Source organism: Lepisma saccharinum, chromosome 10 (genome assembly GCF_977018435.1).
Source record: "Lepisma saccharinum chromosome 10, izLepSacc3.1, whole genome shotgun sequence".
Lineage (NCBI taxonomy): Eukaryota > Metazoa > Arthropoda > Insecta > Zygentoma > Lepismatidae > Lepisma > Lepisma saccharinum.
Genome location: NC_139238.1, coordinates 29,343,644 through 29,487,822, shown reverse-complemented (window position 1 = coordinate 29,487,822; position 144,179 = coordinate 29,343,644). Strand labels below are relative to the sequence as shown.

At 38.8% G+C, this 144,179-nt stretch overlaps 4 protein-coding genes across 8 annotated transcripts; 2 read left to right on the top strand and 2 right to left on the bottom strand.

The window, feature by feature from the left end:
• Positions 1-33,824: 33,824 nt before the first annotated feature.
• On the bottom strand, positions 33,825-34,358 carry LOC145994043 (uncharacterized). Its single transcript, XM_083130125.1, has one exon. It carries the CDS (start codon positions 34,356-34,358, stop codon positions 33,825-33,827), a length of 534 nt encoding a protein of 177 aa, XP_082986251.1.
• A 7,844-nt stretch (positions 34,359-42,202) lies between these two features.
• Stt3A (catalytic subunit 3A of the oligosaccharyltransferase complex) lies at positions 42,203-93,257 on the top strand. Of its 2 annotated transcripts, none has more exons than XM_083129685.1 (14): positions 42,203-42,357; positions 48,419-48,532; positions 52,973-53,140; positions 55,401-55,561; positions 57,439-57,529; positions 60,066-60,172; positions 65,082-65,273; positions 73,046-73,199; positions 74,839-75,077; positions 77,647-77,811; positions 83,734-83,922; positions 88,560-88,779; positions 90,375-90,563; positions 91,670-93,257. In XM_083129685.1, exons 2-14 carry the CDS (start codon positions 48,430-48,432, stop codon positions 91,813-91,815), a joined length of 2,124 nt encoding a protein of 707 aa, XP_082985811.1. In that variant the 5' UTR covers positions 42,203-42,357; positions 48,419-48,429; the 3' UTR covers positions 91,816-93,257. The 2 variants fall into 2 exon arrangements, with proteins under 2 accessions (XP_082985811.1, XP_082985809.1); XM_083129683.1 differs by lacking the exon at positions 42,203-42,357 and adding an exon at positions 42,364-42,518 and having other exon boundaries at positions 91,670-93,256.
• Positions 93,258-94,453: 1,196 nt separating this feature from the next.
• Positions 94,454-125,573, bottom strand: LOC145993843 (adenosine deaminase-like). Of its 4 annotated transcripts, none has more exons than XM_083129688.1 (9): positions 125,513-125,573; positions 123,251-123,310; positions 119,800-119,861; positions 118,479-118,604; positions 108,112-108,452; positions 107,118-107,230; positions 99,223-99,392; positions 96,996-97,122; positions 94,454-95,487 (listed from the first exon to the last, which is right to left on the bottom strand). In XM_083129688.1, the coding sequence occupies exons 2-9, from the start codon at positions 123,305-123,307 to the stop codon at positions 95,395-95,397; spliced, it is 1,089 nt and encodes a 362-aa protein (XP_082985814.1). In that variant the 5' UTR covers positions 123,308-123,310; positions 125,513-125,573; the 3' UTR covers positions 94,454-95,394. The 4 variants fall into 4 exon arrangements, with proteins under 4 accessions (XP_082985814.1, XP_082985812.1, XP_082985813.1 ...); XM_083129686.1 differs by having other exon boundaries at positions 125,407-125,564; XM_083129687.1 differs by having other exon boundaries at positions 125,459-125,564.
• Positions 125,574-128,543: 2,970 nt separating this feature from the next.
• LOC145994291 (heat shock protein 70 A1-like) lies at positions 128,544-133,128 on the top strand. The gene is made up of 2 exons (XM_083130396.1): positions 128,544-128,911; positions 131,303-133,128. Exons 1-2 carry the CDS (start codon positions 128,735-128,737, stop codon positions 133,043-133,045), a joined length of 1,920 nt encoding a protein of 639 aa, XP_082986522.1. The 5' UTR covers positions 128,544-128,734; the 3' UTR covers positions 133,046-133,128.
• The last annotated feature ends 11,051 nt before the right edge of the window (positions 133,129-144,179 follow it).

Below are 144,179 nucleotides of genomic sequence, written 5' to 3'. Positions count from 1 at the left end.
ATGTTGTTGAACTGCGTCGTCACGTCGAATTCCATGTGACTTCCCGTCGCCATCTTCTGCACGCAGTGGTAACCGTGAAAGTGAATCGGTACCTGCGGACTTTTCAAGATCTCCGCTTTGTACTTGAGGGCATAGTTTGTCTCGTATTCCACCACCGGCATTCTCAATTCCATGCTCCGGATGATGCACTTGGCTGCTTCGGGTAAAGTGTTGGCTATCGGCGTGCCGTCGGCATTCAAGTTGGTGTATCGCATTATTGCGTTGTTATCGTTGGCCGCTCTTCGAAACGTTACTCTCAGTCCTCCCTTCCACATGATCTCCTTGTAATCGGAGAAGAATCCCGGAAGCAGACGCATGGGAAAGAGCACTGTGTGACTTGTTGTCGATATTTTGGTCCCCGCTTCGAATCCTCCCGCCTGATAGTATGCTGCATCCGTTTTGGATAATTTCAACGTTCCCACTGCCGTCGACGTGATGCCTGGATAATCTATTCTGTCGATGACGGTGTTGTGTTTCCTCACCTCCACCTGCGAGAACAGGTGAGTAACGAAGTTGTCTACGAGTATCAAGTTTGCTGCTGCGGGAAACGTGTCTCCGCTTTCTTTCTTCACCACGTCGAATTGAAGGTAGAGGTCCGCTCTGTGAGGATGAATGAACCCATCGCCTACGTCAACGTCGTATTCGATCTCCCTGTTTGCCTCGTTAAGATTGGCGAACGTGCGACGGTTGGGAGGGAAAGATTGCAATTCGTAACTTTCGATTTGCTCCATTTTTTTTTTCACTATGTATGGTTATTTATTATACGTTGATCTCCACGATGGCAGTAGTTGTTGCACCTGCGAAATCCACCACGTCTCCTTTCTCGTTCGTCACCACCAACTCTATGTCGTCTATGCGGTTGCGACATACTGGAAAATAGATCGGCGAAGAGGGCGTGTAGATGATCGGTTCCATGAACTCGGAACTGGGTTTGAACGTGGCGATGATTCCCGTCTGCTTGTGACTTCCTAACAATCCGTCCGAGGATTTCGTGATCATACCTTCTGCCACGTTACAGTGTACGTTCAGAGTCTCTATGGCCAAGAATTTAGGAATGTTGGTTGCTGTGTGCTTGATGCCAGCTTCGAGTTTTGTGTCGTTCTCGAAACCTAAAAGTTCTCCCATGGTGCCCAGGTCCACGGTTTCCGTCGCGGATAGGATTTCCACTCTGTGAGTGACCGAATTTTGAGAAAAGTATGTGCCTTTGGGTAACTGAGCTTGCAAAGTGGAGAGATTGTATTGTCCTGGCGTGACGACGATGTGTTCGCTTCCGACGCTAATTTTGTTGTTGTGCTGCGTAACATTAGGTATGAGGTACATGCTGTAGAATGCACGCAGAGCCACGGATTTAGGATAGACAATGTCGTCGTGCAGCGTGAGTTTCAAGATTGAAGATTCGCTCGTGAGATGGAACACGCCCATCCTAGTGATGCTGTTTGAGGTTCCACAATGCTTTCTGGAAATCCTCGATCGTAGGGTTATTTATTTTAGAGAGAAACGCGAGCACGGAGAGGCAGAGATGACCGCAGTTCACGTCTCCGAAATCTTGAATGCGTTCGTCGTTGTAGTATATAGAGGTTTTGTTCGTCTTCAGATAATGAATTAAATTTGTAGGTGGAACACCTCCGAAAGAATCGAAAACGAATGCTTTATCATTGTCGTTTTTGTGGTAACATATCCAATGCGTGCCTGGATTTTCTTGACCGTCCAAGTTGACTACTCCACATTCTCTTCTTTTAACGCTTGAAGGTAGCGAGTCGGACATGAAAACTCCTCTGAAGTGTTTGATTCGTAACGGTTCGATCAGAGATTCAATGTCTCGGTTGGTGAGTGCTTCTGTTTCTTTTTTTTAAACTTTCTCATCACGCCCTTCCCTTTCTTCTCCATGGCCAGGTTGTGACGTTTCTGTTCTTCCAATTCCGCTTTGTTCTTCTTCGAGTCGATGACGGTTTTCGCGATGGCGGCACTTCCGCCAGCCAAACTTCCAACGGCCCCCAATGCTGCTAGGATGGCCGGGATGCTGAATATGAAACCTCCGACCTTTTGCTGTTTCCGCGAACGCTGCAATCTTTTCAATTGAGGTGTGCTGAGCAGCAATTTCATTCCATGTCCTTTCGACAAGCAAGAACGTTTCTTCTCGCGTTGTTTCTTGGTGAGTAACCCATCGAGGGCACCTAGATTTTTCAGATTGGAGTATGGTATCTGGTACACGACACCCTTGGGCTTCATGTTGATGCTCTATGTGTTATTTTCGCAGTATGTTATTTATATATATTCTGAAATTTTTTTTGTGTAGTTTTTACGGTATGTTATTTATATATTTTCAAGGCCTCGCAGTCGCTACACAAATTCTATTACGTGCTTCGTTTTCTTGCCAAAAAGTTCCTTTGTCCCCTTGTACACGATTCGAGTTTTGTTCTCGATTAAAATAGATAGCTTCTCGTCCGATAACATGTTAGCGTATCGATCTGGTAAAAATAAACTGTATTGTGCGTTGAGCAACAGGCGTACCTTGGGACCATACTGGGTAGAAACGATTGAACCGGAAGTTATCGTGTAAGATTTGTCGACTTCCAATTCCCGAATTTTTACATACTCGACTGACAAATTTAGCATTTGTTTTAATGCTTGGAGATCGCTCATTTTTTCAGTTGTCATATCGAAGAAGAGAAATTTTCAGTGTGTGTGTTAGGGAAATTTAATTGTTTTTTTTCACCATGTGTGTTATTTATATATACCGAAGATTATATTTTTCACGATGTGCGTTATTTATATATCAAGTTTTTTTGATGCGTATATATATTATTATTTTTTTAACAGAGGAAGAAAGTTCGTGCTTCGGAGAAGGCGATGATTTGCGTGATGATTTCTTCCGTCTCCTGCATAGACTTGTACCAATCATCAGTATACTGTCTTCTTCCCTGCCTTGCCTCGTACAGTTCGTCCGACCTATCGTTTAATTTCTGCCCTGCAGCCGAAAGCAGAATGTTGAGATCACCGCACCTCAGGCCACTGATCTCCCGAAGATGGTCCTTGAGAACCATTTCACAAGGGATGCGAAATTCCGGCATTGTTCTTGCTATGATTACAAGTTTATTAACATCTCCGTTAACTACCTTTTTGAATATTTTAGATAGTAGTTCGTGCGGCAAATCAGTTATGCAAGCCATGTTGTTTTTTTTACTGTATGTTATTTATATACCCCACCCCAATTTTTGTTTCGTGTTCATGGCAATGGTGGTACCCAGTGCGGCGACCCGTTCACCCAGCGATGCGTCTCTGCTCACGAATCTTTCGAAAGCTGCGTGCTCTAACTTTCTGTCTGCTTCGTGACGTGCATCCAGATCCGTCTGCGTGGTGTTGTAGGCGATGTCGTGATCTTTGCATGCGGCGTCCAATGGATTCACACCCTTGTCTCCTCTCTCCAATCTTTTCTCGAGTTTGGTACCCGGTCCGCAGTACTGGTAGCCAGGTAGATGCATCTCGAAAGGTAACTTGTTGATGATGTCGTTCACAAGCCCCTTTCCTTCGGCCACGTTCCAAAATTTCGGAGGCAGCGTGTTGATGATTTTGATCAGGTAACCTATGCCCTTGTCGTCGTTCACGATGAAGTTGGAAAGTTTCGTGCTGATCATGTCCACGATGCCAACCTTCTCGTTGTAGAAATTACGGTTGCCTGCATTCTCTTCGCCGGCTATCACCAACAATCGGTCCACGAGTTTCCTAACGTCGTCCACCCAAACGAATTCTTTGGGTAACGTGTTGTAGCGTTTGACGCCGCTGCCTGTTTTCACCTGGTTCCAAATCGGTTTGATGAGATTCCTGTACTTCTCGCCGCTGCTCGATTTCACCCTATTCTGCGAGGCGTCGTCGTTCTGGTACAAGGCATCCGTCATGATCAGAATTTCCTTGTAACTCTGGTAATCTTCGTCGGTGTAATCTTTCGGCTGCTTTTTGGCGACGAGTTCCCACAGTCCCACCGTACCCGGATACCTGGTCCAACTATCCTTCTCGCCTAAATTGACTTTAATGTCGTTGCCTTCGAAGGTCACCTTCGATTTCCCAATCTTCCACACCACACCGCCGCCTTCGCTGGTTTCCATGCTGGGATACAATCCGAACACTTCATCCTTGTCGAATTTCCCCGTGCTCAGGTAGTCTCGTGCCAAAGGTCCCAACTCGATTTTATCCGAAGACGAGGACGTGCTACCTATAGCTCGACGTCGTGCCGGTGCATCCTTCAGTTCGAACGGCGTCGAAGGAATGCTTGAAATAGGCGTGGGTACAGCGTAACTTTTAGCTGCGAGCGGTACGAGTTCATTAATCAAATTTTTATTTTGTTCCGTGACACTTTTAATTTCTTTACCTAGACCGCTGATGGCATCGATCACAGGTTGATCCTGACGTTTCTTCTCTTCGTAGAATCCGCGATTTTCGGATTTCCAACCTTTGAAGCGTTTCGCAAGGTAATCGCGAAGCTTGAGATTTTCGTCTTCGATTTTTCGTTTCGTCATGACGTTATTTATATACGTCGTTTCTCACAACGTTGCAACGTTTAGAAAGTCGTTGATTTTGTTTCTGTATTTTCCGTCGTTGGGTTTCCTCGTCATGTCGATCGTAGCAAATCCGAAATCGTCACCGTTCCAGCAAGTAGAGCAGCAGCCTTCCGAAAATTGATTGTAGTTCATGTCTCCGCCTACGTAGTCATCGTACGCATGCTTGAGGTTGGTGTGATCTTGACGAAACAAACATATGAAATTAGCGTTGTCGCGTACTAACTGTTTTGGAATTTTGGAAAACGTTTGAGCTAGGTAGAAGCAATCCATTCCTTTGTGACGACCTTGCGTGAAAAAGTTGCGAATTTCATTTTGATTTTCCAGGATGGCGTCGTCGAACACAACGACTGAATTTTCACGACAATCGTCGAGTAGTTTTATTTCCGAAGCAAACGTTGCAATGTCCAGGCCATCGTACAGTTTCATCAGTTGCTGGTATTTGGATTGCTCCAAACTTTTCGAGAACACGTACAGGTGCCTGTTCTTCCAATCTAACCAATTCGGTGCGAGGAGAAAATTGTCCACGAGCAGTGTCGTTTTTCCACACCCCGAAGGTCCTACGATCAGACAGCGGATGCTGTCGGGAAGCAATTCACCGTTTTTTTTCTTTGTTCCACTTTCCGAATCAGGTAGACGCTTTACCACGTTCCACGTACTCATAGAATCACTTCGTTTGAATCGATCCAACTTGTTTCTGGAAGTCCCAGCCATTTCACCAAAAGTTTGTTGCCTCTCTTGCGCAAAACTTTTTCGATAAGGTACGTGTCGGGGTATTTAGTTTTAGAGAGTTCCTCCTCGTAGAAGCGCCCCAATAAAATTTCACCGCCACTGTATTTTATTATATACGTGTGACGGTTCCCGGGTAGAACTCGAACCACGGTAAAAAGTTCAGTGCTCCAGTTTCGTGTGAAACCCCTGTCAAACGTTCGCTTCAATTTACTAACCCTCACCTGTTCTCCAATTTTGTATTTAGCTTTTTTTGTCGTGGGCGTGTACTTTGGACAGTAAACGCTAGAAATTAAACGTTGCTCGTCAGACTTGGTAACGTCAGCTGGCTTCATGCCTATCGTTGCATGCCGTGTGTGATTATAGTCGTTAACAAGTTCCGGAAGAATAGTGACCCACTTGTAGCTTCCCTGAAGCGTGAAGCGTGACCACATGCGCGATTTCAGAGTGCGATTGAATCTTTCCACGATGCTGGCCTTGACGTCACTGAAGGTCGAGTAATGTCGAATGCCATGTTTTTGAATAAACTTTTGGAATACGGCGTTGTAAAATTCCTTCCCTTTGTCCGTGTGCAGAAACCGTGGTCGTCTGCCGCCGCTTTCGCGAAAAATTAATTTGAATGCTTCCGTGACGCACGTTCCTGTTTTCGCCTTCAAAGGCAGAGCCCATGCGAATTTTGAAAACGTGTCTATGACGGTGAGGAGGTACTTGTTGCCCTTGTTCAATTTATGTACGTTTTTTAACTTGCCGCTACTCATTTCGACGAGGTCGCTTTCCCAGAGGTCGTCGATGCCCTTGGTTACCACAGCCAAACGTTTGTAGTTGCGGCGTGCAGGTTTATGTAATTCTTGGACGATGGCTTGCCTAGACATTTTTTATTATTTTTAGAGATTACGTTTCAAAAGAAGCACAAGCGTGATGGGATTCAAAGAGGGCGGCACTTCGCTCGTGTTTTGAATGATCAGCTTATCGCCGGCACTCACGTCGAAAACAGTAAGATCTTCGTCTTCGTGTATTTCATATATGTTGCGCGTTTCGTTCCAACGCGCCAGAGGAATGTTTCCTGCTTTCTGGACACCACGATTCGATATCAAAGTCATGGTGGGAACGCTAGCTTTTCTGCCGTGAGACCAGTACGAAAATTCGTTTATCTGAATCGTGCCATCGAGGAGAAACTTGTAGTACGGATGATAAGGATGTAGCATGTACAGTTTGTTACCTTCGACGAAGGTGGAGATTCTCTGTTGATTGGGAATGCTGTTGATTTCGATAGCTTGCAGAGAATGCAGTTTAGCGAATTTAGTATCGATGCTAACGAGGTTGCTGTGAAGCTGACCCAGTGTGTTTTGTACGGGCACCAAATGCTCGACTATGGTATCCGTTACGGTAGAAAATGACGGTTTGATTTTCACTTCCACGTTCAACTGCTTGTAGCTTTCGTTGAGTTCTTGCAACTTGGCACCGAAAGAGGCCAGCGTTGATTCCTGCGTTGATTCCAGCACTCCAACTTGATCTCTGATGTTGACGACAATGTTCTGAAGGTTCTCGATTTGATTCAATTTCGAGCTCTTCTCGGTAAGATCGTTCACGATGATTCGCATCTCTGTAAACTGCGTGTGAAGGTCGGCGACGCTCTGCGAAGTGGGCAGCGTCGACACCAGCGAACTAATTTCGTCTCGAATCTGTTCCACGTTCGCCGTTTCCGTTTCCAATCGTTTCAGCATACGAGATATGTTCCTTTTCAAAGCGTGTAATTCTTTGGAGGTGGGGAGATTGGCCACTTTACTCTCGAGATCGCTCAATGAACTTTTGACGTCGCTCGATTCGGATAGTGCCGTCACCGCCGTTTTCAATTTTTCCAAATCTTCGCTCGAAGGCACGCTCGTTCGTAACGATTCCAAGTCACCCTGTATGTTGTCCAGTACGTGATGAAAATGAGCGAGATTCGTTTCGACGTTCAAATTTTCTAAATATTCGATCTTCTGCTGAACCGTGCTTAACGTGTCCTGAATACTCGTCAACACACTTGCTTCAGCGTGAATATTTTTAATTTCTTCGTTGATCAATTCCAAGGACGCCTGAAGCGTAGCGATGGTGGTTTGAATGTGTTCGAAATCTTGATAGGCCTCCAATTGAATTTTTATGTTCGCGACGCTTTTACCGATGACCTGCAGTTCGTCCGACGATGGTAGGTTCGTCATTGTATCTTCCAAAGTCTGCAACTTGGATTTAATTTCTTCCAACGTGCCGGTGAATTCTTCTTGTAATTTAGAAACAACGACCTGCAAGCGTTCTATATCAATATCATTCACGACGGTTTGAAGTTCAGAGAAATTCTTTTCTATTGCGGAAGTTCGCTCTTCGATTTCGAGTTTCAATTTTTCCAAATCTTCATTTTTCGATTGAAATTGCTGTAATTTGGCCAAATCATTTTGAAGCGAATCCATGCTCAACTGTATATTTTGAATGTTGTCGTAAGAAGGTACGTCAACATAATTTTTTATCAGTGTTTTCAGTTCGGAATCGATTTTCAGAATGGGATCGAGACATTGCGTTTGGAGCGTAGCGATCTCAGACTCTAAACTTTTGTTTAAGGTCTCCTGCAAAGCGATCAAATCGGTCCTCAACTTCTTAACTCGAACGTCCAGCATGAGAATCTCTTCTGCATGGTCTACACGTTTAGTGTTACCGAAAATGTCGTTAGGCATTTTGGTTAACGGTTATTTATAATAGGATAGACGATTCGTAATTCTACGAAGAGAGGAATAAGTTTGTCGTAATCTCCTAGGAGTTCCACGTAAAGATAATCTCCTGCAGACACATCGTACGACATGTTAGAAAGTACCTTGTCGTGCTTCATTCGAAAAATGTTCTTGCCGGTAGAAATTTTGATTTCGCCTGTGTTCTCCGGATTCACGGTGATTTGAAGTTTCCCGTCGATCGGAATTTCATAGAAATGTAAATTGTTATTAAAAACATAAAACATCTTGCCCACATCGTTATTTATTTCCGTCCAAATGCTGTTGAGATGAACAATTAGTAGACCATTGAGTTTAGATAACACGGAAGGTAAGAGGTTATTGGAATTTGGTGATGCAGTGTCCATGTTGCTTTGTTTGCGAAAACCAAAGAGATTCATTGTCCTTGTTAGTTATTTAACACATTGTGCTTTTTTGCTATTCTTCAAAACATACGGAGGAAGAGAATGAAAGGGGGAGCCCTCAGGCGATGAAAAGTTGCAACCTGTTATTATGTTGTTAAGCTCGCTCAAACCGAGGCTCATTAAATTCAACTCTTATTTTTCATCGCCCGAGGGCTCCCTCTTTCATTCTTTTCCTCCGTCTGTTTTTGAAGAAGAATGGCAAAAACACAGCGGACTTCATGGCTATGGGGTTAGGGTTAACACACGTCACATTTATCGCTTTTATTGTAGTGCCCCCACTCTCGCGTGTGGATTTGACAATCGAGAACGCGTAACTTGTTGTCCGTTGCATCCAATGCGACCTTGGTTACGCGCGTCGTGTACAAATCATGCAATTTACTTGCAATGCGATGATCGGTGCTGAGTTGCCTTTTACCATGAAAAAGGCATTCTTTGTAGTCTTGCATGCTAAATTTGCTGGTACTTATTTTTCCCACCCCCTTCGCCTTCTTGATCTCTTTTTCTTCTGCAATCTTTACACAGTACATTTTGGCACGAAGCCCCGCAAATTCCCTGCTGTACTCCCCGCCAACTTCATCTTTGTATTTTCCAATCGTCATTTTATTTTCTGTCGAATACAAGTGATGGTCTGATGGTAAGTTGCTAAAATCAAACAGATGCTTCATCTTAGTCAGATCATGTTCGAGGCTTGGTGTTTGGATTAGAAAAATGAAGCTATCCGTGTCAATGTAACATATTTGGATGTTATCTCCATAAAAAGGTTGAAACTGATAGAAGTACGATTGGTACATGTGCAATTTTGATAGTTCAAGGACAGTGGCACCTATGGCAATCGGCTTGTTGAGCATCACTTGCTTCTTGTTCCTCTCAACAAATACTAGATTCTCGTCGAAAATAGTGAAGTTTTTGAAGTAGGGTGACGCGACGATCTTCTCAAATTTCTTTTCGTCCGTGACCAACGTTGCGTCGATGTAATTACGCACGTTCTCCATCGTCTTGCCGTAGATGGCGTTATTGAACAGTTTGTACAGATCCTTGTCTGCAGGCGATGTCGATTGCGCTCTGCGGCGCGTGTTCTCGGCTATGTACGGTTCGAGCCACTTGCTCTGTCGGAACTTCAATCCTCTATGAACTTTCTTCAACTGCAAGCCGTGACTTATGTAAAATTGGAGGAGTCGGTAGTGCAGAACGTAATTCCGCTTGTTCTCCATGCTTAGTATGAGTTTTGGCTCCGATCCTCCAGGTGGCTTCTCCTTGGTGGGGGCCAGGGCCAATCCGTGATGTTTCTCGTGAAGCGTTTCGGGATAATCGAGATCCACTTCCAAGAAACAGCCCCATTCATTATCTTCGCTCCAGTTGAGAAAATCTTCGCAGGAGAGTTCCTCTTCGGTCATCCACGCGTAGTCGCTGATGGGAAGACACTGGGACATGGAGTGGCCGTACAGGTTGTTGACATCCCAGTAGACAATATAGGTGTTGGGCTTCGATGCATCGTAACCAGGCGTATGAGGATTGTTTGCTTGAGCATGGCGTCGGGGACATTGGACGATGCCACCCCGTATCGCACTCTCCATGAAAGCATACTGTTCCTTCTCTGCGATGAGGCCCAGTTCCACGTTGGTGTATTTCATCATCGATTCCCAAGTCAATCCCGGCGTGGTGAAGAAATACGCAGGATCCAACTTGTATATCGCGATGCATCTCTTACGAAACGATTCGAAAATATCCATCAGAAGTGTCACGTCCAATTTCAGATAAAGATCGTGATAATCGCGAAAAGTTTGGCAATTGAATGCCGTCCACACACTACGAGCGTGTTCGTAGTCCTCTTCGGAACAGACGTCCTCCGTGAGAGAAGAATAAAATACCCCCCGGGGTGGAAGTTCCGTCTCGTCAAATTTGTCGAAATTGTTGACGTACTCGTAGGGGTAGACACCCTTGCGACGCAACAGATTCAAATTCTCATCTCTCCCCGAAAAACATTTCTGCTTGGTGGCCACAAGATCTTCATCGCCAAGTTGAGATGCAAGGCTTGCGAGGCTGGAGGACAGGAAATTGTAAGAGTCCAGGATTCGCACTTCCACACTTCCTCCTTCTTGGAGAGGGATCCACACTCTCACCACAATATATTTCTCGCTCGTTCTCGGGATGATGCTGATTCGAGAAGTTATGTTGTGGAGCTCTTTGACGAAGAGATGTGTGTCGTACTTCTCCGTGTAGTGCAGAAACACGGCAACAAAATGCGACTCCTTAATTTTAAGATTGCACGAATTACAGATGGTGCTTAGAAATAATCCATTCTGGTGGTTATGGTGGACGACCTTGTAATTTTCGGCGGTGAAAGCCTGGTTACACTCCTCGCATCTTGTCGCCGCGTCATGTCTCTGTTGTTGTTCTGTTGTGAGAGCAGGTGGAGAAATGTAAGAGCCTTTCAGGCTGGGTGCAAGTTCTCTCGCGCATTCCGCTATCTTCTCAACAAAATGTTTTGCCGCATCGGGTCCGCAATACAAGATGACATCATTCAATTTTTCTCCGTAGATGGAGAAACTGCAAGGCTCGTGGTGAAAAATTTGGGTCGTACTTGAGGTAGAGGGATCAGGGTCGCAGACGCCATGGGAACTTGGAAGCTTTCAAAGTCGGCATAAAGGACGACGGGATGGTGGAGAAGAGCCTGGTGTTTCTGAAATTTCATCTTGGTTCCGGGTTCCGGCATGACATCTTCGGGTTCTGCATTCACGGAGCCAAAACACTTGTGCTGTTCTCTCATCTTCTTACCTCCGCGAAAAATTCTCAAACACCGATCGCAAATTTCGATCTTATCGTGATGCTTGCTGATCTGTCTTCCTACTAATCCTGAGAAATTCCGTATCAAAGTGTAACGACCATCTACAAGCAAGAGTCGAATTACATTATTCTGGCTTCTCGCAGGTCTTAACACACGAATGTTGTCGCAATCGTCAACCCCAAACACAGAAATATCGATATCTTTTCCTTTTTCCTCTCTATAGTTTTTTTCAAATTGATTGATCTTATTTAGGGTCACAGGATAGGAAATTCCTCTCATCATATTCTCGTATATCCCCTCATATCCTCTGTAATTGGACAGGCGTTGGGGGTCATTATTATTAGCCGGGTGTAATGCGGCGATGACAGACCATAGGAAACTCTTCTGATCATTACTTTGTATGTTCAACACTGCATTTTGCTTTTTTTGTTTTTTTGTTTTTTTTTGAGTGCTGCGTAATGGTTTGAAATTGCAGACTCGAAGTTCTAACATGTGGTTGTGACCGCAAAGACTCCATCCACTTCCTCTACCTTCAAACTCTTCTTGTTTTTGTGTCAAGTGCTCAAATAGCCGTGTTACTATCTCGTCAAGATCCTCGTTATTGTCATCGTGTAAGCTTTCACACCCTACGTAAAAGCTGAAAGTGCTTGACTCGGACGAGACAACTTTCTCATACAGCAGGGTCAAGACGAGATGAATTTTAATTGCAACATTGACGAGGCAATCACGTAATTTATCGACTACCAGAGATTTCGCATTGTTGAGGAAGGTGCTTGAGTCACATTTTTCATCCCTTCCAGATTTATACGTTATGATGCGTGCACTTTTATTCAAAGCACCAACTTCATGCCCATCAGTGCGAGATTTCTTTGCCGGCGAGACTACGTCATCATGATCCGGTAAACGACATTTTTTCAAATGCCTAGCAATATTAGGTTTAGAAATCAACTTTCCACAGTTGCAACATGCCACTTTCTCGCCAAGACCGGAGGGACCTGGTTGCGGTTCCATTTTTTCTCTCTGTTATTTATATATATATATATATACAGAGAAATTTTTTTGGGGGGGTTGTGGTGATGGTAGTGGAAAGCGCACTGAAACAGAAGGAAAAAAAAGTTGAAAAATGCTAGATATTTTTTCCTTCCACATATATATTAGACGCGAACAGTATGTATGTATGTATGTGTGTGTGTACTGTTGTAGGAGGTTAAAAATATGGGACATGTAAGTGTGTGTCATTTTTTTATGGCTCCTCTGAATATGTGTATGTCAGACGCAAAACAAAAATATTAATATATCATGAAAAAAAAACTTACCTTTCAAGAGAGGTGGAGAGAGACTTCAAAATAAAAACTTGTAGCTCACTAAAACTTCCACGATGATATATATATATATATATACTGCCAGACAAACAATTAAGAATACTGAACTGCCACGATTGACGTTCACCTTTCAAGAGAGATAGAGAGACTTCAAAATAAAACTTGTAGCTCACTAAAACTTCCACGATGATATATATGTATACTGCCAGATAAACAAATTAAAAAATACTGAACTGCCACGATTGACGTTCACTATGATAATGATGTACAAAAGAAGAAACTTGTACGTTATATAGGAACTCCTCTTTTTTTTTCTCCTTCTCTCCTCCCTACTCCACGCGACTCTCTTTGGTGAAAACACAATAAGGGCTATGGTCAATATCCTAGCAAATAAAACCCTTGTTGACTGATTTATTCATGCTATATTTTTTCAACAAAAACTTTTGTGATATGCACAATATCCTGTGGGGGACAAATAACAATAAACGGGACGTTGATAGTTCCACCCATGTATGTATTGTCGATCATTTCCCCCTCGGCCTCTATTCCACGCCCCGTCAGGGTGTGGTGTGTGAAACAAACGATTCCCAGTATAAAACTCAAAAAGCGGAAGATGCTGCTGTGTTTGCTTCCGCCACATCCCCCTCTGATTCTATTGTTATCGGGGATGTGATGGATTCTTCATTCAGAACCGTGGGAAAGCTGAAAAAAATAGAATCTCTTCGGGCGAAAGAGGATGCAAGGTGAATGGGTTCGGGGAGGGGTTGCTGTGGATAGTTTGGTTCGTGATGAAAATGTTACATTGAGCGACGAAACACAATTTCTCCACAGGGACAGGAAAAATTCTACCGGGCGTCGCTATCCACGCAAACATTAGAAATTGCCTGAATGCCTTGGGGGGGCTTGGCATAGGATTATCGATTTTCGTTTTTAGAGAATAATCTATGTAAGATTCTAGCATCGAGAATAAACAACATTGATTAAATTTTTGACAACATTCGCAGTACAAATCTAAACTCGTGATGATTTCGCCGTTACCATGTATCCCTGGCGAGGTTATAGGGGCCAGGCATCCTAAAAACAACAATTATTATTTTGTTTGTTTGTTTGTGTTACAATACGGAAATAATAAGAGGCATACGCGTGCGTGTATGTGTGCGTGTGTGTGTGTGTATGTGTGTGTGTGTATGTGTGTGTGTGTGTGTGTGTGTGTGTATGGTACATCGTTCCCTCCCCGAGAGAAGAGGTTTACGAAGATCACGATATATATAAACATTTGGCCCCGTTGATTCCAGCACTCCAACTTCATCTCTAATGTTCACGACAATATTCTAAAGGTAAAAAGAGAATGAGAGATTGAGAGATTAAGAAATTGAGAGATTGAGAGAATAAGAGGATAAGAGAAGAGGTTTACGTAGGTCACAATATATAAACATTTGGTCCCAAACTTGGAAAATTACGATAAAGTGCACTCATCTTTCAAAAAATAAGAGAATGAGAGAATGAGAGAATGAGAGGAGAGGTTTACGTAGGTCACGATATATAAACATTTGGTCCCAGACTTGGAAAATTACGATAAGGTGCACTCATCTTTCAAAAAATAAGAAAATAAGAGAATAAAAAAATAAGAGAATAAAAAAAGATGAGAGGATGAGAGGAGAATAAAAAGAGAATGAGAGAACAATGAGAAAGATGAGAAAGATGAGAAGGATGAGAGAATGAGAGCTCATCTTTCACTCATCACTGCCTTTTTGCGCCCGTGAAACATCGTCAGCGCACTAAATGAGGCGCGGAACGGGGAGAGAAAGTGAGTTTTTCAACTTTTTGTGGTCGTTTGGTCAAGAAATCAAAGTTGCGGTCAGAAGTACATTTATTATCTACTGGTTCATCTTGAAACACCCTTACAGTCGACTGCTGTTTACGTTCGGGCTCTTATGCATATATCCATGATTCGTCACCTGTTACAATCTTATATACGTCTTTTGAAGCACCACGATTGTATTTATTGAGCATTTTTTTGCACCAATTGACGCGAGCGTCTTTTTGAGTTTTTGTCAAATTGTGTGTGATCCAACGAGAACATACCTTTCTCACAGCTAAATGATCATGTAATATTTTATATATGCTGGTGGAACTAATGCCTATGGTTGCCTCAATCTCACAGTATGTCACATGACGATCTTGCAGTATTAGGTTTTGCACAGCATCAATGTTATCTTGAACAACAACTGATTTTGGACGACCTTCGCGAATCTCGTCGGTGAGCGAATGGCGGCCACGATTAAATTCGTTATACCAGCGTTTCACAGTGGCAAAGGATGGGGCTTCATCGCCAAATGTGGAAGTAAGTTGATCGATGGACTCTTGTCTTGATAATCCACGTCGAAAATCGTAAAAAACATCGCACGAAAATGTTCACGAGTGAATTCCATTTTATTGTTGTCGCGCAATCTCCAAGGCAACATAAACAACACAAATGAAGCTATTGACAAAACATTTGAAGTACGTTATGGTCAATAATGCCAGACGATTCCGTGCAAACGTCAAATCGCACCTAACTTCAATCAGTGTTGCCAAGGCTCAAAATATAAATAGTGACCCTCGTATTTTTCAAAACGAATTGAAATATATATGAATGGCTTATTGCAGAAAGGGACCTGAGTCACATTTTTGAGGTATCGGAGTTAATTTTTTCATCTCCACTGTGTCTAGCAGCATACTGCAGGGGGGTGCATTGAGGGTTGCAAAATTAACTATTCATTATGTTGAATATTTGAGCCAACAACGGCACATTTCTTTCTTACACTATTAATATTATACGATTTTTCATTGTTTTTCTCAGAATTGTGCAAAAGTGACTCAGGTCCCTTTCTGCAATAAGCCATTCATATATATATATATATATATATATATATATATATATATATATATATATATATATATATATATATATAATATAGCTATATATGGGCTTAGAAAGGATCAATTTGTTCCAAAATTCTCAGTAAAAATCTTGCTGACTCGCTGAAAAGCAATGAAATGAGTAAAATACAACTCGAAGATACTTAAAAAATATTAAAATTTTAAAATCTCAATATATTTCTTCTTGTTTTACAAGATAAACGTGAAAAGATATATAAAAACTCAAATAAAACGGACCCAATATTGTCACTTTTCAATACATTTTGACAACTCCGACATTTCGAATGGGTACTGCATACAATTAATTTGTATTCCGAACAACGTACCGTCGTTTCATTTCTCTTATATCCGCCAAATTCATGGCTGGAGTGCTATTATATGATTTAAGATAGGAAACGTTCCCGCGCGCGCTACTGAGTGACGCCTAAGGGGGACCGGTCCTTTTGAGGCATGTAAACAACTGAAAAACGCCAGAAAAAAGGTTAGAACGCCTCTATGTTTTCGTCGGATTAGTGTAGATAAGTTTCCTAGTGCTTTCCACGCCCTTCTTGCACTGATAAGGAGAATAATTTAAAATTTTAGAATAGGCGACAGAGTGCCGCCGCGCAGGTTACGGAGGGTTAATGTCCGCAACAGACTTGTAAAGAAAGGACACGTGACAGGTGCAAATAATCTTAGTGTTGACGTGCCCATAAAAAACCGAATATTTACAATATTTAACAGTTTTATTTAATTATTTACACTTTTTTGTTCTTGCTACAATATTTTACTTTTTAAATTGAATTTTGCAATAATAAAAAAACACATAGCACGCCGTGCTTTAGCAATAATGCATTTGATCTTAGCCGTTCCCAGACTTCTCATAAGCTTTCCTTGCGTACTTTACTGCAAGCCAGTGTTAAATAAACTCAAATACTTTAGAATTATTTTCCCCTTATTCTTTGGACTAGAGGAAGAGATTTCGAGGATAACTAAATATCGTACATATCAATATTGCCTGAAAGTCGTGTTTACGACCTCGAATTGTTCAGAACTCACAAAACAACATACTGGTATAATTGTCATATCACCTCGTTATTTTGAAACACTTTTTAGTAAAAATTTTAACAAGACTCATAATTATATACTTAGTATATAGTAATAAGTGACGTGTTTTACTACCTCCGGTCATAGCCCCCAAAGTTGATGGTTTAGCGGTCTCAGCCCCCAAAGGTGATGCTCTAAAGTGAGAATCATAGAACTTCAGACCTTCTGTAAACAAAAGCACGTGTACCCTAACAGTGTTGCAAACTTATGAAAGAAAAAATAATCCACATAGCCTACAAGGTGTAAAAACATTCCATTTGTCAACAGATGCGGAATATGCAGTGTATCACTGAGTGATGACCTGTTGAAAGTTATTGAATGTATGTTTAAAAAAAGTTTAAAAAATGTACATCTTGCCTGGTGGCCGACTTTGAGACTCATCACCGAAGTTCCCTGGCTCACCCCGTCATGGGTGTTATTTGTGGTATCCCTTCATCAATTTCATCTGACGATCACTCATTCTCATCGTCGGGATTAGCCAAAAGTGGAAGAAAAGCAAACGCTAAATTTAAAAAAATCAAATACAAAATGTACATCTTATCCCCCAGGAGTAAGATTGTTCCGTACCAAAGGATTAATTTTCTCTCATATTTTACTAAAAAAAACATTGCTAGAAGAATGTGACACATGAGATAAATTACGTTTTGAAACCGGGGTTTCTTCATTAAATTTATTTGATGTTGGAAAGTGTTATGATTTATTATTATAGATAATGAAAGTAAGCTAATATTTATACATATGATTTGATTGACTAAATTAATAATTATGCAGCAAAGACACCAAGGGAAACTAAAACGGCAACTTAGAGAAGCATAAAAGTGGGGAAAGAAGACTGTAGAATACAGAAATATTTTGAGGCAGTCACATTTTATTGTACGCTACATATAAAATAAAATGCATATTTGGGGGTGAATTTTTAAATATTGTCACATTTTTCTTCTCCCTTGTTGTGAAGTGTTAATTTTAAATCAACCTCCCTCACCCTACGGCCTGCCCTCCTTCACCTGCAAAAGTATTCCGGAGTGTGAGGATGTCACCATCCAGATGGTGAACACCTCGTATTATAGATCGACTCCCGCGTCCCACCCCCTTCCTCATCCCCGGAGAATCGTCACTGACAATGTGAAAATATACTATCATATGCCGACAATCGACATACCACTTCCGTTTCTGTACTTAGTGAGAAGTATTGTGGTTGGCAACAGGCTAATAACGGATTTCTTCCGCATCATGTAGTCCGTTCTATGAAAGTACGCTAATGGAAGAAAAACGTGTATAAATTACACTGGATTATACATTTTAAAATATATTTTCATTAAAGGTTTCTGTTTATAATAATAATACGTGATTATTGTATAAATTACAATCGATCACGTGAACAGCAAGAAAATAGCGCCAGTTTCGAACATGGCGACTTCCATGCGTGCAGGAAGGTCTCCCGTGTTTTCAGAGTAGTCTTTCGGAAATACAGCCGTTTGAAAAGTAGCAAGAAGCAGGTTGTTCTTAACGTTTATGTGACGTTGTGTCGGTGCTATCCTAAGCAAGCAGTGAAGTTGGTGTCCAAGTGTAATTGTGTGTCTGCGTCTTTGTATTTTCGATGTGGTGAAAGAAAGGAAAACGACCGGTCAAGTTGTGAGTCCCTCGGAAAAAACACGTTGTTGCTCGTATAAACAAGTACACCGATTTTGAGATAAATGCAATACAACGCGAGGTGCTTTCGTATTCTTTCAATCAAAGAGCCGTCCTGTCCACTGTGGAGAAGATGTTGATAGTGATGATTGATGACGATCTCCCCAATTTTAGCAGTCGACGTTAAATCGCCTCTTGTGCCACGTTGGGTTCCTTTTTGGGAAGCAAATTTGACAGACCGTACTCTGTCGAGCGCCGAAAATGCCTCAAGTTCAAAAAGGAACTGCTGAATCAAGGTAAGAAAATACATTACTTGCATGAGACGAGCGTAAATAATGTGCTTATTATCGTCTTCTTGTTTTTTAGTGCGCGAGAAACCGAGAGAAAGGTAAACAATCTCTTTTTATTCCCCTGCTTATCTTTGTTCAGCTTCTGTTAAAACTGGCGGTATATTTGTTGCACAAAGGAGAAAACAATACTCCACATGTCAACAATGTTGGGCAATAATTTGGTGGAAATAAAACCAAAAGGCTTGAATTACTGAAACGAATCTCTCTCTCTCTCTCTTGTATAACTTTGGCGCTGTCATACTGAGAGAGGAGGGGGGAAGGGGATCTGTTAACCCAGTCAGATAAATTGAACTTTTGGCGTAGAAAAATATGTTCATTCTTGAACAAGAACACGTATTTAATCACTTGTAGAAAATTTATTATACTTCAATGTGTAGATTATCAGTTAAAATAAGAATACGTTTTTCCATATTACGTAAAATTAAAGGTTGCGAGTGAGCAGCATATGATGGCCGCACCATTCACGAACAGCTGGCGGGGAGTGATACGTTACTCGAAGTTAGACGGTTGTTTACAGAAGGTCGGAAGGTTCGTGATTCTTACTTTAGAATATTTCAAATGTGTATGTAAAGTTAAGTTCATGTGGCACAATACAGAGTAAACTTTAAAAGAGAAGCAAAATAATACATTAGATCCTCTTAAGCAAAATTATTTGAGGGGCTCTGCCCCAACACCATTAACATTGGGGGGCTCGTGCCTCCCCAAGCCCCATGTAGTCGGCGCCTCTGAGCTCGAAGACATGTTTCCTTTACCGAAGGGGGGGTGTAATAACGTCTAGCAGGCATAATTGTACTGATTGATAGTCGGTAACACTTTTTAAAAGTCACGCCACGCCACTGGTATTTACCTATAAATCCTAGCCCTGATTATAACCAGTAGATAACATTGAACACAGCTATGGGTTCGGTAAATTGTCTACAGTTCAGAAGCACTCGCACACAACGTCAAACCGGTCAAATACTAAGTATAAAATAAAAATATGCTGCTTCCAATCCAACAAAACTCACCGTCACTTTACCTGCCTTTCCCCTTCCGTGACAGAAATAGTGCTTCATTATTACAGTTGGCAACACTAGTTACTAGCTAGCCAATGAACATGCACTGCATAAAAGAAGCAAGCACTACGCCGTGCTATATTGCCACATTACCGTCCCTGCCGAACGGTGTGATCCGCGAGCTGGAGCGCTATTCAATTGTTTTCAATGATGTTTACGCGAGTGTGTCCAGGAATGGAATGGCAATATGGCAACAATAGCGAAGGTTAGCGAGCATGGTAGAACACGTGATGCTAAGAGAGAGGGAGACGAAACGAAAATTGGTATGTACGCAACGGCAACGATATGTGTGTTGTACTCTAACTTGAGTTCGCTCATTACGCATTGTTCGTTTCACTGAAACACTTTATAATTTAGGGTAGCCCATTTCAAAATATTCTGGATTAGATTTGAATTCCTTAGTGTGGAAAACTTTGTCAAAAAATGATTTTTGGTGTCGATGTTTTTCGCGTCGATGTTTTTATTGTCGATGTTTTTGGTGTCGATGTTTTAGCCGTCGATGTTTTTGCCGTCGATGTTTTTTCCGACGATGTTTTTGCCGTCGATGTTTTTGCCGTCGATGTTTTTGCCGTCGATGTTTTGTACTGTAGATGTTTTGTGCTGTCGATGTTTTGTACTGTCGATGTTTTGTACCGTCGATGTTTTGTTGGCGATGTTTTGTCGCCGATGATTTGACGCTACAGTTGGCAACTTAGTATTTTGGAGCAAGGTTTGTCCAAATCACGAATCACACCAAGGAACTATATTTTCGTCTAGATCTTCTGTTTCCCATTGCAGGAGACTGCGTTGCAGCTGGACCATGGGTATTGCATCCCGCTCCTCGTTACAGGCTTTCCACAGGCCGGAGATGGTGCGGACTCGACGATGGGACAGGCGCCGCTTGAGGAGTCCGAAAGCACAATAGTCCATTGGACTGACATCTGGACTCTTGACAGGGATGTCAGAGAAGGGAATTGCAGAAATTCCAGTTTCCTGTTCCACTTCCACCGATCACCCGCTAGATGACGTTCATACAGTCTCCTGCAGTTCCTTTTTCGCTCAGCCACATGACACGGTTTCAGGGCGTGCACACTGCTCTTGTGAATGACCTTGAGGCGTAAATACCTATGAATGGCGTGGTTGATTGTCGCCTGCGATGTGCGGCATTTGCTGGCCATTGCACGCTGTGTGGGGGGATTTTTGGAGGTCGCCATACGCCGATTATCATGCAATAGCGGCAGGTTCCTCTTAACGGGAGGCCGGTTTCTAGCTGCTCGCATAGGTGTGGTGGGCCCAGGATTTGATTTGATTTGATTTAGTTTATTTTACTTCGCGTTTTGTGCCTCTTGGCTAATTTGCGAAGATGGGGATGAGTGATGAAATGATGAAATTGATGAATGGACATTCACAAACAACCAAGCCCGACCGGGATTCGAACCCGGGACCCTTGGCGTCGCAGCGCGATGTTGGTGGGCCCAGGACTCTGTGTCGCATATTTCCATATAATACGAATCACAGTGGCACGACCTACACGATAATTATGCACTTTACACATTTCTACGATGCGCGACGCCGTGAACTTACCGTCGGAAAGGGCAACAATGTACCCCTCCCAGAATCTGTTCATTTTCGGCGGCATCAAACTCGCTCGACCACACAGCTCTACTGAGGGACTAACGAGATACTGTTGCTTGCCTCGGGGCAATCTCACGGCGATGCGTTGCGCATGCACGGTACAGTGGCACATTGAATTCGGCTCAATATAAATGAATCAGCCTCTGTATAATAAATTGTATCATACTGAGAAATTCATCTTCTGGGCTTGTATGCTCCACTTTTTTGCCTTTAGCCGGCCCCGTGGCGGAGTGGTTAGCACATCGCGCTACGACGCCAGAGGTCCCGGGTTCGAATCCTGGCCTGGGCATGGATGTCCATTCATGAATTTCATGATATCATCACTTATCCCCATCTTCGCAAATTAGCCAAAAGTGGCACAAAAAGCGAAGTAAAATAAATCAAATCTTTTTTGCCTTTAGATGGCGGCTGCTGATAAATTCTGGCTGTGGGCCTGCTGCTGACATAGATGCTGTAGACCCATGTTTCAATTGAAGAAAATATAGATAGAAAAGGACCGGGGGGAATTTCACCTTTAACATTACGAGGTTGTTCTTTGCTTATGTTGTACGGTCAACAAAGTTAGTAATATGTTGTGTTTTATACAGCGTATTGATCAGTGGCGAAGCGTGACATTTTTACGTAGTCATCGCAAGGCTTGCCAAACGTCAGGGGGGGGATTTGATTGATAATGATGATAACAGTGTTCGTACACACGTGTGAAGTAGAGATGGACAAATTCATTTTCTTGGACGTTGTATATGATCGTAAAATAAGGAAGACTAAACTTTCTTAAATTCTACCCGAAAAATGGAAAAAATGTTAAACATCGCTCTCCGAAATCCGGGTATTAAATTTCCGAATCGAGATTTTAAATTTTCCGGAATCCTGATGTTGTTGACCATCCCTGGTGTGAAAGTACGATATGTTAGGGAAAAGGTTCTGTCTAAGTAAGTATGTCTGTCACCTGGAGAACAAAAGTCTTGATCAGTCTTGTCATTCGTAAGCATAGTAAACACAAAACAACATTGAAGTACTTCGTATTTTGTAAAGTAAGAACATTATTTTCAGAAAACGATATTTGAACCGCAGGATCAAAAGAAAGAAAAAAATTGAAAAGGAGAAATAATGTGAAGGAAATACAATGGATCCAGAACTGTCCCGCCCAGATCTTTCTAGCACTAACCGTGGGGAAATTTATGCTTTTGCTTACTTATAACGTCACTGAAAGCCTGCCGTGTTTGTAAACAAGGGCGCTGAAAAAAAAAAGTCTCTTATGACCAGACCTTCAAGAGAGGGGGGATCCCTATGTGCCAGACTATTACATCGAAGTAGTGCCTACCGCCTACAATAAAATTAAGAATGTCAATTTCCGGGTTTGGAGGGGAGAAATGGTGTCTTCGATTCTCTGTCGTCCACACCCTGCTTTTGGAATAATGGCAAAATCTAGCATAATATGGAAATTCCAGCCCCTGGGAGAGGGAAATCAAATTCAAAGGAATATGTTTTCAGGAAATAAAAATAAAATTATGTCCAAATCTAATTTCTGCTTCACCAGCGGACATGTTTCAAACGAAAGGGACTATCCGAGCCAGCTGCATGCTTTTTTTTTACAACCATCCTCTACGTTTTCTTCATCCTGCCCGATTTAGTTCGTCAGGAGAATTTATGGTAAGAAATCGGTGGAACGTTCGGGGTAAACAATTTTCTCAAAGTTTTTTAAATTGTATGTTGAACCCATGTCGTTTGTTGCACCATTTTAAACAAGTTCAAAACTCTAGAAAAGCAGATGCACAATTACATTTATCCTAAATAATAAAAATAATAATTAATTCTAGCACAATTTAGAAGCATTTGGCATAATTTCGAAGTATAAGCAGAACTTTTTATTATCGTCAATCAACACGAAGACAGGGAGGGGGAAGAAAATCGAAATTCTTGCAAAATCGGAAATATCTTCAATGTTATTTTCGTCGGTTTTTATAGGTTCTCATTTAAATATTTCATAGTTCAATGTGAGGAGCAAGGGTCCCTTGCCACACCTTGAGCATGGGCCTGCAGCTAACATTCTAAATGCAATGGATAGTATAAGCAATACGTGTGAATGTAATTGAAAGCATTTTTCAAACCTTACTCGGTTTACCATAACTTCTTCCTACACTCCGAAAAAGCCGCAAGTCGCCACTGTTCTAGTGACGTCATTGAAATAATTTAATGCATTTAATTTACACGCTGTTGGACCTCTGTTCCTTTTTCGAAAATATTTCTCATCTTAACAATCTTATAGACGTTCTAGATTAAATCGAAAGTTGTTTGAGCTTTTTTGTATGTATGTATGCACTACTAAAATAATTGTGGGTTAGGTGATTGTTCCGCTTAACATACTATGCATTGTTGACAATCATGAAGACAGTAACTATGAAACTGAAAGGTAACATAGCCTTAAGATTCGTGAGTATATTCGGTAGCTATTTCTGTTATCAAATGAGTAAATAATCAGGGTATTTTTTCACCGTAGGTTCTTATTGCCTTAGCAATTAACCTGGTTTATCGCATGTATCAATTAGGGTTTAAAAATAAATGTATATTACTTACAGTAGGTCTATCTTTAGCAGGTCAACGTCCAATGCCATATTCTTTATATGAACTCCTCTCCTGATGGTAAGAGACCTGTAGGAAGCCCAAGACGAAGATGGAGGGATAATGTTGAGATGAACATAAAGCAAATCGGTAAGGTTGGAAAAATATTGTATTGATCTTGCCCAGGATAGGAACAGATGGAAGGCCTGTGGTGCTGCAGCCATAAACCTTCTGGTTTAAGATGGCTAAAGAGTTAGTTAGTTAGCATATTTTTTATTATATTTATATAAGACTCGTTTGAGAATATCAGTGAAACACACGCTTAACGAAATTGATTGTGCACTTCGTAAAGTCACTTATTTTGTCACTTTCTTTAACCCAGCTCAAGCACTAAAGTTTACATTAGCGAAATTAACTGTAGTACATAAATGATGTATTTGTATTTATATTTTTGCTATTTTTTTCCTGTTGTCTATCTCTCTACTGATGAATGAAGTGAACTGACGAAGAAACGAACAATGACATTCATATCTTGGCAAGGATTCGAACCTAGGACCTGTGACTTGCAGCATGTTACGTTAACTAGCCTTAAGTAGATTACTCACTCATTATAAAATAGATACAAAATGAAAACGCACCGACATAGAAAGATAATGATTTCTAATTCTGAGCAATTTTTTTTCATAAATTTCTCTTTGTGTTTCATGATTTCAACTCAGAAAAATAATATGAACAAGGTGCATTTTTGTCTGTATGTGCCTGTTCGACTAAAGAACGAACTTGAAAATTCTATTTTTGTCCTCTCCGTCGAAAGCCAAGGAGGGTCAAATGAACCGCTGAACGAATCGACTTTCTCCAGTTGCAGTGGGGAAATTCTCGTGGTATTCTGCGTTGCCAAATTTTTCGTTTCGAATCGTCTCGAAACAGATGGCACCCTCACTCAACAAGGCCAAAACCGACGAAGCTTAATACATATTAGTATAATGGTTGCCGCTGGGTAGCAAGCGAATGAGTCTCCGATTCCCTGCCTCTCACTGAAATGCGAGTGAAGGGTGCATGTTGACAGGAAAAGGTGTCGTGTACGACTGGACAAAAATCAGGCGTGTATTCTCGATTAAAATTATCCGATATGCCATCTGGTGGGATTTTCCGGAACTTCTCCATGTAGGATACGGTGCTGTGTTTATGTCTCAAAGAATGGGAAATGTGTTCGAAAGAATAACGTCTACTGTTCAGTTTTTCGCTCTAAATCTTTTTGTGGGTCAGGACAAGTGAAAAGTTTACATGTGTTTCCACCCCGTGGAATCAACAAATGAAATTTGCAAATAAATCAGAGAAAACAGAATTGTTTGGCAGAAGACTGGCATGGACCGATAACATTGTAATGCGGTAAGGAAATCCGAAAGATGATTCTATTACCATGAAAGTAAAGTTTTAAATTATTCTTTATGAATAAAACATTTTTATTTTCGAAAACCAATGTTTTATCCCAGACCTTGTTGGTGGTATTATATATTATGTATGAAATTCGGAACAGATACAAGTCAATTAAGTGCGAGAATTAAAATAGTTTCAGAATTTAATGTCTGTAATCATAAAGGTAACTAGAAAAAGAAAATTGACATGCTAATGTTGCTGTTTCATTCAGTAAGTCCTCTTTCAGTGAAGATAGCCTCGATGAAATTGTGAATTATATTATTATTATTATTATTGTGTTATTATTAAACCAGCATACCTCTTTGGGGGAAGAACTGCAACGGTATGTTTAAATTTTTCTCCTGCCCAAGCTTTGCAAATACAAGTGAATTCACTGAATTGCTTTATTTTCAAATCATTTCCGAGAGCTCCAGTTACAACATGAGATGCAGATGAAACAGCACAGCACCAGTGCTTATACATTACTTTCGTGTGCGTTTTCGTGTTATTTTTGCCTATCATAATTAAAGATTTGTTCTCAGCACAGCTTCACTTTCGTTAAAGTTCCTGGAATTCACATCGCATTCGTAATATTTAAAAATATCGCGTAATTTAAACGCTTCTTCCATACCAGCCATGACAACACGCTGCTATTACGTACTACTACTACTGAATGTAAACAAAGATTTATCCTACATAGAGCGGCCATATTGGAAGCTCAGGTGATAATTTTAATCGCGGTTAGGAACTAGCAACACCGCTTTCCCCCCTTCAACTGGAGACGGAAAGCCTGGGCTTCCTGAAGTTCATTCTTTGACCGCCCGGACATATATCGAATTATTCTAACTTCTTTCCTTTCAGCTCTCGACAGTCAGGAGGGACCTGGAGCAATAAATCTAATAAGCGAAAAAATGAACAGGGATCATCCGTACACCCATACTCTAATGAATGATTATATAGAATTACTGGCCAATGGAGCTTGGGGTGAGTGTGAGAGTCCCCGGTGTATATAAGAAATTCTCCAAAACCCAATTCAAGAATATCCGGAGTTTTTTCGCTGCACCTTAAGCCAGAAAACACAATAATTTCATTTGTGTCAGTGAGACTAAGGAGTGAACCTAACAAGTGTAGTTTCGGTTAAATATTCCTTCAATGTTTTATAAGTTTGAAATAACTTGAAATTTAATTTGTCGTATAAAAAAACGCCTTTCAAAACACTTTTTTATAATGTGTCATATTTTCGAACAACTTCGTTTCATTATGTTCAGTTATTATCTGCACGTTGGTTAATAATTTGATTTATGATGGAAATTAATTATTTTACAAGTTTTAACATACTTCTAATAACCTTGGTTTTAACGCCAGTGTAATACATTTTGGAGAATACTGAATACGGGTTGCAAGGTATCCCAATGTACAAATTTATTCGAAATTTTAATTTTATTGTTTGGAGCCCAAGAATGCAGGGAGGGACCTGAAGCATCTATGAGATGAACAGGGACCACCCGTACACCCCAAGCTCCCGCCAAAAAATTGACGTCTGCCAACGTTAAGTGAAAAACTTTTTTTTTTTTTTTTTTTTTTTTTTTTTTTTTTTTTTTTTTTGTCCTCGTTTTCCATTTAGAAGGGTACACCTTCTCTTTGGTAAGTGAATTGTTTCCATAAATGTTTTCCCTTGCAAGGTGATGGTCTAAGTGTTTTCAGTAATGAAGTGGTACATATTTACTTATTCTGAGGGTAGTTCACTTAGATCTTATTTATGCAGTAGTGGGAAAATTACTTCTGTTAGGAAAGTAATAATTTGCTATGGTGCGGCATGTGTTGGATATATCACGTGCCGTAGTTCCGGAGGATGATGGATATTATACAGCTGGTAGTCAGGATGCTGTGGATCTATCAGGAAGGTGTACATGGTTAAGAGATGCTGTAATGGTGTGCAGTGGTATGTGGGAAGGCAGTCGTGTAGAGCATCTTCGTACATTGTGCTAAGAAGTTGTGGATGGTGCGAGTTCATTCGACCAGTTATATATTTGTGACGGATGGCTTCGATGTGGGTTGTGATTTCGGGAAAGGTTATTCGCTCGTACAGTAGTCGTGTAGGACTTGGTAGGACTACTCTGAAGGCCAAACGAAGAGCATGTCTTTCCAGAACTTGTAGTTTGTGATAGAATGAGTCTGGGGCTGATATCCATGCAGTGTGGCCGTAAGTAATTGCTGGTCGAAGGAAAGCCTTGTAGGTATGTAGGACAACCTGGGAGTTGAGTCCCCAGGATGTTCCAATTAGCCGTTTGAGCAAGCTCAGACGATTTGTAGCTTTTTGGACGATGTTGAGCAATTGAGGTTTCCAGGTTAGCTTGGAGTCAAATATGACTCCCAGATATTTTGCAGTGGTGGCAGGCAGAATTGGAGTTCCCCGTATTTTGATGTTTAATAATGTTGGGTTCCTTTGGATCTTCGAGCGACAGCCTGTCTGCAGAAACACCAATGCTTGTGTTTTGAGAGCATTAATTGTGAGACGCCATGTGTCACACCATCTTTGGAAGGAGTTTATAGCTGGTTGGAGAGTTTTGTTTATAGCTTGGATGGTTGAACAACAGGCGAGAAATGCGGTGTCGTCAGCGAATTGGTAGATAGAAACTTGTGGGGGTTTTGGCATATCGGCAACGTATAGTATGTAGAGTAATGGTGATAAAGCAGCACCCTGTGGAACGCCAGAGTAAGGGAAAATGGGGTATGACATCGCTCCATTTACAGTGACATAAGCGACCCTATTTGTTAGAAAGCTGTGTACTAATCTGACATAGCAAAGCGGTAGTTGGAATTTATGGAGCTTGTAAATGAGTCCAGTATGCCATACTTTGTCAAATGCTTTCTCCAGGTCGAATAGTACTAGGCAGGATGGTTTGGATGTGTTGAAATGATTTGTGATGCGAGTCGTTAGTTTTAATAAATTATCAAGGACACTGTGTTGAGGTCTAAAGCCTGCTTGGTGCGACGGAAGTAAACTGTGTGCTTGTAAGTGCATGTGTATGCGTCGAACAATGATGCGTTCGAATATTTTGCTAAAGGTTGATGTGAGCTGAATAGGTCGATAGTTTGTTGGGTTGGTACTATCTTTGTTTGGTTTTGGGAACATTAGAACCTTTGAAATCTTCCAGTCTGTCGGGTAGTGTCCTGTGCGGAGGATAAAATTGTAGATAATGGCCAGAAAGGACAGCAATGCAAGCGGGGCCTGTTTAATCAATACGTATGTGATATTGTCCAATCCGGGAGCAGTGTTTCTCTTCCTACGCACAGTATTGATAATATCGTCTGTTGTGATAGGAACAGTTAGAGCATTTGTAGGATCAATAGTGTGCGTATTACTGGGTTGCAGTTGCCTGTTATTGGGGTTTGTGACTCTGTCAATTTTGGTCTGGAGGCGGAGATTTGGAGCTAGTTGCGGTGTCGGAGTGAAAGTGTCTTGCAAGGCATTTGCGAAGGCATAAGCTTTTTCAGTGTCTGTGTTTAGAGCTGCGTCCTTGATTGTTATCGGATAAGGAGTACTACTGGATTGTCCAGTGAGCACCTTGAAACGTTTCCAGTATTTTGTGGGATGGCTTTCGTCACTCAATTGGTTGCACGTTTCAATCCATCGACGTTGTTTATAAGCTTTTATATAGTTATGAACTGTACGCAGCCATTGACGGTGTAAGTTAAGGGATTCAGGATTTCTGGTCTGGAGATAGTCCCTGTATGCTCGTCGTGATGCTGTGATTAGGTGAAGATATTGCGGAGGTAGCTTTGGTTTGTAACTATTGAGAGTGGTCGTAGGTATGTTAGTGGTTGCCGCACTGGTAATCTGAGCAGTAAGATGTTCCACCGCCGTATCGAGTTCCTCTGAATTGTTTGGTTCTGGATGCGGGTGAGAAAAAGCATTCTGTAGCTTTTCACTATATGCCTCCCAGTTCGCTTTGTTGTAACACCAGATTTTTCGAGGTTGTATTGTACTGCTCGTATTGCGGTTACCAAGATTTAAGGTAATTTTCACTGGGTCATGGTCACTGCCGATGGAATCCAGCACAGATATGTTCAAGCAGGCACTTAGAGATGTTGATGTTATAACAACGTCAGGGGTAGTGTTACTTATGGGACGTGTGGCTCTGGGCAGTACATGGAATTCTGCTGTAGTGTTTTGGTCCAGAAATTGTAAAAAGTTTGTTTTGTCTTGCATGGTTCGGCTATGATAATTGATGTCCGCTGCTATGATATAATGTTTGCTAAGGGTTTGGATATGTTGAAAGAATTGGTATGGAATAGTCTCCCCTGGTCTTACATAGATGGTAGCAAATGTAACGACCCGGGATGGAAAGTAGATTGTACTAGCAGTATGTTCTGGCAAGTGGAAGTGTGGTGGGAAGGTAACTGTTCGATATGGTAATTTTCTATCTACTCCAATTGCTGTGCCGCCGTTTACTCTTAAGCCCGGCGGGCCATCGTGGCGTAAGATGTTGTATGGTGGAATATGACAGATCATTTTTGGAGCAAGATAGGTTTCGTTTAGCGCAAAGCAGTGAACAGATTCTTCCAAGAGCAGGTGTTGCAATAAAGCTTTTCGTTTAGAAACGGATCGGATATTTAAAAATAGAAAATTATACATATTCCGTACTGCCATATTCAAAACCTTAAACCGCAGTTTCCAAGTGGGATATGTGGAAATGCACGTGAGGACCAGAGTATGTTGCATGGAGTTGCAAGTTGAAAATGGTTTTTGCCGATGCCGTTACTTGGGTTAATATGTGCGTTCTTAAAAATGGGTGCACATTTTGGAGAGTCAGTGTGAAGAAACGTATTAGATCTTCCACTGTTACAGGATGTCGTAGTGAGTTGTCAGGTTCCGTAGCAGTGTCATTGGTGCGCAGGGGGACTGTTAGGTCGGGGTGTTCAGGTATTGCTTCTGGCTTGGCTTTGCATTTGTAGCTGTATGTAGGATGGTTTTCCGTACATGTGACACATTTTGGTGGAGCAGTTTGGTTTTGACATTCTTTGGTTGAATGGGGTCCTGAACAGTATCCGCATTTATCTCGGTTTGGACATGCAGCGGTAGTGTGCTTGTTATATTGTTGGCATTTTTCGCACCGCAATGGAAGAGGTTGTTGAGAACGGGATGGTTCAACTTTGTACCTGCGTCTGTATATGTATGCTCCACTGTGTAGTAGTGTGTCTACAGCATTTTGTGAGTCTGTTAGGACCCGCACCATGTATGTGGGTCCGTTGTTATTGCGAATACGGATACATTTGCGGATTTGTACACCTTCGCATTCCAGTTCCTCAAAGATCTCCTCGTCTGTTAAGACAGGTTCTACACCCCTGATGACTACTGATAGTAGTGGGGATTTATGTGGTGGTGGTGGTTGTTTTTGAGTGGAAGCATTCAGTGTTTGGATGTTTGCTTTGGCTCCATAAATTTCAAAAGAAGCTTTGTTTCTAATTAGTTTTGCAAAGTCTGGATCTGGTGATTTCAATATGATGCCATTACGGGTGAACAGTATTTGTGCAATTTGTGCCCTTGGTACATACTTAGATGTTTGTTGGAACACATGTTTTGCTGTGTTGAATTTGGTGTCGTAATTGGTGAGCAGGAAGTTGTATAAGCTATTATCCTGTTGTTTGGATTTTAGTTGGGTTGCATGAGCTGTATTTCCTGTATCTCGTTTAATTGGTGATCTAGATCGTTGACGTTGAGGTAGAGGTAATCCTTCATAGGAATTGCGACGTCGGTGTTTTGTGGAATAGCTGGACGTTTGCATTGGATCATTGGTACTTCGTGAATCGAGCATCGTCTCGGAGTTTGGACCGTCAGTCCGTTTAGTACCTCCGGTGAAGGTTTTCACCCCTTCTCGCTGTCGTAGCAGCGTTGCAGGAAGACCATGATGCATATCAGAAGACCACAACCGTGAGTTGTTTATATGATCCAATAGAACAAACGCAAATCCTATGGGAAAAGAGGCACAAACTCAAACCAACTGACAACTCAATCCAAAGAAGCGAATCCAAATTCCAAACTAATTGTAGAGCCCAAGACAAAGAAGAGGAAGGATGAAGGTAGTAAGGGAAAACAGTTTCAAAAATATTGCAAGTCGTATGTCTGCTCCACTCAACGTGTTCAACCAAAAAGGTTCCTCGCAATCACCTAACCACCGTATAGGCACAATTGGTACCGTTTGTCCGTTCCAGACTTACGGCTTCCACCTGGAATAATTGGCCCACGATGCGTGACACAAGAGAGACCGACTTACGATTACCTATACAATCAGGGCTTCAGTTGTCACCGTTAGGTTTCCACCTTGATTCTCAGGGATTGGGCCTCCCCGGATGCCATGATGTGAAAAACTTTGTCCTGTTGCAGTATTTCTGTACCACAACAGAACAAACTATCAGTGAAAGTTCACACTTTGTGAGCAAATATTACCTGCTAGATTCTGCTAGATTAAAAAGAAGACAAATTTATGCAGTATGTATTTTCTTTTATTTTTTACCTATAAACTTTAACTCTAATACTACCAGAATAGAATTTGTATGTATTTTTATTAGTTTTTACATCGTACTGTCATCTATTATGATAATTCTAAGTTACTTCTGTCAAATTCTCATTGCTTTCAGCAGCGATAATAAGATATTCATCACATCCAAGGGGAACTATACAGGTGAGTCCATCAACAATGTATTTGGGAATTTTGGGGTGGCGTAAGTTGAAGGTAAAGACCCTCACAAATTTGAACAAAGCGACTGTTCTAGAGTGTATTTTTTGTACTATTAAGATTTTCTAAGGATAAATACACACGTGAAATTCTTTGCATGTGTACTTATTATTAATTTGTAGAATATATTGGACGGACGCACCTGTATAATGTCCACCTTCTGGTAAAAGTATCGAAGGATAAAATTATATCATATAGTTAACTATGGAATGAGGGAAAATACTTTTTCTTCCCTTTTCCCTCTTGTTCCCATTTCATTTAATTTTTTCGCGTTTCTAAGCTTGCAATTTCAAATTTCCCCCTACCTTCCTATGCTAGCATTTCTTTCTAAGAACATTCATGCCCAGGCCAGGAATCTAACCCTGAATCTTCGGTAGCGAAATCGTGGGTCGACCACTCAACATGCTCGGTCACCAAGTGGCTTAGATGAGTGGCGAATAAAATAATTTTCCATCGACAATGATGGGAGTTGGTTCTCCGGCGCAAGGCTGTCCAGTGCAAGCAACCTTGCGTCCCTCTTCCAACGAAAAAAAAAGAGGCCCCCACAGATGGTAGAGACGTTGACGGCGTTGTGGGGCTTTCCACCAAGATCTACCTGCACCGCAATGAAACCAGATTAAAAAATATCCATGGGTTGCTCAAAATTTTCACCCGGGGGTCAATCCATATGAAATCATACAACCTGGTTGCTTGACCATTTTTAAAAAAGTTTATTTTTTGTGGGGTGTGAGCCTCATATATTGACAGTTCAGAACCACTCTTATTTTATTTTTACTATCACCGATTTGAAGATGGCGGGCATTTTTTTATCATGGCGCGCGTCATTTTCTCCATTCGTAAGCATCAGCGGCAACTTTTTTTTCTCAGCTCTGGTAAGTCCTACAACAATGAGACAAAATCTGTGATGTTAAACACATTATAGGCTACAATTATATTTCTGTGTAATTTTCTAAATATTATTCCTTCATAATAAATTTTAAGGTTAAAATTGTGTATTTTAATCGCTCAAAATGACATTTTCGGACATTTTTTTGAGGGGGAAGGCCGTTTGCTTGACACTTGAATTTTCTTGCGCAAGTACCTGTGTACCAATAGAGTACGTCAAAATTATTTGAAGCTTGAGACTTTAATATTTGTTTTTCTACAGGTGTTTGCGTTTGCTGCCCGGTAGGACCCTGATTGTCTCTCTGGAATGGATGGTATCACCATAGAGCTGAGTTCACCGCGATCTTCTTAAGGTGTAAAGAAAATAAAGGCACTTACTAAAACTATAACGATATATTAATGATAAATATGTACACATGACACGTAATTACACTGTCCTGCACTCCTGCCTCAGCAAACTGTTTATATGAAATTGGAAGCCGGTGTTACAATAACACGTCACTAGTTCTTCACTGAATGATATCAGCACTGTAATGTTCCTGTGAAACTGAACTACATATCACTGCACTTCACTGATATGCCGAATGAAACGTAACCACGTTAGGCTTACGTTTTTTGATGAATATCCGCAACGCGGTGACTTTCGGCTGTTGCCGGAGTGACTTCTGCACGAACACTGGCGGAAGTAAGCTTCCGCGCAAAGATGGCGGCAACTAGGCACCGCACCCGATATGAACTGGCCAATGGGAGTGCAGGTTTTTTAAAGCACTGGATATACACAAAATAAGCAAGTGGTTATATAGAAACAAATGCATAGCAAAATGAGCAAGAGAAAAGCTCTGTTATTTGCGAATACAAGAATATATAAAAAGATATATCGTGATTAGTTTCTAGAGATAATTCTCCAACATACTCCCCCCCGTTGGAATGTTCACATCCAACCTAACACTAGGGGATATATTGTCAATACTTTAGCTTCATGGAGCGTGTTCTTCCCAATGTGGTAAAGGCACAATTTTGCTTAATGCTCTCTTGTAGACTCCGTCTCTAGTACGAACGGTGACTACGCGCACTAGGTTATCCCTTCCCGGAAACACTTCTTGGATGACGCCGACTCTCCACGAGAGTGGTGGAAGATTGTCCTCCTTCAATAGCACTGGTGTGCCAGGCTTCAAACTCGACTGAACGGCTGTCCATTTCTGTCGCTGCTGCAGACTATGCAGGTAGTCCTGAGACCACTTGCTCCACACTCGCTGCTGGAACTGCTGTATGCGCTGCCATCTGGATAATCTGTTGGCAGCCAGATCTGTAATGTTTGGTTCAGGAAATGAGGTTAGAGGACCTCCAATAAGAAAATGATCAGGGGTAATGTAGCTGAATTCATCATGAGAATCAGGGAGTGTGGGAAGAGGACGGAAGTTGAGGCAGGCCTCTATTTGGCATAGCAGAGTTACTAGTTCTTCGTATGTTAGCACGGCGTTTCCTGCTACTCTGCGAAGATGGTATTTCATAGACTTCACTGCACTTTCAAAAATCCCGCCGAATGATGGACTGCGTGGTGGAGAATACTTCCATTGGAAATTCTCTTCTGCTGCAAAACTGTTGATGTCCTTGTTGAACTCTTGTGATTGAAAGAGTTGACGTAATTCCTGCAATTCATTTTTAGCACCATGGAACGTCGTAGCATTGTCGCTAAAAATACTTGCACACTTTCCTCTTCTCGCGGTGAAGCGTAGTAGAGCTGCGATGAAGGCTTGTGATGTCAAGTCTGAGACAATCTCTAGATGAATTGCCCTTGTGGCAAGACAAGTGAAAACTGCAATGTAGCATTTTCTTGTGGATCTGCTTCTTGCGGCTCCGGTCTTGATGTGGTATGGCCCTGTGTAATCAACGCCTACGTGATGGAATGCCTTGCTGGGTCTCACTCTACTGGAGGGTAACTGCCCCATCAGCTGCTGGGCGGCTGAAGCCTTCAAACGATAGCATATGTTGCACTGATGAATGATCTGCTTGACCACCTGTCGTATGCGAGGTATCCAGTATTTCTCACGAAGTGATGATATGAGAAGCTGTGGACCAGCATGCATAAGTCTCTTGTGTTCTGATGCTATCAGAATTTTCGCGAAATGACTCTTCGGATGATGAATAATTTGATGTTTGCTTTGAAACTCCAATTCACTGTTTTCCAATCTTCCTCCGACACGAATTATTTTTTCATTGTCGAGAAATGGATGAAGGTTCCTCAAAATGCTTTTGTTGTGTACTTGCTGCTTGTCAGACAAATCTTTGATTTCCTGAGAAGAATGCGCGTTGTGTTATCTTGATGCAGGCAAGTGTGGCGCCTTGAATTTCAAAGGTGGTAAGGTCTTCACTCCTTTTCTCTCTTGAGTTTCTGCAATTGCTGATGAACCTTTTGCAGAGTGACACTACTTTCAGTAGCTTGGATAAACTTGAATATCTAGATATGATTTCTTCTTCAGTTGTTACATGAGTGACCAATGTGGTAGCTGCTACCTTACGCTGCTCTGGAATAGTGTTGTCGTCTGGTCGGAATGCTAAACTGGATGATGGCCACTGTGTCTCTCTTTTCAATTCCATGTTCCGATCAAGTCTTCTTTCTAATTGGTTAAATCGTGAAATCGCTGTTTGCAGAGAATCCCCAAGAACGGATCTGTCCTTCTTCAAGGGTAGCTTGACTGTGTATCGACCTTCTCGATCACGAGATGTAGTTTCCTGGAAATGTTTTTCACAGGCGATTTCTTCTGGCGAAGACAACTTTTCATGGAATTCCTCCAAATCCCAAAATCTCTGTAAATGGAAATTGACTGTATCTTCTGTGCGAACAAAGAATGACTTCGAAGGTCCGTTCGTAGATGGTGCATTGGGAATCCTTCCTGCTACAATCCACCCAAATTCAGTGTTTTGCAACGCTGGATAGTTTCCTGTTCTTGAAAGTTTTTCTGGCTTGAGAATCGTGTAGAACACATCTGCAGACAGAAGTAGGTCAATGTTGCCAGGTGTATGGAAGCTAGGATCTGCTAAATGTATGTCACTCGGAATTCCCCATGTGGAAGTTTCGAGCCTCTGCGCTGGCATCGAACCTGTGATGTTTGGCAAGATGGAACAAGATATATCCATGGTGAATCCACTTATGCTGGATTTAATCTGCGTCTCCATGGTGTGAAAGGCTTGCACTGTAGCTTCATTTATCCCTTGGATTGGAATTCGGCGTTTTTGTTTCTTGATGCGTAGCTGCTGAGCAAGATGCTCTGTCATAATATTACTCTGCGAGGCTCCATCCAAAAGTGCACGACATGGGAGCCACTCGCCGTATGCGTTCTTGATTTTTATGACTGCTGTGGCTAGGAGAACTTGCGAAGTTTCTCTGTTCTTGACAGAACAATATGTTGCTTTAGTCTGGGCATCATTATCCTGAAAACGAGTATCATCGCCTACTGCAGATTTACTTCTGGATTTACTGGCCTGCTTCTGTGTTTGACGTTCTCTGTTGTTCTTATCTTCATGAAGAAGAGAATTATGTTTCTCGCCGCAATACTTGCAAGATCCTGCCTTGCATCCTGACCTAAATCCCTGGTGATCTGACTGTCCAAGACAATTGAAACAGATCTGGTTTTCTCGAAGAAATTTGTACTTCTGAGCTATAGTAGCTGCTTTGAAAGAACTGCACGCAAACAGCGGATGCTTATTATTCTTCATAGTATCCTTGCAATACAGGCATGAAGGAGATACAGTAGAAACATACGATCTTGAAGGAGAAGGATGCGCAGGTTTGTGACTTTGTTGTTTGGTGTTGCCACTAAACTGTGGTTTGAATGTTGATTTTTCATTGGAAATTGGTTTGAATTTCTCTAAAGCCTTGGTTCTGTGCTCTAGAAATTGAAACAAACTGTCAAGAGTGGTGAATTCAGAATCATTCACTTCTAATTCAAAAGCTTTTCGTGTGGTGGCATCAAGCTGAGAAGTAAGATGTTGAACTAACACTATATCTGATAGTGAACTATCTCCTGCTAATAATTTTAACGCTGAGATGGAACTGATTGCTGTGTTTGTGAACGCTCGCAACTCTTCTGCGCTTTCTCTCGACACTGGTTTTATATGCAAAATATCATTGACGTGTGAAGCAGCTATGATACGCTTGTTGTCAAAACGCTCTTGGAGTTGTTTCCACGCTACACCGTAGTTGGATGCTGTAATTGATATGCTTTCAATGATTTGCAATGCCTCACCCTTCAGTGCGACACGTAAATACTGGAATTTCTGAATATCTGAAATATCCGAATTATCATGTATGAGCGAAGAAAATGTGTCTTTGAACGATACCCACTGGGTGTAATTTCCACTGAAATGCGGAAGCTCTATTAATGGCAACTTGACTTGAGACTTGCACGAAGCCCTGTGTTCATTTTCCGCGCCGTCTGTAGTTGAATGATTTCCCTCAATTAATGTTAGCATCTGCGACTTGAGATCGAAATATGAAAGTTCGATTGTCTCTCGAACTGCCGTGTGTTCATCGTCTGTGGCTTCAAATTCAATGCAATCCTGAATTTCTTCTAGCTTGGGCCATAATGTGTTCAGTTGCTCCAGCCGAACCTTGATCTGTTGAACGTTCGGCGCCTCTGGATCAACACTGCTAATGTACGACTGCAATCTCGTTATTTGCCCCCTGTAGGCGGCACGTTGCTTTAGAAGATGTGCTAAGTCTGCCATGCCTCAAGGTGGGAGTGACAAGCAATGCGTATTGAAATGAAAGGAAAAAATGAGGAAATATTGAACCAAACACTGTTGTACTCACCGATCTGGCATTCACTGGACCATCTGGGCATCTGAAATCCTGGTTAGGCTGCAACACTGCGGGTAGTCGTTGACACTGACGTGTACTGGAACAGCTGATGCACGGTTGCTATAGTGATGTCACGTCTGCACGCGTGGGCTGCTTGATGCAACTCTCCGCGATACGTTTCTCCTCGCACGAAAACGAACGAAAAAGACAGTCCCGCGGGGGAACAGAAAACTGCAGTCTAAAAATAACTCAGCGACACACCACCGGTGTATGTCACTGGTTGCGGACTGTTCCTCACACAGCAGAAGGGGAGAAGGGAGCGGAGTGTGAAACGTCACTAACAAGCGAACAGCGAGAGCGCTCTCGGTCGGGGAAGTCCCGGGCGTGTCCTTCAGCCACGTGGAAAATATCTGGCGCGCTACAACGAATGACGTAATGCTTTCAATAACTTGTCGTTACTGTACTTCAAAATAAAGTTTGCACAACACAATGTCACTAAAATCACTGATGATAACGTACCTCATATTCAATACAAAGGAGATCGCGGCCTGCGGAGGACCAAAATGATGCGTTTGCTGCCCGGTAGGACCCTGATTGTCTCTCTGGAATGGATGGTATCACCATAGAGCTGAGTTCACCGCGATCTTCTTAAGGTGTAAAGAAAATAAAGGCACTTACTAAAACTATAACGATATATTAATGATAAATATGTACACATGACACGTAATTACACTGTCCTGCACTCCTGCCTCAGCAAACTGTTTATATGAAATTGGAAGCCGGTGTTACAATAACACGTCACTAGTTCTTCACTGAATGATATCAGCACTGTAATGTTCCTGTGAAACTGAACTACATATCACTGCACTTCACTGATATGCCGAATGAAACGTAACCACGTTAGGCTTACGTTTTTTGATGAATATCCGCAACGCGGTGACTTTCGGCTGTTGCCGGAGTGACTTCTGCACGAACACTGGCGGAAGTAAGCTTCCGCGCAAAGATGGCGGCAACTAGGCACCGCACCCGATATGAACTGGCCAATGGGAGTGCAGGTTTTTTAAAGCACTGGATATACACAAAATAAGCAAGTGGTTATATAGAAACAAATGCATAGCAAAATGAGCAAGAGAAAAGCTCTGTTATTTGCGAATACAAGAATATATAAAAAGATATATCGTGATTAGTTTCTAGAGATAATTCTCCAACAACAGGGTCATAAACATGTACTTTTTGTTAAAAAATTCCAAGTTCAGGGTTAAATATCTCTGCTGGGCAGTTGTTTAAAAATCTGAAATTTGTATACAATACAGTACTTCAGGATAAGTAACTTCAGTAAAAAACTTGAGTTTGAGATTCATTTGGTTTAGGAGATACAAAACTCGTGAAAAATTCATTTTGCATTAAATATGGCATGTTCATAATTTGAATTACATGTCTAATTTCATTTCTTATTAACATTTTGTGTTGAAATTCTGCAAACTGTAATTTGGAATGTCAATGAACAACATTACAATCCTGAAATGGCTCTGCAATAAAGTATATATACGAGGGCGTGCTGAAAAATAACGCTTCCTATGTTTCTATTTTCTTTGTTACCTTGTAAACGCATTTTGGATTTTGAGCAACCATACATTGCACTTATAAGACTTTCCACCTTCTCCATTGAAGGTTTCAAACTTCTATCGCCAGGGGGTGCTAAACTATTGCGAGGAAAATGTCAGCATGTAACCATGCAATGTTAGTGAAGCGCCTGAAGTAGCGTGCCGTAATCGAGTTTATAACCGCAGAAAATGTGCTACAAATTGACATTCATCTGAGACTGAGGGAATATTATGGGGATGAATGTGTTAGACATCAGTACTGCGCGATCTTGTGTTTATCATGCTCTTAAAGAAAACCCACAGCTGAAAAAATCTCAGCTATGTGAGAGAATGGAGTGAAAGGCCAGGAACTAGAACTGATGGAGGTCATCGGAATCGTGTTCAGCTGGGGTTTTCTTTCTTTGTGGAAGGGAAGCTCAGCTGTACGCACTACTGTTGCCAACTTAGTATTTTGGAGCAAGGTTTGTCCAAATGACGAATCATACCAAGAAACTATATTTTCGTCTATTACCTAACTGGTCTCAGCAGTGGCGTGCGGTGACATTTAAAATAGGGTACGCAACAAGTGGCCAACCGAAATGAATTATGGGGGCCAGAACCCCCCTCCCTGGCCATCATGTTATTCAGAAAATAACTTTTTTCTACAATTTTATAATGGGAAATTTCTCATCCTTGTATCAATATCCAAATGTAACGAGGTAAAATATATGTATGATATTTTATATTCGCAAATATATTCTGATAGTAGCTACGCAGAGTCCAACAATTCAACTTTGATTATTTCCTTCATGCAGTGCGATGAACATTGAACGGGAAGGAAACGGCTCAATCATTTTCCGTCCTTTCAAATTTCATGTAATAAATTTGATAAATCTCAGTATCCTGTACTATTTCACATCTTTCGCAGAGGAAACCAACGAATAAGGCCAACAATAAAGTTTCACTGTTTTTCTACTCAGTCAATCACTCAGTAGAGATATTTTTTCTTCTTCTCAAAAATCAAAATGACTAATATACTGCTTACCATCCTTCACAACTCCTGCCTGAAACAATTTTTCCAAATCAGGAACAGACCTTCCATTTCGGATTGTTTACACTTTTTTCGTAAATTCCGAAAATCCCTTCTCCAGAATGTCATCAATAACTCCCGGTCCCCCTACTTTATCACTTCACAGCACCGGCAAACAATAGAGATCCTGTAATGTAAATAATATGAACGAAACACTTGCTGCAAATTTCACACGACAGGAGAAAGCAAAAGTCAACCTTCCACAGTACGTTGTGTCCGGTCCGCTATGCCCGAAAACCACGCGTTCTTGTGGACGAATGAATCGGAGTTGCCAGTCGACAAAGTATTTTGTAGAAGGGAGATAATTAAGGACAAGTAGAAAATACGTCAGCATACATCCCAGAACACTTCAAAAGCTAAACTACCGTACATCACTTTGCAATGTCTGGCGGAAGAAGGGGGGCTCATTCTAATCCCATTGTAAGCATTGTGTTTTATTATGTTTTTCTTTTATCATTCATTCATATCGTTGGGTCAACAATCAACACCCATGCTATGGAACTCAAAGGAAATGTTGATCCCGAAAGGAGATAAACAAATACTCTCATACTCTGAGAATTGTGCGAAACTTGCAAATTGTTCACATATTTTCCCCTCGACACAGTGACAGTCCATTCTGGTCCTCACCTCCCTATACGAAAAAAAAACTTGCTAGTGTAACTTTAACCTCACATAAATATTTTATATGTGATAGTTTACGCGTATATTAAATATGATCTTCCACCACTACATATTCTTGCCCTCCTGTCTGATTCCTGTATCACTTTTTATAATGTATTTTTATTGCAACCCAACAGTGATCTATCTACGCGTGGCTGCTAAATGCTAGTAAGCTAAGCATTCCAGAAAAAAATATGTTGACTACTGTCAACACTGCATACGCTGTCAAAATCTTGGGTACCCTCGATGCTTAGAACCTGAAAGAAGTGGGAGAGAGGGTAAGCGCGGGCAGACCCAAAATACGTGGTCGGGCTGATATGAGCCAATGGGGTTACCTTCCGAATTTCTAGGGTACCAAGCACAAGAAACAGCGTCTTTCTGCGGAAATCGGCAGGAACGCGGATCGGGTGGGTGTCGGTCACAATCGGGATCATTCGGGACTGCCTTCAGGAAGGCAGCAGCGTGTTCGTGCGGAAATCGGAATTTCTTGCAGTGGAACTGCTTTCGGAGCGATAATTGTTGAATTTTCATGTTCGGGGAAGACGAAAAAACGTTTATTTTTTCTTACGGTATTGTGGGTACGCAGTGAGTACCTTGCGTATCCTGAATGCACGCCGCTGGGTCTCAGTTGTAGTTCAATCCAGCCTTGGCTCTGCAGTCTACCTCTAGTGGCTTCACAGTAATTGTATTCCTATTTTAGGCGGGATTTAGCTCTTTTCTGCCAATCCTTCCCCGCTCTTTCATTGCATTGGCGCCCCCTTCTCCCTTGTTGCCTCTTCATGGTAGCGGAACGGCCTCCCTCTTCACTTCTGTCGGCTGCAGAAAAAATGTCCTAGGCAATATCTACTCGACAGCAATGATGTTCATTAACGTATTTAACAATGTTGTCATTTTATTGAAACAACTTTTTAATTATTTTCATTTTGCTGTTACCTGCGGTAACAGCGGCTACATGCACGCCACGCCTGGTTTCTAATATTTTAGACGGGCATCAGAGTCAAGGCGACAAAGGTGGCATGTGTCCTCTTCTAAAAAGGGATAACTGATGTTTATGAAAATTGGCGATTATGGATGTTATTTCTAGGGACGTAAAAATTTCCCGTTACTTACTGAATCCAGATTATGTGAGAGCAAAGAGCGCTCTTTGATACGAGAGATGATTATAATTTTTTGGTGACGTGAAGTTGCGCTGTTGTGAAGTGTCACTTTTTTCAGCATTCGATTGTTTTATGCCACGAAGAGCGAACAACGTTGCCAATTTTTCGTGTTCTAAAATTTTAATATGTATTAACTTGATTTATAATTTGTGTGTTACAAACGTTGATGAATGTTGACACTTGCATGATAGTGAATATAATTGTGTATGCTGTAGAATGGTAATATTTTATTTATTGTGAATGCTAGAAACTATAAGTGGCAATCACGTCTGCCTGAGCTGAGCGTGCTGTACATGCCACGCTGAGACACTTATTCGAGCCGGTCGCTAATCGTTGAAGTTGTAAATTAATGTGAAGAAAATCAAAAGTTATCTTCCTTTGTGAGTACTAGCAATTAATTTTATACTACAGCATGATAGGTTGCTCAGTAGTATCTGTGTTTATAAGCTCAAACTTGTAAGTAATGACACGTGTATAGCACATTTCAGTAAGCAACTTCTGAGCGAACAATTCGGTTCGTGACGTTTCAGCAAATATTTAAACGTAATACACACACAAACTAAATAAAACCATGAAAGGTGATTACTGTAGATTGTTTGTGCAGGTATTTGGCGCAAATTGATAAAGACTGTAAAATATATGACACCACCACAGACTGCGACAATACCCATGTGTGAAATATAATAATAATAATATAGCTAGGTACAAAATGACAGTTTTGATATTAGATTGGATTTATTTTGCACCCTTTCCACCTTTACAAAATGTTTTGCATTTGTCACAGTACATTACTGAATGCGTGCATAGTACCATTCTTAAAATACAGTACACAGATCACAGGAATCAACACCCTGTATCATCAGTGTGTCGCACAGTATATATGTAAATTGCTATTTACATTGCTATATTTTAAATATTGAGCACAGCTAAAAGATCATATGTACAAATAAAAGGTAAATATGCGATAACGCCCGGACACCTTTCACTCATTTATTTCCTTAATTTTACCACTGGTACTTACCTATTTTGCCTTGCGGAACATTCTTTAAGGTGAAGTTATGCCTTACCTCCACAAACCATGCACGTTAGCCCCAAAAACCATCCACGGGTAGCTCCACAAACCATTGACGTTAGCCCCAAAATCCGTCCATGGGTAGCCCCACAAACCATTGACGTTAGCCCCAAAAACCATCCACGGCTAGCCCCACAAACCATTCACACAAGGTTAGGTTATGCCTGTTAGGTTAGGTTCCATTAGCACTCATTTCACCCCTAAATTCATCGAAAAAAGAAAGCTCGGGGCCATCTGCACGCACACAATGTAAACAACGGCATAATGTGGCAGGCAATGCCAATTTCTTACGTAAAAAGTGATTAATTCTTGTTCGGCAGCATTAAACTACAAAGTTTTTACTTTCCGTGAAAGAAAATACCTCCAAGAACGTCCAGAATGCTAAAGAAACTCATTTCAGTAAGTACTTTCTCCTGTAAATTTGAAGAAATCCGTCCGGGCGATATCGCATATTTACCCAAATAAAAATAACCAATTGGACTAAACATGACGACGACCTTGGGTCTAAGTTCCGATTGTTTAATTTTAAATTTATGATGGTGCACAGGTTCGATTTCTAATTATGTCTGTTAACACATACTTCAGAGTATTACTTATTACTGCGCATTATATGGAGAATGATTTTTTCCCTTCCGTATGCTTCTATGTGATTCATTGTGAGCAGCCATTCAATTACTATCGTCTTGGATAAAGACTAAATGCGTTGGGTGCAAAGGGGTATTTCGTCCCTAAATGCTTTAGATGTTAGTTTAGGTGGGTCAGGTTTGGGTATGTTAGCATTAAAATAACGTCCCTAAATGCTTCAGAATATGTGGTCTTAAGCACGAAATCCACTTCGAGCCTTGCATGAAAATCCATTAAAACTCATGTCTGAGTTGACAGGAAACGAAGAATGGCTGCTCCTTAAAGCTACATTTCAAATCATTTTGGTATCAGTTCATTATATCGGAGATACTTTAAAATCGGATATTTTGTGTTTCATATGGTTCGTACTTGTTACGGAATGCACGTCATGGTGCGAGCCCCACAAACTATTCACAGATAGCCCCAAAAACTATTCATGCATAGCCCCCAAAACCATTCATGCATAGCTCCAAAAACCATTTGGGATCATATAACCATCCACGAGTAGCCCCAAAAACCATTCCCGGATAGCCCCATGGACCATTCATGGAAGGTTAGGTTCAGTTAGGTTAGGCAAACATAGTTAAAAACTGCGTGGTTACTTTACGCTTAAAATGAAAAAACTGCAAATTTATTTCCGGCGGAACGAGTTTACAATACCGGACCACTCTCCAATTTCTATGAAATTTCGCCTACTCACTAATTGTGAACTCCTAATCACGAATCTGCATGTAATAATTGGCAGTCAAGTATGGAAATCGAGAAAAAAATGAAATAAACTATGTTTTCTTAACGTAACGTAACCCTACCATAAGAACAATAGCTCCACGGAAGACGCCATTTTCCCAACATGAAGAAATCAACAGGCAAGATAAGGTATAGTTCTCTTAGCTAAAATATTAATTTTTCTTTGTATTTATGCTAATGGAACCTAACCTAACAAGCCTAACCTAACCTCGTAGGCATTCCTCGTCTGTCGTCAACAAGATTGTTGTGCGTAAAGGAAGACCATTAGCTAATTAATTGCGAAAGAAAGATGGTTCCGAATTGCTGTGTATGGACAATCACCGTGGTAAATCACAAGGTTATTTTACAAGTTGTACACGTAAATGTACAATTTTAACAAGTGACCGCCAAATATGAACTACAGATACGTCATCAGGACACCGAAATTAGTAAGTAGGCGAAATTTTATAGAAATTGGAGAGTGGTCCGGTATTGTAAACTCATGCCATTTCCGGCTGAAATAGATTGAAAGATGAAAGAAAATACGTCGAAGAACTTCGACAATGCTACAGAAACTGATTTCCGTAAGTAGTTTCTCCTGTAAATTTGAAGAAAAGTGTCTCCGATATAACGAACTGTAACCATCATATTGTCTCCAGTGAGTAATATTTAGGGTAAAAATTTACTATCCTTCGGCCACCTCTAATTTTTTCGTTTCGTCAATTTTTGACATTCGTACTTATGTATCTGCTTCACGGAACATTCCTGAAGGTGTATCAACGTTGTTTTGATGAAATTAATTGCAATTTTTCACATTACCAGTACGTCTTTCTGATAGGCCTTTTCGCTTGCCTGAGACGAACTAACCTAACCACGTGCCAATGGTTCGTGGGGCTAGCGCCAATGGTTCACAATTATTTCCAATTTCTAGATCCTGATACTAACACGACACCAAAATTTAACTATGTTTCCTAACCTAACAGAACTAACCTAACCACGTGCCAATGGTTTGTGGGGCTAGTGCCAATGGTTCACAATTATTTCCGATTTCTAGATCCTGATACTAACACGACACCAAATTTTAACTATGTTTCCTAACCTAACAGAACTAATCTATCCACGCGCCAATGGTTCGTGGGGCTAGCTATTCTCCGTAAGAAAATTAATTTTCAACAAACAACATGAATTTCAGCTATGAAACATTCCCACATCACACAAAACACCTTCCCAATGTTTGACAATGCTACAGGAACTTATTACGGGAAGTAGTTTCTTCTGTAAAAATAAATAAATGTGTCCGAAGGATAGTAAACAAGTACCATAGTGGTGTCTCGATAATTTGATGTTCTGCATAATCCAAGGAAAAAGCACTGAACAGAAAAAGACAATCGCTGCTTTGGAGGTGACTATGTGCTACATAGAACAATAGCCAAAGGCAACACCTACTGACAGTCTGTTATTAAGTTTATGGTGGGACATTTCTGCTTGGAAATGATGAGATATCCTGAAGAAGAAGATACTTGACCATTTCTTACAAATATAATTTTATTGTTGTTTAACTACTATTTCCCTAACATCATTGATACTATTTGACTAAGAAGTCTAAGTACAATGTTCATAACAATACTGTGTATCCAGTTTTTCACATTCTGTAGTGCTTTGTTATATTTTATCTTTTGCCTCTTCCAATTATCCATAGGTTGTTCCATATAGTCAAGAGGTTTTTTATATAATTTGAGGTAGTCTTGGTCATATCTTCCTCGAAAGATCGAGACACTTATGTACTTTTCATTTTTGTGGATGGATACCTAACCACGGGAAAGTATTTTTATCCATATGATATACAGTTTGAATTCCATTAGTTGCACACAATGGATTAGTAATTTATTTGGATGGGGAGATTGGAATCATGGACTTAATAGGAGGTGAATCAAATATAAACAAGGAATTTATTTTTCACAATTTATTGAAACAAGATACAAATGCATTATTTTTCTACGTAGTTCCCTGCAACTGAAATGCACTTTTGCCAGTAGATAGGGAGTTTGGCAATCCCATTTTCCCAGATAGATGTGTGCGCAGGCAATTGCACACGAACTCCTCCACTGCTGCATCATCCTCAAAATGCTTCTTTCAATGTTCCAAACAAATGGTAGTCTCATGGGGATAAGTCTGGACTAATCCCCTTCTCTCTCATAACAAGCCAGGGGCCTTGGGCAGATTTCCAGTTGAACATTTTTCTGCTGCTCAGTGAGGAGGTGTGAAACCCATCTCGAAGAGTTTTATCGGTAGCACAAGTTGTCATGAATGATCACGTGAGCACTACCATAGCTTATGCCCACTGCAAAAGAAATTTCACTCAATGTCGAGCGACGGTCACCTTCAATAAGGTCCTGAACAGCCTGAATGTTTTCCTGAGTGACGCTTGTCCTTGGCTGCCGTTCATGTCTTTCATTTCCCACAGTTTCTCATCATCCCCAAAAAATGTTCATAAACATAGATCTTTGAAAGGGTGGACTCCCCAAACTGAGCTCGAAGTCTCGTCAAAATCTCAGCCGGTTTTACGCCTTCTTCTGTAAGAAATTTGATAATGATGCGTTGCTCAATGGACGGGTGTATGTCTTGCTCACTCATCGTGCTGCTGACTAATGTGGAGTTTTGGCAAGGACTCCAGGGAGGGAACAGACTCTACACACCCCCACCATCATCACCTCAAGCCCACAGGGCTGCACATACTTTCCCTGGCCATGTGAAAAAAATTCCCATTTATATTTGATTCGCCCTCGTACTTGTAAGGAATATAATAAGGTGCATACAAAGTTCATTATATGAATGGAAATACAGGTTGAGACAACTTTAAGAATTTATTTTGACTGTACTATATGGAATACAACAATGATATTTGTTATGTATCAATCGGTAGCACTTCATGTCTCTGTGAATGTTTACAAATGGTTACAAATATCTACAAATATTCAATGTGGCTTCCACCAGTTATGCGACACACATCCCATCAAAATTTGAGTTATTGCCACACTTTTCCCAAGAACTCCTGGTCCACCAAAGCAAGAGCGTTTCTTATTCTCTCCTTTAGCTGTTGCACGTTCTGTGACATAGGTGGCACATAGACTTTGTATTTCAGAGACCTGTGAAAGTCGCCATTTTCTTTAAAACTACACCAGCACCACAATGACCATGTTTACAAAAGTCTTGCCCATGAAAACGAAACTTGAAGATTTCCTCATTGTTATACAACAATCGTCATTGTTGTGTTTCAGATAACAATAATGTGATATGTTGTTTACTCTATTATGAATCATGCTGTATTTGGATGTGGACATTGTTTTAAAACACAAGGACTTATTTCTTTACTGAAGAACTACGTAGCAAAATGGATTTTTAAGTATGTCCAGTAGAACATATTAATAAATTGAACTCAATGGCATAACCTCCCCTTTTCGTTGAGTGGCAGATAGTCAGCATGTAGTTTTTCCATGTTGTTAGTGAAATGTGCCCTCTGTATGATTCATAGACCATTAATAAGATACCACTACTTTGTCATACCATGGTCAGTTCTGCAAACTTTTGGAATTTTCCTTTGTGCAGTTATCAGAAGAATAAAATAAACCAAATCAATCGATTTAGATAAAATGGTAATACATTCCCACACACCCTCTAACACCCCAATCCCCATTTTTTTACATCCATGTTAAATTTTTATGAAGATCATGTTCTGCAGCTTGATCTGAGCATATTTTCTGTGGTTGTTATTAGATATATATAAGTGGAATGCAAAATTCTGTTATAATCTAAAGGTGAATGCTGTGAATTTACAATCTATATTGTTTCTCTTGACAGAACAGTAAAGAATGACAGGCATCCAACTGTACAAGCCCAGGGGGCTTCAGATGTCCGTGGAAAAACAGGAGACACTGCTGAAGCTCAGTATATTGTCACTGGCCGCTATTTTGTGTAAGTTGTAGTCCTTGTGTACTTGTAATTAACTTTAATAATTTTTTAGTGGCGTTTCCTGTACGTAAGGTACCACACTACATGATGTGGAATGAAAAATGAGACCCACTGTAAATACACAAGAAAAGTTGCATAAATGTGAAATAATAATATGGTTACATCCTTTATACACTGATGAATATTTTAGAAAAAGGAAGACAGAAATCTAAGAATAACTTGCTGGCAGTTTTGACACTGTGAAACACAAAGTGCAGTTTCTGCATGTGCATTATTGTACAAAATATTGTTTCTATTTTGTTAATCGTGAATAATCATGCAGTGTCATGTTCAAAATATTCTTGGGTAGGGTGGAAATATAAATGTATGATGCACCTAAAAGGAAGGCAGGGTATCAGTGTTACTGAGTGCTGTTCCGAAAAATCAGTTTTAGTGCCAGCTCTTTTTTTTTTTTAAAAAAAACAAAAAAAACAGGGAAGCACAACAAAAAAACCACACTTTGAAGACATACCACTACTGTCACCAACATGTGAACAAGAAAACCAGGAAATGAGCAATTCAAACAAGTCCTATTTTTTGGGAATTTTTTTAAAGTTAGCCTCTGCTGCTAAACTCCTAATTGCTGTACTGAAAAAAATAAGGTATGTAGCATTTATATCTATCTACAATTGATGAAAGTTTTTCCAGCTGATTATGAGTCATGCTGTGTTCAGTAAAAATTAGAAAAGGAAACTATTGCAATCGGAGCAAAAACCGCAGTTTCAGTCACTGCACAAAATTCATCTTTGCCAACTCACTGTGACCACCACAGTGAACTAAAGTGAATTTTAAAAACTTAGTAAATAGCACTGTTATGTTCTTACAATCAAGCAAAATCACGTTGAAAATAGTTATATACTTCTGTTCGAGTAAAGAGACATCATGGTGTGGCATTAGCTTTTACTATTCAAGGAGTCACATTTGTGAAAAGACAGGTAGCTAGACACACGCTCCTTGCAAGTCAAGGTCACTGACACAGCTCTACAGATGTGACTCCCTGGTATACAAAGGGAGAACACATGCTCTCTTCACCAGATATTTATTTTTAAAATAAAAACTAAACTAAAAATAGATGTCTGTTGAAGTCAGTGTGTGTTCTCCCGAAACATTACATCAAAAAGTATGTTTAAATGCTTGCATCATCCGTAAACTACAACAGGAATAATTTCAATGAAATGCGTATGTATTAACCCCTTAAGTGTGGAATTTTCTCAACAAGTATCGACTGGAAAATGTACATTTTATAAGAGAATTCTGTTGAACAAAATTAACTGAAATAAAACACCAGTATGTGCCTGCTTTCTTCTTTCATGCAGTATCTTTTTATAAAATTGCTTTCATATTCCATGACAAATGTAAATAATACAATAATACACAAATATAATTATACAGAAATACAATAATCAATAGCTTGTCGGCATGTATGTACTTCATGTTCATGCAGAATAAATCTTTTTGGTGTGGAAGTCTGAAACAAGATAACTCAATATCTGTGCCACACAAATTTCGTTTTCAAGCATATCTTGGTTTTCTGTTATGCACGAATGACACCATACGAGGGCAGACAACTGTTCTTACATCTAACTTATAATTCTCTATTTTTAATTTTTCTCTTCTTTTTTTTGTCGTCTTCATCGTCTGTAACTGTTTTTGTGTTTACTACGAGGGTCACTATTTATATTTTGAGCCTTGGCAACACTGATTGAAGTTAGGCACGATTTGACGTTTGCACGGAATCATCTGGCATTATTGACCATAGCGTACTTCAAATGTTTTGTCAATAGCTTCATTTGTGTTGTTTATGTTGCCTTGGAGATTGCGCGACAACAATAAAATGGAATTAACTCGTGAACATTTTCGTGCGATGATTTTTTATGATTTTCGATGTGGATTATCAAGACAAGAGTGCATCGATCAACTTACTTCCACATTTGGCGATGAAGCCCCATCCTTTGCCACTGTGAAACGCTGGTATAACGAATTTAATCGTGGCCGGCATTCGCTCACCGACGAGATTCGCGAAGGTCGTCCAAAATCAGTTGTTGTTCAAGAAAACATTGATGCTGTGCAAAACCTAATACTGCAAGATCGTCATGTGACATACTGTGAGATTGAGGCAACCATAGGCATTAGTTCCACCAGCATATATAAAATATTACATGATCATTTAGCTGTGAGAAAGGTATGTTCTCGTTGGATCACACACAATTTGACAAAATCTCAAAAAGACGCTCGCGTCAATTGGTGCAAAAAAATGCTCAATAAATACAATCGTGGTGCTTCAAAAGACGTATATAAGATTGTAACAGGTGACGAATCATGGATATATGCATAAGAGCCCGAACGTAAACAGCAGTCGACTGTATGGGTGTTTCAAGATGAACCCAATCCAACAAAAGTTGTTCGCGCTCGAAGCACATTGAAACAAATGGTTGCCTGTTTTTTCGGGAAAACTGGTCATGTGGGAACTGTGCCTTTAGAGGAACGTAGAACGGTCAACTCTGAATGGTACACAACAATTTGTTTGCCAGAGGTCTTCGGTCAAATACGGAAAACAAACAAACGCGGTCGGATCATTCTTCATCAAGACAATGCCAGCTGTCACACATCTCGTCTAACAACCGACTTTATGAACAGTCAAAAAATAGAATTGATGGGTCATCCACTGTACAGTCCTGATTTGGCACCCAATGACTTCTTCTTGTTCCCGAATGTCAAGAATAAATTGCGTGGACAACGATTTTCGTCGGCGGAAGATGCCGTTGATGCGTACAAAAACAATATTATGGATGTGTCTCAAGAATATTGGAAAAACTGCTTTGACAAATGGTTCGAACGAATGCAAAAGTGTATTGACCATAAAGGAGAATACTTCGAAAAACAATAAAGCAGTTTTCAATGCCAAATTCCTGTTTTTTCATTGTTAGGCTCAAAATATAAATAGTGACCGTCATACAGCTAGCTTAATCTCATGTAACGTGATTGTTATATTTTCAACATCTGGGCGAATATATACATCATCCACATTTAGGGGTTGATACAGTGAAATCTACTTTTAATTGTTAACAGTGTTCAAACATCTGTATCCGATACTCAGTGGAGAGATATTGCACAGTTCAGATCCCAGTTTAAACTGTTGGTCCACTCTTGATTAGTAGACCCTGGATTTTTATGTAATATCAAATTACAAAATATGTAACAATAATTGATAAAATATGTACCTAAATATGAAGTATCAAGGAATATTATTTAATATTAATAATGATCGAATATCCAAGCTATTTCAAGAATTCTGCTAGATATTGATTTTATTTGAACATATTCAACATAATTTTAATGACACAAGTTGTTCAAATTAAAATTTGTATCAAATTTATAAACTCAAAAAAGCACAGCAACGTGTACATATTTAAGAAACTAATTTTGTCAATAATTATTAATTATTTTTCATATGGCAAATTATTGTAGGATATATAGATATGTAAGAGAACAATTGAATGAAAATACATAACTACTTTTGTACTTTTAGTACTAGGGAACATATTGTGTAACTTGCTACGTACAGGAAAGTAACTTCCTTATCCGCTGATGCCAGGTTTCTAAGTGCTTTGCCTAAACCTCAAAGGGAACTAAAATATCTAAGGGGAAGGTTGGGACATCTTTCGATAAATAACAGTTCTCGTATATATATACATTGATCTTCAGCCTGTCTTTCGACTTAGCAGTAATTTTTAGCTGACTGTAAGCACTATGCATCTCATTAATTAGAAAATATGACATCTCATGAGCTACAAATTTTCTTCATGTTTCAGAGGTTGAAAACATAGAAAAGGGATCAAGATAGCAAAAAATGACCAAAATATGTTAGCAAATATGTAATATACTGGGAAATATGTACAAATATGTAACATAAAACTTATGCAAAATCATGTCACTTATATAATTCATTGACATTTTCCTGTTCAAGGGTCGGACCCTCTGGCCGAGTGGTTAGCACATCGTGCTGTGACGCCAAGGATCCCGGGTTCGAATCCCGCTCGGGCTTGGTTGTTTGTGAATGTCCATTCATCAATTTCATCACTCATCCCCATCTTCGCAAATTAGTCAAGAGGCACAAAACGTGAAGTAAAATAAACTAAATCAATCAATCAATCCTGTTCAAGGTTTAGTTTAGTTTAGTTTATTTGCATCAAGGACTACTGGTGTGTACAAATTTTTGTATCTAGAAAGGTGTAGAATATGTAATTACATGCAAATGTGGGCTCTACTACCTTTCTGTGCATAAAGTGGACTTTAAAACCGCAATTCAAACATCCATATCAGCATTGTCATCTGCTCAGCCCTATTCAAGAGCAAACTTTTTCATGTGGTACCCATGACTAATTGTTCTCCTTTAACTTCCAGCCTTTGCCACTCGCCTGTTCTCTGTCCTGAGGTTTGAGAGTGTTATCCATGAATTCGATCCGTACTTCAACTACAGAACAACCAAGTTCTTGGCTCAGGAAGGCTTCTACAACTTCCATAACTGGTTTGATGATCGAGCATGGTATCCTTTAGGGAGGATTATTGGAGGTAAGGCTAAGGGTTTGTTAAGACTTTGGGGTTGCTTTCGAGCAAACAGGTTGTCTAGTCACCTTGAATTCCTTGTGAATTACTTGACATTGACGGGAATGATACATAATTTATCATATGTGTGGTTTGCTCTTATTTTTACCTAGGAAGCAAAGGTAGTGTTAAAAAGATTTGCTTTGTTTATGACGAAAGTGAAAACTGAACAGTAAATACCTACCACTTCTTACCTTGGTACAACTCGGTGATGGTGCCTGATCGAAATTTTTTAATGTTGTACAAAACAAAGGCTCTCATGTTAGCACTACAGTACTGCATGGAACCACTTTGCTCACTCATACTCGTTCGAGTCTTCTACGCTCGAGCGTTGGTAATGGAAAATCATCATAATCGTAGACACATATTATCTATCCTGCCAGTTTTAGCCCACAACCATCTGTTTCCATTTTGTATATTACTGTATTGGTAAGATAAGACTAAACTACATTTTAACATGGAGATAATGACTATGTTTACTTAAGTTTTCAATGTCACTGTCTCTTTCACTTCACAATCCATATTTGAGGACCCACTATCACAGACAAATTATGGTTATATGTGTACTACTGATCTTTGAGCATATACTGCTCGTTTTGCCTGTTCAAGAGTTATTCGCTCGAGCAAAGAAGCTCTTGATTCCGTACGCTATCTAGCGTTGTCCATGCAAACTATTTGGAAGTCGAGCGAAATCCTCTTGTGGGATTGTGGGAATCTTAAAATCTAATTCTTAATCCAGCCTTGTGAGGACAATTCGGAAGCTACTTGAAAAGTAGTACTAGCGGGCTGTTGTCTTGAAAACTGGAAAACAGCGGTGATGGGACTCAGTGTGCTGACCACATAGTAGCCAATCAAGACAGCTGCTTGGCAGGCCCTAGCTCTTAGATGGTTGTTGCACCACGGAGATTAAGGACATTTTGTAAAGTACAAATTGCTTTGTGATCAGAATTTGAGAGGAGGCTTAGGCCATGCTTCTTCGCACTGTTCATTATTCACCTTGTAGCCAGAAGATTATTGAAAGTGTTTTTTCTTTGATGATATCACTAGTTGAGTAAAAATATCAATTCACTGAATTTGATTCCACTGGGGACATACAATTTTTCATGTGTATACTTTGTAACTTTGCTACGTTCCCCGAATTATTCTCAAGGGAACTACTTACGTTTATTCCTCAACGGCGAGCCTGAGACTTATCAGCCTACCATGAAGCCCTCAGGTTGTGGGAAAACAGATAAGGATATGCTTACGTAAAGCTTACCAACTCTCGCACACAAAAATATAATTAGAAGTCAGTTAATGTTAATATATTAGACTTGAACTCACAATTAAACTCCTTATTAGAAACAAAAGTGTATTTAGATCATAATTGTTCTTCACTACACAAATTACCACATTCACATTTCCAAAATCACTTCCATTATTCCAGCAAACTTTTATAATCCTATCTCTCACCTTACAACCCCCAATCCCATGTTTTAAGGTTAGTCCATAACCATAAAAGACTACCCAATTGAACAACACAAATTACGTCATAATAGACAATTAACATTTTAAACATATTAAACACCTAAAATTATACAATAAGTGGGTGCGTATCAACTTGCAAAATGAGCTGTTCATAAATATTAATTGTAAAGTGTTGTTCTTCTATTCCATAAATGATATTTTGAAACTCCATAGGTTTAAAATTTCACTGTGTAGACTTGGAATTATGCTAGAATTTGGTTTGGATCTTAGAGTAAGCACCATAGTAAAGTAGGAATGTTACATAGAATTTTTTTTTAAATAGTACTCTTGAGTTTCCATGCCCAGATATTATCATATAACTGAAGTCTCACCTCCTTTTGTCCATCCACCTTACCGGTCTTTCTAATTCTACCATCATCTTGAATTATCCACTACCTGCCCTTTCCAACGACATCTTGACCTCTTTCCCACTTCTTGTGCGGTGTGTACTCTCGCTGGCAGTCTTTTCTGGCTGTAACATGTCAAAACCATCTTAACTCAGGTTCATTATCATAATCAGTTTCGTAAGGAAATTGAAAGAAACCTACAATTGAACCTCAATTTTGTGTTTTTCAGGATACCAAGATTAAAAAACTAAAATGTTTAAGTCCTCCAATGTAAAATCTGTTTCACTGTGGATCCTGATGTAAGTAATTTAACTTTACATAGAAATCATCAAGTAACAACCTAATGTTCAAACATTTTCTTTATTACGCCATAGGAACTATCTACCCAGGCCTTATGATAACATCTGCTACATTGTACCATTTGATGTGGCTGTTCAATCTCACCATCGATATAAGGAATGTGTGTGTGTTTCTGGCACCATTATTCTCTAGCCTCACAACCCTGGTGACCTACCTCTTGACGAAGGAATTACGGGTAAGTGTTAAGAATTTACCATTTACCATATTTTTTGGACCATAAGATGCACCATTGTCTTTGAAAAATACTGTCTTATTGTCTGAAAGTTGATAAGTGCATGGATAATGGTTGTTCCTTGTAGTGGAGAATAAAGTGTGATATATATATATATTTTTATTCTAAATTTTCATCTCAAAATTAGAGTGCATTTTATGGTGTGAAAATTACAGGTGGTTAAGAAATATTCTCATGTATTTCTTGATGGAATAGTTGTTTTGAGTCCACTTTATGCACAGATAGGCTACTCAAGACTGTGTACAGTGGGACCCAAACCACTGTGCCTCCACTGGGTATCAAACCTGGGACCCCGTGATTACAAGGCGATGGTGTTACCACTATGTCATCAAGGAGACCCACATGCAAGGGTGTTTGATTGAAATCCAATATTTAAATTGTGTCCGATTTTTAAAAGAAAATAAATAGTTTATAAATACCAGAATGATTTTTAGTGAAAGTACATTATTCTCTTAATCATTCAATTGTGTTGATTAGGCTCTTACATACTCTTAACATTTTCAAAGGAAAAACATGGTAAGAAAATATATCTACTGATGGGGTGAAGGTCATCAGAAACAAAAATGTAATATGTAAACAATAAACACACTAAATTTTGGTTGCGTTAAAACTCAATAATTTTTATAGGTAAAAATAGCAAATATTTTGTGTAGAATAATATACAAAATACTAATAATGTCAAACTGTAAATAGTGTTATACCATATTTACGCATGTACCGTGCGTCCATTTCGATCTTCAGCCGAGAGATCGGGAGAAGCGTGGCGGGCGGCGCTGACGGAGATGCCGACATTTGCGGCCTGTAATGCCCGCTTATTTTTATGGACATATGCAGACATTTATATAAATATTGCAAAACGAGCACTAACCTGTGTTATAAGAGTTGTTCAAACTGATATCCACCAAGTGCCAAGTGTGTAGACTTTCGGGGAGAATATGTTGAATAGCCTGAAACTTTCGTGCCTGTAGCTAAAGTCCTTCTGGGTCGGGCCGAGAACTTATCAGCCCCCCTCGTAACGTGAACCTTGCGGCTGGCATTCCAATCCTCTCACTGACACAACACACATATACACACTGCAATAACACAAACAAGTAACTGCAAATAACCAATAATAAGACTCTTGCGCACAGTACGAAATTAACACGCTCTTGGTTTACATCTGCTCACCACTATATTCACAGCTCTGTCGCGAAGGAACAAAAAACTCGAGCTCGGAGATTTCGGATTGCAAGGAAGCTCACGAACACCATTGCCTTTTAACGGTTTCGTTGCACATTCGAAACCTCCAAACGATCCCCATTGACACAAAACTCTTTCAAGGATATAAACTTATGCAGGACGTTACTGGTCAAAACTATGATTAAAATGTTTTTATTATTTGTGGCTCTTAACATCGTTTCTAAAGCGTATTTTTTTGTGTATATAAGGGCAGAACTTGTATGAATTACAGATGATAAATTATAACACAGGTTAGTGCTCGTTTTGCAATATTTATATAAATGTCTGCATATGTCCATAAAAATAAGTGGGCATTACAGGCCGCAAATGTCGGCATCTCCGCCAGCGCCACCCGCCATGCTTCTCCCGATCTCTTGGCTGAAGATCGAAATGGACGCACTGTATAATGTGCAACCTGGTTTTTAATGGGGGAAAAGTAACAAAAAATTATATATCGTATATAATGCACAGTATAATCCAGGTTCAAGAAATGGCTTTCTTAGTTGTGGGTAGTAAAGCTGTTGCTATGCTGATATTATTTTAATAATATTACGATATTATTTTATCTGTGCTTTGAAAACTGTTTTACTTTCCTCTGTTAGGATTCTGCATCTGGTCTGGTGGCTGCTGCTATGATAGCCATAGTTCCAGGATATATATCAAGATCAGTTGCCGGGTCTTATGATAATGAAGGTATTTATCATTAATTGAAAATAATCATATTGTATTATTTTGGCTAAGCAGAGTGTGGTTATGCTGATCTGATCATCAGTCCCAGCAGATAATATTTTAAATTTGTAATTTTCATTAATTTTCCCATGAAATGGATTTTTTTATTACATACCCAAAGCGAGAAATGATAATATTGTTTTTATTTAAAAGCAAAACTCAGGTACAGTCACTAGCAAGATAAAAGGGACACTAATTTCCTGGAATACTTGTTTCACTGCAATTTGCTATTGACAACTTGCTACTGAAATTCGCTCATACCTATACAGTTAGGCAACATACACAATGCATTGTGGTGAAACCAGTACTTCAGGATATAGGTGTCTCATTTTTAATGCCGGTGCTGTGTGGGTTTTATGCACACAGCTGGAAATTGGAAAGAAAATGTATAAAATTTTGAATGTTTGTAAATGCTCTAGCCTAGGTTGCCTTTTGCCCAGTAACCGGGGAAGCCAACAGTTGCTTTCCCTGAATGGCTTCCCTGTTTAAAAGATAACAATAGGACCTTGCCCCGCTGGTTGGGGGTGGGTCGTTTGTCTGAGGTATAAATAGCAGGTGCCGACTTGTTACGCTCTCTCATATCTCAGAATCTCGGATAAGCACGCAGTTGCCGGCTCTCAGATACTCCGATACAAGGCCCGATGGAGGCAGTTTTTTATGGATGCTTAGAGATAGACACAGAGTGAGCACCATATGTTTAGGGACCTCTGCGTGATAAACAGCGGGGGTGGGTTAGTGCTATGCTAAATAGCTCAGATAAGATGTACTGCACTGATGAGAGGACAGCGTAGGGACTCTTGCGTAATAAACGGCGAGAGCAGGTTAGCGCTATGCTAAATAGTGCGCTCGTAGAGTGAAGTCCTGAGAAGTGCATTTCTCTGTGATGGGACAAGAGGTAACTTAGAGCATTTGCTATTGGATCTGTAATGAAAAGATGTATATACGGCAAAGGGTAGAAGTGTAAATATACTGTACATAAAGAGATAACTGCGCAAGACGTTATTCTTTACAATACCGGTGACTGTACATTGACATGATATGCTATAGTTACAACTATTGAACAATTTTGGGTTGTTACCATGCCCAGCAATTGTTACCCGCATAAATAGGTAACAGAAAAATCAGTTCAGGCTTTTGAGCTCAAGGTCCTTGTGCTTATGTTTTTTTCCTCATTATTATTATAATAATGCACAACAGATTTGTAGATAATGTGATTGTTTTCATGCATGTAAAATTATGGTGAGGGACAGATTAAGTTGTATTGGCTGACTGAGGCATATCTGCAAGGGAGATTTCACATTGAAGCAATAAGTGATAGGCAACATGTATTGTTTGAGAATTTCACCAATCAAATACAGGTTTGTGCTACCTATTATGCAGTTACGATGTGAAACGTTGCTGTTGATTGGTTCATTCCCAAGTGACATTCAACAGTCTGAAATCTCCCTATAGTGACTGAAAATTTTACTAATCCGGTATTTCTATGAATAGTAAGGCTCAGCCAGTGGTATCGGATCACAGATACTGGCCGATGCTTTTCCAGGCTGGTCAAGAAGTCAAGAAATACTTGTGGTCAATAATTTTTACTATCACAATGATTGATTAAGTTTATTTTACTTCACTTTTCTGCCTCTTTGGCTAATCATGAAGATGAGAATGAATGGTAGTTAGATAAGATGTATGAAGGGACAATCACAAAAATGTAGGGACGGCAACAGAACCTCGCTAGTCTGCCAAATGCAGTTCAGGATGCATTAATAGATAAAGCAACTCTAATTTTCTTGTTAAATACAGCTTCAGTTTTCATCTTAACTGGCCTTTTGGTAGGGTTTTTTCATTAAATAAATATCTTTTAAATTTTTTGTAGGGGTCGTATAAATAAAGGTTAAGCAAAAAAAAAGGTCAAGAAAAAGTCAGTAATTCTGGATTTGTTATTTTGGTAGACACCTTGAAGTTTTTATCTGAACGCCTTTCGGTAGGGGTTTTCCATAAAATAAAAAATATTTATCTTCTTAATTGCTAATTTTCAACTTTGGGCCAATTAAATTAAGATTAAGAAGAACAAAAAAGGTCAAGAAATAGTCAAGAATTTTGAATTTGTTATTTTGGTAGACACCCTGAAATTGCATGAGTTTCTTTGTGTTTTGTAATAACATTGTGGAGAGCAAAGGATTTTGTGAAAATTATTATCTCATTCAAAATTAAGAATATTTTGAAGCAAAACTGTAGATTGATATGGTATAGTTCCAATGAAAATCTTACTTTTTGAAATTTATAAAAATTGTGAACAACTTCAAATTGACGCAATTCGGTGGAAATTAGTTAAGACTATCAGCATTTGTATCAATAATAGTTTAAAGTGCTATTGGCTAAAGTTAATTCCTATTATAATTTGGCTGCAATAATTTTACTTGTTAAGTAACACTATTTTTCTCGGTTAATTCTCATGACTTAATTTTCTCTAAAATTGTCTCTGTCTACTAACTGTATCCTCTTCCAGGAATTGCAATTTTCTGCATGCTGCTGACATATTACATGTGGATCAAGGCAGTGAAAACAGGAACAATCTTCTGGTCAACACTTGCAGCCCTTGCATACTTCTACATGGTAATTATTTTTCTTTAGTGAGAAAGCTTTGAGTTTGAACATAGGTATTTTCAAATTGTCTATATAACTATGTTTATAGTTCAGAAGTTGGTCTAAAAATTCATGCAAAGTAACCTCAAAGTTACTCTAGATATTAAAATGCAGGCTTGACTTTTTGAGAAATGATAACAGTCACTGTCATCATCATCATCCTTTGCAGTTTCCTGCCTCTGACTGGGTCGGCATAGAAGTCAAGCCTATCCATTTTTTCCTGGTCTTCCACCTCTCCTCTCTTTCCACGGTGTTCCAATCTTGGTTTCTTCTAACACTCTCCACTATCTGCTCCTTCCACCGACATCTTGGTCTCCCCCTTGTCCTTATTCCCACTCCTTGTGCATGGTAAGCTCTTACTGGTAGTCTTTCTGCATCCATCCTCTTCATGTGTCCGAACCACCTCATCTGTGCCTGATCTATCCTGTCTTGTTACTACTTGTGGAAATACTTGGAAAATTCAGCACAATTTGATGTTTTGTGATCAAAACTACGAAACTGAAACAAAAGAAATGATGTGCATTTATAAAATAAGGGTCAGCTGGTTACAAAAAAAAACGACAAGTGTAAAAAATGTGTTAGTGGTTACAAACATATTCAGCACTTCTGGTACTGTGGAACAGTTGACCACTGCCATTTCGACACCTCAGTTCATGCACACAGTCATGGTGATGATAGTCAAATACTTCTATTAGCAATTTGGATCGATGTTTTCTGTGAAATGTGCGGAAATTCTACAGCAAGTCAAGAGCACCACTTGTAATGTAACGATTTTCTTTCACTTTTGCATTAATATGTTTAAGGAGATCATCTACCTTAACATGAGGCCTACCACTCCTCTCTTCATTGTGAACAATGGTACGACCTTCTCTTAAACTCACGGCACCATTTCCATATTTTTGCTTCACTCATTACTGTCTGACCGAACTTCACAACTTCCATCCATCATTACTCACTCTAATGCAAAGACAAACAGAAGCAGAATGTTGAATATAAAACCTCTACATGCCCATTGGGCTACTCGCAGGTACTGTGCAAGTGTGATCCAAGCACTGTTGCCAGTCATGTTTTGTAACCCGTTGACCCTTACTTTTGAAATGTTCCTCATACTTTTAATTTGCAGCTGCCTGCAGCGTTAAGTCTTTAATTCTTTCATAGCCCTGTTGGTTTCTGCAACCAGGCATCATGATGCTGGCTCCCACTCTTTGTACTTGAGCCAAAATAAAACATGTTTTTACCTTAGAATTTGGATAAAGCAAGCAGCTGCGAAGAAGCAAAACTGATGAAATACTGAAAAACGAAAAATGGTAAAATATTACAATTGTTTTTGTTCATACTGAAAGAAAAGTGGCTAATATATGCTTGCATTGTTTTCATTAAATTAAAGAAAGACTACTTTTGTTCACACATTCCACTCTGAACCTTTGCTCATCATACAAATAATATTAACCTTTTGAGTCCCAAGGCCATTTTCACATGTAACCCCCTTATACCAGAGCCGATTTTGAGCAAAATGCAGAGTTTCAATTAAATGAGTGTAGATCGGAGGCTAATTGCCCTAGAGAGATGAGTGATATACCGTTGTACACGGAATGAACCAGAGATTCAGAGTATATAAAATTTATGCAAATTTGGTGTATATGTGGCGGCAGGAGGGGGGCGAACTCTCAAAATTCCAAAATTTCGGAAAAAAATGGGTTCCCCCACTCCCCCCAAGAAAAAAGTACATGACAGTGTCGGCATAAACATGGAAATGATGGCTGACATGTAAGGATCACAAAAATGTTTGCATTATTATCATATGACGAGTGTGCCCCCAAAAGGAATGGTGCCACTGATTCAAGCTTCAAAATGCAGCGGTACCTTGAAATGACTTTAGCTCGGAGACTATTTGCCCTGGAGATATGAACGATATACCGTTGTACGCAGAATGAATCACAGATTCAGATGATATATAATTTATGCACATTCGGCGTACATATGGAGGGGGAAAGGGGGGAAATCCCCTGAAAAATACTTTTTTTTAAAAAAAAAATGGGGTTTCTCCCCCATGCTCCCCCCAAAAAAAGGATATGAAAAGTTCAAAATGCACATAGAAATTATCGCTGGCATGTAAGAAACAGAAAAATATTTGCATCATTGTCATATGACCAATGTAACGTGAGTTGTACCCCTGAAACGAAAGGCTTGTATGCCACTGTCTCAAGCTTCGGAATTGAGTGAAATGCAGAGTTACATTAAAATGACTATATCTCAGAAACTAAATGCCCTAGAGATATGAAAGATATACCGTGTACGCAGAATGAATCACAGATTCAGAAGATATATAATTTATGCACATTCGGCATACATATGGAGGGGAAAAGGGGGGAAATCCCCTGAAAGATACTTTTTTTTAAAAAAAAAATGTTCTCCCCCACCCTCCCCACCCGAAAAATAGGATATGAAAAGTTCAAAATGCCCCCTGGACTAAAGACTAACGAGGCTCTGGCGACTGGCACTATGGCCAGTATAATTTTGTGTGTGTTGTCCTGTTTGTTGTCCTTGTGTGTGCTGAGTGCCCGTTTACGGCCTCAGCTTTTAACAGAAGTCAGAACATTTTAACATTTTTAGTTATGCAACGCTAGAGTTGTTATTTGTAATGATAAGGGGCTGGTCCCCGTATAATGTGACGGGAGCAAAATAGCCTAAGTGCTGACGCTCCCAAAATTTTAAATTCAAAATCAAAAAAAGTTCAAAATGCAGCAGGCACAAACGACACTAGCACACTTTTCACACTACAAGAAAAACACGTAGATTACAAAAAAGTCCTTGGAAGTCTGTTATTTTACTCAAAAATATCCTCGCACTTGGGCACAAAACGACACACACCTACGCACAACTTTCACGGACAAAAAGCTAGAACACAGTGAAAAATGAGTGCCGATTCTTGCAGCTGCTTGAAATTCTATCTTTAGACAATGCAGGGTAACCTGTGTTGCAACTTGTGGAAAACTTGTGCTCAAAACAAAGGTTTCCTTCAGCGTGCCTCGAAATTACATTCTCACAACGCAGATTCAACAACCAGTCTTCCCCTCCCCCCACCCCCACCCCCTGCTTTTGCTCGCACGAAAAACTTTCATTTTGACATCGAATACTGATAAACAAGCTTCCTTCGAATGCAGTTACCAGGCGGGAGTGAAAAAGCATTGCTTTAGAACAACAAATCCGGTCTTCCTTTGTCGGCAAAAATTTTCCCTTGAAAAGAGATGCAAAAGGGAAGGCCCTTTTCCCACCTTTTCCCCTCCATTTTCATGAAAAGAAAAAAAAAGTTCAAGAAACATTTCTGTTAAATACATGTGTTAGGAACAATATATAAAAAAATCTAAATTCTAGCCAAAAATAGAAAAGTTATAACTTAAAAACTACGACCTTGACACCATCTCGATCGAGACGTTTGGAACTGCAAGGGTTACATTTGGGTATCTCGACTGAGAAGCTTGGGGCCCAAAAGGTTAATAAGAAAGTAGTATGTGCAGAACATCAAGACATTAGCCATTTGTAGGTTTGGATTAGTTTTTGCTTAACTACAAAGCATAGAAATTCCTTTTTGTGTGAGTGGGTGTTTTTTCAGCTATTTTGAATGTTTTACTCGCCGAGGCCTACCTCCTTTCAGTGCTACGAACTGAAGAAACTAAATTGTGTGTCCTGTATGTAGTCAGCCAAGTAACATAGATCCCTGGGTGGCACTTGGCTTCTTTGTTTTTTAAGAGAATTACGTGATACTAAGATATCATTGATCTTGGCACTATTTTGTAGCAATTTCAACTTTTCCCTTCCCTCTCTGCTTCTTCAGAGGAAAATGAAGAGAAGAAGTGAGTGTAAGGCCTCAAGGGACACCTGTTACCCTCTCCTTCCATGGGGTGGTCAAAGGGAATTGGAGGGGAGGCAAGAGGGAGGGAGAGAGAAGGAAAGAGGAGGAAGAAAACCAAGAAACTGGCAAACCTGAGGGTAAAAGTGGCTGGAGTGTGGTATCCCCCCTTTCTCTAAGAAAAATATCAAGATAAAATGTGTTGTAACCAAATGAGTGAAGAAGTTTCCTGTGACAAAATTTGCATGGCCTTTCCTTGAATTCAATAAGCATTTGTAATTTTGTTATTTACCTTCACTTTTCTGCCACTTTTGACTAATCGCAGTGATAATGATGAGTGATGATCAGATAAAATTGATGAAGGGACCAAAAAAAAGGGGGGGGGGGTGGAGAGCCCTTATGGTACCCAAAACTCAACCCTCATATATTCAAGGGTGTGCACTTTTATCACGGCACCTTCAATTTTAAACCAGGATGTCTTTTGCCCAGAATTTTATGGATCCCTTGTTTTCTTTGGTTATTTGTTTGGTTTAATGTATAAAATAAACATTACTGATATATCTGTGTTTTATCTTTAATAAGTAATTGGCTAGCTACTATTTATTAGTTACCATACTTGTTCTGGGATCCAGTACAGGTATGACTTACATGTAAGAAATGATTAGTGTTAACTGTGAGATTGTTAGTGTTAAAACGCTATCTATTATGAAGCGAAAGTCATAAAGAATACCCATGTCCAGGCAAGGACTTGAGTTGCAGAACTTAGGTGTTGAGATCAAAAGTCGAATACTTAATGTGCTCGGCCACCAAGCTAACTTGAATTCAATAATTTAGCACACTCAGTATGTAATATGGGCCAACCTAAATTGTTGTACTGTTTCCATTGGTGCAACAAAGATTGTATTCTTACCACATTGTTTTGGTCCACTTTACTGAAAGTCTTAGGCACTAGAGATAGTGTATATGTTTAATATATTTTTTCCATAAGATTTCTCCGATGTGAAAACTTTTTCTCCTACTTTTTCGCAGGTGTCGTCATGGGGAGGTTACGTGTTCTTGATCAACCTAATTCCTCTTCATGTCCTGACATTGATGATAACTGGTCGCTTTTCACATCGCATTTATGTGGCATACAGCACACTATACTGTCTCGGTACTATTCTCTCCATGCAGATCTCATTTGTTGGGTTCCAGCCAGTGCAGAGCTCAGAACACATGCTGGTGAGTTCATTCATTTCTTTCCTTGCACTTTTAATTTGAGTTTTCTGAATATTTAGTTACATGACAACGTACTGCGTGGGACATGCATATATTGATTTTTGATGGAAACACAAAGCATGAGATTACACACCGTAATGTTCATTATTTATGATTTTGAAAGGGCCTCCCTGATGGCTTAGTGGTAACATTTCTGCCTTGTAATGAAGTCATCCTGGGGTCATCCCTGTGAAGACACATTACATGCTGGTTTCAATTCTACTTCAAACAAATATGTTTAGTCCCCATTATCATATGTGACACAAAATAATGCAAAATTGTATGTAAAAATAAACTTCTAAATGAAATTTTTAGTTTATTTTCTGCTAAAATATTTTCTTCAATCGGTTTTCTTGAGCGTAATGCGAACTCCCTGAACATTGATTATTTTTGTGGTTTGAAAAATATATTTGTACAGGGCATCTACTAGTCAGGAAAGTTAAGAAAAAGTAAAGAAATCAATACGTAGGTGAAGAAGTCAATAAAAAGTAAAGAAATGTACTTGTGGTCAAGAATTTTTGCTTTCATAATGACTGATTCATTTATTTAGTTTATTTAATTCACATTTCTGCCCCTTTGGTTAATCATGAAGATGGTATGATAAGATGGGTGAAGTGTCAATCACAAACACACAGGGACAACAACGTGATCCCCACATAAGATTATACTTTTGGTAAGTCCAGAGGCCAGAGTTTTGCTAGTCTGCCAAATGCAGTCCACAATACATTAATAGATAAAGCAAGGCTATTTATCTTGTTAAATACAGCTTATCTTAACTGGCCTTTTGGTAGGATGTTTTCATCAAATAAATATTTATTTTCGTAATTGCTAATTTCCAACTTTACCTAAGTAGGGGTTGAATAAATAAAGGTCAAGAAAAACTAAAAAAAGGTAAAGAAAAAGTCAATAATTTTGGTAGACACCCTGTTGTAAAGGAAAGAATAAACTTTATAATATTCCATGCTTCTCACGTAGGTGAGCCTCAATGTTTTGTTTTTCACCACTCCCAAATGAGAAGAATATAAAATTCAAGCAAGTCCAATTGGTGTTCCACTGGATATAGTTATTGTGTAATGTTAACAGTTGCAAGCTTCAGTTTGTGTGAATATGATTAATCAATGTAGTAGAAACTACTACTTGCACTTGTCACCCAATATCACCCCCACCTCAACAAAATCAGACACACACTACGTTCCCTCCTTCCCATCCTGCACAGTGATCTTGACACCAAAAATATCTTCCCCAACAAGCCCAGAGTTGTCTTCAAACGCCCTCCCAATCTCCAAAACATCCTGGTCCACCACAATCCACCTACTCACAATCAACTCGCACCTGCCCACAAATGCAACCGCCCAAGGTGCAAAACCTGCCCCATATTTGTCACTTCCCGCACCCTCCAGATCCACACCGCCACCTCTACCCCAAAGGAACCTGCAACAGCTCTAACCTAATTTATATCCTCACATGCAACATCTGTGGGAGCTTCTACCCGGGGGAAACATCCACAGCCCTGAACCTCCGCATGAACAACCACCGCTCCTCTACCCAAAACCTGGACTTTGCTGTTGCCATTCACACCAATCACCACAATATTCCTTTTAATGACTGCTTCCAGGTAGCGATTCCACTCCTTGCCCCAATCCACCAACACCTCAATACGTAGATGATGGGAGAGGGCCTACATATCGACCATGAATGCAACCACACCTCCAGGCCTGAACAAGGCCACCCAGTAATGCCCCTCATCCCCTATCCTCACCCTCACCACCACCTTTTCCCAACCCCCAACCCCCACCACCACTCACAGTTTTCGACAAGCCAGGCGAAAGAACCATTTTTTTTGTGGTACTGTCAACACTTTTTTTTCTTCCTTCGGGACCTGGCAACACTGCAGGTCATGCTTACTCTTCCCTCTAGTCACTTAGTTCTACAACGTCTCTCTACTGAAGATGTGACATACCATCACGAAAATTTGAATTTTTTCTTTGTCCAGTGAGTGTTTCCTCTTTCACTTTATATATATATATATATATATATATATATATATATATATATATATATATATATATATATATACAGGGTGTCATTTTAATGGCACCCACGGACCACGGAAACGTATAGAGGACATCAAAACAAACAACTTTTCTCAGTAACATTTTTCTCGTTGGTGCGTCATTTCGGCGCTACAGTCATTCAAAAAAGCCCGTTTGCCGCCTGAATGCTGGCAACCACACACAACATTTGATTGCATTTGTGACGTCATATCCCATCGTGAAGCGATGCGTTCCAGAGTTGCCAGGAACACACATACTCTATGAAAAATGACATAGCTACAATCAGCCACATTATGTACCGTAACACAAAACGAGAAAACACGTTCTGTAACCTAACAGGAAGTAAACAAACGATACGAAAAATGGTAGAAATAAAATAAAATTCAAGTGGAAGTGGTCATATCGAATTTTGTCTCAGCTTACATGTTAAATATTTGCAAATCTAGTTACCAAGTAGTCATCTACAATTTAGTCTATCCACTTCGTCCTTCTGATACTAGTTGTCTGTGACACACTGAACAGATGACAAAATAGAAATGAAAGAAACTCAAAATTCCAAACGTAAGCAACAGATAATATAATGTATATTCAGAGCATTATGAGCCAAGTGGCAAAAATTATTGAAAATACAGGGATATAAGTAGTAGTAATACTACAAGCTCTAAGACGACTATGTGTTTATCTATGCACCGGATACACATGTAATAGTTTGCATCTGTGAACAGGGCAGTATATTCGGTACTGATTCATCATTAGATTGTTACTGTGGTTGTACGTGTTTTAGTCGTAATGTAACAACGTGAACCTCGGATACTTCCGTTATCAGCATAAAAGCACCACAGGGCATCTGGACACAAACCTGTAGATATCAACCTTGCAACGAGATTTGCAAATATTTGATATGTAGTTGGGCGTAAACAGCCACATGTAAGCTGTAAGTCCAATAAAATGTATTGTTGTTGATATTTGACATGTAGGCTGAGACAAAATCCGACATTGACATTTCATTTTGAATAAGTTTTTTACCATTTCTCGTATCGTTGGTTCACTTCCCTCTTCCCCTGAGATGACTGCTGATCTTCTGGCTGGTAGCCTTTGATGTTCGGTCTGCTGGACGCGTTTCTCGCTTCGTTTTACAGCTAATAATGAGGTTGGTAGTTTGTAATTTTTCACAACATTTGTGTGTTCCTTGCAACCCTGCCGTGCGCTGTTTCGCCGGAGGATATGACGTCACAGGTACGATCAAATGTTGTGTTGGGTTGCCAGCATCCAGGCGGCAAAACGGTCTTTTTTGAACGGCTGTAGCGTCGAATCGACGCACCAAAGAGAAAAATGTTACTGGAAAAAGTTGTTTGTTTTGATGTCCTCTATACGAATCTGTGGTCCGTGGGCGCCATTAAAATGACACCCTGTATATATATATATATATATATATATATATATATATATATATATATATATATAACTAACTAACTCTCTAGCCTTCTTAAACCCGAAGGTTCATGGCTGCAGCAACACAGGCCTTCCATCTGTCCCTATCTTGAGCAAGATCTATATACTCTTTTCCATCCCTACCGATTTCCCTCCTTAGGTCCATCTCGACGTTGTCCCTCCATCTTCGTCTTGGCCTTCCTACTGGTCTCTTACCATCAGGTTTCCCAACAAGAATCCTGAAAACTCCTCTTTCCTCTCCCATTCGTGCCACATGGCCTGCCCACCTCAGTCTTCTTGATTTAATTATTCTAATAATGTCTGGACATGAATACAAATTATGTAGTTCTAAATTATGTAACCTTCTCCACTCACCTGTCTCCTCATCCCTTTTAGGTCCAAATATTTTCCTAAGGATCCTATTTTCAAATACTCTCAATTTATGTTCCTCTTTCAATGTAAGGGACCAAGTTTCACACCCATATAATACTACAGGCAAAATTACGGTTTTGTATATTTTAACTTTTAGATTCTTAGATATTAAACGAGAAGACAAAAGTTTATGAAGAGAGAAGTAACATGCATTTCCTGAATTAAGCCTACTTTTTATTTCCTCTTTAATATAATTTTCATTTGTTAATATTACTCCTAAGTATTTGAATTTGGAAACTGATTCAAACGAGTTGTTATCAATAATTAGATTTTGATTATTACCTAACACTTGGTTTCGGCCTGTAAGCATATATTTAGTTTTCTCTTTGTTAACTTCCAAACCTATCTCTTTAGCAGTTTTGAAAAATATTTTAGCATTATTCTTAATTGTATTCACATCATCCCCCAGTAAGTCTACATCATCTGCATATGCTAACAACTGAGTCACACCATTTAATTTTAGTCCCTCTTTAGTTTCGTTTACCTTCCTAACAGCATATTCTAAGGCAAAATTAAAGAGCAATGGAGATAATGCATCTCCTTGTTTTAACCCATCATGAATTGTAAATTTGTCAGACATATTAATACCCACACGAATTTTACTTTCTGTTTCACTGGTGCATATTTTTATCATACTAACAAGCTTCTTAGGTATTCCAAACTCTACTAATATATTATATAATTTATCTCTTTTGACCGAATCATATGCTTTTTTGAAATCAATGAATAGCTGATGGACATTTTGATTATATTCCCACTTTTTTTCAAGTGTCTGTCTGATGTGAAAAATTTGATCTGTAGTTGATCTGTTGCGTTTAAATCCACATTGATAATCACCTATAATTTCATTAGCATATGGGGTTAGTCTTGTTAAAAGAATGTTAGATAATATTTTATATGTTGTTGAGAGTAGAGAAATTCCACGGTAATTATTGCAGTTCATTTTATCACCTTTTTTAAACACAGGAACAATTATGGATTCTTTCCACTGTTGAGGGATTTCTTCTTTATTCCATATTAAACAAATTAATTTATGAATTTGACAAATTAATGAATTTCCACCATATTTAATTAACTCAGCTGGTATTAAATCAATGCCAGGTGCTTTGTTATTCTTTAGCCTTTTAATAGCATCTTTAACTTCAGTCAAGTTAGGTTCTGGGACTAAAGGTTCTGCTGTGTGTACTTCATTCACTTCTGATTTATCTCCTACATGGACATTTAAAAGGTCATTAAAGTAGTTCTTCCATCTATTTAGAATATCGCTTGGGTCAGCTAGAAAATCACCGTCTTTATCTTTTATCAAGTTTACTTTAGGTTGCCACCCCTTTCTAAACTCATTTACACCTTTATATAAATCTCTGATATTTTTATTTTTGCTGTTTGTTTCAATTTCGTTAATTTTGCTTTTCAAGTAATCTCTGTTTTTACTTCTAAATGTGCGGTTAACTTCTCGCTTTATTCTATTATAATTGTTTAGATTTGTATCATCAGAGTTATTTAACCACCTAAGTCTAGCCTGATTTCTTATTTCTATTAGATTATGACATTCATTATCAAACCATGGCTTACTTTTTCTCGGTTTATGGTATCCTATACTTTCTTTAGCTGCTGATTCTATTGCATTACGTATGTGCTCCCAATTCTTATTTACGTCTGTTTCATTTATATTTTCATCATCATTTAAATCCTGCAAAACATCAAATCTTTTTGACATTTTAATTTGGTAATCTTTCTTAATTCTTTCATCAGTAAACTTTCCTGTATCAAATTTTAGAACTTTTAGATTTTGTTGCTTATGATTTATCACTGAGAGTCTTTCTCTTAATTTAGCAATTACTAAATAATGGTCACTAGCACAGTCAGCACCTCTATGTGTACGAACGTCAATTATACTAGTATGCCTTCTCTTATCAATGAGAATATGATCTATCTGATTATGAGTTTTACCATCTGGAGAAGACCAGGTATATTTATGGATATCTTTATGTTTAAAAGTGGTACTTTTCACAATTAAATTCTTTGAGGTTGCAAAAGTAATCAATCTTATACCATTATCATTACTTAATTCATGAAGACTTTCTTTGCCAATCGTGGGTTTAAATGTCTCTTCTTTGCCAATCTGTGCATTACAGTCACCTAACAGAATTTTCATATCATACTGAGAAAATTTATCAAAGACCTGTTCTAACTCTGTATAAAAATCATCTTTAGTATTATCATCTTTATCTTCCGTTGGTGCATGTATGTTTATTAAAATAATTTTACACCACCTACCCTGTAAAACTGCATATGATATCCTATCATTAATAAATTCTATTGTTTTAAGAGCCGAGATAATTCTATTATTTATGAAAAAGCCTGTTCCAAAATTATGATTTTCAGTACCACCATAGAAAAAAGTATAATTTTTAGTTTTACAATTCCCTTCTCCTGGCCACCTAACTTCCTGGACAGCTAATACATCTAATTTATACTTGACTATCTCATTAACTGTACACTGAAATGCCCCAGGCCGGTAAAGGCTCAGAACATTCCAGGTGCCTAATTTAATATTTTTCTTATTCCTAACTTAGATCTTATCCTTAGTCCAGGGACCTCCCAAAGTAGTCCCCACCCGGAGATCCGAACGGGGGACTATTTTACCTCCGGAATATTTTACCTTGGGAACATCAATGGCCTTATATTGCTGATTCTTGACATGGCTTTTTACAGTGCAGAGTTGTCAGCTCTACGCCTAACCCCCAATATGAATGGAGGAACTACTACACAAGACAAACACAAACACATTAGACAGCACAACTACTACACAAGACACACACAAACACTTCACAACTATAACACAATATAAACACAAACACGCCACAACTACTACACAAGACAAACACAAACAAATTAGACAGCACAACTACTACGCAAAACAAACCTACTAGACAGCACAACTACTACACAAACATACTAGACAGCACAACTACAACACAAGACACATACATACACACCACCGATACTACACAAGACAAATACAGGGTGGGAAATAACCCCTTGCCAGGGGTCCACAGTAAAAAGCAACAACAATCAAAAAATCATGTTGGGGCATCCAAATTTTACATGGTTGCATGCACTGATCTTCTGCCTGCAAAACAAAAGTTATCCTAAGTAGATTGGTCCCATGGTGTCAGTTATAACAATTTTATGAATAATATGATATATATAAAAAAAGGTAAAAGGAAACACTCACCGGACAGTAGAAAAATTCAAAATTTTCGCTAATTTCATAGCATCCGATGTAGAAAAATTCAAAATTTTCGCTAACTTCGTAGCATCATCAGTGTGAGGAGAAAGAGACGGAACCGGAAGTTGGGGCCCTGCAGAGTTGCCAGGTCCCCATCGAAGAAGAAGCGGTGCGTAGAACGAAAAAAACACTTGTTTCGTCACCAGGCTCGTCGGAAACTGTGAGTGGGCGGGAGGGAAGGAGGGATAGGTATGTTGGGAGTGTGGGATGAGGTGGGTTAAGGTAGGGACGTTACTGGTTGGCCTTGTTCAGGCCAGGTGGAGGGGTTGCACTCATGGTCGATATATAGGCCCTCTCCCATCTTTTGCGAACAGAGGTGTTGGCTGGTCAGGGTAGGAGATGGATGATCGCTACCTGGAAACAGTCATTGAAAGGGATGTTGTGGTGGTTGGTGTGGACGGCGACAGTGAAGTCCAGGTTGTGGCATCCAGGTGGCATCAATAACCACCAATATAGATTAATTAATATTTCTACATCCTCCCCAAACTATTATCCACAAATGTAATATTTGAAATTTGTTTTTGCAGGCTTTGGGAGTATTTGGATTGTGCCAGCTTCATTCGTTTGTTGACTATCTACGAAGCAAAGTGACAAAAGAAGATTTTGATGTGTTGTTCAAAACAATGGTTATCACTGCTGGAACAGCAAGTGCTTTGGTCGGTGGTGTATTAACTCTTACAGGTACAGTAAGTCTTTTTCATCCATTTTCTTTCTTGCCAGTAATATCTCTATGTAGTCTGTCCAAAAGGAAACCAAACTTTTGAAGCTGCCTGCCAATGTTATCAGTATGCATTACTTTGCTAGGAGCACCTCCTAGTGGCATTCTTTCAAATTATTTTTTTTCATTCATTGCATCACCCACGTGCTGTTTCATTAATTTTCTACAACTGTTTGTTGGGGGCTTACAAGATGTCTGCTGATTTGGAATTCTTTGAAATCCATGATTTGTTTTGGAACAAGGCTAATATTAATGCCTATGCTCTTAACAATACTAATATGTATTTGGAAATTGTAACAGTTTAAATTTGTTCAAAATATTTATAAATGTTAATGTTTGAACTGTACCAAACCAATTTCACAATTTGTATTACTTCAAAATATACCTACTATATTCAGTAAGGTATTCACAATATTAAAATAACTTTAACTTAAAAACAATATTCTTTTTTCCACCAAAAAAGTGGTGAAAAGTATAGGTAAATTGTGAATTTTTCATATATTTAGTCAACAAGAGGGCCTCCACGATGGCATAGTGGTAGCATTGTTGCCTTGTAATCAAGGCATACCCGGTGGAGAGACCTAGTGGTTCGGATCCCAATTTGAGAAAGAGAGGGGGATAGGGGAGAGATAAATTATATTCTCTCTCTCTCTCTCTCTCTCTCTCTCTCTCTCTCTCTCTCTCTCCCCCTCCCTCCCTCCCTCCCTCCCTCCCTCCCCCTCTTAAAACCGTAGGTCCACTCCCAATTAGCCTTACTGTACATAAAGTGGACTTAAGACACCAAATTAATCAATCAACTACTGGTATCAGCCTGCCAATACATTGGTATTGTCTCAGACTTAATTCAAATTATTGCTACATGAATCTGAAATTCAGCTGCTTGCCAGGAAACTTGACACCACTGATGTCACCAGTAAATCATAAGCAACAGATTTCCATTGCAGTATCACTGGTCAGGAAAATTTCCACGCAGGTAAAAACAACATAGGCGATAAATCAGGTGAAGCCAATGCTGGCTTGGTATCCCAGGTGGTGAAGTATATCAAGTCCTGGCCAAGCCTACAGAGAAACATTGTTCCAAATATGCAATGAAATATTTGCAAGGTAGTGATTTCATTTTAGTCTACCAGAATCTGTTCAATGGGTATACAAAAGCACTTTTTAACCAAGTTACGTTCTCCATATTCATCTGGTGAGTTTGCCTTTAGCTGTTGTCAACAATTTAAAAGATGAAACAAAAACTGAAGTATTGTCATGTGTAACAGATTTGATCTTTTGTATCAAATACATGAAATTGTAATAAATATTAGCCACTACAGCAAAGATGTCACAGAAATTCCAAGTAGAAAGTTCATTGAAATAACAAAAGGAAGAACATGCACAGAAATGAATCCATTTTGGGTGTGTGTATCAACACAGGAGTACAAAGTGTTTGTGACAGTGGTGTGTGTAAGTAATTTTCTTCATGTTCTCTTGTCCTTCAATATCTGTGACTACTTATTTCGATATCTAAAATTTAATTTCAGGAATATGAATAACTAGATAGCTTATATTTGTATACTAATGCCATTTTTGTTAGGATTACATACATATTAATTTCAGGAAAAATCTCTCCATGGACTGGCAGATTTTACTCGTTGTTGGATCCTTCATATGCCAAGAACCACATCCCAATCATTGCATCAGTTTCTGAGCATCAGCCGACATCATGGAGCTCTTTCTACTTTGACCTGCAGATCCTGGTGTTCTTCTTCCCTGCTGGGCTATATTTCTGCTTCTCTAAGCTCTCCGACGCAAACATTTTCCTTGTTCTGTATGGTGTCACCAGCATTTATTTTGCTGTAAGTATTAGATTTCGAGGATTATTTTTCTCTAGTATTTTGTTTTCATCATTAACACTTTGTGGACTGACCTGAAAATAATATAGTTTTTCCATGTAGACCTTTTTTTTTCCTCTTTTTAAAAAAATCATAGAAAATATGTTTCTAAGTGTATTATTATTATTATTTACCAATTTTTTCTGAAATCTAGAAGATGCCCCCTTTCCACAGATATATTAGATGTTATATTTAATTACATTTTCTCACATTTATGAATGTTTTTCTGTAACAATTTTGAAAGAAAAGAAAATGAACATTGTAAAAAAGTTACTGAAAACATGTTTTCAATATGTAATATAGATTTTTTGATTTTTTAATTATTTATGCTAGTATTATTCTGCTGAAAAACAGCTGGCCTGCTTTAGTGCAGCAGTACGTATACATGTAAATATATAAAAGTCATAAATTTATAATACAAGATTGAATGATAAAGATGTGACTACAAAAGAAATGCTAAATACAATAAGAGGTACAATAAAATATGAATGATATATACATTAAAGTATACATGATAAGTACATTAAAATAGGCCTGATGAATGATTAAAATACAATTGATCTTTAGTCTCGATGAAAATCATTATAACTACTGACTATGGAGTTTAGAAACTCATTATATTTATAATCTGTAGATGTTGTCAATTACAAACCTTTTGTTCGTACTGGATACAGCGTAGCTCGTATAGATATTCTGGATAATTAATGAAAAGTAATCTAAATCCTTCCTCTTTAGAATCAAAATCATCACTAACATCACAGCTTTCGAAAACATCAAAAATGAACTTTAAAGTGTGTAATATTATGTATTACATATTTCCATCAAAATTTTAAAATTCCTGCCCTTGCGTATCACTTTCTACTTCCAAGCTCTCAATCATTGATTTGTTTGCCTATCGGCCGATACCAGTGGTTTCGGTATCATGAAGTATTGGCTGGAAGTTATTCACAGACAGCAGCCATTATTTTTCCCGAGCTTGGGTGTTTCACAGGGTGTGCAAAATGTCACACAACACTTTCCCGGAATATTCAAAATTTTAATTTTTCACCCATATTGTGTGAAAATGGCAGCTATTTTATTCATTCCAGTGTAATTCTTTGAATATTTTAAAGCAAAACTGGTAAGTTGATTCATAAAAATTTGCAGTGAAATACTTACATGTTGGATTGAATAACTGTATTGTTATAATTAGGGCTCGGAAGTTGATGACCTAAAAAAACTCAAAAAATGACTATAGAATAACCTTAAAATTATTAAAAAACAACCTAAAATTTTTGAGGACCTGAAAATAATTTTAGCTCTTAAAATTAAATCTTTTTTTTCATAAATTACACGAGAGTAATTAATTTGATAAAACCCATTCATTGTTTGGTGCTTTAAACTACCAAAGTAAAGGGGAAAAAGCAATTAAGTGCTAATATTGTTTTCTTTATTTTTACTTCAAGGTTACATAAAGTACATGATAAGTTTTTCTGATTCTCCTTTTCAAGTGGACATCGCATGATAGGAGTAGTTGGTCAGCATCTGAAAATACAGTTGTGTTTCACGTGCATCAGATTATAATTATTTATGGTGTGACTAATTTTAATTTAGAAGCACAGATTAGAGAAGTAATAGTGACCAGCAAGGGAACCTCAAAAGTTGGCTTCACTTAAAGTATTTTAAGAAAAATAAATTTTGCCACAGTTGCCAAAGATTGCAGTTAAAAATAACATTGTGCTCTTGCATTGATCATATTTTCAATTAATGGCATACTTGGTAGGAAATTTAGTTATGTAAGTTATGCTAGCATTTAAAATTTAGAAGACAACAGGAAATGGGTTAAAAGAAACCTAAAAAGTTTAAAAAATGTAACAAAAGTGACAAAACATACTGAAAAGTGAACCAAGAGCCAAAAAAAGTATGAAAAATGCAAAATAAATATAATGTTTTCTGGTTCTAATCGAAGTGAAATGGACTACTATCAGGTTTCGCATTATCTTCAAGTCCTAGGAAACAAAATAGATTTTTCAGCAACTTTTGAGCCCTAGATATAATCTTCAAGCATTGATATCAGTTTAAAGTGGCTCAGTCCTGGGGATGGACCGAAATGAAATTTTGGTTGATGCCGATGAAGTACGAATATAAAATTTACCGATACCAACATTTTACCGATCCAATATAAAATCCCAAATGATACATGAAGAACGTGAATGGTTCATGGACTTCCTTAATATATGTGTGTTTCCCGATCAATGCAGTGCAAAAAAGGTTGCATATTTAGACATTTACTTTTTTAAAAAGTAGGGAATGGAGATTATCCATAAAAATCATAATGAAATGGCAGACTTTTGCACTAAATTATAGGATATTTATAGATATATTGGATCGGTAACTTCACTGATAAACCAATGTACTGATATGCCCATATCGGCTGATACAGATAGGGTACCGATTAATCTGTCCCATCCCTACTCAGTCCTAAAATGGAGATGTAATATTACATACAATGTAAATCTAAAGAAACAGCAGTGACAAGGTTGTGTTTCCACAGGGTGTGATGGTCCGATTGATGTTGGTGTTGGCACCTGTGATGTGCATCCTGTCTGGAATTGCTGTGTCAGCAATGCTGAGTACGTATATGAGGGAGGTGGACTCGACCAAGACCCTCGACAAAAGGAACAAAAAATTTGAGTCCAACTTTGTGATGAAGAGCGAGGTAAGTGGTTATAGTTAGTTAATTGATTTTGTAAATGAGGACTACAACCTGTAAAAATATTCTTTTTTCAATGTAAGTTCCTAAGTTCCAATTGAATTAAAAAAAAATACAGCCATTTATATTAATACCATACACTAACCTTCGACGTAGTTACTACCATGGTTGAAGCACTTGTAGTGGAGCGCCAGTTTTTGTATCCCTCCATCTACAATGATGCCTCCTGCGATGCACTTTGTGTTCTTCTGTAAACATCTTTGGCACCCAGCATACATGCAATTTCTGAAACTAAAGTTTCCTAGACACAGTTTCATGAGAAAGTGACTGAAATTTGGGAATGTGCAGGGAAAGTTACATAATGGCGAATTGTGTGTGTTGTCTAGAATTTTCTCTTCAACTGCATGCACCAAATCTTCACAGACAACAGATGGTCAGCCTTTCTGCATTCCTTCATTGAAGAGTTGCATTCGTCTCGGTACCATTGAAGTGCTCTTAGCATGATCTTCATGCACCTCACAAAGTTGGCGATACATTTCAGCCAGTAGCATGTTCCTCACATTCAAGAAACGGATTACAGACATTCTTTCACATGTGGCATATTTTTCTATTTTTTTTTTTTTTTTAACACACAGAACAATACACAAATGCTGTTCAAATGCCTGCAAATGTGGAGAAGCTTCTCTCTCTACTTCCACTGGTTTAATGTCTTTGAAAGTTAATTTTTCTCGAAGGTTGGTATCTGGCTCTTTTAATACAGATTCTACTTGTGAAATATCAATTTCAGTAACAATCTTTTTCTGGCCAAACAAACTGATTTCCTACCCTCTTAAGGAACTTCACAATCACACACTTTTCATGTTCACTGACAACTTGTCCAATAAACTTATGTGAATGCCCATGTTCAGATTCAAACTGAACAACAATCCACTGTCCAAAGGTAACAGATGTGATTCTGTCATTGGCTTCATTGGTCCTCTCCACTATTTTTTTTTTTTTTTTTTTTTTTTTTTTTGGAGCTTGATCTTCAGGTAATGTGAAATGAAACATTGTGCCACTGTCTTCGAACAACAAACCTATTTTTACCACATTCTGACCAACAGTGCGGACACAATGAACTTGTGTGTTAGGAAGGGCTTCAATTCCTGTCCACCTTTGTTCCAACTTTTTACGATTATTTGTTACCTCCTCTGTGGAAACATACATGATATTAACTTTTCTGGTTATTGACTGAGCACATTGAATGAAAGATAAACAATCATTAACATGAGCTTGCCTAGCCTTCACTTTCTGCCACACATGATGCTTTAACATTCCACCCACACCATCAACTGCTCCCTTTGCATGTGATGTACAGAAAAAATGCCAATTTAAAACAAGACCACAGTCGTCCTTCCTGAAGGTTATGTTTGCTAATGTGTAGCGCTGTTTGAAGTGCTGATTTGCACTATCTGAAAAAATTTCGACTACTTTAAGCTGAGGAAATTTTGATTTTAGATCTTCAAACAGTTTTTGATTGAATGCATGAACTGCAAATTTATCATGTTGCATGTGATCTGAAATAATTGCATATGAAATAACACCTGATGCTGTGTATGCGACTGCAGTATAAATTGTTATTTGGTCACATCCCCAATGTGCACTTTGTACCTCATCTTGATGAGCAACACTAAAATTTTCACTGAAGTCAACCTGGAGAACACATGTATTATCTGAAACCAATTCACTTTTAGCCTTTTCAAAGCAGCTACTTTGTTTCCCTTTCACAAAACAATGAAGAAGAAAGTGTTGCAGTTTATTCTTTAAATCTTGCAAAGCATCTTAAGTTGAATCTTCATGCACTGCTTTAACAACTCATCCGGATTCATCATTAACCCATTCATATCACTGCAAATCTTCATCTAAAGTGTGTGGTAGTACTTCAAGAAGATGCTCAAATTTTTTAATATTACTACATGTTGGACACGTGCCCAACATACATGCACTGTTTCTTGAATCACACATAATTGATTCCACAAGCAGTTTGCTTTTCCCTGGAAAATCTGTAATAAGCTTGGTGATGCTAGAAATCAGGAGGTCAGCACATCACGCTACGATGCCAGGGGTCCTGGGTTCGAATCCTGGCATGGGCATGGATATTTGTGAGTGTCCATTCATCACTCATCCTCATCTTCGCAAATTAGCCAAAAGTGGCACAAGAAGCGAAGTAAAATAAAGCAAGTCAATCAATCAAATTAGGAGGTTGTTAGCATGGTAAATGCATACGCAAAGGTTGGCTGGAATGTTTGATGAAAGAGGAACATGTGGTCCGAGTGCAGCAAAAGCAGAGAAACCAATCTTGATATTGGGATGTTCCAATTTGAACAATTCGTACACTTCATGTAAAATCAAGTACAGATACTTCTTCTGTTGCTTTTCCTTGTGCAGACCCGTTCTTGTAACAACAGTGTCTTTCCTACCTGGTGCCTGATGGAATATATCATCATGTTCATAAAGGTTCATGACAATACTCTTTGTTTCATCACTTAGAGCATTTCCATGTGCTGACTTCTGCTTTATTGGAACTCCATGTGGTTGAACTAATTTTTCTAGAACTGCTTTCTGTTTTCTAGGACTCTTTGGTAGTGATCTTTTCACTTTGGCTATTGCTTTCCCTAGTGATTGAGGTGATTTGTACACCTTACTTTGTGATTTTTTACTTGATGGAGCATCCGAAAGAGCATGCTCCTTGTTTAACATGCACTGCTTTCTCACTCTTGCAGCTGACTTTCTGGATTCTTCTTTGCGTAGAGCTTGAGACATTCTGGCACGTGACTCCCTTTTCCTTTTCCTGACTTTTTCTCTAGCATCTGCCTTTTGGTCTTTGGATTGATTTTGACGATGCTTCCTTACATGTACTTTAACTGGAGCCATTTTCCTTATATTTTAAATATATAAACCTAATATAATAAAATGAAGGGGATATTATTACAATTTTTTAATTTACAAATCACTGCTAAGAAAATTTGCCCTATTATTGACTAACTGTCTTTATCTTACAAATAGCATGTGTAATATGCTGAAAATAATGAATAATTTGTTACGTTCGTAACATTATTTGTGCCAAATCTTGCACAGCAATAGTCACTTTTCGGATATGTTGGGTTGAGATATAATGAACCAAAAGAGCACCTAGAGGTACTTACTATTAGTTCTCAAATTAGAGGTGTAATGAAAACTTTTCTGTATAATGTGTTACGGACGTAACCGTTGGCGCATAATTGCAAAAACATGTTCAGGATTTTAGAGAAAATAAATCTGTTTATGTACAATTAGTTTCAATATGCTTATCTAGACCTTGTTTATGTTTCAGTTCAATTATAAATCCCAAATAGTTGATTTTGTTGATTATGTACTGCATTGGAGTTGTACTTCTCTAATCACTTTACAACAAAATTTATGCGATAACATTTAAACACAAAAAACCAACACCATGAGTTTTCTCATGCAAAATATCATGTGGCACAAAAATATATAGATAGTGATCTACATTCTGGTATGTGATACGACGAACTTAAGACACATTTGAAAATTTGACATTTTGGTTTCAAGTTTAATGAAATTGCACCATAGCATGCTATGACACCAGAGGGCACGGATTTGGATCCTGGTCTGGGTGTGCATGTTTTTTATGAGTCCCTTCATGAATTTTATTATATCATTACTCATCCTCATCTTCATGATTAGCCAAAAGTGGCAGAAAACGAAGTAAAATAAACCAAATCAATAAATTATACTCATTTCAGTGGTCTTGGTTGGGTCAGCACTTTTTGTTAAATTTCTATGGTGGTGTACCATTTTGAAATTATGCCCATACCATTTAGCAATTCTCCATCTGTACTATTGCTTGAAAATTGTAACAGTTAAAAGTTGTTCAAAATATTTATTAATATTAGTGTGTATGTATCCCATTTTAATATGCATCAATTTGCTGCATGGTATTGGCTCACTCTCAATATTTATATTAGTTAATAATATACCGGTATTCTGGTTAAAACTACACAAAACAAATAAACTGAAAAACCTATCTTCTTCACAGACATCTTCCAGTAGATAATAAATCCAGAAAAACTAATCGGACAAAGCTTATTGCATTTTAAAACTTAATGCAAAGATTCTCTAATGAACTCTCTGGTATCTATAGTATTAAATGTGATTTGCTTTATTTTACTTTGCTTTTTGTGCCCCTTTTGCCTAATTTGCGAAGATGGGGATGAGTGATGACATGATGAAATTGATGAATGGACACTCACAAACATCCATGCCAAGGCCGGGATTCGAACTCTGAATCCCTGGCATCGTAACATGATGTGCTAACCACTCCAACATGAGGGCCGGCTAGTATTAAATGTGAATGTGACAAGAAATGTATAAGCCAATGCAAAAGACTTATCAAGGACAAATTCCCAGACCACTTACGGTACATCTGGAGAAAAGAAAGTTGTTCGAAGTTTTTGAAATATGCCATTGAAACCAACCACCAATTGCCACAAGACTATGTTTCTTTTTGGGGCATGCCAAAGCTAAAATAGAACGAGACATTAAGGAAGGGGTACACATGATTAAAAACTCAAATAATCTTAATGAAAACTTGTGTGGGAATCTTTATTCATCATGGTACAAGACAAAATGAGAAACCCATCCTCTTCAGCCATTAACCGGAACAACCTAGAACTTATAATCTCTGTAGGACATCTTTCTGTGTCTTACAAACACTGTAGGACATCATCTTACAACACATCTTCCGGCAGACACAGCAAGTAGCATCGTCAGAACCTCAGCTGTGTATTTTTTACTGTCTCTCAACCAGCCATGATGACTCTGGGATGGAGTCGAAAGCTGGGACAAACTTTTTTGGTGTTTTTATCTTGTTTATTTGTTTTGAGTGAGTTGTAACAAGAATGATGCTGACATGTAATTTACAAAAGTTTTTTAATGTTATATTAATAGTGGCATGCATATTTCACTTTTGACGAAAACATGAAATGTGAAATAACACATTGTAGTGTTATTTTTTCATGTTTTTGAAAGGTGTGAGGTGCATTTTGTTACCATGTTGTGTCACGAAATGATGCAAAATGAACTTCAAAATGCGAAATAAACCCTTAAACATGAAATTTAGGGTTTATTTATAGATGCGACACCTTCTGGGGTATGAATTATCCTGTGAGTTATGCAAATCATGGAAAATTGATTTTTTATTCAGTAACTAGTTGAGAAGAAAAAATTGACTACACAGGAATAAACGTAATACTCTCATAACTATAAATGTGCTATTAAAAGTGAAATGTTAATTTTGTGTAATAAGTGTAGTTTTTAAATCAAATGTATGGTTTTATTCACCATTTTAACACCGATATGCCTTTTTATATACCGCTTTTGATCCTGAAATATGCCATTTTTGTACTGATATCTTGATCTTTATTTACCATAAATATGTGGCTCTACATATTAATAAAATAATACGTATTCTTAAATGATATTTAAAAATACAAAAACTTATTGTACTTACGATTAGTGAGTATATATTATTTCCGAACAACGTTTCGGGAAACCACTATTCCCTTCATCAGGTTCTATTCTTCCATGAACATGGAAGTTGTAAATTCCTCCTTTACCAGAGTCCGACCTATATCCTTTTTCCTGGCTTTTGAATCCACTTGAAGTGGCTATGGAGTGTTTTCAATAGTCAAAATAGAAACATTGTTCGGAAATAATATATACTCACTAAACGTAAGTACAGTAAGCTTTTGTAATTTTAACTATCATTTAGGAATACGTATTATTCTGTAATAATGAGTAATTCGCACAACCATAAGTTATGAGTACATATTAATAATATAATGTTATGAACAAGGATATATATAAGTTGCATTTCTTCCCTTTCAGATTGCCAAAATGTTCATAGTCATAATGTGCTTCTTTCTCATATCATACACGATGCATTGCACATGGGTTACCTCAGAGGCCTACAGTTCCCCAAGCATAGTTTTGTCAGCGAGGTCACACGATGGTTCACGCATAATTTTTGATGATTTCCGTGAGGCGTATTATTGGTTACGAATGAATACACCAGAGGTAAGGATTATATGTTTCCTTTTTTTTGTTGTATGTTCTAGTTCTAGGGAAGTGGGCTTCCCGATGGTGTATCGTTGTCACGTTGTATTTACTGTGGAGGCACATAGTGATTCGTAACTCACTTGAAATGTAAGTGCAGTCGCGATGAGCCTATTGGTGCAAGTAGTTTTTTTTTCATACTGTTTTAGGAACAGCCAGAATTTATACATCAGCCCTTTTTTGTTGGAAATTTGAATGAAAAAGACTCGTACAACAGAATAGTGTGTGACAAAGCAGGAAATTTACTGATTCTGGTATATTCTATGTGATCAAAAGTATCTGGACACGCCGCGAAACTTGTGTTTATCATAGAGGGTGACACAGTACTGCCATCTACCGCATGAACACATGATCAACGATCTCAGTAGTCTGCAGACAGCAATATGGGACAGTCTCACGGACTTTTACATGGCAATGTCACGGCACAAGCTTACATTGACATTTTAACAGCTTTCATGCTGCCTACCATCGAAGACCAGTTCAGGGATGACTGACCATTATGTCTTTCAACACGACCAAGCATCCATCCATACTGCAGGGGTTGTGGGGAAGTGGTTTGACGACAACAACGGCCCACTAATGGACTGGCCTGTGCACAATCCTAATTTGAATCCCATAGATCATCTCTGGGATGTTTTGGAATGTCGACTTCGTGCTAGACCACACCGACCCACATCGATACCTCTTCTCATTTTGGCACTGCATGAGGAATGGGCTGCCATTTCCCAGAAAACCTTCCACCACCTGATTGAAAGTATACCTGTTAGAGTGAAGGCTTTCATCAAGGCTAAGGGTGGGCCAACACTGTATATACTGCCAATGTTCCCGATGGAGGGCAGCACAAACCTGTACTTCATTTTCAGGTGCATGTCCGGATACTTCTGATCACATGTAGTATGTATTTGTCAATAATTTTTTAGGTGATTCTGATATACTGATAATAGAAAAAAATGCAATTTCTAGCATGTCAAAAGCAGTAAAATTCCTGTTTATGGTACTGCTGTTGTATTATAAGCATTCTTGCTATTTTTTTTTTGTACTAGTAGAGGATAAAATATTCACATAAAACATGCCTCAATAGCCTTTTATGGGCCAAGTCCTAGCAAGAAACTTTTCATTGGGTGGCATGTGGTGAGCTCATAGTCTCATCACCGCTGTTTTCTAACACACTAGACTGGAGTTCTGCTACTTCCTTTCAAGTCATCACATTGCTAGGTCATCACAAAAATTTTGTGGTGCTTTCACCAGAGATAGAACCAGGCAAACTGCTTATACCAAATGCAACAGCATTAACCATTTTGCTACATGACAAACCTTAAAAGTATTGAATTAAAGGAGATATTTAAAAACACACTTTATATTTCTCCATACAGAGAAATAATACATCCTTGTACTTTATTAAATGTAGATTGCCGAACCCATATCTGTTATCATTAACTTTCACTGCTTGCAATTTCTTGTTAAATTTATTTGCAATTTCATTATCCATTCCTACCACTTTTCTCAGCTATGATACCGAGCATGTTCACTACAGCGAGTATGTTGCACAAAGGCTCAAAACAATGGCATCTGATTTCTGAGCCTTCAGTACTGAGCATGGGGTTTGGTTGGGGGAGGGGGGGGGTGAGAGGAGGATTACGGAGCCACTCGGGTCCACTGAATCATGGCCAATATGATTTGCATGATTTTTCAATTCACAGTTTGTCCCCTTTTATTTCTGATGTCAGGATACCAAGCAGGTGGATGCTTAGCTTTCTTCCTTGTTGTTATTGGTTCAATCTCTAGTGCGAACCCCAAAATTTGTAGACTTATTGCTGTGGAAATAATAAGGGACAATGTACAAATCAGTAGTTAACTGGTACAAAGCAAGATAACAGCACCAGTCACTGCTTAGTAGCCGAGTGTGTTAAGCGATCAACTTAACGATCTTGGTTTGAGAGGTTCCAGGTTTGGTGTTCCTTGGTGAGTATTCACTTATCAGCTTCATGTCATAATCTTTCATCTTTATGGTGATTTGCCAGAAGTGGCAGAAAAGGAACGTAAAATAAGAAAAATTGAAATGCAACAGGAACAATGGCTAAAAAAATATTGTGTGTTTTGTATCTGCAACATTAGTGAAAAATGAGTTAAATGATTAAATGTACAGCGTGAGGCAAAAGTCCACCACCCTTTTAATTTGAAAACTACTTGACGGAGGGCGATGAAATTTCGAATATGGGTAATTGGGGTGGAGGCACACTAGGTGGGGCTAGTGTGTATCATGGCACCCATCTTGAAAGCCGCCATCTTGGAATTACATCCAGATTTTCAAATGGGAAGGGGATCATGTAGCATATCATTTTACATGTGCGTTTTCTCAGAAATAAGAATATGTAGTTATTTTCCCCCTAACTTTATGTGGTGAGGATAGTCAGCCAGTCCTCGTGGACATGCAATAACACTGCAGGGTCGACAGTCACATGCTTGTTGGATACGGTGCTGAAGATGTCGGAGAACAGTGATTTTCTCTTGATAAACTATGGCTTTAAGATGACCCCAAAGGTAAAAGTCGAAGGGGCGTAAGGTTCGGAGAATGGGGGTGGCCACTCAGTGGGCCCTCTTCGACCAATCCAGTGACCCGGGAGCTATTCATCCAACCACTGCCTGACACATAATGCGTAGTGCGGAGTCCTGCTGGAAATAGGCTGGTAATTTGCTGCTACCTGGGTTCATCAGTGAGGGGAACAAATTTTCCTGGAGAATATTCAGATATCTCCCCATTCAGGTTGCCATGGATGAAGACAGGTCCCACAATTCGGGTGTTCCATATCCCACACCACACCATTACCTTTGCCTCACCGACTTCTTTACGAGGATACGATGGGTTGGTATCTGACCAATAATGATGATTCTGCTTATTTACCTCACTGTTCACAAAGAATATGGCCTCATCGCTAAACAGAACACTTTTCGGGAACTGGGGATCCTTGTTGCAATGAGCCAAAGCCCAGTCTGCAAACTAACAGCCTGTCTGGGTTATCGTCAGTTAAGAACTGCTGCATTTGAATTTTGTAGGGATGCCACTTGTTAGTATGCAACACACGGAGTATGGATCTCTTGACTGACTCCTCACACTGAAGCCAAATGCCAGGTACTGCGTTTCAGGCTCTCGAGCAAGGATGCCACGATTGCCGTTGCTGTTTCTTCGCTGGTAGCTGTTCTTGGTCGTCCACTACGTTCTCCGTCACACACGGATCATCCCGTTTCCTTAAACTTCTGCACTGTGTATCTTAAATTTCATTGCCCTTCGTCAAGTCGTTTTCAAATTGAAAGCTGATGCTGGACTTTTGCCTCACCCTGTAGATTGCTGAACCAGTCTGTTATCATTAGCTTTCAATGCACGCACTTTCTTGTTAAATTTATTTGCAATTTCATGCAGCATACATGGTGTTGAAATGAATTGTATTTTTGCTCTTTGTTTTTGGCAACTTTTGGCTGATCGCAACAATGTGAATGAATGATGATTAGATGAAACTGATGAAGAGATACAAAGAGCATGCTTGCCTAGATAGGACTGGAACCAAGTTCCATGCACCTAGCATGCCGTGACTCTTTGTCAACATACCACTTGAACAGATTCCATTGAAAAAGCGTGCAAATGATGATCCATGAATGCTTACCAGTGATATTATATCAGTCCAAATTCAGGGAAAACTACTCTCTCAGCACCTTTGTTTCCAGTGAAAATCCAAATTAACTGTATTTTTATTGAGGCTCAGCTGGTAATGGAAAATATGAGTTGGAATTTATTAACAGAAACCAGACAGTACTTTCCAAACTGGATATTTTGCAGGTTCTGCAAAAATATCGTACGACACATTTGTGGTCTAATTATCCTCGAAATTATTAAAAATTTACATGTATCTTGTACCAGCATTAGATACCAGCATTAGATGAAAAAGTGTATTTTGTATTTGAACTGACAGCTGATTAAATATTCCAATATAATTCTGTGGATATTTTAAAGCAAAACTGGTAAATTCATGAATATAATTGCAATGAAATACTTACATAATATTAATCAATATTTAAAACAACATCTAAGTGTTACAGTTTACAAGCACATGGCTCGCTTCAAAGTAGTATCAGCTCAACTCTTTAGAGAAACTCTCTGGAGCAAAGCAGTGCATGCTGCTGCAGGTGCTTTTTCCCCTCCATGCAATTCCGTCCCCTCTTGCATGTTCATTAGTGGAGCCATCTCGCGTCACTACTTGCGCAGAGACTTGTATTCGTTTGCTTGCTCCAGAGATAGACAGGGCAGGGTACAGCTTTTATGTATAATGATGGTATTGAAATGAATTGTATTTTTATTTAGCGCCGCTTTTCTGCCACTTTGGGCTGATCACAACGATGAGGATGAATGAAGATTAAATGAAACTAATAAAGAGATACAAAGAGTGTGCATGCCCAGACAAAGATTGGAACCCAGGAACTCTGGTGGTGAGATTGAAAGTCTAACATTTGATGTTCTAGGCCACAAAGATGGCTTGAAATGAATTGCTTTTGCTTTCAATACTATTGTTCTTTGCATGATGAACTATTATCCTCCTCCTTTCCAGAATGCCCGTGTAATGTCATGGTGGGATTATGGGTATCAGATAACAGCGATGGCAAACAGAACAATCTTGGTGGATAACAATACTTGGAACAACACGCATATCTCTCGGGTAGGGCAGGCAATGGCTTCCAGTGAAGAAAAGGCATACGAGATAATGAGAGAGTTGGATGTGGATTATGTCCTGGTGATTTTTGGAGGATTAACGGGTTATTCCTCAGATGGTGAGTTACCAGATTTTTGTCTTCTTTTTAAAATCAATTAAATTTATTTCAACATCAGAAATTCTTAAGAAATCTTATATCAGTTTCAGTTTAATCAACTGACATGGAATATTTCATAACTTGTCTTTCCAGGGTCGGCACTGATCTGGAAACCTGGGAAAAATACAAAAAAATAACTTTGTACTTATCAGGATTTGGGAATGAAAAGAAAAATTCTTGTTGTATCAGCATCATGATGGAAAGCATTGTACACGGCATTTCATAAGTCTCTTCAAGGTTTCTGAGACTTTCTTACCCATGGGAATGAGAGCATGGCAGTGAAAAGAGTAAATATCAAAGTTTTCAACCTACCTTGCAAATGTTCAATATGTTCTCCCTTGGTGACTTGACAGTTGTCAATCCTGTAATCTAGCTCCTGCCAACAAATCAACGTCGATGGTAGCAACTGCATCCATTATTCTTTGTCGAAGCTCTGGTAAATAAATCTCTTGCTGCAGGAATCACATAAATACAATCGTTAACATAACCCCACCAAAAAAGTCACATGGAGTGAAGTTGGGTGAAATAGCAAATTGCAGGACACAAAAAGCATTCTGTTCACCTGGAAATGCCATGTTTGCATGCTACTGCCTCCTAGCTGAGAAATGGGCAACTAAGCCACAGCATCTGTCACGAAACAAATGTGTACATTTCCACCGCAGGCATGCTTTCGTCTCTTGTACGCAGGATTGCTACTGCAAGGTCAAACTTCAAAATCCTGGAGATGCTTATGAAAAATGGTGTATGTACAGTGGAACCCTGATTTTACATTCCTGGATTTTACACTTTTCCTGCATTATACATTCCATCCTTATGGTCCGAATAGAGCATAATGTAATAAAAATTTATTGGGTCTTTCATCTTGGTTCCCTGAAAAACATAAAATTGGGGTTCCACTGTGGTTGTCATTTTTAAAGTTTATTTTTGTTAATTTGCCAGCTGAATAAACTGTAAAATGCATGAAGCAGCAAAATGTAATGTAAAATAAGGTTCCACTGTATTTTATATTTCCATTTTCTGTTTATTTAAGATAGTGAGTCCCTGGTAATGGATTTGATCACCTTCTGGTGTGAATGCTACATTCCCAATGATATAAATGAGAAGTTTGTGAAATGTCTGATACATGGTATTTCCAGCACATGGTTTTATAATGCATTTGAAATTCAAGTCATGTTGGCAAATTTTGTCTGTGTTTTATGATATTTCTTACCAGTCTCAGTAACTTGGTGGTTAGGTAGGACTCTCTCGCCCCTTCCCACTTTGGGGTGACCTTTTGAGAAGGCACCCAAATATCTCCCTCTCTTCCATGTAGTACACCCTGGACTGCATTTTGCAGACTAAGGCCCACCCACTTAGATGGAAGCATTTTTGCTAGCATAAATGATTCCAAAAATCTTATAGTGTTATATATGTATATTTATATCTTACAGCATCTTCACCCATTCATTACCATAATCATGATTAGCCAAAAGAGGCGGAAATGTGACATTAAACAAAGTCAATCAAAGCATTCCCCATTTAAAGGTTTAAATGACTTTTTCCTTTATTTATTCCAGACATAAACAAGTTCCTGTGGATGGTGCGAATAGGAGGGAGCACAAGCCGTGGCCAACATATCAAGGAAGTAGACTACTACTCAGGATCAGGAGAATTCCGAATCGACAAGGAAGGATCCCCAACAATGCTTAATTGTCTTATGTACAAGATGTGCTACTATCGTTTCGGACAAGTGTACACGGAAGGAGGTACGTAGAGTAGGGTGGGGTAGTGACTGTCGATAATATTGCCAAACCAAAGTTTCTAGTAATCTGACAATGACTCACTCAATTGATTTTTTTTTTCTTTCTTTAATATAATTATTGGGAGGCATAATGTATAAATTTTACCTCCGCTAAAAGCTCTGTCTTTAAGAAAGGAAACAAACAATTTAAGATCTCTCTACGACAATTAGTTCTCAAGCTACAATTTTTTTGTACTTTGCGGAAAGTTTGAGCTTCTCCGTGATACACATGTAATAGAGCTGAATCCACTTTGGGAAACTTTCAGATTGATATCCAGCTTATACTCGAACACTACCTGTTACTTTATCCTCATGGTAATCCATGTAAATAACCTGCCAGTTTGTTAATACTATATGTATATAAATAATGTATACTGTTTTTTTATAAATACATTTCTCTCGATAACTAATATTTTTTTCTACGTTTTTTTTATTTATTAAGTATTTGGATTATTGTAAAATTACCCCACATCCCCTAAATGTGCCTTCATGGCATGATGCTATATGCAAAGGGAACTTCACCTTACCCTATTTATTCGACCCCTACTTTGGTGAAGTTGCAAATTAGCAATTAAAAAGAGAAATATTTGTTTAATGAAAAACCTCTACCAAAGTGCTAGTTAAGCCTGTGTGGGGCTCATGTTGTCTTCTCTATATACAGGGTGGCCACAAAGTCGCTTTCCCCAAATATTTGATTTCTTCATTTATTGGGGAAAGCAACTTTGTGCCCACCCTGTATTTGTGACCCTTCATCTATCTTATCTTACCACCAATCATCCTGATGTTTGCGATTAACCAAAAGAGGCAGAAAGTAAAATAAACTAAATAAATAAATCAGTCATTGTGATAGCAAACATTGTTGACCAATGGTAGTTTCTTGACCATCTTACTTTTTCTTGACAGGTAGATACCCTGCAAACTCTCGGAAAGCATCAACTGGCATCCTTGTTTGAATTGCAACAGATACTTTCCAGTATTGATACCTTGCTTGCATCAATGTAATGATGTACAATTGCTTTACATTTTGTACATTTTTTTATAAATATCTGAAAGGAACATCCTTTCTTGCAGGAAAGCCCCCAGGATATGATCGTGTCCGAGGTGCTGAAATAGGAAACAAAGACTTTGAGTTGGATGTCTTGGAAGAAGCTTACACGACAGAACATTGGCTCGTTCGAATCTACAAGGTGAAAGATTTACCCAACAGAGGAGTGTAGAAAGTTTCATCAGGTTTGTTAGGGACATCTTACATGGGAGAATGATTGGAAAATGGTTAAAACAAAGCAAATATAAGAGGTTCTGAAGTGAGGAAGTGATTGCCTGAGTTGTGCCTGTATTTTTTTTTTTAAATATCTATATGCGAAGTGAAACTTGATTCTGCCATGGATATATACTACATATTGTTGTGGAACGGGGTGTGCAGTGAATGATACTATGATGAGGGAATTTGGAGTTTGTGCTTAGGAACTTAAATTCTCCCAGAAAGACCATCTTCAATAATTATAACCACACGTAAAATAAATAGAACACAATAATGTATAGAAAGAACAACATGAATTTAAAGTAATTGTTACTTTTACAGAACAATTTTAGTGTCATAACTTTCATGTATGAAACCAATACTGCCAGGTTCACTTAATTTATTTTCTCTTCAACATCAAAGCAAGAAATAGCACTTACAACAGGTTTTTTGTTATGTATATAATAGTAGCATTAAAAAGTTTTGACGTGCTGGAATCATGTCAGCATTGGCAACGAAGCAAGACATTGAGATACACATTGCTTCAATTCTATTGATTGTCATGAAGCTAATGTGAAGTATATTAACATTTTTTTATTTTTACACAAAAACATAATCAGTTTTAAGCACCTTATTCATTGTTCCACATAAAGTTTCGAAGGATGATTTTGCCACTTTCTCGTGACTGAGGAAGGTGCCAGAAAGCTAGGGAAATTGTTTGTGCTTTAAAGCTTCATGTGCAACAATGTGAAAGTTAGGAGGTGACAGACATATCACACATAGCATATTGTTAATATTGCAAAGTATTTGTCTTAGTGTTTTCATTTCAACTAGTCATTTGTAATCATTCATTGCACATTCCTGTTTATTGTATGGTGTTTTCATATCTTTGTTCCTTTGTACAAACGAATCAGCGAAGCTAAAAGGTGGTGTGTTCAGGTGGATGGGCAAGAGTAAGTAAATGCTATTTTCATTGTTAAACTTATCATTTCCATGCAGATGTTAGTTTTTGTGTTCAGTGTTGTCAAAGAAACCTTTCATCGTAAGAAAAGGTGTAATTTGAAATTTTAAGGCTGATTTCATGGCGATTCCAGTGGATAAATTGCATTGTTGATTTTCAAAGGATTAATTATTTGTTTGGGGCATAAGGTTGTTGGTGTACTTGTAATCTCTGGAAAAAAAAAAAGCAGAAGTGTGCTTCTTTTGTATGTGTTTCTGTAAAAAAGACTAATGAATTTTTTTTTTATGGAAATCATTTCTCTTCATGCTTCCTTCTCCTACATTTTTTCAGGGGACCAAAGTGAAAAAAAAAAACTTGAAATGGAGAAAATGTGAAATCCAGGAAAATTTTTCTAACTAATGTCTTTATTGGGACCATAAAATTGGGGTTTTACAGTATAAAGTATTTTTATTCACTGCTGAGTTTTATACAAGCAGCACATCATTTATTGTGATGAACATCTTGTGCATCATTGGACCCAGTGAAGTTGAAATAATAATAATAAAAAAACCTGATTGACACGATTTATTGAATTAGTTCAAAGTACTACTTGTTCACTTATGACAGCAAAATATGTAATGCACAGTACTGTTCTTTCAAGTCCATTGTCTCTGAAGATGCAAATAAGTTGGTGGAATGTTGCAGCTTGTAAAAAACAAGAATGCATGGTTTAAAATATGAAGTAGCAAATAAAAATAAATTTTCCACCACAATGTGTCACATATGCCGAGACTTACTGAAAAACTAGTGAATGATGTTGCTCATAGAGGATTCGAACTTGTTTCATCTGTATCTCCTTCTTCAGTGCAACTACACTAAATGTTTCTACTGGTGGCTACCCTTACGAGCATTTCTATTACTAATCATTTTCAATAAGGTGTGTGTGTGCTGGAGCAAGTGGCATTCTTAGGTGCAAAGACTTTATTCTGGGAAAGTCGTCATGTGTAATCCTGATATTCCATTCTTGTGTACAATACTCCAATTTGCTTGTTTGGTGCATTGGGACACACAGGTTTGTTTGAGTTGGGTTTTAAATCTGTATTATGCACAGATAGGCTAATCGGAACTGGACCTACAGTTTAAAGTGGGATCTGAACCCAGGTGAACACAATTGAAAGGAAGCATCTGATGGCAATAAAGCCTGGTATAGACGCACGCTATGGAGACCCTTGGAAAAGAAGACTGCTGATGAAACAAAATAGTTCAAATTTTCATCACCAGGTAGAAATATGGCTTGCAATAACTAGAAATCAGACACGTAAAACATGATTATTAGTGTTGAATATGTGTGCCTTGAAATATTCTTTGGAAGCATAATTTTTGGTTGACTTTCATTGGCCCCCTTCCAGATGCCCATGGTTGTGAATTGAATATATTTCTAGCAAATAATTGTTTAGAAAATATGTTATTAACCATTTAATGTAATATTCAAGCACATTTAATTGCTGGTTTCAAGTTGCCAGTTTCCGGTCTGTGAATGGATTCGTGCATGTGCAGATCGTTTTGTCGCAAGCTGCTCAACGTGAGACCAAATTCCATGGACCTTTTTTGTTTTGTCGCAAACTGTCACAAAGTGCCAAATGTTTCATCTGGTGAGAGACATGAGGCTCATATGGACAGCTGCGCAACAAAAGAAGGGAAGCCCATGGAATTTGGTCTCGCATGGAGCAGCTTGCGAAAAACTATTTGCACATGAGCAAATCCATTCTCTTAAGGCACATACATCAAATTACAGACCGGAAATGGGGGCAACTTGAAGCCAGCAATTAAATGTAGCTTGAATATCACATTAAATGGTTAATATTGTATTTTCTAACCAATTATTTGCTAGAAATATATTCAATTCACAACATATATACTGATACATTAATTCTACATACACATTGATTCTGTATACTTATAATGAATCATTACCTGCTTCTAAAATTATAAAAGACAGACCTAGAGCAATTGGATTTTAGCTAACAAACAAAATGTTGCTTTGTGATTCGTTGTTTTGCATTGCATCATGTTGGATCCGGTGTGTGGCTGGCACAAGTGTTGTTACCAATGGTTGCATAAAGAATTTCTTGGGATGATGATCACTGATCACCAGATTTCTACCTGGTGGTGAAAATTTGAACTATATTTATTACTATAAATATATAATTAGTTAATATAGTTATTACTATAACTATACTACATTCACTTCCCCATGGTCTCCATACCCTCTATACCAAGTTTCACTGCAATGTGATGATTTGAACTTGTTTTAGAGAGTTCTGAGTAAGGGAACTTTAATTATGACCACCTGGTGTATATTACCAAGGCTATGATGAATGCAGGCACAATAAGCCATAATATTTTTACTCATAAAAAATGCCTCCCAAATTAAAGGATGTTTGTTTGAGGGTGCTAGTCTTTCACAGTTAACCTGACTGAGCTTAACTGTCAATAAATCAGTATTCATTATGCAAAATATATCAGTTTGTTGAGAAAATATATTTTACTAATGCATGTATTTCAACAAAGCAAAAATAAATGTCAAATGGCACACTGCAGTTTTTAACAGTAAGGTCAATAGGCAACCCCATAGGTCTCCTGTAACTGTTTTAGTAACTGGTTCTTCTCACCTACCGGCAGAAAGCATGATTTGGCTGCATTGAAATTCTGAAAGATAATAATAATTACACTCAAAACTGTTAGCATATAACAAAACTAAAAAATGTACCCAAATTGAATAATTATACACGTGACTCATAGGTTTGCAAAAACACTTCAAATTTCTCAAATTATTTGTAGTTTTTGCATATATATATATAAATTAAGCCAGAAATATGGACGACTTAGCTGCTACTAGTGTATAATTTGTTTCTGAAGTTAATCGGTAAAAATTTAGTCAACAATACATACAATTCCCTAAAATCCTGAAACACAATTTTGACTACTTTTACATTAACTAAAGTGAATTTTGCAATCAAATGACAGCTATTTATTTATCTCACATTAATCTGCTTTTTATTATTACAGTTTGGATTTTTATGACCAAAACATATTTACTAAAAATTTATAAAGTATGCATATTTACAGCATATTTTTGACCTTAAGAGAATATATAAACCAGTTGATATTTTTTAAAGTTAAAAATGCACATTCTTTAACAATAATAATTAGTTACTGGTGAAAACATTATGCCTTAAGCTAGTCTTTCTTTTCATCAGAGTTGCGCTGGATAATGATATGCATTTTTAACTGGCGCAAGCATTCATACTCTCACATAAAAATACCCTAAATATGCATTTATATGACCAATAAAAGTGGTGTCCTAGTATTTACAAAAAGCTGAAAATGTTCTTTAATTAGGCATAAAAAAACCTGCTAGGATAAAATTGAGTCTTACTATTAGAGTATACTTCCAACACAATATACATACTCTATGGGCCTTTATTATTATTCTAAAAAACTTTAAATTACTAACAATGTTCAGCCAAGAAAAAGAGCTGCCAAAATTTAGACCGCTGCAGAACGGACAGTCAAATAATTTATTGGTGGAAAATCTTTATAGCATTGGTACTGTTTATAGGTAGAAAAAAGGGCTGATTCAATGCATCAGTATTGGCTGATACTGACCCATACTTTTCAAAATGTCTTGCACCACCATCACAATCTAATTTAGGGATGCTCAAATCTGGACAAAATTTTATTCGGATATATGGATTATCCAGATATCCAAATGTATGCGTTATCCAGACAGATTTATAATTTATCCGTTTTATGGGTTATCCACATATTCTTTTATTCGTCATGTTCATATATCATTATTATGGATTTTCTACACATCCTTCTTCAAATCTGTACTATCTTGATATCTAAGTTATTCGGATATCCTAATTATCTGGATTTTGTGGCCAGGTATCCTGTAAATTATGTATTTCATAATCAAATGACAACTGTTTTAACATTCCAATTATCTCTTATGTAATTAATAAACAATTTTGAAAAAACTCGAGCAGATTGATGTGAAATAATTGATGGAATACTTTTATGTTAATACTTATAAATACTGAGACATTTTTAATTGCTACAATATTTAATCAACGGTATTGGTGGGATTTGGTTCGAAGTGATGTTAGCCATCCCTACTGCAATTGAACACAAAAACAAATGATTGTACTTACAATTCGTGTGAAATGAGCCTCTGTGAATCCCCAGCTGTGTGCTAATTCATAGTCGGCTTCCAGACCAACACCTGTCACTGTTGGATCGTCAGAGTTGATGGAAAAGTTAGCTTTGTCTTCTGCAAATCTGTAAATAAAGAAAAGAAGGTTGCACTGGAGCTTTTGCTAAGTTGTTTTAGAAAATTCCTCTGCTTTTTGCAAAACTACATCAGTTTAGAATTCCTTCGGGACCATCCAAGTGAATCTTCATGTGGCATTTTTTTGCTGTTCTAGATATCTGTGATGCAAAATAGGTTTACAGTGGCATGAAACTACACAGTTGCAAAACAAAAACAAACAAGTGGGTTGCTTTTTGACTGACTGATTTTGATATTGTGGGCACATCAGCACATAGGCTATTTTTACCCATTACACAATACGGCAATAAGCCCCTTAACTAAATTGAAATTGATAACAGGCACCTAACAAGAAAATAAAATGAGTCAATTAAAAATTTACTTACTCAATTTTTAAAACTAATTCATTACTTAACAAGAACTAAAACTCTTAATGATTTCGAGGATAAAATCTCCTCACTTATTAATAGCTGTAAAAGGGCACTCAGCACACAGGATCACATGACTCCACAGAGGATTATCATGGCCGTGGATCTAGGCACCAGAGCTTTGTTAGCCTGCAAGAAGCAGTTACCGGGGCATAGTATGGGGAAGTAGGTTGACTTTTCCGTGCCTTACCACGTCACCCCTTACACCCTGGTTGCATTTTTAAATTGATTGATTGATTTAGTTTATTTTACTTCGCATTTTGTGCCCCTTGGCTAATTTGCGAAGATGGGGATGAGTGATGAAATGATAAAATTGATGAATGGACATTCACAAACAATCAAGCCCGAGTGGGATTCGAACCCGGGACCCTTGGTTGCATTTTTAAAGAATGAACAAACACTAAGAAATGTCCCTTTTCTCGCAACAACATAAAAAAGCAAGTAAATTGTTAAAAAAATTGTTGGGTAGGAATGGCCGAACCTGCAAGTTGCATTGTTTTTCAAGCAGGTTTTTTAACTTTTACCTATGAATAGGTCTATTGTACAAGTTTTCTTAGGGAACGACATGCTTTTTACGTACTTCTAATAGCAAAAACATAATATTTTAAATGCATCCAAACCAACCCTTAACCACAATCCTCATATTACATTTTTGACGCAGTACTATGCCAAGTACCTAGTTTTTTTTATGAACCTGAAGAAGGAGATAGTCAATCTCTGAAACGTCGTTCTACAGTTGGAACAATATACTCACATACGTAAGTACAATTTTTAACTTTCCTTTTTTATATTTTGGAATTGTGAGTAACACGCGACTAACCTACAAAATGTTAAAAAATTGTTACAAATGCACTAAAATGCCACAACATCCCCTAATATCGTGCAAAATCGACAAAAAATGCCTCATTAAAGATTTGTTTGGTTCTTTTTGTTACGAAATACATGAACATCTGAGCAAGGTATTGGGCTTTCCAGAAAAAAATGCAAATGCATTAAAATCCCAGGCTTAATCATCAGCATTTTTTAAAATAAAATAATGTTCAAAGACAACTTTGCTGCCACAGAGTAAATATTAGAAAACTCCATTATATAAACGTCTAGTTAGTAGTGCCCAAAACTGCAATATACAGGGTGTTTCCATGACCTTAAATGAAACTGGCAAGGTGGATGGGTACTGATCCATTTACCAATATGAGATAAGGAACCCCGGTCTGAAAATGCATCATTAAAAAGTTATAAGCCTGAAAGAAGAACTGAAAGATGCAGCTTGTAGATATAATACGGACATTCAGAGTGCACTGCCTGGCAGTAACCGCTGACAATTGGGACACCCCTTCCATCCCCTTCTGGCAATGGCAAGAATCCTTGCTGCCTGTGATATCAGAATGACTCCAGGGATGTTAAGAGTGGATGCGACGAAGCTTCTTGCGATGCTGAGGGCCGACATTTTGAACAACTCCTGTAACGTTTTCATTGTAGAATGCTACAATACACTGTAATGTGCATATTAAATCTACAAGCCACATCTTTCAGTTGTCTTATTCCACTGTCACAGGCAGCCTCCATCCACCGTGGTAGTTTCATTCCAGGTCACAGAACACCCTGTATGTAATTTTTCATTTTGTTATTGATAAGGAAAATCTCATCATTAAAAATTATATTAAAGGTGGTTTGGGAACTTACTGAACAATTGGATGCTTGTAGGTTGTCAAAGGCACAGATCCTGTGAGGATACTCGACCAAGGACAACACTCAAAGTGAATGTCATTGCTAAGGCAGTGCTTGTATAGTTCATCCTTCAGAACAACTCTGTAGCCGTGCCCTATCCTTTCTGCATGGTAATTGTCCAGTGCCTACAGAATTGGAGAAAAACCGTAAGGTACAATGCAACAATGAAATTTAACACAAGTGGTAGCAAAAAACGCATGACAATTTCCATTAGTTCTTTGCTATTATTTTTGCAGTGGACAAAATTGAACATAAGCGAAAATATGAGGTGTGTTTGGAAAGTGAGTGCTGGTTGTAAGTGTTTTCACTGCATAGGCCTGATTTTGTATTGGATTTGATTTGGTGTTTTTAAAGTCCACTTTGTGCACAGTAAGGCTAATCGGGACTGGACCTACAGTTTAAAGTGGGATCCGAACCACTATGTGCCTCCACCAGGTATCGAACCCGGGACCCCTTGATTGCAAGGCAATGACACTACCACTGCACCATCGGGGAGGCCTGATTTTGTACATTTGCACTAATTTAATTTATTGGAAAGCCAGTGATGTCATTACTGGAACATCATATAGTTCTTAATGCGTAGTTTCTGTTATACAAAACAATGCCGAGTATAACAACAATAAGAGATATGGTTCCTCTATTCACTGAACACTTAAAAAAGATCTATCCAAATGTTAGTTTTCACACAGTGTCATTTAATACTGTTATATCACCAGCTGAATGATGTTTTGTCATATCTCCACTTTTCATCGGAAATAAGTTTATGACGTGTTACGTACATGTTAATGCACAATGACCTGGATGTCAAGTGGTGTGAATATCAACACTAATAAAATGCTTGTGTAAATCTTGTAGTGTATTCAAAATCCACATACGTCAAACTTCAACTGTATGCAATCAAATATTTATGATAGAGTTACCCTTTGTAGTCTGGGTGACCCTATTGCCTGTATTAGCTATATCTATGAGGGAGAGGCAAATCAAGTCCTTAAAAGTCCGACGAAAATTACAGGACAGACTGTAAACAGCTCAAATTTACATGAGGTATCAACTGTTACAAAACAACATCAAGGCTGCAACACTGATCAAGTGAGCTTCAAAACAGCATTTTCACCATTATAAAAATTGTGCCTCCTGCACACTCATGCTCCAGCGAAGAGCAATGGTTTCTTGCCTCTGGAAGTCATTCTGCAGCAAATGAAAATTCAATGTCTATCCATGCTTACAACGCCAGCAAGTTTACAAATAGAAGACGAAGTTTGACAATGGCCTCAGTCTGCACACAGATGGGTGGAAAGACCTTTGTGGTGGCTCATAAGTGACTGCACATATTCCAAATACCGTATTTACTCATGTGTAATGCACACTTTTTTCCAAAGTTTTTGCCCCGAAAAAGTGTGGTGTGTACATTGCTCAAAAAAAGTTTTGCATATTCATGGTTTGTGATCATTTTATTGTACTAGATACATGGAATCATATTTAAGAGTACAGGGGAAACATACCAACAGAAAGAAAAAAGTGCAGCCATACAGTTGAAACAAAATCATACCAGAATCACACCACAAGAACAAGATTGAAAATGTTGGATGCAAAACACAAAAGAAGGCAGTGCAATGCAGGCATGCTTGGGATCAACAGATGGGAGTTCAGTACCGTGTTTAGCCACCTCGAGCCCGAAGACATGCTTGAAGACAACGGGGCATGCTTCCTTCTCCTGAGGAAGACTGTCCCACTCTTGAATGGCAGCCTCCCGCAATTGCACCTTGTTCACAGGAGGATTTTCGCGGCTGACAATTGCTGGCTTCAGGTGTCCGCATGCATGTTCCACACAGTTCATGTCTGGTGAATATGCCGGCCACACCATGTGTCGAATGCCATGCATATCAAGGAACTCTTGAACCACTCTGGCTTAATGTGGTCGAGCGTTATCAGTCACCAGCGTGAAGCCATCCCCCAAAGTTGTAGAGAAACGTGCTACCACGGGTTCGAGAATAGCGTTTCTGTACAACAGACCGGTAAGGTGACCCTGGAGAGGAATTTGGGGCATACATCGACCAAACATGATTCCACCCCCAAAACATGATGGAGCCCCTGCTGTTGGTGATGTTCCTGGATGAAGGGCTCGTTCAATCTCTCATCTGATCGTCTCCAAACCCTTATCCTTTTGCTTAACGGGAGCAAACTGATGGTGACCTCATCTGTAAAGAGCGTGTGCTCCCACTGTTCCTGACTCCATTCACTGTGCATTGTTGCCACCTTACACGGTCTCTCTTATGGTGTGGATTAAGAGGAAACTTGGGTATGAGTCTTCTTGACGTCAGTTTTTTCTCATGAAGTCGATTCCGCACTGTCTGATTGGAAACATTCGTGCCTGAGGCTATCCACAGATCTTGGCACAAACTGGTAGCAGTTGCTGTGGGTCTACGACGTGCCGAAATCACCACGTACCGATCTTCCCTGCATGTTGTTTTGCGTGGCCACCCTGTCCTTGGTCGATTAGCAACTGAGTGTGTCTCCCTGAACTTCTTCCACACTCGAGAGACATCACCTTTGCTCACTCCAACACGGGCATCGACGTCTACTTAGCCATATCCCTCTTGCAGCAGCGTTACAATTTGAATCCGGTCCGTAGCAGAAACGGTTGCTAAAGGCATGTTGCCCTTCGTTTTCCACCCGCTCTCTGCGTAGTTTCCAACTCACAAGTGCGGATAAGACATGGACAATGCCTCCCATCGGGCTGCTTTCAAATCTGCTCAGGGATCATGTGGCAAATACTGCCCTCTATCTACTGAATATCAAACTCACTTGGGGCATTATGTCGGTTTCTGTCTCTGGCATTGCTCACATAATGAACATTGTATACCTTTTAGGAATATCGCGACTCAAACCGCATGCAATCATAATATGCAAAACTTTTTTTGAGCACTGTATTATGCACGGAATAATTTTTTAATGTTTACGGAACCTTATCGTGTTATATATAGTTGTAAAGCTTGAATTCTGCAGTTCATGAATATAGCAACAGTATTCCATTCAAGATGGGGACACTTATTTGCAATGCGGTTGAAATAAGCTCATTACAAAAGAAAGGAACGTTCTGATTTTTATGGTACTTTGTATGAAAAAAAGATAAGGAAAAATAAAATAATTAAAATGTATTACTGGCAAAATAATATGACATATATATATGGAGTGTGTAAATGCCTTAATGGAAGAAATCTTGTGCTGATAACTGCTAGTTTGAGAGTCCTGAATGTGCCTCCTATAAATGTTTCATTAGTCATAGAAAAAGTATTTTGAAGTTTTGAAGAGGAAATCAGCAAAACCACTTATAAATGTTTCAAGGCCATGTGCTTCAATTTTTCATTTTGTAATGTAATGTTCTCCTCTTGGTCCACATAGCAACAGCTTTACTACCCACAACTAAGAAAGCCATTTCTTGAACCTGGATTATACTGTGCATTATATACGATATATAATTGTTTCTCACTTTTCCATATCTAAAACCAGCGTGCGCATTATACACGCGTAAATACGGAATTATTCTTCTCAAGATATACAGGCACTAAATTAGACTTGAAAATACATATGTGGATCAGCAATGCAGCAAACTTGTGCAGCTTTACATGAAATATACTAAAGTCGTTTTCACGTTCAGAAGACACAATGGGCTCTTATGGGCAATGCTTTTCTTATGGGAAATACGAGCACGCTGTTGTGAAATTTCTGGATTTACAAATTTAGCTTAAGTAAAATCGGTACCTGCAGTTTTGCAGGAAATTTTGTAGAGAATACGATGGTGAACACAAAAAACTGGTAACTTGCTTACATAATTTTAGATAAATTAAAAACGCAAATTTTCTGTGAAAACACAATTTTTACATTGTTTTCATTCCTAACGTTGAAACATGCCGTAAAATTGAAGCATTCATTATTAAAAAAATTGACACTGTTTTTTAATTGTCATAGGTGACGGTGGTACTCAGAATTTATCAATACTTTAAAGCATATTTGCATTAAAAAATATTCAAATAAAGTATGTGGAGATTTTTTATATTCGTGCAGTAGAAAATGTCGTTGCTGGCCATTTTTTGTTGTGTAATTCCAAGTAAAAGCTTCCAGCGACAAAGTTGTGGAGAAAATAATGAAATTATTTTTTATAACCACTCAAAGGTTCCCAGAAATATTACTTCCATGCATTTGGAGTTTCTTTTTAACCCGAACCGCACGCGAAGTAACGAGACGTTGTCTGGCCATCTTGAGCTGGCACACTGTAGCATTCCGGCTAATCACCACCAAGTTTTCGAGTTGTTGTTTTATTTCCATTCAGTAAAAATATGAACTTCATGCAGTTTGTTATAATAGAATTGAAATTACTTAAATTTAATAATTGACAAGTATTTCCAATGCTGCTGTTGTGAGCAACATTAGTGCTGTCGCAAATACACGTTGTTTTTGTTTACATTACTGTCAACATTAATAAAATGAAGATCACCTTTCAGTTTCCAACGTACACATAAATTCATAGACACCATATTAACCTTTGAAAGGCTTTCCAACACGTGACAAAATATGGGGCTTCAAGATAGAAATATGACATACCTTGCTTGAGTCATTCATGTCTTATCAGTTCACGTGGGCCATAACTCATTTGTTTGTTTGGGTTGCAACTTGAATCTAACCCATGTGCCAGGTTCCCCTTACTTGAGTGAGAGATCTGCTTTGGTTTGTTTAGACTTTTTCCCTCTCTCGAAAAAGTGTTTTCAGTTGTGTGAGCGCTCGGTGATTTTTACTTTTTTAAGTGATTTCTGAAGTGTCATATTCGTGCATTATACTCGCATGTGTAGTGATCGCAATGGATCATAGTAAAAAGGGTAACTGTAACGTTCACAGTATAATATTAATATTAATAATTACATATAATTATCATTATATATACACAAAATATGTAACACCTTCATTGTGAAGGAAGGTCATCATTTCCCGGCGACATGAGCTGGCGCTGTATTGGCAACACTGTGCGGTTTCTCCATAAGCGCCATTGTGTCTTCTGAACGTGAAAACGACTCTAGATAAAATAAATATAAAAAATAAACATATAAGGTTTTCATCTGACTGTCCTTTGCATAAGTATTTCTGAAATGGATCCACTGAGTGCTGCATTTGTTGAACATCTGGAGCATGGAGTGATTCCACTGCCCACCATAAAGTGCATATCTTCTTACCTAGTGTATGGACACGAAATGTACCACAGATGTTCTGTAAATATACCACTGAGTGACACCACTCAATATGAAGCACTTAGCTCACTTGCTAGATACAATTCTTGCTTTACCAAAAATAATATTTTACAATTCTACATAAAAATAGTACAGAGCTGGGGGCAGGTATAAATATTAGAGCTTCTTTGTGCATTGAGAGAGAAAGCTATTGTCACAGTGTTCTCCCCCTTCAATTAACTAGCAACTGTACATCCAGTGGAATTCACTGATGCTGTCTTCCAGTTCATGCTGCACAGAACAATTCTCCTACATTCAACAGATGTTCATAGGCCATGTTTAAAATAATAGTACACTGTACACCACCTAATTATTCTTGCATAAACATATTGCTTGCATTGTAGAATTCTTCTAGTTTACGGTTTGTTAGAAGCATTTAAACATGTTTTGATGCAATATTTCGGGAGAACACAGCTCCTTTTATCAGACAAAATGTTACATCAAAAAATGTTTAAATACTTGCAACAACTGTAAACTACTGTGCGTTCATTTTGATCTTCAGCCGAGAGATCGGGAGAAGCATGGCGGACTGCGCTGACGGAGATGCCGACATTTGCAACCTGTAATGCCCGTGTGGACATATGCAGACATTTATATAAATATTGCAAAACAAGCACTAACCTGTGTTATAAGAGTACGATTTTAATTTTAGTAGCTTAGTGGCTGTATGTGCTGATGATTATGACATGTCCATCTCCCGTGAAACACGGCATAGAGGTTTGTTTGGAGAACGTTCTAACACTGCACCAATTTCATTGAGTTTTGCTTCAGTTAGAATCCGTCGATTTTGCTTAGGTGTTTTGAAATTTAACGATCCAGTTCCTCGTAATTTAAGGACAAGATGTCTAACCGTATCTCTATGTGGAGGTGAAACGCCTGGGAATTCCTGTACAAATTCCCTACACACGTATCGACACGAGTCTGTTTTCACGTAACTGTCATACATAACTGTCATACATAAAAATTCTTTGTTCTAATGTGAACCTTGCGGCTGCCATTCCTATCGTCTCACTGACACAACTCACATACACACTGCAATAACACAAACAAGTAACGGCAAGTAACCAAGAATAACACACTTGCGCAGAGTACGAAATTAACATGCTCTTGGTTTACATCTGCTCGCCACTATATTCACAGCTCTGTCTTCATCTAGTCGCGAAGGAACAAAAACCTCGAGCTCGGAGATTTCGGATTGCAAGGAAGGTCACGAAAACCATTGACTTTTAACGGTTTCGTCTGCAGCATAATCTTGATACAGTGTTGCACATTCGAAACTTCCAAACGATTCCCATCGACACAAAACTCTTTCAAGGATATAACCTTAAGCAGGACGTTACTGGTCAAAGCTATGATTAAAATGTTTTATTATCTGTGGCTCTTAACATAGTTTCTAAAGCGTATTTATTGGTGTATATAAGGGCAGAACTTGGATGAATTACAGAATAACTTTTGCGTGTTATAACAGGTTAGTGCTCGTTTTGCAATATTTATATAAATGTCTGCATATGTCCATAAAAATAAGCGAGCATTACAGGTCGCAAATGTCGGCATCTCCGTCAGCGCTGCCCGCCACGCTTCTCCCGATCTCTCGGCTGAAGATCGAAATGAACGCACGGTAGAAGAACCCTCTTTGACACAGTATTAAAAAGCAACAATAAAAAAAAAAACCACCGAAAAAGTGGGTCCCAAACCAAGCATTATGCTCTTGTTAAAGCTTTCATACTTCTTCCCCATTCCATTATGAGTTTATTGTGCCACTAAGTAGGAATAAAGCAGCAATACAGATGGTTGTTTCAGCCTTAAGATAGTGATGTTCACTCACCTGTCCTAGGCTGTAAAACCCTTGTTCCACCACCTATCACATTCAATGTGATGGCCCTGTCGATGAACTATTGTATACAACATCGGAGCTTCCATTGAAGGAGACTTCTCTTCAGCAGTCTGATCCAGTTTGGCCCACTCGCCCTTGCAAGTTTTCCAAAGGCACAGAAGTTCATGGGTGATGCATCTGGCGATTTAACAGGGATGTGTCTACATGAAATAGCTCCTGTTCCATACGAGCCATGTAGGCCACCATTGTTTTGGCGGTATGGCAGCTAGCCTTATCTTGGTGGATGTGAACTTTGGCTGTATCATTGCCATACAAAGCAGCGGCATGGTGGTATAAGGGATCTAACACATGTGAAATTAGAAATGATGTCTCTACTGCATTGAGGAGCTGGTTGTTTCTTCTGTGGCTTTTGACAGGGTGGATTCTTGTTACAATGGATTGTTGCAAAACCCATTATCAGACACTGTGAAACCTTTGCTCTTTCACTGTTTTTTTCATTTGGATATAGCTACATCTCACGTTGGAACGAGCTATGATGTAGCCCTCTCAAAAATGATTCGTTTTCGGAGACATGATGAACGCAGATATCCATCCTCTCTGACATCTTGTAGCTGTCTGCCGCTCTGCTGGCATGAACTATAGGGTACTGGGGTGAACACAGCACCTCTTGCGGTGACTGAAAATCACTAACATAAGGGGGAAACAACTGTCTGTCATATTAAAACAATCACACATACCCTTTTTACCATTTCTGGAGGCCCTGATTCACCCGAATGCACTGTGCGATGGATCCCAAGTTTCCTTGCTTCGTCGAAAGCCCACAGCAGTTCACGATTAAGCTCAAGTTCAACTAACACAATTTGGATTAAGAAAGAAAACTAAAAAACAACTAAAAACAAACATTCACATCTACGAATTAGTTACACATGAAGAGATTTAAGAAGTAAGTAATACAAGCCACCTAAAGAAAATTGTGATTAAGGAGAAATTCAGCAGAGGAAAAGTTTACAACAAATAAAACATAATGCAAACAGAAAAGGTGCCTCCCAGATAGCATACTGACAGTTAATGATGTCAAAAGTTTGAGTCCTGATGAAGGCTATTTCAGAGCTTAAAATTCCCACCTTTCAACTGCAGATTGAAGCCTCTCTATGCATAAAGAGGGTTCAAAAGAAATTTTGCCTGTAGAAAATATATAACAAAGGCACTTGGTTAAAAATGCTACTTCTATATCTTAGTGACACAAACATAAAAAGTTACTAATAAATTTAAATTAGGGATGGACCACAATATAAAACTTTTGCAAATAACAATATAAAATTTACATAGAGTGATAAAGGTTGCAACAGGTTTTGTATTGAAAAAGGAACAGCATTTTTAGACATCTACTTTACGAAACTAGGGTATAAACCTAAAAAAAAAAATGTTGAAGAATTTTGCACTAAAATTTCACAATCTTAAATATAAATCGATATGCTTGTATTGGCATATACTGTAGAGTACAGATCATTCTGTCCTATCCCTAAATTAAATCTTTAATAGGTTGAAAATGACCAAATGCATAAGTTAAACATGAAACAAAAAAAGTATCATACAGCAAAAATAATGTTAATTACGATAAACATTTAACTTTGCCCATGCAGACATTGAAAGCAGTGGACCATTATTCAATAGGTTACAACAGGGTAAATGAAATATTGAATTAGTGTTTATGAGAAGTGTCTTAAATACCTTCAGGATCCACTAATGAGGAAGCAGCAATGTCCATCCCAACAACGCCTTCGTTTCTGAACTTCTCACACAGTTGAAGGACTTGCTTGGGGACATTATCCTGAGCAGTCAGCATGCACAGGATGCTTCTGCCTTTTATGCCAAAGTCGCTCTCGCCTCTTTCAATACCTCTATTCACAGCCTTCACTACTTCGCAGCAATATTGAAACTTGTCCATTCCTGCCGGCAAGGTGGTAGCCAATATGTGAGGAGCATAGCGGACCTCGAAGTAGGCAACTCCGTTCCAAGCCTCGTCTTCACAGAATTCATATGATATCCTCTCCAGTGCCTCCAGATCGTCACTTGAATGATCAAGAAAAATTAATTAATTGATTGAACAAGGTTATTTTACATCACTTTTCTGCTTCTTTCGCTAATCGCGATGATGAGGATGAATGATAATACAAATGAAGTGACAATAACAAACATGCATGGACGACACAACGCAAACCCCCACAGAGGTGCCAGAGCCTCGTTAGCCTGTAAAAATGCAGCCCAGTGTGCACAGCATGTAAAAGAGATTGACACTTGAGCACCTTCAGCAAAGGTCACCCCTTGCATTATGATTTTAACTGTTATCTCACAAAGAACACCCATGCCCAGACCAGATATACCCGGAACCCTGGTGTCGTAGCATGTTGTGCTCCCCACTCCACTATGGAGGTTGGCTTTTTTTGTATGTGGGGAAGGCATCAATGCTACAAAATATTGGAGCAAGGCACAGCCAAGTTCAAAGATAGCTAACTAACTAACTCTCTAGCCTTCTTAAACCCGAAGGTTCATGGCTGCAGCAACACAGGCCTTCTATCTTTCCCTATCTTGAGCAAGTTCTATATACTCTTTTCCATCCCTACCGATTTCCCTTAGGTCCATCTCAACGTTGTCCCTCCATCTTCGTCTTGGCCTTCCTACAGGTCTCTTACCATCAGGTTTCCCAACAAGAATCCTGTAAACTCCTCTTTCCTCTCCCATTCGTGCCACATGGCCTGCCCACCTAAGTCTTCAAGATAGAAAGACTGTTATCCTCTTGTTTTAATATTTAAATGAAGAGAATGAATATGGTCCTTACCTGAGGCATACTGGAGGTGATGTGATCATCACCACACTCCATAGGCATGCACACGGGGAGCAAGGAGGGGGGCGACAGAGGGACAAGCAAGGTATTTTTCCATTGGGCATATTACCAGATAGTTGAAACTATAGCATTAATGTAAATTACTGTGACTGAAATCAAATTATGTGTGTGAAATATATACTTTTATCTTGACATTCGATTTCTAAGGGGTAGTTGTGGCTATCCTTGCCCCCCTCCCTTTCCAGACGTCCATGTTCCTACATTGCTATTCTTTCAACTAGAAATTTAGTGCAGAGGAATCTTATCGAAGTTATTAAACAATATTATACTCTTAAAGAAAATTAAGTATTTTCAAGCCGATTAAAGTTCAAAGCAACTACGGGGGAAGGGGGTTGAGTGGCGCAACCACAGGGGAGCAATAGAAATTTCACTCCCCAACTCAATTCTAGGGGGCGGGGGGCAAACATTGAGGTAAAACAAAGCAAGACTAGTAGAATCTAAGGGTAGCAGGACAAAAAGTTACTCAAGATGAAATTAGTTTTCACATCTCTCCTGCATTATTTCTTCCAGACGGCCAAGAGCACCTGCAGGGGAGCACCGAGGGCAATTGCCACTCTCGATATCAAATTTTATACAAATAAAAATATGTTTCGTAAAACTTCCTTGCTTGCTTCACTCGCAGTATCTGCTTTTTTTTACAGTCTTATCAAGTTCAGAGCCGTAGCTAGAGGGCGGCAAGAGTTGGCCCTGGGTGCCGAACGATCTAAATGAAAACAATTGTAAAAGAGAATGCGATGGCGCCTCATGATATTTGTTGTGCCATATTAAATCAATATTGTTTTCAGTTTGCAAAAATTTGGATGTAAGAATAGTCTTGCTCGCTTCACTATTATTGTTTTCTGTAATGCATTGTAAATTACCAGAGAGAGAGAAGTTATAACTACCAAGTACTTCGAACCCTTGCTGCTAAACAGTTTTGTCTTAAATGCATGAACACAATTATTTGGAGGAAATAAAGGAGCGTGGCACATTTCAGAGACAATTTATTTATTCATTATGGTGCACCTATGTTGCTGCATTGAAACTAAAAACAATTAGATAAAGTGAGGTTTCTCTTTCCTGATTGAACTTTTATCAATGCTTTTGCCCCCCTAATCAGAGGGTCTGCGCACGCATATGCCATACTCCAGTAACCTGCAGTCAGATGTCCTACTGACTGGACCACAGCAGGATGTTTCAGATGATTTTCGAGTAGCTATGGCCCTTGTCATTTCATGTATTATATTAAAATAATGTGTCACATATTTTATGATTTTTTTTTTGTGAAAATTTGCAATGTGCTTGCATCAAGGTGTTATAAGTTTGACTGAACTGCAGCAGAAACTCAAAGCACAATTTATTCTGGTCTGGCACATTACTTGTTGATTTTTTTGGTTTGAAATTATTATTTAACAAGGTTCACTGCACGAAAATAATCTTGCATATTTAATTCTTTAACATTTTATCACAAACAATTTCTTAAAAGTTCAAATAACTACAACCTAAGAAGTATTGATCAAGTAAAAGTCCTACTTATGTGTGGTTTATAAGGTCTATAATCATTTTGTTTCAGGTCCATTTCCAGATTCTTCACCAGGGGTGTCCAAAAATCATATTACAGAAAAATTGCATAAAAAGTGGCTAAAGGGATAACAGATTTGGGGTTAAAACACTACATTTGCATCGTTATCACCCATGGTTTTGTGTAGCACTGGTGGGAGCACCACAGTCGATAGTGACCTATCTTCTTCCCCTGAGGGACGATCTGGCCTCAAACTTAAAATATCAGGATTATTGTAGTAATTTTTTAAAATTAGATCTAAATTTGAGACTAAATTTCATGCTAAAAAAAGTTGATGGTTGTTGAGTTTTGGGTTCTCTCTGTTCTTCGGTAATTCAGGAAATGGAGTAAAGAATACGACTGAAGTTTCAACACAAACAAAAGTGTATAATTCACCAACACAATAACAGAATTATTACAATAACTTACATAATGGTATAAATGCGAGAAGCCTCGTCATGAACGACGGCTATGACTTTTCATACATACTCGACAGGAACAATGTACAGACTGATGACGAACAACATTTAATAATCAGGTCTGGCGTTCAAGTTCAATTGGTATACGACACTCTCCGCCCCTTCGGCTGAAGAGACTCCCGTTTCATGGAGTTTGCCCATAGCGGTCAGGCGGTCGTCTTGGTCTCTGTGATCTCCTAAGCGGTTGATTGTCGCAGGTAGCATTTGGATGTTCCATTAGATCTTCAGTAGCAGGTACTGGAAGATAGTCCTCCTCTCTAACAAGTATTGGGTTGTTTCTGCATGGTCGACTTTGATTTCGGACAAAGGTGTCTTCTCTAACCTTGTCAGGATACCTCTTAATCTTCGTGAGATGAACAACAATCATGTCATTATCTACAATAACCTTCGCCATCTTCCGGCCCATCAATTTAACAATTTCGCCAATTTTGTACTTGGATCCATGGCTGAATTGTTTTTTGTGACGTTCCACAAGTACCTTTTCCCCCGGCATAAACGGAACGGGACTAATAGGCTGATTCTTGGAACCATTAGACGTGTCAAAAGCGGAAATGTCTGTTCTTGGCCGGAACTTGAGCAAACGTTCTGCTGGACTATACCCGTGCGCTGGAGTATTCCTTAATCTGCCTAAAAGCTCAAGAACGAACTTGTCCATCTCTCTCAACGTGATGCATGAACGATTTGAAAAGTTCTTTTCTAGTAAGTTCTTCACCACCCCAACATTCCTTTCAGCTAGACCATTTGATTGGGGGGTGTACGGAGCTGAGTGAAGAAGCTTGATATTCCTCTTCGAGCAATAAGAGTTGAACTCTGAAGATGCAAATGGTTGGCCATTGTCAGTTACATAGGTTTTCGGATATCCAAAGCATGAAGAAAATTCATCTAAATGACCAATCATGGAGTCAAATTGCATATTCTTCACTCTCCATACCGATATCCAATGAGAATAAGCGTCAACCAGCAACAGGAAATTCATGTCTGAGAAATGGAAGAAATCAAGATGAACACACTCAAAAGGCTGCGATGCAATAGGCCACGTTTCGAATGCGGTACCCGGTACGTTGGGCCTGTTATTGTATCGCAAACATGTGTCACACAAAGACGTAACCCTCTCAATATCTTCGTTCATCGTGTTCCAGAAGAACGATGAACGAGCTATTTCCTTCATTTTGCATGTTCCCTGGTGGAATTAGGACACTTTGGATACAAGATTCAGGTACGACCAGTCTTTCGCCCACGAAAATACATCCCTTCTGTATGTGGACATCATATCGCCTGTCGAATATTTTTCTGAGAGGATGACCTTTTGTTCTCCCGATGAATTGTGGCCATCTCCCTTGAACATATTCGAAGACTTTAGAAAGCTCAGGATCACGTTGTGATTCCAGCGAAATGCGCGTCAACACCGAAGATTCAATAAGATTAAGGTCAACCGGCTCAGCTGTCAACTGACATGCGAAATCATCATAATAATCACGAACTGGATAATCTGCAACACAAATTCTAGACAATGCATCAGCCAACTCAACATGAGGCGTGTAAACAGTTTTGAAGTCATATTCTTCCAATACTAACTTCCATCTGTTGATTCTGCTGATGGCTAAAGCAGGCAGGTTACTTCTAGGATCTAGCAGGTGAGATAAAGGTTTCGAGTCGGTGAACGCAACAAAATATCGTCCAATGAGATACTTGTGAAAGTATTTGACTCCACGGACTAATGCAAGTGATTCCCTTTCCAATTGAGTGTAGTTCCTTTCCGCAGCGGATAATGTACCGGCCATACACATGATAGGCTTTAGGACTCCGTTTATTTTGTGCATTATGGCTGCTCCCGTAGCTGTAGGAGATGCATCCGACATCAGGTATAAGTCCTTACAAGGATCATATACTGTGCGTACTAAGTCCTTAGATAGCAGATCCTTAACATCCTGGAATTCCTTCTGATGAACATCTGTCCATGACCAGCGCACCCCATTCTTCAACAAATCATATAAACTGGCAACACAGTCAGCTAGGTTTGGCAGGTACGAAGCGTAATACGTGACCATACCGAGAAATGACTTCAATTCGTCAACATCAGTGGGTGGCTTACACTGAATTATTTTATCAATGTTTTCTTTCAGAGGACGAATTCCCTCCTGTGAAAAAGAATGGCCCAGATACTTCACATTTTGCACAAAGAACACAGACTTTTGTTAATTTATGCGGACGCCATAATCGGAGAAAAGATTCAGTACCTTTCGTGCGTTATCATTGCACTCCTCAAGAGTAACTCCTCCTACTAAAATGTCGTCTTGGAAAATGGAAACCTTGTCTACACCCATCAACATCTGCTCCATCGTGGCTTGGAAAATGGCACTGGCAGAGTTTACTCCGAAGGGAAGCTTCAACTGTCTGAATAACCTGAATTCCGTGTTGAAGACAAGAACCTTCTGAGCCTGTACAGATAGGCGTAACTGAAGGTAAGCCCTTCGAAGGTCGAATGAAACGAACCAACTGCAACCAACCATCTTGTTGAAAAGGTCCTCTATTTTAGGTAACGGATGTCCCATCTTCCTAAGTTGCAGATTTACAGTGTTCTTGTAGGACACACATAGCCTTAATTCACCGTTTTTCTTACGAACAACAACAAGAGGAAAAGCCCACGATGATGATTTGATAGGTTCAATTACTCCGTCACTAACCAACTTCTGTAATTCATCCTTGACTGGTTCCTTAAGCGAGTACGGGACATCGTAATATCTCTTGAACACTGGTGCAGCATCGTCTTTCAATGGCAAGTCTATCTCGAAGCGCTTGATCGACTTGGACATGTCACCATCAAAAGGTATAGGAAAATCTTTCCTTAGTTTCGCAACCAGTTCCTTTATTGCTGATGATTCAACAGTAGTTGCAACTATCTGAGGAACATGTGAAACAAAAACGTTTCGCCATTCAGGCATGAAAATATCAATCCAAGACAAACCCATAATCGCACGATTCAATTTTGTCTTTACAACAATCATATCTAAGTTATGTTTCATTCCTTGAAATACAACTTCAACGTAAACTTTTCCTAAAACACCAAGATTATTACCATTTGCTGCTTTCAAGATGATAGGAAAATTGTGTATAGTGCAACCTCGCAATGAAGACTCAAATTGTCTACTGTCAATTAAAGTACAGACAGAACCTGTATCCACTAGGAATGTAATCTTAGAATTGTTGACTTGTAAGTCGATAAACAACGATCCCTGTGTATGCCAAACAGATTTACTTTCTTTAGTAACGAAAGTAGTGAAAATTTCTGGATACTGAGCATTACATTGGATACCAGCGGCACTGTAATCAACAAATTCGTTCTTAGATTTTTCTTCTTGAATATCTGCAAATTTGTAATCTATGGGAATGCACGGCACATTAAAATCTGAAAAATCAATGGATGATTCTCGGATTATATGTTTGAAATCGCTGTGATTGTTTGGTACAATCGTAGGTTTTGAATTAGCTGGAACATTGATAGATCTTTCATTGATACGTGTGTTAAGCACAATGTTTGTGTCAGAAACCAATTTGTTTTTGCTAGAATTGTTATATTCTCTCTTCTTGCAGGCTGTCAAGAAATGATTTTTCTTTTTACAATATCTGCAAGTAGCCCCGAAAGCTGGGCATTTCCCGTTAGGATGAAAAGAATTACAATTATCACACGGTTTACCAGAATCATTGTTTGATTTGTTACCAATATTCCTTGTATCAGCTCTATTTTGTCTGATGTTCATTCCAAGATTGCCCTTGTATCTGTTTTGTATTCGCGAAGTGAATTCAGTCGGAGTTTCAGAATATTCCACAGCATTCTTTGAGTGACTTTGGTTAACAATTCCCTCATTTAATTCTAGCTCGTTGAGATACATGGCTGTATCTATTGCCTTTTTCAAAGTCAAATCAGGATCTGATAACAGTCTATTTCTAACACGCACACTTCTCATACCAAGAATAAATACGTCGCGACACATTGAATCGATGAGATCACCAAAATCACATTTTGGGGCCTGCTCTTTAATTTGCACAATGAAATCAGGAATGCTTTGATTATCTTTCTGTTTAATAAGAAAAAACTTATGCCTTTCAAGTATGAGATTCTTCTTGGGCTCATAATGGCGGATCAATGTTTGTTGAATTTGAGCAAGACTGAGCTCTGATATTGATTTAGGTTGTATGAGATTGTATAAATCAGCATACGTTCTGTGCCCTATTGCTGCTAATAGAACATGTTTAGCCTTATCATCGGGAATGTCTGAAGCTTTGCAGAAATGCTCGAATCTATCGAAGTATTGTTTAATACTTTCCTGCTCCCTGCAGAATTCAGAAAATTGAGACAACTTTTGCATTGTGTGCAGAGATTCTTACCTCCAACAGACAGCTTGAAGAACAATCACAAGAAATATGTAAAATTACGAGAAGTAAGTATCAAATGAAGTTTCCAAGATCCTCGTCGCCATTGTTGAGTTTTGGGTTCTCTCTGTTCTTCGGTAATTCAGGAAATGGAGTAAAGAATACGACTGAAGTTTCAACACAAACAAAAGTGTATAATTCACCAACACAATAACAGAATTATTACAATAACTTACATAATGGTATAAATGCGAGAAGCCTCGTCATGAACGACGGCTATGACTTTTCATACATACTCGACAGGAACAATGTACAGACTGATGACGAACAACATTTAATAATCAGGTCTGGCGTTCAAGTTCAATTGGTATACGACAATGGTGTCATGGAAATGCTGTTCCAAGTTAGTCATAGAAATTTGTTATTTTTTATATTTAGCATCGCTTCTCTGCCACTTTTGGCTAATTGTGCATAACAATCCAAATGTTACAATTTCGTCCAGATGACGAACAGGCAGTTCTTATTGTTTTGTGCTTGTTCCATTATTTCTAGAGCAGTGAATAAGTATGACCAAGAAGCGTACATGTAGTTTCAATGGGGGCCTGCATGAAGAATTTAAATTCCTGCGTCACAACAAACTCAAAAGAAAATTCCTAATGATTTGGTGAATGCTAATATATTTTCTAGTTTAACTACTACTACTAATAATAGTTTTTTGATTGCCGATTTTTCAGGAAGGGGGTAAACTGACTCCCTTGGGTCAAAATATTATGGTCACCCTATAAATAAATCAAACCCTTTGCAATGAGATTTCGCAGATCTTCTATTGTCATAACTTGTAATTTTAATTTCTAATAAGTCAAGTATTAGCCTACAATCCTATGTTACTATAATTTCTGAGTTTTTTTTAACCCAACTTTAAAATAGAAAAAGGAAAGACTTCATTATTCTAGGTATACATTTAGCTTACCCTTACACAGCAATGTTACAAATTGGGTCACATATGCTACCTCATATTGATCAAACGAATTGAGTCAAAGTTGAGATTTATACTGTGAGTTAGGTTCATGCAGGGCTTCCTCCATGCCAAATTTCAGAACTTTTCAAGAGGACCAATCTGAGATATTTAATCCCGAAACTGTCAAAATTCCATAAACAGCCATGTTTGTGCCCATGCTGAAAAAAGGGTTGCATTTCAAAGTACTGATATTTTATTTGTAGACACCCTGCAGGTAGGTGTACACCTGAAACAATTTCAAGCCTTAGACTAAACCCCTTGGTTTAAAAAAATCTGGCTCAAAAATCCAATTTATTGTTACCCAAATTTTCACCATAATTTTTGTTCTTAGAATGCAATTTTGAGCAAAACATACTTGAATATCATAGGAAGTATGCTTCATTAGGTACAAAATGAATTTTGTTTCAGGTCTCTAGCGCTATTGGTAAACTACTAAATGAGAAAAAAAAAAAGCCATGTGCAATGCTGGAAAACAAAGCAATATTTTTTTTTAACATTGGTTTTGATATCTACAAACATGTACCAACATATGTACTAAAATTTTTTTTTTTTTTTCTAAAATGGTCATGCAACCACCACTGGATGGTTTGGTATGTTGAGTTGGTGTTTTAAGTCCACTTTATGCACAGTAAGGTTAATAGAAACTGGACCTACAGTTTAAAGTGGGATCCGAACCACTATTGAACCTGGGACCCCTTGATATTACAAGGCAACGATGCTACCACTACGCCATCGGGGAGGCCAAAGGTTTGGTATGGAATGACCCAATGGTGATATCTATACAGGTAGTGATCAATGAGAATACTGATATACAGGGTTTGTCCAAAAAGTATCGGGACTGGTCATAAAAATAAATTTATTGAAGATATATGTAGTGTGTGTTAAAATTCTTCAAAATATGACCCTCCTGCATCAATACACTGCTGCCAGCGCTTTTTCCACTCTTCATACGCCCCCTGGAAGTTGGCGACCGCCTCAATCATTCTGAAACGATGTCCTTTTAGGTTCTTTTTAATCCGAGGGAACAAAAAGAAGTCAGGGGGAGCCACATCTGGACCATAGGGTATTGTGCACAATGTTTGGCCAGTGCCTTCCTCACAATTAGCAACGTGTGACTGGGCGCATTGTCGTGATGCAGCAGCCAGGATTTGGCAATCTCCTTTCAGACGCGGCAGACCCTAATAATCATCGGTCACAATTGAATGCACAGTGGATTTCAGTAAATTTAACGCCTGTGCTATCAAACGAACACTTAACCGGCGATCACTGTTCAGAAGTTCTCGCACTTTGGCCACATTTTCAGCATCGATGTCAGACGTCTAGTGCGTTGCTCGTCTTTGACGTCTTCCTGGCCATCTTTGAATTTTTTATGCCACTGGACATGGCTTCGTCCTTGTATGCCTCACCGATCAAAAGTATCCGTAGCAGATTTATTCAGTTTAACACAAACTTTGATGGCACAACACTGCTCGATGGTTCGCTGCATCTTGACTCTCGACGTGAGCACTAAACACACTTTCACTTCAGGCGCGACCTACACACTCCAAATGCTCGGAGGCAACTGAGCTGGGTCTCCTAGCTCACGTGACATCCCACACCACCAATCCCACCCACAGAGAGCACCCTCCACCCCTTCTCATTGGCCGGACAAAATCAATCCCGATACTTATTGGACAAACCCTGTAAATCTGCTGAGTCCAGCCTGGAATGCATTTAATGGTTGAAAACAAAAGGTCCAATTGCCAAACAACTTCACTTTTATTTCTATAGCTGAACCATACTTACAGAATGCATGGAAGCAAAACATTGAAGCCTTGCAGAAAGTGAAACAAATCCTTGGGTTCATGAACAACAATGGCATCTATCAAGTCTTTTAAACTGCCATTTCCTGGTAACTTGATATGTTTTTTCCTGGAACAGAAATGAGTGTGAGATATGCCATTACTGAAATTTTACAATGGAAGAACTGTGCAAGATGTTATAATTTTTAGAACTTTCAGAAAACACTAAAAACAACAGCACCTAAAAAAATAGTTTTGCTCGACACATTCAGATCTCTTTACAATTGTTTCACCACATACAACAGGCAGATGTGGTTATGTTGATTGGGCTATGTAGTACGACTGAGCTGATTCTACTCTGAACCAATATCAATACCTAAACAACCCTTACTTGTAAAAAGTTCCTTAAAATGTAACAACAGAGATTTTCTTTTGCATATGTTGTTGATTATTATAGTTGATTGTGTTTATTTTACATCCATTTCTGCCACATGTGGCTAATGGCGACAATGGGGATCAATGATGAGATGGATGAAGTGACAATTAAAAACTTATATGGATGACACAAAGCAAACCTCACAGAAGATTACATTGGCTGTAGGTCCAGATGCCACAGTCTCGCTAGAGTACAAAAATGTAGCCCAAGGTGCACTACTTCGAAAAGAGGTTGACACTCAAGCACCTTCAGCAGAGTAAAGATGTATGTGGAACATGGAAACATCTCGCACAGCGATGTCCATGGAACCGTGGAAACTGCAGGCTGTCACTGTGAGTCAGTGTATGTGGTGTTGCCACGTTCCACGTACATCTTTACTCCGTTGAATAAAAATCTGTATGAAATTGGTTTCGCAATGTGAATTAACAATGATAACGGATTTTAAAAACAGATGCAAAGAGCTTCAAAACAAGATCAATATTATATTTGTAGGACTAAGACTGTTTCGCAAAACTGATAAGAATGGTTTTTTGACAAATTTTAAAAATCTCAAATTTAAAAATTGTGTTTAAAACTTTTTTACCTGCACCATATGCAAATTTCATGATGATCAGATCACCCATTTTTTATTTATATAATTTCAAAGAAAGCGATCATTTGCAAAACTAAAAAAAATGGCACTAATTTGTTCTCACAACGATAAAAAAATAGAACAAAAAATTGGTTAGCATAGATTAATGCAGAATTGAATAAGCTAAATTTTGATGTAACTCATTTCTATGTAGGTCTACTGGTTAATTTTTAATTGGAGTCCAAAGTCAAGTATCCATAATCTTCAATCCGACAGTAAATAACAAAATACGTTAATCCTTTTCAAAATTTCACTTACTTAGCAAGTTCATAAATTGTTTCATGGCGTAAGGCTCCATCTAAGTGCACGTGAAGTTCAACCTATTAAAGACAAATATGTTAAACAATTACATTTCGATCTACACAAATTTTGAGCTATTTTATATATCCATTTTTGTTCACATTTGGTAAATTTTATATCATGATTGATTTTTACAGTATGGGCACATCAGCACATAGGCTGTTTTTGCTCGTCATGCAATATAGCCGCTTAACTAGAACGAAATTCAAACCAGGGCCTACCATGGAAGTAAAATATGTCAGTTAAAAAAACTTCCTTACACAATTTTTAAAACTATTGCATGCACTCTTTACTTAACAAGAACTACAACTACACAGTTTCCAAAAATCTCCTTCCTGGCTGTGGATCCAGTCACCAGAGCCTCATTGGCTTGCAAGAAGCAGTTACCGGGGTGTACTACGTGTAAGTGAGGTTAACTTTTGGATGCCTTACCACAAGGTCATCCCTTACGCCTCAAATTTTATTTCAGATTTCATGCATCTAGGGCAAGTGGGACTAGACCCATCCATAAGCTATGAAGCATGTACTCACGGAAACACTGCGAAATAATTGGGTATAATCATCCCTGCATGAAGTGTGTGAATTAATGGGGGAGGGGGGGGGCAGGGATCCCCCCCCAAAAAGTTATCCCGGCAGAAGAAAATGATCTTAATCCCTGCCAGGGGTGTTTTTATCTCCCTCAAACAAAATGGAATTGAAAGCACACAGCATACCATTTTTTAACTATGGAACAAACACAATTGAAAAATCATTCGAGTCCATTAATGGTCCAGCCATCAAACATTGCCCTGCTGAAAAGTATGCAGATTTCTGGATTAAAGGAGAACACCATTCCGCAGCTGACCAACCTCATCGACTGACATTGGCATAACTTGGGACCTGATTTTCAGAGGGCAGAATCAAACTTTCTGCTTAACTATAAAAGACAAAAAAAAGGTAAAGTGCTTCCCTGTGCAAAGCACCATGCCATGAAAGCGTATAGGGGGTCTTGGGGGTAACGCCCCACACTTTCTTGATCTGGTCATGGGTCATGAGTGGGGGTGATGTGATCAGCATCATGCCCCTGACTGCCATTACCCCCAAGGGTGTCCCCCAGGTACCCATGTCATTCGACGCTGGGTGGGTGCAGGGGTTGCTTCCAACGTTAGAAAAGTTCCTGGATTTGAACCGGCCGGGGATCGAACCCGGGACCTTGAGCATGGGAGCATGGTAGTCAGACGTGTTACTGACTGAGCCACCGCTTAACTATAGGGAACAGAATAGGTATAATTACAGAATACCGGGAGTATCTCTGATTGCTTTCAAATTTGGTATACTCACTAATTTTGACATCAAAATCACGAATCTGTAGTTAAAAATTGGCGGTCACATCTAGAAAATGCGAAATACCGTGCATACATTACCCCTATGATTGTCGATACTAATAGTCACCATGTTTGACGATGTGGACAAGTAAAGTTCGCTATCCGTTCCATGGAGCGTTGCTTTACATGTGACTATATGGCATCTTCAGTAAATGTGGAAAACATACTTGCTGCACAAACCATTCACGTAAGGTTAGGTTAGGTTAGGTTAGGCAAGCATAGTTAAAATTCAGGGTATTCATGCACATAGTTTTTGAACGCTAATCATTGCAAAAAAATTGTAGTTTCCTTCATAAACCACCGGTGTTTACTTTGTTCACGGAACCCCTTATTTCTACTTATTTCACATTTTCTAGAAGTAACCGCCAATTTTTAACTGCAGATTCATGATTAGGATGCCAAATTTGAAAGCAATCGGAGATACTCCAGGTATTCTGTAATTGCTCCACAGAATGATTTCTCCTAGCACAAAGACTAATTATCGTATAATTTTGGAAATCATTGTAACACGAAATTCGAACCTTCCTTAAAGTAATGAGCACTGTTTGGACTCGAAAAAAAGTTGTTTATGTTGAAAAAAACAACCTTGAAAATAACCTTATGCACTTCTCATGGACAAGATATTCTCCGTCGACAAGAGACAGTAAATATTGTAGAAGCGTGGGAATGAATGTAGAAGTAAATCAAAACCTTAGTAGAAAGCATTTAGGGACTTTATTTTAATGCTAAGGGAACCAAACTAACCACGAAAGCATATTTTGAACAAAACCTTAAGTAATCGCTAAAACTCTGCAGTATGTGTTAACAGACGTACACTGAAATTAAACCATGTAAAAATTGCATTTATAGCATGATGAAATCGCAATAAAAGAAAAGGAACTTGGGCCCAGTTACAGTTTCAAAATCACAAATATTACTCTTTACTAACTTTGCTAGCTGTTTCCTAGGAGGTTAACAAAAGTCCCTTCAATTGTCAATTTTAATAATCCAGAAAATTTTGGGAGACTAAGTGCCCCTTCCCTCGCTAAGTTACGCCTATACTGACTAGTAACATTTATAAAAATTTGCACACCCAAAAACACCTACCTCCAAAAATAAAATCACAAATACCCCACTGAGTGGGCATTCCCCCAAAACCAAAAAAGCTTAATTCGCACGGTACAAGTTTACTATCCTTCGGACACATTTATTTATTTTTACAGAAGAAACTACTTACCGTAATAATTTCCTGTAGCATTGTCGAACATCGGGAAGGTGTTTTGTGTGATGTGGGAATGTTTCATAGCTGAAATTCATGTTTGTTGAAAATTAATTCTCCGACGGAGAATAGCTAGCCCCACGAACCATTGGCGCGTGGATAGCTTAGTTCTGTTAGGTTAGGAAACATAGTTAAAATTTGGTGTCGTGTTAGTATCAGGATCTAGAAATTGGAAATAATTGCGAACCATTGACGCTAGCCCCACGAACCATTGGCGCTAGCCCCACGAACCATTGATGCTAGCCCCACGAACCATTGGCGCTAGCCCCACGAACCATTGGCGCTAGCCCCACGAACCATTGACGCTAGCCCCACGAACCATTGGTGCTAGCCCCATGAACCATTGACGCTAGCCCCACGAACCATTGGCACGTGGTTAGGTTAGGCAAACATAGTTAAAATTTGGTGTCATGGTAGTATCAGGAATATATATATTTGGTTGTGAAACAAAAAATATTGCGAAAATCGACAGTTTCCATTCCGAAAACTAACACCTTATTTTCGCTTATTTTGCAATTTCTAGATGTTCTACACCTTCAGGAATGTTCCACGAAGCAGATACATAAGTACGAATGTCAAAAATTGACGAAACGAAAAAATTAGAGGTGTCCGAAGGATAGTAAATTTTTACCATTCGCACAGTGCCTGTATCGGTTTTTAGTATAGCATTAAAGAATATACAAGAATGCAAATACTTACAATCATAAATACTTATGTGCCATACATGCAACTGTTTCTAAAACTAGCACTATTAATACTCAATAAATAATTTAAAAAAAAATATTACTCTGCTCTTTGGAATCTTGGATAACACCTTCTCATGTGTTTTTTGTCGACTAAGCATCTCCTGAAAAAAAAAATGAGGGTTGAATTATTCCAGAAATTTTATAACAAGTTATAAAAACACATAACACAAGGTTTTGCGAATTTTCATATGAGGTTTCGTGGTTGAGACCAGATATTACATGATCAGGTGCTTAAAGCATTTAGAGATGCTATTTTAATGGAAGGAGACAGCCCTAAACCTGACCCACCTAACCTAACAACAAAAAGATCAGGTAATTTTATTCATTGTGTATTAATGCTAAGAACCCTAACCTAACAACAAAAGCATTGGTAAGAATTGACAATATAGAGAAATTCTCCAATTTTGTTAATTTTCGGTATACTAACTAATTTTGGCCTCCTAATCACGAATCTGTTGTAAAAAACCAGGGGTCACATCTGGAAATTGTACATTTTGATTAAACATTGTTCATTAGCCCCAAAAACCATCCACGGGTACCCACAAACCATTGACGTTAGCCCCCAAAACCGTACACGGGTAGCCCCACAAACTATTGATGTTAGCCCCAAAAACCATCCACGGGTAGCCCCACGAACCATTCACATGAGCTAAGGTTAGGCCTGTTAGGTTAGGTTCCATTAGCACTCATTTCACCCCTAAATTCATCGAAAAAATAGGGTTCGTCCTAAAATTGAACATCATAAATCATTTTCTTGTAAAACAACAGCGTGGTTGGAAACAATGACAGGAGATTACATTTTCGTTCGTAAAACTACGCATATATACCTATATATATAAAAAGAATTCAATCGGCTTTTTTTTTTCAAATTTCCAGACGTGACCCCCAATTTTTTACAACAGATTCGTGATTAGGAGACCAAAATTAGTTAGTATACCAAAAATTAACAAAATTGGAGACTTTCTCTATATTGTCAATTCGCTCCAAAGCGGTAAATGTTTATTATCCTTCGGACACTTGTGGGGCTATGTGTCAATGGTTCATGGGGCTATACGAGAATGGTGTGTGGGGCTACGCATATTCTTTTCGAAACCCATTTTGGTAAATTTCTCGTATCGGACAAACGGATTTCTTCAAATTTACAGGAGAAATTACTTACCGAATGCAGTTTCTTTAGACTTGTGGAAGTTCGGGGAAGTGTTTTCTCGCATCGTTCATTGAATTTTGCCGGTAAATCATCTATTTTTCGATATAAATGTGTGACCGATGCACGAAAGCTCTTGCATCCATTTACTTCCAGCTGGATGTAGCCTGTGTGTGATGACGTAATCCCGGTCAGTGTTTCCAAACACGTGTTTTTGTAACTGAAGAAGGTACGTTTCCGCAAATTGTTTGTGGGGCTATGTGTCAATGGTTCGTGGGCTATGTGTCAATGGTTCGTGGGGCTATGCGTCAATGGTTCGTGGGGCTATGCAAGAATGGTGTGTGGGGCTATGCATATTATTTTTCAAAACCAATTTTTAACTATTGGAACCTATTGTGACCCTACCTAACCTAACCTTACTGGAAATGGTTTGTGGGGCTATGTATGAATGGTTCGTGGGGCTATGCATCAATGGTATGTGGGGCTATGTAGGTATTTTTGGGTGCAGTGGGGTGGAAACACTGCATGCCGAGTACGGTAGTGAAACTGTGACCGCCATTTTGCATGTTACCGAAGGCAAAAAGAAACGAAGAAAACTTACTCGATATGTCGCAAATAGAGCTTATTTTCGTGAAATAAGCGAAATGCCACCTTCAGCAATGTTTCTCAATGAAGAATACGTAAGTACGAATATTCAAATTAAATGAACTAGCAAATTTCATCCGTTTGTCCGATACGAGAAATTTACCGTTGAATTTCCGCTATAAAACATTCCCACATCACACAAAAAAACCTTCCAGATGTTAGACAATGGTACACGAACTTCTTACGGTAAGTAGTTTCTTCTGTAAAAAACTACGAAATCTGTCAGAAGGATAGTAAAAAAGTACCCCCAATAGTCCTATAATACATGCTAAAAATCATTAAACATTTGGAACAGTTTCCCAAAGCTCTACCTTTTATTGATTGATAAATAAGCAAGAAGGATTTTTAATACACGTTAAACTAAGTGTTGTACAACTTTTCTTTTTAAATAGTTGTTATGCTACGTACATAGGATTGCGGTTCTTGCCTAGTTTCGTGGTACCTGAACAATAAAACCTACGTTTTTTCGTCACTGCAATTAATAATCAGGTGTAATAGTAAAAGAAAAGCGTACTTTGTTACTAAATGATTTTAAAAAAAATCACACTTAAAAGTATATCGTTCAACCTCTAAGCCCCGCGACAGGTTAACCTTGCAGCAACATTTCGCATATATAGACCCAAGTGTGCGCGCAGAAAATAGTTCCGCTGCAATACTGCGGATTTTCTCACTGTCTGTGATATGAACAGCTCAGCGGTTAAGGTGAGACTGGCACGGGGATGCTGAGTGCCTCTCTAGAGTGGATTGACACATAAAACCTGCTGCAAAGTTAACCTGTCGCGGTAGTCCTCTACGTTTCGTCCAGCGTTGCCAGGTCAGATTTTTAAAAATCGGGAGATCGTGCCCTGAAAAATCAGGAGATCTGCTTAAAGAATCAGAAGAACAAATAAAATAATAGCGGATTATCAACGTTCTGGGGGGGGGGTAGAGTGGGAAAAGCTTTCCACTATCATTATTGAACATAAATTATTAATTTTAGATGTCAACAAATAAATTTATTACTGTTATGTTAATACAAATTTTATTGTGAATTTGCACTTCAAGGGGCACGATAACCCCACCCTATTAATTCACATAAGGTAAAGGTACGACGATCGGGTGGCCAAAACTGAGGGGGTGCAAGGAGTGCCCCCCCCCTAATGGCCGGCACTGCCCTTACACATTGCTAAAAGCAGTGACATTACTGGAAAAAATCCGACCTCGATTTTCTGTTCATCTCACAAATATTCTAAAATAAATGGTTGTGACTGTGCGTTGATTTATGTATGTACTTGGGGTTTAAAAGTTTATGAAAACATTTCGTGATTTTTGTGTTAACTAAGACTAGAGCTTGAGCCACTACGCATTCGGGGATATATATTTTTAAATACTCTACCAACACCTTAGATTGCTTTTATTTAAAACTAGCCAAAGTTACAGCATAGAATAGTTACAGGGTGTAAGAAAGCCCACACCTTTTTTTTAACAACACGTTCAAAGCATACTCGCATTAATGGTAATGGAGAAGGGCTATCATGCCTAAACCCCCGAAATATCCTTGAATTAAAACTTTTCTTGCATTCACGGAAGGTAACCAACCAGTATTAGACAGATTGATTGATTGATTGATTTGGTTTATTTTACTTCGCATCTGCCATATTTGTCTGCCATCAATTTCATCATACCATCACTCATCCTCGTCTTCGCGATTAGCCAAAAGTGGCAGAAATGCGAAGTAAAATAAAGCAAATCAATCAATCGACAGTTTACTAAGAGCTTTTGTAATGTGGACTCCCATTTTTATCAGTTAAAAACCTGAACCTGTATCATAGAAAACTACGCATATACACCTATATATATATATAAAAAATTCAATCGGCTTTTTTTCAAATTTTCAGACGTGACCCCCGGTTTTTTTCAACAGATTCGTGATTAGGAGGTCAAAATTAGTTAGTATACCGAAAATTAACAAAATTTGAGACTTTCTCTATATTGTAAATTCGCTTCAAACTTTACATGAAACATTAATGATGACACTGTAATCCAAGAAGTCATTGATCAATCAAGGGATTCCTATTTGTTTTTCGGCTGTCAAACACATGTATTTCACCAACACAATATTTTGCAAAATGGTTAACATTACCAGTAAGCAAACATTGTCTGTATTGATGCAAGAGTCTTTCATTTGAAGCAAATGGAATCCGTGGTGGAGTAAGGGACCCATTTTTTAATGTTTTAACAAATAGGTCTACAAAAAAGTACAAATTTTTACACAATTCATCAAAGTGTAGATAATATATAACCATTATTATTTAATTAATTTGATGTTTCTTGCATAACACAACACATTGGTGTTGTTGGATTCTTGTTAGATTCCTTTGTGCGTAAAAATCTTGCATACTGGAAACTAGAGGGAATCATTATGAAGCATGATTTATGAAGGGCTCCCTTAATCAGTTCTGCAAAGAGGCCCAAAGCTGTTGGTACATATTAATAGTCTATTAACATTATCGACCTGTAAATATCAAATAGATACAGTCCCTATTAGCCTATTTATGTTAAACTTTATATTATTTGGCAATCTGGAAAGTTCATTATCGAAATATTGCTATTTGATGTTGCTCGAAGTTTTTTTTGTTCGTTGGAGTTTCAAGATGTCATCCCTTTTCTGTTACTTATCTCTTTTGGGGGACTGGCAATTGCCTCTGTGTACCCTGCTATATCTGCTAATGCGACACAATATATTAAAAATTTGCCCCCTCTAGGATTGACTTCGCCCCCCCACCTAGAAATAATTCCTGGCTACGGGCCTGGGACTCTTCCAAACCAACCTTTAAATGCAATAAATTTATTTATCAGAAAAAGCAGACGAAGTCATTTTCGATAATGTGGAAACCAAATTACGCCTTCATGCAAAAAACGAAAAGACCAAAAACTTTTCTTCCGAAAAATATGTTGCTACAAATAAAAAATTACAAAGTGTATTCTAAATTACTGAATAAAGATTGAAATAAAAGCCTTGCCACACTGTGGGACACAATTTTCGTTTTTAAAGTTTTAATTTTAAAATGTCTAGACATTCCTATTGCGCCTTAGCTATGTTAAACTAACCTGTTAAAACTAATAGTTTTATACATAATAGATGAATGTGAGCGAAAATACATTATTAGTTACGGTGTTTTGGTGTGGAAAACATTAACGTAATATAAACAGTTGAACAACATGAATCCGAATAAACGAAAATAAGACCGATAAAATTATGAACACATTCCTTGTAAAGATGTGTGACGTAATCACCAAATCTGTTTTTTCTTCATGATATGAGTAAGTTTTCTAGTTCCCAAAATAAACGATAAATCACTTTTATTTTGGTACTTTAGGCTTAGTTTCTGTTGACACTTGATATTCGAGAAACTTCTCCACCTTTCCTGCAGGTTCTCAACGCTACTAGGCGTTGCTGTGGCAACGACACTCCTCCGACTTTCGACCAATGAAAACACAGGATCCGCTCACGTTTGGACCGCTCTAGAGCTTACTCGAAACAGCCTCGAGAACTTTCGTGACGTCACTCGAATAACAGCTGATTTCTATATATAACGAATTCGTCGCGAAAGGCGGCAGTTTCTATCAGATAGCAAAAAGCGAACAGTCAAGCAGAAGCCAAGTAGTGAAGGCTATTCTGCAATTGTTTTACGAGTGATACACACAAAATTACTTCTGTTTGTGTTGGTGAAAGTTGAGAAGTGACAAGGACGAAATGGTTCGAAAAGTTCCAGCGATCGGCATTGATCTGGGCACCACGTACTCCTGCGTGGGTGTGTGGCAGCAGGGAAAGGTTGAAATTATTGCCAATGACCAGGGCAACAGGACAACACCCAGCTACGTCGCTTTCACAGACACCGAAAGGCTAATTGGAGATGCCGCCAAGAACCAGGTAAGTGTCGAATGACATGTGCAAACGAAACCTAAGGGGAAAAAATCTGTTTTCTATCAATAGTTTAATAGACTTGCATGTTCACGAAACTATTGAAACTATCTAATCTAGACAACAGCTAAAGCAAATCACGTGAATGCTCAACCATTAACTTGCTCTGTTTCGCAATTTCAATTTTGCAATGTGAGACAGGGTGTTATCTTTCCCTCCATGATTTTCTTGTGCTAAATCTTTAATCCCCCCCCCCCCCCCCACACAGACTATCCTCTTAATGCTACGTCTTGTCTACCAAGAGAAAGTAAACTGGACTCCCCCCCTTTTACACCCAATCGTCGCTATTGCTTTTTATTAATATAATGTGGAGTAGCATTTAGCCAATGTTACTGATTTTATATTACGGAAATTTCGAAATTTTAAAAATCCCAATGTCATTGTCACATTAACAAATTTTGAAATGAGATTAATTTAATTTGTGGTAGTTCCACTGCAGGAGGGTACAGGAAAGTGCTTGGTGTATTATTTTTTAATATTAATATTACTCTGAGTTGTTTATGCCATGTACGATAGAAATGATAATGTAGAGAGCTCTTGTGTAGACACTTTGGCCCAACAATGTGTTTAATCTTTCTATTTCTCCAACCTCCCACTTACTTCGGCGTTGACAAGCCTTCAAAATAATATTGTGAAGTTTAATTGTTTGGTTTTCAAGAACAGATTTCTTCTCTCGGCAAAGGCATACCAAAAGAGAATTAACTAATAATAAAAAGCATAATAATTCTAAATCTCGTCATTCCGGGAGATAACAAAAGTATTTTCGGGAGATTGAGGTTGATTGCGGAAAACTCCCGGCTATTCCGGGACGGTTGGCAAGCCTAATCTTTAATCATTATGTCAGGCTTGTCTGGTTTTCAGTAAATAATAATAAACTTAATAGTGGTAACTTGGATCAAGATATTGTGTGTTCAAATACTGATGGTTGAATACAATTTGAAACTGCTCAGCTTGAAAAAATATCAAATCTAAATATCATCAGAGGCCAAAATCCCTCTTAACACTCGTTGAAAATAAATAAATGTTTATCATTCTGGAATATACTTTGATATTTTCGCAGCCTCTCCAGTTACAATTCTAATGTATATCTGCCCTATGATGATATCCATATTTCAAAATTTTGAAAAGATTCTCTCAAATGATCACCTACTAGTAGTTCAGCTATTTTGAAGCTTCAGTGAGACAACTGGTTGCATAACCTGACATCTCATCTTTATTCATCATTAAGAAGCAGTAGCAGGGGCCAGGGGGCTGAGCCCTCCTGGAACTAGGAACTCTTACCATCAACCCTCCCGGCACTGAGGTCAACCCCCTTGACATTAGGTAAAGCTATTTTGTGTAATTTGTTTGCAGTGAAAAGTGAAAATGTAGACAGCAGATATTATTTTGCTCACAACTTTGGTGAAGGTTAAATTCAGGGCGCATGAACAGCAATTACATTCATTAATTTTATTTATAGGAAGTCTTAAGTAGCGGCAAGTATTTAGAAGATTCTCTTCTCCAGACTTCAGAAAGTTTCTTCACAGGGGGAGCTTCTTTATCTGTACCTTTGTTGCCCCTGTTGCGATCTCTCATTTATACAGAAGTCTGTGACTTTGATGTCATTATGCAAATTCCCTCCACATCTGCGTCAAAGGTTAACAGCTCCCAAGTTTTGCGAACGAAGGTTAGTTTTATTGTTTCGGCCAGGGAGTGGAATGTACGTTAGGCACTATGATTTTTCTTGTGTAATATAAATATCTGTATCATCAAAAGTAGTATGGAGTGTGTAGTAAGGGATGATTTCAGTAGCAGCCAATTAAAATTTCAAGTGATATTTTAAAAGATATAGACAATGTAGTATTTGTGTGATATTTCTAAACTTTATGTAACTTTTCTGGCTACGGGCCTGAGCAGTAGTGGTGGCGATTGGGTGCCAAAACTGGAAGGGGGGGGAGGAGAGTTTACTTTCTCTTGGTAGACAAGACTTAGAATTAAGATATCATAATGCTGAGCACATGTCCATTGGTGTGAATAGAACCAATTTTAGGGCCTCCATGATGGCATAGTGGTAACGACATTGCCTTATAATCAAGGAATCATGGGTTTAATATCTGGTTAAAATCCCACTTTAAACTGTGAGTCCAGTTCCGAAGTTTGTTTGTGCCTAAAGTTGAGTTGTTGATTTTTTTACAAAATAAACTATTTCTACACTTATCAGGGTTATTACTACTTTGTCAGTTTGTTCTTGCTATCATGTTTAAATTTTATATGTATGTTAAAGTTGGCACATACGCAGCTTTTTGTTTATTCTACATGTGGCCAATATTCTCAAAATATGTCTCTCTTGTTTCTTTTCAGGTGGCCATGAATCCAAAGAACACAGTCTTTGATGCCAAGAGGTTGATTGGGCGACGTTATGATGACCCTAAGATCCAGGCTGACATCAAGCACTGGCCATTCACTGTCACCAGCGACGGTGGGAAGCCAAGGCTCCAGGTTGAGTACAAGGGGGAAACAAAGAGGTTCAATCCTGAAGAAATCAGCTCCATGGTGCTCACCAAGATGAAGGAGACAGCAGAAGCCTATCTCGGAGGAAAGGTAACAGATGCTGTGATCACTGTCCCTGCTTACTTCAACGACTCTCAGCGACAAGCCACAAAGGATGCTGGTGTAATCGCAGGACTCAATGTGCTCAGGATCATCAATGAACCGACAGCCGCTGCCCTTGCTTACGGTCTGGACAAGAACTTGAAGGGCGAAAAGAACGTCCTGATCTTCGACTTGGGAGGAGGAACGTTTGATGTGTCCATTCTGACGATTGACGAAGGCTCGCTGTTCGAGGTGAAGGCAACTGCAGGAGACACCCACCTTGGGGGAGAGGACTTTGACAATCGATTGGTGAACCACTTTGTTGAGGAATTCAAGAGGAAATACAAGAAGGACCTGACGAGCAACCCGAGAGCCCTGAGGCGCCTTCGTACAGCATGCGAAAGGGCCAAGCGTACTCTCTCCAGCAGCACGGAGGCCAGCATAGAGATCGACGCCCTTTACGAGGGAATCGACTTTTACACAAAGGTTTCCAGGGCTCGCTTCGAAGAGCTCTGTATGGATCTCTTCAGGTCGACGCTTCATCCAGTGGAGAAGGCTCTCAACGATTCCAAGATGGACAAGTCTTCCATCCACGACGTGGTTCTTGTTGGAGGCTCCACCCGCATACCAAAGATCCAGAACATGCTGCAGAACTACTTCTGCGGGAAGCCACTGAACATGTCCATCAACCCAGACGAAGCAGTGGCATACGGTGCAGCAGTCCAAGCAGCCATCCTGAGTGGAGACCAGAGCAGCGAAATCCAAGACGTCTTGCTGGTGGATGTCGCTCCTCTTTCCCTTGGATTAGAAACGGCAGGTGGAGTAATGACCAAGATCGTGGAGAGGAACTCCCGAATTCCCTGCAAGCAGACTCAGACATTCACCACTTACGCCGACAACCAACCAGCTGTCACGATCCAAGTGTTCGAAGGGGAAAGAGCCATGACCAGAGACAACAACCTTCTGGGAAAGTTTGACCTCACGGGCATCCCGCCAGCTCCAAGAGGAGTTCCGAAGATAGAGGTGACCTTCGACTTGGATGCAAACGGCATTCTGAACGTGTCCGCCAAGGATTCCAGCACCGGCCATTCCAAGAACATTGTGATAAAGAACGACAAGGGTCGCCTGTCGAAAGAAGAGATCGACCGGATGGTTTCGGAAGCAGAGAGATACAGAGAGGAAGACGAGAAGCAGAAGGAAAGAGTGTCCGCTCGGAATCAACTAGAGAGCTACATCTTCAGTGTGAAGCAGGCAACGGAGGAAGCTGGTTCCAGGCTTAGTGAGTCTGACAAAGAGAAGCTTCGTTCAAAGTGCGATGAGGTGTTGAGGTGGCTGGACAGCAATTCACTGGCTGAGAAGGCAGAGTACGAGCACCGCATGCAGGAAGTACAGAGAGAGTGTAGTCCTCTCATGACGAAGCTGCACCAGGGGGCTCAACAGGGTAGCAGCTGTGGGCAGCAAGCTGGTTATCAGAACTTCAGACAGGGCCCTACAGTGGAAGAAGTTGACTGAGTGCCGAAAGCGTTTGTGAAATAAATTGTGTGTTCGTCAGTGGATATATTGATACCAAAGAAATGTATGTATATGTACACAAATAATGCTCTGATGTATGTTTTCAGACAGTATTTCTGTTTGTAATGTTGGATTTCCAAGCATACTCAAAAACTATTCCAAGAATATTTCAAACATAGAATATTTATATTTATTGATTAGCTTTTAATAAATTTATATATTAAAATAGGGTGTTTCATTTCTTACATGAGTGTGTTGGTATTCATACAGTGAATGATGAGTGACAAGGGAGATCTTGGTGGTTGTTCTTGATTTTTTGTTTAAAGTCCACTTTGTGCACAGTAAGGCTAACCGGGGCTGGACCTACAGTTTAAAATGGGATCCGAACCACTATGTGCCTCCACCTGGTATCAAACCCCTTGATTACAAGGCGACGACGCTACCACTGCGCCATCGGGGAGGCCCTTGAGATATTGATAAAAGCTTAACTTTTCTTGTATGGACATATTATATGCACTGTAAGTATAACTTATTTACACTGAACTATGGTTTTCACAAGCATAGGAGACACTATTTTGGTATTGTAATAGGAGAAATCTCGCATTTTCTTCTATTGTTTCCAAAGCAGAAGAATCATAATTGATTTTAACTTTGTTTTTAAGTTCACTTTATACACAGATAGGCTAATCGTGACTGACGAATCCGAACCAGTAATTGTATATGTCCCCACCTGTCATCCAACCTGGGATTCTTTGATTACAGAGCGATATCATCGGGGAGGCCCCAGATGGTTTTTAAACTTAAACAAAACTTTACTTTTTATGCCTGCAGTTCAAGACTAAAAGACTAGAATTTAAACTTAATTGAAAATTGTGCTCTGGAGGAAGGCATTATATTGATGATGGGATGTATTTTACGTTGCCTTTCTGCTCCTTTTGACTAATTGCGAAGATTAGGATGAATGATGATAAGATGAAGTAGATGAAGGGGCAATCACAAACACGTATGGACAACACACAACAGAAGTCCCACAGAAAAATACACTGGCCACCGGCGCCAGAGCCTCGTTAGTATGCAAAATACAGTCCAGGATGTAGACGTGGAAGTGAGGTTGACATTTGGGTGTCCTCAGAAGGCATTAGAATTGAATTGTTTTAAGTCACATTTATGCACAGATAGGATAATCGGTACTGGGCCTACAGTTTAAAGTGGAATCCGAACCAGTGTGCAATGTGCCTCTTCCGATTAGGAAGGCATTAGAGATGGGGAAACGCAAACGCAGAGGAATTTCCCCCCTTCTCATGGAATTATGTATTGTACACCAAACGGCGAAAGAAACAGTAGGCGAATTGTCCACCACTATTTTCTTTCTGTCTGAATTACACAATGTGTTGACAATGAATTGAAATAAAGACGTCAATAAGCAGAGAACATTGCCTGCTTCGAACCAACATAGTTTCATTTAAAACAACACGGGATAAAAAAGTAATGAAAATAGCGGTGGACAATTTGCTTACCATTATCTTTGCCGTTGACTACCAAGATATGTGCATAGTGAGAAAATATGGGCTAAAGGAATCCCTCTCCCTTTTCTTCCCTCCTCAATATGTATCCTGATAGCTACTCCAAGAACAACAATTTCATCTGATGCAGAGTAACATTTTTAAAACCTGTTAAAAAGCTAAACTTGACAATAGGCACACAGTTTTTTAAAAAAATATATAAAAATCATTTCATGAATAAAGTTGTATTTATTGCAAGTACAAGGTTATGCAAATTTTAAATTGACTGATTGCCGCATTATTGTTAATTTTTAGCATATGCAAGAGAGTATCTTGATTTAAAGCAGGGGTTCCCAAACTTTTTCGTTCCACCGTGCTCTTAGTGTTTCAAGATGTTTCCGCGGCGCCCCAATCAGAATGTAGGCCTATCTAACACTTGCAATGCTCAGTTAGTGCGGTTAGGTTGCTTGCCTTAAGAGCCCGTATCAACGCTGGTGATGATACCTAAAAAATAGGTTCTTGCAACGTTCTGTGCTCGAACATTCAAGTGTGTCGCATTTAAATTTTACTGAGTTAAAGATCAAATATGAAATTTGTTATGTCGTTAAGCCTTTTTTTAAATACATTATTTATTACGTAGTTTTCCTTATCTCAATTTCGTAAAATTCACTTGCTCGCCAAATGTAAGTAATAACTTAAATCAACATTTTAAAGCACAAGAAAGCTTCAACTGTTCTTCTACAGCAGGAGTTTCCAACTGGCGGCCCGCGGGCCGCATGCGGCCCCAGTTGTCTTTTTCTGCGGCCCGCGAAGCCAGTTTGCAAAATACATTAATTTTATTTATTTTTATTAAAATACGTTCTTTTTTACTGAAGGAACGGATGCTCTGTGAAGAAAGACAATATCACAGGTAGAATTGATTTTGCAGTCAATAATGATAATCAGAAGAATCTAAAGTGACGTAGCTTTCTCTTCACACCATGCATTCCATCCCTTCGCTATGTGGAATGAACTCGTCTGCTTCCGCGAAGGCTTCACTCTTTGTGTTCAGAAACAAACTGCAGAGAGGCGCTATAGAGATCTGTTTAACTACGCACGAAGTACGAAGAGATTTCCAGTGTTCCAACTCGGATTGTACTGTGACTGATTGTTAAAGTTTGTGCAAATATCGAAATGAGCAATATCTACAAAAAACGTAAGATAGAAAATGAAAATAGCTTCTCTCCAAACTTGAATTGTGTGATTTGCAAGGCTATGTATTCCTTCAAACTAGGCAAGAAAAGGGGCCAGAGTTTTTCAAATACCTTTCAAAAGAACGCTTTCCAAACCTTCGTAGTTCTGGGCAAAGAATGACATCGATGTTCGGCAGCACATACACGTGTGAAAGTGTTTTTTCTTCAATGAAGTTCATCAAGAACCGCTACAGAAGCCGACTGGCAGATTCTTCACTGCTTCACCTTCTGAGACTTTCAAATACAGAAATTCAAATACAACTTTAATAAAAGAAGCAGATCGGGCTCAATTTTCACATTGAACACTTACTATGAAGGATTCTTATTTGTATGGTGTGTCTTTAATTTCTTTCAATTCATCAATAAGTATTGGGTTTTTGTGAAATAAATTGTAATTATACAATTTTGATTTGTAATTCCATTGTTTTATTGCCTCATTTTAGAAATTTAGGTCATGCGAAAGTAGCCTACTACATTTTCAGTTTAGTACTTATAATTTTTGTAATTTTTAATCCCCCCCCCAAAAAAAAAAAATGCGGCCCGCCTATCAACTGCTGGATATAATTTTGGCCCTCCGACCTTTTGAAGTTGGAAACCACTGTTCTACAGCAAAGAAATGAAACTGATCTTACATAATTTTCTTTAGAATGTCTGTAGTTTTTCGACGTACAGAGCAATGTATGTAAATTTTAACTTCGACTTTTCTAAGCTGGTCGCGCTAGCCGTTTCCCCCTCTGTACCGCTGGCGCTCCTATTGACCCCCCTTCTCACTCCTCGGCTGTCCCTTTTTTCTTTCACAATCGGCTTTCCCTTCCTCAAGTGGCAAGAAAACCGCATGCTGAGAGCTAGGAAAAGAAAAAAGAAGGCAGGGGAAGGTTTTGGGGGAGAATCAATGGTTTGGGCGATGCTTGTAAACAGTTCTTCACTACGCGATATCCTAATATTAAATCACGATGGGTTTGTAGTGCAATGACAACAGTGAAGGACGGTGGATTTCCCCAGTATATTGTTCACAAATGGGAAGGGCTGATTGCACAGACTGAAGTACACCTTTACAAAAGGTTTGCCCGCGAAAGAAAAATTGTGCCAAATTATAACTTCTTTTTGTGAGAACACGATAGTCCATTACCAAGGGATTTTTTTAGGGGGAAGGTGACTGTAGGTAAATATTGTGTAAATTCTATCTGGTGGTGGATTATCAACCAGTCACGCAAATGAATGACTTTTTAGCTGTGGATCATAAATAAGTTCAATGAACGTTCATTGTCAGTTTGAGATATTTCTGAGGGTCAATGGTAAAAAAAATACTTGATGATCTGTTATGGAAATAGTGCTATTTTTAAACATTTTGAACGTCCGTTCAATTTAATTTCGATTTGACTCCTTTCATGATTTGTAAGTAGGGGGATAAAATATATTTACTTAATACTTGACTGCGTTATTTTTTCACCAATTACATATATATATTACAGTCAGACCCAAGGATAAATCGTGTCATCTGTGTCATCATATACAAAAGTACTTTTAGGCATAGGTCTTATGTAAAATAAAATACATTAATTATGTTGTTTTTTTCTTTTCCAAAGACATTATTTAGTGGAATAATATGACAGACTTGCTATTGATAATGACCATACAAAACACACCATAAAAATTGCATTCACTTTCAACTTTCTGAGTCCGGCCACCGTGGGGGAGTGGTTAGAACATCGCGCTACGACGCCAGGGCTCCTGGGTTCGAATTCCGGCTTGGGCGCGGATGACTGTGAGTGTCCATTCATCAATTTCATCAATTCATCACTCTTCCCCATCTTCGCAAATTGGCCAAAAGTGGCACAAAAAGCGAAGTAAAATGAAGCAAATCAATCAATCAATCAACTTTCTGGATATACGACAAATAACACTATGTAATGTAACACTATTTCTGTATAGGCCTAAGGAATTTTAGGCGTGCTCAGATCCTCCGACTATGGGGAGCAAGGGTCTTGATAAAAGTTAGCTTACGAAATAAAACCCTCATTCCATCTAACTGTTTTTATTACATTGATGGGCACAAAACACGGTCGTGTGTGTCCCGGCGCACCTAAAATCACTTTATTAGATGAATTTCAACTTCATTGTTCTCTGCTGGCGCTTTATTTTCCATCTCTGTCGTTCAAAGACTAATTTACGTATAAACGTGGATTAGTACCGCAAATTCAAAACAACTACACATAATTTATTCATGTGCAATATATGGACAATTTATTCTGCAGACACATACAGATAATACAACTAAAGAATACAATATATGGAGGTGTTAATAAGAAATTTGCTAGTGGGAGAGTCCAATTACATAGGAAGTAATACACTACCCATCCCCTACGTAGTTACTTGGAACTTTCGTCGGTTTGAAAATAGTATTTACTTTTATTTCTATAAAAGCATAATGTTGTTTAAGAAGGGTTATAAGATTCCTCTGCACTAAATTTCTAAGTGAGACTATTAAGCAACTTCTCCCTCACCCCCTCATGCAAAGAGTGTGAATACTTTTTTGCTGAAAATGGAAAATGAACCACAGCAACAAACTAATGAAATACGTCTGTTTGTATGAACAGCTGCAGAATTATCTACAAACTTGTTGAAAATCACAATTTTGCTAGCTTGTGCTCATTGGACAAAATACAAAGAGGCAGGGACGGCGCTACAAAGAGGTTAGGGGGGGATGAAACCCCCACAACAGATCTAAGCTCCCTTTAGCCCCAGATTTTTATAGTACGGTAGACACCTTGCGATCGAAAATTAAAGAAGTAGAAGCTATCTTACGTAATATTTTCCATTATAAAACTTCCCTTAGGGCAAGGCCATTGCAATGTTCAAGTACATTTCCTGCTTTTATAAGATCGCAAGATTATTACAACGTGTTGCACGTAAAATCGTGGTTGGAGGTAGCAGCTGCAGATCTGCATGGATCAAAAACGGACATTGATTATTTAATACGTACTAAGTGATTGTTAAATCACAAGTCTCCATACTTGCCAAAAAAAATTGCAGATACTCTGCTGCCTATCTGGTAGGTGGATGTGTTCAGTGGCTGTGGGATTGCTGTTTGGTTGTTGGAGGGTCAAACAATGATGATAATACGATGCCTACGAAGCTAAATGTTAACAATTATTATCCTATGTAAATCATGTCACTATTTTTGGAACGAGTGTGAAAAAATATTTTTTATGAGTTGGAGGATATTACCAATTCTATTGTGAAGGTAACATTGAGAGAACAAACATATTTTCAGTGCAAATTCACCTACACTATGAGACAAAAGCATTGACTATCAATATCATTGACATAAATCAATGGATACAGTTGCAGCTCTCGCACTGGGCAGAAGTGATTAGTACTGAAAATAACAACCAATAGTTTTATATGTGTTTCACATCTGATTCTTCTCCATGCAATAGTAATTGGCCACTCGGCATAAATTATTTTCCAACGTCATAAATAATAATTTATTAACATGTACACCTAGGCTTTCAAGGAATAAAACTGCCCAAGCTTGCTGATTTTTGCACTGAATTGCAATGTTTAGTTGCACAAAGGCTAATCGGGACAAAACCTACAGCCTATAGTGGAATTCGAGATACTTAATTAAATGTGCCTAACCGTGGATCGAACTCGTGACCCCTCGATTACAAAGCATCATTATTACCGCTAACCGAGGCGGGGAGGTTCACTTATAATATTTCTAATTCTTAATATTTAAGAGTTAGGTAGTTTCTGTAGTCTTTTAATTCCTTAATGTCGTATTTTTGCCTCTCGGATGTTTTCAATAACGATGTAACGATGTAACGATGAAAGGATTGAGAAAACATCGCTGACAATTATGTTCATTGCAAATACTCGAATGAGAAACTACAATCAGAAAAGCTGCCCCCGTGGCGGAGTGGTTAGCACATCGCGCTACGACGCCAGACGTCCTGGGTTCAAATCCCAGCTGATCACATCACCCCCACTCACGACCGGATCAAGAAAGTGTGGGGCGTTACCCCCACACCCCCTATACGCCTTCATGGCGTGGTGCTATGCACAGGGGAGCACTTTACCTTTTTTTTTTACTTTTTTATCGTAATAAGGTAACATCTTCCTCAAGTAGAAAATGTACTTGAGCATTGTAATGACCTTTTATGAAAGTTTTATCGAAATGCGTCTACTGTACAATAAGACAATATTATACTCTAAAAGGAAATGGCGCAACCACAAGAAGACAGTGGGGCATTGCCCTTTTTGCCTTTTTCCAACCTTGGACGGAAATCAATTATAGGGGGGGGGGCATACATTGAAGTAAAAGAAAGCAAGACTAGCAGAATCTACTAGTAGCAGGACAAAAGGATACTCAAGACGGAATTAGTTTTCACGTCCATCTTGCATTATTTCTTACAGACGGCCAGGATCACCTGCAGGGGGCACAGAGAGGCAATTGTCCCCTCGACTTTAAATTTTATACAAATAAAAATACATTTCTTAAAATTTTCTTTCTCCCTTCGCTCGCGGTACCTGCTTTTCTTGCAGTCTTGTCAACTTCCGAACCGTAGCTAGGAAGTAGCGGGAGTTGGTCCTTGGAGCCTAACAATCTGATTGAGAAAAATTGTAAAAGAGAATACCATGGCGTCCCATGAAATGTTTTGTGCCCTATTAAATCGATACTGTTTTCAACTTTCAAAAATTTGGATCGAAAAATTTTCTTGCACGCTTCGCTCGCAGTTTGCCAGATGCTGCTATAACAGTTTGGTTTGGAGGAAAACGAGCGCTCACATTTCAGAGACAATTTATATAATTTTTGCTGTTGGTTTGTTAAGGGGCGGATGAATAGATTACGTAATGTATTTAAATAATATGTTAATACCTAGGTATATATATACTGTATATATAATATACACACGCGCGCACGAATACACACACACACACACACACACACACACACACATACACACACACATATATATATATATATATATATATATATATATATATATATATATATATATATATATCACATCAATGCAAAAAACTAAAACAGTGAGATAAAATGAGTTTTTTGTTTCCCGATCTGACTTAATTTTTCAAGGTTTTTGCCCCCCCCCCTTATCAGCACGCACGCCTATGATGTTGGTACCTTCTTCTAATAATAAAAACAAGTTAAAATAACAGTAATATTAAGTTAATAATATTAAAATATTAATTAATATTTTTATCACATGATTGGGAAAAGACGGCATAAAAATAGGAATATAACAGCACGTATTCATTATCTAGCTCATGGATAGTTAAGATCGCTTCAATTTGTATAAAAACAACTGACCTGGCAAGGTGGTTGTGAAACAGATAAGGAATTGAATATTTATTGAATAACGAAAAAGGATGTTAGATCCATTTGACGAAAAGTAAAGCTCTTAATTTAATATTTAAGCATATTACTTAGGTAGTGGTGTGCATAAATCTTCTTTGATACAGTCATCCAAAGTTGTATGACCCCAATGTAATCCTTCCCTTACAATAAGTTTGACGGAAATACACCTCTCTCAATTATACGACAGATGCTAAACAACTTACTACTTAGTCGATCCTCTTCTACCGTCAGGTGTAGAGGTTTTGCAAAGAGCTCTCCATCCTTCTCGGTCCCTGGCTAACATTTTTGCCCTGTTGGTATCCAATCCTCTTCTCCTCAAAACTTCTTCCATCCAGCCGTCCCAGGTTGGCCTTGCCTTGGTCTTCCCTTTGGTCTCTATCCATCTACTTTAGCTTGCCATATCTTTTTAGGTATCCTTTCTTCACTCATTCTGTGAACATGACGAAACCACCTCAACTGCGACGCTTCTATTTGTTGTTGTAAAGGTTGGGTCTTAAGGCTCATTCGAATTGTCTGATTCCTTACTCTATCTCGTTTTGTTTTTCCTTCTATTCTTCTTAGGTATCTCATTTCAGTTGCTTGAAGTTTGCTAGAATAATTAGTTGTTAGTGGCCATGATTCACACCCGTAAATTAGTGTAGGTGCATACGTTGTTTTGTAAACTGTCAACTTTGTTTTCTTCGTAATTTCCTTTTTATTTATGAAGTTTCTATTTAGAGCATGATATAATCTTCCTGCTGCAGCAATTCTATTATTTACTTCTTCATCTATTTCCCCACTGCTGCTTATTATAGACCCTAAATACTTGAACTTTGTTACTTGTTCCAAGCTCTCACCTCCTATCTTAATGGTATGAGTTCTATGTTCTCTACTTATTATCATTGTTTTTGTTTTACTGGTGTTAATTCTCATATTTACCTTTTGTAGTTCTCTGTTCCATACATCTAAATTATATTGTAAGTCCTTTTCAGTTTTAGCAAATAAAACGAGATCGTCTGCAAAAGCTAGTTCTGATATTTGTACAGGTCTCATGAGCCAATTCCCAACAGTAAAACAAATCGATCAACGGCTCTGACGACGGATGAAGATGCATAAACATCTCAACGGCGAAGGAGACGGAAGAACCAAAAATCCTCTGCCTTGAGGAAAGGGTGTTGACCCAAAGGCTAAGGGAGTAAACCCTGAAAGAAAATCCTGGTCCCCCAGGTTGGGGGTTGGGCGTGGGGCCAACACCCCCACCCTGGAAAAAATTATCTCGTTAAAAGTAATCAAAGAGCTATCCCCGTGCGGAAACATTTGACGACGAACTGGCGAAAGAAAAGGACAATGACATATGGAACTTGGAATGTAAGGAGTTTAAATGGAAAAGAGGTAGAAATTGTCTCTGAAATGAAAAAGACAGGAGTGAAATACTTGTCAGTAACAGAAACTAAGAAGAAAGGACAGGGATGTATAACATTAGAGGATGGATATATACTAATATATAGTGGAGTACCAAGATCTGAGAGGGCAAGAGCAGGAGTAGGTTGTATCATTCATAAGGATAATATTAAAAACATAACCAACTGGACAGCTATTAACGAAAGAATTATGATAGTACCCATCAACGACGATAACCATGAAAGGGATTTAATAATAGTGTATGGACCTAACGAAGATGAAACAGTTGAGAAAAGAGAGACTTTTTATGAAGAATTCCATAGTGCCATAGATGATATCACAATAGGAAATATCATCATTCTGGGAGATCTTAATGCAAGAGATGCTAAACAAAACAAGCATATTTACATTATTTAATTTTAGTACTTCGTAAGTCTCTTGTGGAAGAGTCGGACTTCCTGGACCCCGCCTCCCCTAAATAGTCCTTGGCTCTATTACATGTAAGTTGTATTGCGATGTTCGTCAATGTGTGTTTTTCTTCTTTCAGACACTAGGAAAAAGTGTTGTCTTGACACAGAAACCCTCTCGGAGTTATAAACGTGCGGGCTCAAAAGAAAGTTCTGTTATGGTCACAGTCTGACCTTCCAGGCGGGGTGGGGGTGGGGGTGAGTAGCGGACAGGGAACCTTGTCTTCTGTTTCTTTCGACAGAGCAACCCTCCCACCAGTAAAGTCTCAAAAGGTCTCCCATGCAATGGATTTGCGTTCGAAGGGGAAAATGGAATCAATATTGGTAAGACTAGGAAGAAAATTTGACATCTGTCCGGTGCTTTTTTCGAGTGACGCTGATACGGGCTCTTAAGTTAAAAAATAAACATATATTTTATATGCAGAAACATGTTATATGTAAAAAGTACTAGGAAACCGCATATTTTGAACAACCATATAATTTCAGTGAAAATATTGGAACATTTCGCGGCGCCCCTGTAAGCCAGCCGCGGCGCACACTTTTGGAACCCCTGGTATAAAGCTTAACAGCTAGGTTTTACTTAAATGAATCACTGCTACCATTAAACTCTAGAGCCATTCCTCAGATTGAAATTTGAAAGAGTATCAGTCCTTATCCATGCCAGTTACACTCGATAAAACTTCATGCTCAACAACCTTCTAAGGGCCAAGGATTGCTTTCTCTTTATGTGACGCGTGGTCAGCGCATCGAGTCCCATTGCCGCTGTTTTCTGCCTTTTGAGACAGGAGCCCACTACTACTTCTCTTCAAGTATCATGAGGCTGGGTCAACGCCGAAATTTTGTAGGCTCCCACCGGGAATCGAACCCGGGACCGCTCGAACAAAGGCGGGATCGCTAAGCATTTGGCTAGCATTGAAGGTAGGTTTTTTTCCGGGTTATTGGCAACTAAGGTGTATCGTGTAATGTTTTCAGTTGTAATTCCACTTTATGCACAGATAGGCTAATCGGGACTTGGAGTTTAAAACGTAGATCCGAATCATCATGTACCTCCACTGGGTATCGAACCCGGGACCTTTTGCTTACAACGATGTAAAAGGAAAAAACAGAGGTGTTGCCACTTGGTGAGTTAGTGTTAGTTGAAGCCCACGGACAAATTGCCCTAACCCA

Bases quoted from the DNA above. Each gene is read 5' to 3' on its own strand.
- LOC145994043 (XM_083130125.1), bottom strand. From the start codon at position 34,358: ATGAAATACCATCTTCGCAGAGTAGCAGGAAACGCCGTGCTAACATAC.
- LOC145994291 (XM_083130396.1), top strand. From the start codon at position 128,735: ATGGTTCGAAAAGTTCCAGCGATCGGCATTGATCTGGGCACCACGTAC. The intron at 128,912-131,302 runs GTAAGTGTCGAA...GTTTCTTTTCAG, and splicing joins GAGATGCCGCCAAGAACCAG to GTGGCCATGAATCCAAAGAA.
- Stt3A (XM_083129685.1), top strand. From the start codon at position 48,430: ATGACAGGCATCCAACTGTACAAGCCCAGGGGGCTTCAGATGTCCGTG. The intron at 53,141-55,400 runs GTAAGGCTAAGG...ATTACGCCATAG, and splicing joins TTTAGGGAGGATTATTGGAG to GAACTATCTACCCAGGCCTT. The intron at 75,078-77,646 runs GTAAGTATTAGA...GTGTTTCCACAG, and splicing joins TCACCAGCATTTATTTTGCT to GGTGTGATGGTCCGATTGAT.
- LOC145993843 (XM_083129688.1), bottom strand. From the start codon at position 123,307: ATGCTTAGTCGACAAAAAACACATGAGAAGGTGTTATCCAAGATTCCA. The intron at 119,862-123,250 runs GTAATATTTTTT...TGTCTTTAATAG, and splicing joins CCAAGATTCCAAAGAGCAGA to GTTGAACTTCACGTGCACTT. The intron at 107,231-108,111 runs GTATTTAAGACA...AAATTGTGTTAG, and splicing joins CTCATTAGTGGATCCTGAAG to TTGAACTTGAGCTTAATCGT.